The sequence below is a fragment of the Anabrus simplex genome, chromosome 14 (genome assembly GCF_040414725.1).
Source record: "Anabrus simplex isolate iqAnaSimp1 chromosome 14, ASM4041472v1, whole genome shotgun sequence".
Taxonomy (NCBI): Eukaryota; Metazoa; Arthropoda; class Insecta; order Orthoptera; family Tettigoniidae; genus Anabrus; species Anabrus simplex.
Window position 1 is genome coordinate 57,490,368 of NC_090278.1, and position 144,179 is coordinate 57,634,546.

Sequence of the window (144,179 nt, forward strand, 5' to 3'; positions counted from 1 at the left end):
TTGACGTCTCCATCCGACGTACAATAACTATGATCACACCTCCTCTTCCTTTACCTAAACCGCGTCTCTACTTAGTGGCGCACCTGTGTTATCGTAAGGTCTACTTAAAACTTTACGTCTCCATCCGACAAATAGACGGCCTCCCCCTCTTCTTCTGACCCCTTCCCTCCTTCTCCTTATCGTCTCTCTCTAGGTGTCTTCCCTCCTCCTCCGGATGCCTTTTATAACGCGGAGAAGATAATAAGATAAAATGAATAATGTAATGAACAATAATGTACATCTACATTTACGGTTTTCGAACAAAACGAAAATCATAATTCTATTATTAATACAGTTCAAGAGCTATCTGGTATCGATCCCCGGTCTAGTTTGCAAAGAATAATGGATGACAGGATCAGACTAAATAATCGAATAAATTATCATTACATGTTAACTGTACATTAAATACACCTATTAACCCGTTAAGCTGCAGACATACTTACGTTATTGTTATGATATGAAACTCGTAAGCATGGTGTAGAGTACCGTCACCATCTGACGTCATAGCGTGACCTCCCACTCCTTATCGCACTAAACAAGTCGACAGAACACAACCAATCCGTGCAGGTCTAATCCTGTTACAGTAGACCGGAAATGCATTGTGCTGTGCCCTCTACTAAGAGCACGATGGCAACAACATTGTGATTAGAACATATATAGTCTGTTGTTATTTTACCTTACTCATTAATTACAAATATACGTGTATTTTTGTAATAAACAGTTACACGCATGGATTCGAACTCAGAAACTGAACGGCAAACTACACCTCTCCTTATTTCGCGAGCTCACAACTACACAGTGTCCGTAACAGACAAAAAATCTCTGGAAGTGACATGGATTCGATCCTTGATCTCTCTGTTTGACGCCAAAATAAGACAAATCACTATTACATGCATCACATACTTACCGTACCAGAAATAAATCTACTACAGACATGGATTCGAACCCTGATCTGTCTGTTTAATGCCTGAATAATAAATTACTAAAACTACCTCACTCCTTACTTCGCAAGCAGTCTACACATGATTCATGGCACAAACACATAGTCAAGGTGACTGAATAAAAAAATTACTATTACATGCATAGAATCGAACACTGAGACTCTCTGTTGTGTAGTGGGAAGCAATGTGTAAAATAACAATAGACTATACATGATAGCAAACGCTCTGCATTAGGTGAGAAAACTACACCACTTCTGAATTTCGTTAGTACACTTCTTTAGTGTTATACGCACACGCAGATATTTAATTTGCTTACACGCTCTAACATAAAAAACACAAGACACAAAATACGGAATTGATTGTTACATAGAAAGTAATATTTGTACGAAAAGCAAATGCTGTGATCTAGCCTTTACACACGTACGTATTTTATTACTGTACACAGTAAAAATAACTTAGATATAGCAAACATACGAAATTAATTCTTCATTCACATATTTCTTTACCTGAGATTACCAATATATACTTACACGTGGAAACATAAGGGGAATATAATACATACATACATACATACATACATACATTATCATTATAGACTGTTACACCTTTCAGCGTTCAGTCTGCAGGCCTCTGTGAATTTACTAAACGTCGCCACAATCCTCGATTTGCAACTAGTGTTGTGGCCTCACTTGGTTCTATACATCTTATCTTTAAATCGTTACAAACCGAGTCTAACCATCGTCGTCTTGGTCTACCTCTACTTCTCTTACCCTCCACAGCAGAGTCCATTTTTCTCCTAGGTAACCTATCCTCCTCCATTCGCATCACATGACCCCAACACCGAAGCCGTTTTATGCGTACAGCTTCATCCATCGAGTTCATTCCTAAATTAGCCTTTATCTTCTCATTCCGAGTACCATCCTGCCATTGTTCCCACCTGCTTGTACCAGCAATCATTCTCGCTACTTTCATGTCTGTTACTTCTAACTTATGAATAAGATATCCTGAGTCCATCCAGCTTTCGTTCCCATAAATTAAGGTTGCTCTGAAAACAGACCGTTGTAAAGATAGTTTCGTCTGGAAGCTGACTTCCTTCTTACAGAATACTGTGATCGCAACTGCGAGCTCACTGCATTAGCTTTACGACACCTTGATTCAATCTCACTTATAGGTCGGCCGCTCGTTCTTGGCCGGTGCAATTCACGTGCGCAGTGGTCTCTCCACGCATAGCGAGCCTATAAGTTTCTTCCCACTACGGTGACCAGTACATTTGACGTGCGCAGTGATCTCCCCGCGCAGGGCATGCGCATAATAATTATGGCCTCAGTTCTCTCCTCGAACTGACAGCGTGCGGACACCAAAGTAACGCGAGCGGTAAGAATAGTGACTAGTGGTTCGTTTTTACTTCCTTACAATGCCTCCCGTTCATTCGAAACTAGGGTCGAAAACCTTGCATAGTCAATCACGTGAAATAATTTCGAATGTACACGAATTTATGAAGAGAGAAGCAGCGGCCGGTGAAGTGATGATCCCTTTGAAAAAGGTTCAGGAAAGGGTCGTAAGGGCGACTCGTGTGTCTGAACGATCTGTGAGACGGATTATTAGGGAAAGAGAAGCCGCTGAAGAAACGGGAACATCATTTGGAACGCCTGGGAAAAAGCACGCAGTAAGGAAACGTATTACTGGTGTGGATGACTTCGACGTGTCTGTGATTCGCCGTACAGTGCATGACTTTTATCTTGTAGAGAAATGTGCGCCAACAATCGGCAAACTCCTTCCCAGACTTCAGGATGAGGTTAACATAAAGTTTACAGGAGGGAAAACAAGTTTAAAACTCATATTGAAGAATATGGGTTTTAAATGGAAAAAGACAAGAAACAACAGGGCTGTTCTGATAGAACGGCATGACATTAGGTCTTTGCGTATACAGTTCCTGAAGGCGATTAAGAAATATCGAAAGGAGGGTCGTCCCATAGTTTATGAAGACGAGTAGCCATTCAAGCCCTAAGAACTGGAGTGATGACACGGCAGCAGGTTTGATGACACCTGTATCGAAGGGCAGTAGATTAATAATCGTTCATGCCGGTGGCTCGTCGGGTTTTGTATCGAATGCTCTATTAATGTTCAAATCGGGGCGGTCGACGGGAGACTACCATAATGAAATGAACTCTGAAAATTATCAGCGCTGGTTGACAGAACAATTAATACCAAATTTACAACCTGAATCTGTGCTGGTAATAGATAATGCTTCTTACCATAACGTTCGTCTAAACAAAACTCCAACCTCTAATAGTAGGAAAGATACCATGAAAGCATGGCTTAGAGGGAAAGGAATTTCGTTTGAAGAGAGTATGCTAAAGGCTGAATTGTACAACATTATTAAATTGCACAAACCGCTCCATCAGCAGTATCTCATAGATGAAATTATGGCAAGACATGCGCACACTACCTTGAGACTACCCCCATTACATCTTGATTTAAACCCCATAGAAATGATATGGGCTGACGTGAAACAATGGGTAGGAAATAGGAACACCACTTTTAAAATGGACGATGTTATCGCTTTGTGCAGGGAAAGATTATCAGAAATCGGAGAAGAGGAATGGAGAAAGGTTTGCCGTCGCACAGAGGAAAATGAATTAGAATATTATGCACGGGAAGGATTAATCGAAGATGCTATTGAAAGAATAGCGTTCACAGTTAATGGCAGTAGTGACATTAGTGACAGTGACGGTGACAGTGAATCAGAAGAGAACATACAATCAGGAGACAGTGAAGACACAGCAATGTCAGGTGTAGAGGAACTGAATTAAACCCTCCACTATTAGCTCCTGTGAATATTAGTATTAGTACTTTACCTCAGTAGAAAGTTAGAAATATATTATTCTTTTTTTAGTTAACTGGAACGTACAGTAATGCCTACTAGCGATGTGAATCTTTTAGTGTAAAGAATAATGTGTATAAAGATTTCGTGTGAACGGAAAGTTGGTTTGCTTTGCTTTTCTTTGCTCTGACCGCTTCTTATACAGCCTGCAGCATGGCGACGGACGGACAGACGAACGGGGCGAAGGGTGCCCGAAGACTGGAATGGGTAAGTCACGTGATAAGTCACATGATCTTCTATACTCGCTCTATTGTTCCCGCGCGCAAGTGGCCGGCCAAGAACGAGCGGCCGACCTATACAATATTACCATCCTGGGAGAACACACAACCTAAATACATGAAATTATCTACCTGTTCAAGCTTTGTATCACCAAGCTGACATTCAATTATGTTGAATTTCTTACCTACTGACATCAATTTGGTCTTCGAGAGGCTAATTTTCATACCATACTCCTTGCACCTATTTTCAAGTTCCAAGATGTTAGACTGCAGGCTTTCGGCACAATCTGCCATTAAGACCAAGTCGTCAGCATAGGCCAGACTGCTTATTACATTTCCACCTAACTGAATCCCTCCCTGCCATTTTATACCTTCCAGCAGATGATCCATGTAAACTACGAACAGCAAAGGTGAAAGATTACAGCCTTGTCTAACCCCTGTAAGTACCTTGCACCATGAACTCATTCTACCATCAATTCTCACTGAAGCCCAATTGTCAACATAAATACCTTTGATTGATTTTAATAATCTACCTTTAATTCCATAGTCCCTCAGTATGGCGAACATCTTTTCCCTCAGTACCCTGTCATATGCTTTCTCTAGATCTACGAAACATAAACACAACTGTCTATTCCTCTCGTAGCATTTTTCAATTACTTGGCGCATACTGAAAATCTGATCCTGACAGCCTCTCTCTGGTCTGAAACCACACTGGGATTCATCCAACTTCCTCTCAACGACTGATCGCACCCTCCCTTCCAAGATGCCAGTGAATATTTTGCCTGGTATACTGATCAATGAGAAACCTCGATAGTTATTGCAATCCTTCCTGTTCCCTTGCTTATAGATAGGTGCATTTACTGTTTTTGTCCAATCTGAAGGTACCTTACCAACACTCCATGCTAATCTTACCACTCTATGAAGCCATTTCATCCCTGCCTTCCCACTATACTTCACCATTTCAGGTCTAATTTCATCTATTCCTGCTGCTTTATGACAATGGAGTTTATTTACCATCCTTTCCTCTTCCTCAAGCATAGTTTCACCAACATCATTTTCCTCCTCCCCATGAGCTTGGCTGTTCGCAACACCACCAGGATGATTTCCTTTTACATTGAGAAGATGTTCAAAATATTCCCTCCACCTCTCCAGTGATTCGCTGGGATCTATTATGAGTTCACCTGAATGACTCAAAACACTGTTCATTTCCTTTTTCCCTCCCTGCCTAAGATTATTACTGTCCAGAAGGGTTTCCCTGCAGCCTGACGTAGCCTTTCCAGGTTATTACCAAAATCTTCCCACGACTTCTTTTTGGATTCAACAACTATTTGTTTTGCTCTGTTTCTTTCATCTACTTAAAAATCCCTGTCTGCCTCGGCCCTTGTTTGGAGCCATTTCTGATAAGCCTTCTTTTTATGTTTACAAGCTGCTCTCACTTCATCATTCCACCAAGATGTTCGCCTTTTCCCATCTTTACACACAGTTGTTCCTAGGCATTCCCTTGCTGTTTCTACTACAGCATCCCTGTATGCCACCCATTCACTTTCTGTATCTTGAACCTGCTCACTGTCTAATGTTTGAAACATCTCACTAATCATATCCATGTACGTCTGTCTAATTTCTTCGTCCTGGAGATTTTCTACTCTTATTCGCTTGCAGACAGATTTCACCTTCTCTACCCTAGGCCTAGAGATACTTAGTTCACTACAGATCACATAGTAGTCTGAATCATCGAAAAATCCGCGGTAAACTCGTACATTCCTAACAGATTTCCTGAATTCGAAGTCTGTTAAGATATAGTCTATTTTGGGTCGGGTGCTCCTAGCCTCCCATGTGTAGCGGTGAATAGCCTTATGCTTGAAGAATGTATTCGTAACAACTAAACCCATACTAGCACAGAAGTCCAACAAACGCTTCCCATTCCCATTAGCTTCCGTATCTTCCCCACATTTACCAATCACCCCTTCGTATCCTTCAGTTCTATTCCGAACTCTCGCATTGAAATCGTCCATTAGTACTATTCTATCTTTGCAGTTGACCCTGACCACGATGTCACTCAATGCTTCATAAAACTTGTCAACTTCATCCTCATCAGCACCCTCACATGGTGAATACACGGACACAATTCTAGTCCTAATTCCTCCAACTGACAAATCTACCCACATCATTCGCTCATTTACGTGCCTAACAGAAACTATGTTGCGTGCAATGGTATTCCTGATAAAGATCCCTACCCCAGACTCTGCACTTCCCTTTCTAACATCCATCAAGTACAGTTTATAATCTCCTATCTCTTCCTCGTTATCTCCCCTTACCCGAATATCACTTACTCCTAACACATCCAAATGCATCCTCTTTGCTGACTCAGCCAGTTCTACTTTCTTTATTCCATAAGCCCCATTAATATTGATAGCTCCCCATCGAATACCATTTCGTTCGCCAAGTCGTTTCCAAGGAGTCCCTCGCCTGTCAAATGGGAGTGGGACTCCGTTACTCACATAGGTCCGAGGCTTGCTTAAAGTGTTCTGAGCTCGGTAAATTCGTGAAGCAGGATGCTACCCTACTTGCACGTAGGATCTCTCCTCTAACGGGTTATGGACCACCGGTGAATTGTATAGTCCTAGCCGCCTGAGCACAAGGAGTGCCATGACTCAGAATATGTCCACTTCCATTCCTTAGCAACTGGTATCCCGACTCTCAGGACCACGGAGGGGCGGAGGACAGATACTCCCTGTTATCTTTTAACTTCGATTTAGGTTCGATTCCCTACAAGGTCACGGATTTTTACCTGCAACTATAGGGCTGTTTATCCTCTGATAGTGAGATAGCGACTCCGGTCTAGAAAGCAAAGAATAACGATCGTTGCGCTGACCGCGGTTAAGTGCTGACCCCGGTCGAGAACTGTTGCTAACATGGGGTTTTATGGCGTAATCGTTAGCGTGCTGGTTGAATCAACCTCAACACGACATGCCCGTTACCTACAAGGGTGTTAAATAAAACAGACCTGCACCAGACCTTCACCGAGAAGATGCTACATGCTGTTATTACTTAGAAATGGCTTCTTAATTTATTATCACGATATGACTGTAGTGAAAATAGGAAACCGCGGAAATCTATCTTTAGACCTAACAATATTAGCGTTTAAACCCCCACCTCGTATGCAGGCTTTTAGCTGTGCAATGATTAGTGACTGGCATATAAAATAAAATGACATTGGAGAGTTTTGTTGGAATGAATGATGACAGAGGAAACCGGAGAACAAACTTCCTGGCTCCGCTTTTGTCCAGCACATTCTGTAGCCAGGATAAGAACCACGGAACTCAGCGGTAAGAGGTCGGCGTGCTACCGTCTGAGCCACGCAGGCTGTTTCAGAAAACGTAGTACGCTGCAAATATTAGGTTTTAATACAAAGACCTTTTGCTCAATAGCTGAATGATTAGCTTGCTGGTCTTCAGTTGAGAGGGTCCCGGTTTCGATTCTGCCGGCCGGGTCGCGGGGATTCTAAACTTTATTCGTCTATTCTAATGGCTCAAGGGCTGGGTGTGTTTGCTGTCTTCATCATTAGAATTCATTACAGGTTGGTCCCATCGTCACAGACATTTTCCCCCGCTACGCAGAACATCATAGGAGAAATGAACAAAAACTTAATATTTGGTGGAGGAACATCCTTTGGTCCGATGAATCCAAGTATAATGGGTTTGCCTCAGACGGAAAAGTCCATGTGCGCCGCCCACCAAACCAGGAATTTAATCCCAAGTGCACTTTAAAAACTGTGAAATACGGTGGCGGAAGTGTTACTGTATGGGGATGTTTCTCATGGTACGGCATTAGTCCAATACACCGTATCAACGGCATAATGAACGCAGAAACGTACAAAGACATCTTGGCAGATGTGATGCTGCCTTATGCTGAAGAATAAATGCCGCTGAAATGGAAATTTCAGCACGATAACGTCCAAAGCATACTGCAAGGATCATAAGGCAGTTTTTTTCTAGATCACCTTATCGAAGTATTAGAGTGGCCACCTCAATCCCCTGACGCATCACCCATTGAGAACTTATGGGAGATCGTAAACAAGAGAATTGACCGCTCAAAAACTACATCTTTAGATAAACTTTAGGAAGAAATCCAGAGAGCCTGCTATCTGATCAGCAGCGACGAATGCAGGCGTTTAGTCAACTCTATGGATAACAGATGCAGGGCAATCCTCAAAAATAAGGGTTATCCCACGAAGTACTAATGCACTCCTATGCAAAAACGACTGTTCCTGTAAATTTCATAAATCTGAGATCAAGTACAAAATATTTGTGTCAATTGGCTCTATTTTTTTGACCCTGTGGCCTGGTATTCTTTTGAATATTGATTATTTTGAGTTGTGTTATCTATATACCTGACTGTGGTACAATGTGACTCTGTTGTAATGGTTCCTGTACAACGTAGAATTTTGTTTCCATCATAGTACAAACATGTCTAGTAATAAATTTGCACTTCATTCCAAACCTTTGCCAGGTGGCTCTATTATTGTGACCGCCACTGTATATTGCTGTGTGCCTTTTTTGTATTCCGAACAGGAAAAAAAGAGCAAAGGGACACTATTATTTCACGAATTCTCTGTAGACCAGGACAAAAATACGGAGTGGCTAAAAGAAGTTAGCACTCACATCTTAGTTTTCCGTTTCTATTTCGGGCATTTACCTTCGTTCTTTCTTTCTTTCTTTCTTTCTTTCTTTCTTTCTTTCTTTCTTTCTTACTCTGTTTACCCCTCCAGGGTTGGCTTTTCTCTCGGACTCAGTGAGGGATCCCACCTCTACCACCTCAAGGGTAGTGTCCTGGAGCGTGAGACTACGGGTCTGGGGATACAACTGGGAAGGATGACCAGTACATCGCCCAGGCGGCCACAACTTCTATGCTGAACAGGGGGCTTGTGTTGGGAATGGGAAGATTGGAAGGCATAGACAAGGAAGAGGGAAGGAAGCAGCCGTGGTCTTAAGTTAGTTACCATCCCGGCATTTGCTTGGAGGAGAAGTGGGAAACTATGGAAAACCACTTCGAGGATGTCTGAGTTGGGAATCGATACCCCGCTCTACACAGCTGACCTCCCAAGGCTGAGTGGGCTTCATTCCAGCCTTCGTACCACTTTTGAAATTTCGTGGCAGGGCCAGGAATCGAACCCGGGCCTCCGGGAGTGGCAGCTAATCACGCTTATCAGGTATTTTTACCCGTGAATTTTCTTTCATAGAATAATCCTTTAGGTGGTGTCGTATTTGCCATATGACAGCAACACAACACATTTTTATCCAAGATAATCTGAACTTCAACATTTAAATATTGACAAGTAAGAATCACTACTGCTATAACGGTAAGGCCAACGTATGAAGTGTTGTTATCTGAGCAATGGGGCCGGACCTAGATGTTAGGCCCCTTTAGACAACAAGCACCATCATCATCAACATCATCAACATCATCATCACCGAGCAGAGAACAGTTTACAATTTATTTACTCAAAATACTTTTCTCTCACTGAATTTTTATTTAAAATTATTTTCTTCTTTTTTCGCTATTTATTTTACGTCGCAGTGGTGGTGGTGGTGGTGATTATTGTTTTAAGAGGAAGTACAACTAGGCAACCATCCTCTATATAACACTGATCAGAGGAAAAAAATGGAAGGGATCCGACACTTCGAAAAATGAAGATATCGGTCATAGGAAGACAAGGGCCACGAAGGGCGTGAAAATGAGACTCCCTAGCCCTCGCAAACCTAATAGCGTCGGGGTCGGAAAAGAACAAGAGTTGACCAAGAGAGGTCGGATAGGATAGATGAAAGTGAGGAGCCCGGCACAAGTAAGTGGAAGCAATACCAGGACTCAGCTAAGGGTCCCGTGGTCGCCAACCCACGCTCCAAAGTTCAGACCCCTGGGATCCCTTTTAGTCGCCTCTTACGACAGGCAGTGAATACTGTGCGTGTTATTCTACCGTCCCCACCCACAGGGGGATTTTACGTCGCACCAACACAGATAGGTCTTATGACGCCGGTGGAATAGGAAAGGGCTAGCAGTGGGAAGGAACCGGCCGTGGCCTTAATTAAGGTACAGCCTGATGTAAAAATGGGAAACCATGGAAAACCATCTCCAAGGCTGCCGACAGTGGGGTTCGAACCCACTATCTCCCGGATGCAATCTCACAGCTGCACGCCCCGTGGCCAACTTGTTCCACCCTACTGCATTTCAAGTAAAAATTATTGTCTGAATTTTGCATGGCCAACTTGCCCGGTATTTAATATTCTAGTGAAAGGTATGAATGAAATGTAATCTGAAACTATATATATTGAAATTAAAATTTAAACATGTTTGAGTCAAAATATTTATGTTATGCATACAACGAATATGGAAAAAATTAAGACTTTTATGTTTTGTCCAGCCCCCTTCCTGAGAGCAGCGCTTGAAGAATGTTTTAACTCTAATTGAACAATGACTCTTAATCTCAATATTAACATCAGAAGACAAAAGTATTGTGGTAAGTTCTGCTCTGTATCTAAATGCCATGATAGTAAAAACGATTATTATTTTTCCTCACAATTAAGGAACGTCAGTTTCATTTCACGACGTTATTTTGGCACATATCAATGAAAGTAGCCTTTAGGATTAATCATTTTAACAATATTAGTCAATGTAACATACTATTTTATTTCCTAAATTAAGATACATCGGCAATCAGAGTCAATATCAGAACGTCAGCTGGACTAAGTCATCTCCCCGCATTTTCATTTCACGACATCATTTTGGCAAATATCAACGAAAGTAACCTTTAGGATTAATCATATTCTCGATTCAATTCAGATTTCATTTTCATTCAGTTGGCAGCACCAGGCAGCAGTATCGATACCGGGAAAGCTCCCTCCTTACTCCTCACGCCCGTACACAAATGCACCAAGATAAAGTGTGCGGATAATACATGCTGTAGTGCATAATTTTAATTATTGTGTTGATGTGTTATTTACCTCTCTGTGCGATTTAAAAGTGACGCTGTGAATGTTGATTTGTTCTTTACACTGTCGGCTGCGAAAGATGGTAGTATGGTTCGAAATCTTGAGAGTTGTTCCGTTTAGGATGTCTGTAAAGCTTATCATATGTACAGTTTTTGGTACCTATATCAGTGTTGTATTATAGAGATTCTTCTGTATCACGTCATTATCCCACAACAGCTATATCCGGTATTTACTTCTGATGTTTTAGTTAACAGTAGGCTGCCTCGCTTTCGTAAGATATTTCCTGATTTATTGGTGTGTAAAAGATCTTCTTCAGGGATGAGTGGTGGTAAGTCTGAATCCCAGGATTGGCATATGTTATAACTGGAAGTTTCTGTAAACAATTTAATGTTGCTGACGTTATATTGGTTTTTATATTCAAGAAAATTGTTAATGTCCCCCCCCCCCCCCCTGGAGAAGATCCTGCGGGCGCCCATGGCATTAAACTATTTTATTATTATTATTACAACTTCCCCCATGCGGAGGCTGCCACAAGGACAAAGTATGTCGACTACACAGTATTTTGTCTTCTAAGTTACTGTTGACTTTGCTAGTGTGCCAGGTAGAAGATTCCCCAAAAGGCTCGGGAATAGATTTGCAATACGGTTCGTCAGATGTTATATAGATGATTGCGGAGTATGGTCACTGAACCTCGTATTGCGGCGATAGCGATGTCGTGGAGTCGTGTCCGGCTGAGACCGAGAGAATCCCATAGCTGTACAAGAAATTTAGGGATTGTGCCTCGAGCTCCGATCATGAGTCCATGGACGGAAATATTGTCTAGGTGATATTTATCTTTATAGTAGTTTACAGTTGGCTGGTAAATTGACTTCTTTTCGGCGTCCACCTCTTCGGCCTGGCCAACGTGCGACTCGAAGCGTATTGTGGGATCTAAGATTAGTCCTTGCTTGCTAGCTGGTTGAAAGGCTATCATGTCAATACGTCTGTTACTCCCGTCGGTAGCTAGGCCAGAGACCTCTTCGTGCACCGTGAAACCGTGGTCCCTCAGCGAGGTCGCAATCATGTGTCGTATTGTATGATGGCGGGAATTTCTCAATACCTCCCCGTGAGGGCAGGCTCCCAGGACATGGGCAAGGGTTTCGTACTCTCTGTGGCAACGCCGACAGAGGGTGCTGTCCTGGGACCTTCCTGGCACGGAGCGAACGGCGCACACGTTCGCTGTCATCTTGATGGCCTCTCTCCATTCCGCACAGGATAAGCCTCGATGATCTCTTATCCATTTGTTCGCTGGCGTGTATTCCTGGAATAGTCCGACGCCCTTTCCTTTGTGCGGCAACTTCGTCCATGACTGAACTTCTCTGTCTCGTAGTAGGCCTATCTGTCGGACCTTCCTTACGTTGGGAAGATGGCTATTTTTGGACATAACTCGATCATTCATTTCTATGCCTAGATCTTGCAAACAAATTGTACGATCTTGTTCCAAGTTTCTAGTTGCATTAATGTAGCCGTTATTTGCAAGCGATAATTTATTACAGATGTTAATATGCTGTAGTTTGGCTTCCCAAGTCGCGCGAAACAAACCGAGGCCTTTATACTTCCTTTCGGAGTATACCATGTGATCCGGAACGTCTGCTGGTAGTAGGTTTTGTTTCGAAGTGTCGGGTATGTTGTAATATAAGACGCTTGTTAGCCAGTTGTACAGCTTATTTCCTTAATTGTGTTACAGATCTCATCACTGAGTAATTGTGATTTCTATAATTTTACACTGAGTCCACAACCTCTAACATATTGTCGGGGTGACGTGAACGCTACTGATCCACGAAATATCACTGTAATATTTGTCACAATGTGAAAGGTTATCATTGATTTACTCAAATAAAGTCTCAAATCCCAGGTAAATTAAGAAATAATGGAAATATTTAATTTTACACAATACATACTTTACTGCGTTACAAGTATATACAATTTCTTCTGCGTCGCACGGCTTCTGTGTTTTGTTTGTGTGTAACACAACACTTTCGTGTGTCATGTCTTTGCTCACGGTAATGCTTTGGTGTAGTGTCACTTCAACTGTCAATTGTCTAATAGTGCTGTTCCTTTAATAAAGTAATATATCTATTGGTCCAGGGATCATGCTATTTTCCGGTTGCTTCGGCACGAGATTTAGGTCTTGTAATTTCCTTATTACATGGTGATTTTCGTCGTCAAAAAAAGCGATAACATTCTTAATGTTGTTGACCTCCATTTTGCTTTTTGAACTGTCCGCGCTAGACAAATGTACAAAGATAATGAGAATCCACAGACATGGCACTTCCATTCATCGGTGCCAGCCCTGGACCTCAAGAAACAAACAAAAGACGGCGCGAGCAGCGATATGCAACATGATGGACTCCTGTTTACAGCTTGTAAGTACGTATTCATATTTCTTGCTAGTAACGACGGTATTTCTTAATCTACCTGGGATTTGAGACTTTATTTGAGTAAATCAATGATAACCTTTCACATTGTGACAAATATTAGTGATATTTCGTGGATCAGTAGCGTTCACGTCACCGGCCTATAAGATATATTGTTACAACACACGACTTGCTGGCACTTGCAACGCAAAGGCCACGAGTTTTCAAAAAGAAAGCTAGTTATTAGCGTCTACATTGCATTTTTAATTAAAAGTCAAATGTAAGAAAATTGAACATAATAAATGTTCAAAATATGTACAATGCTGAATCTCAGAAAGATTAGTACCGGTATCAACTTCTTACTGTTCTCAATTGAGATCTATACGTTTGGCAAAAGTAAATTAAGAAACTTGACCATTACCCATAATTTTAATTATTGTGTTGATGTGTTATTTACCTCTCTGTGCGATAAAAGTGACGCTGTGAATGATGATTTGTTCTTTACACTGTCGGTTGCGAAAGATGGTAGTAGGGTTCGAAATCTTGAGAGTTGTTCCGTTTAGGATGTCTGTAAAGCTTATCATATGTACAGTTCTTGGTATTATACTTATATCAGTGTTGTATTATAGAGATTCTTCTGTATCACGTCATTATCCCACAACAGCTATATCCGGTATTTACTTCTGATGTTTTAGTTAACAGTAGGCTGCCTCGCTTTCGTAAGATATTTCCTGATTTATTGGTGTGTAAAAGATCTTCTTCAGGGATGAGTGGTGGTAAGTCTGAATCCCAGGATTGGCAGCCCTGGAAATCATTTCCGTGGTTTCCATATTTCTCATAAATTAACCTTAATTAATGCCCCTACTTTCCTAATTCTAGCCCTTTCGATTTGTTAGTGCTACGTTAAACTACTTGCAGGAATGGAAGAAAAGTCTTCGGGAAGAAATTCTGGCTCTGGAAGCTTGTTAATTTCAAGTAAAACCAATAATACATTAATGGAATAACCAGTCATGGCTAGAACAAGTAAACATAGCACATATCAGTATTGTCCTCTACATTGAAATATACGAAATAGACTTGATCATAGTTTCCTCTATTGATATTTGTTTATATACAAATATGTTTTCTGGCAATGAGTAATAATCGACGCAACTGGCCTCAGGAATGAAGCTGGTATTACATGTGTGAGAAATTGTAGTATTCACTGTCAGTGCATTATGTTTACTTTTACAGTAAAATATCACACCAGGAGAGTTAGCCGTGCGGTTAGGGACGCGCAGCTCTGAGCTTGCATCCGGGACATAGTGGGTTCGAATCCCACTGTTGGCAGTCCTGAAGATGGTTTTCTGTGGTTTCCCATTTTCACTGCAGGAAAATGCTGGGGCTGTACCTTAAGTAATGTTACGGCCATTTCCTTCCATCTCTTAGGCCTTTCCTATCCCATCGTCTGTGTCGGTGCGACGTAAAGCCAGTAGCAAAAAAAAAATCTCAGAATGTCTAACAAACACTGCTATTGGCTGAAATAAATTCACTGTGGCACCTGGGGAACAATAAAAACTGCCAAACAGTTAAAGCCATTGTTTGACGCGGATCTACGCTCAAGGGGCGCTCTGGTAAGCACTCTTGGTTGTGTTATGAGACATGAGGTGCACAGACAAGTAAAGAAAGGATGCTTAAGTAAAGGTTGATGGCATTATTCGATGAAATGAGCTGATAGCAGTGTTGTATAATTTTTTTGTCCTCAGTTCAAAAGATTCTTTGTCTTCATTTTCTGTTTTGAATCTTCTGATTTGAGTTGCGAGTCAAGGATTTCCTCAGCTTTCTCCCTCTCCAACACTCCCTTCCTTTATCCAATATTTCTTCTACATATACACCTCTCTTCTCTGCACTCTCTTTCACCATATCCATCCACCTCTTTCTGGGCATTCCCTGATGTCTTTCTCCTATTATTTTGTCTGTAAATACTTACTTTGGAACTCTATCCTCTTGCATTCTCACTATGTGTCCATACCATTTCAGCTTACTGGTTTCTATCTTGCCTATCAGTTCAGGGAATCCAACTCTCTCCCTTATTTCTGTGTTTCTGATTTTATCCCTTCATGTGTTCCCTATTATTCGTCTAAGGAATTTCTTCTTGGCCACTTGGATTCTGCTTTCATCATGTTTTTTTGGTTGTTGTCCATGTGCCTGCTGCATATGTTAAAATTGGTGTGTAATACGTAGGGTGGAAAAATTATCTTTCATTCCTTTGAGACATCCCTGTTCCAGATTACACATCTCACTCATTGGTAAAACCCATTGGCTTGTTCAATTCTCTTTTCAATTTTGTAATTGATTTTCCCATTTTCTGCAATTATTCTCCCCAATTACTTAAAGCTTTCCACAATTTCTAATTATTTTCCATTTACTTCAAAATTCCCCTACTTTCTTCTCTATTACCTCTTGTCACCACTGCTATGGTACAATTCTCCACACTTGTTTTCATTCCATATTACTCCACCTCCTGATTCCTTACAGTATCTTGTTCTTGTACTTCCATTTCATCTTCTCCCCATATTACTGTGTGAGCTGAAATGAGTAAGGCCTTTGCCTCCTTGGTTCCCATTTTTTCTTGTATACTCTTGTGGATTTCATTCATGACTGTAATGAAGAGTGGAGGGGATAACACACATCTTTGTTGACGTCCAGTTTCTACTTTCTATTTGATCTTCCTATCGTAGTCTTCATAATACTTACTTGTTGCTTTATGGCTTTTATAATTGGTTCTTCTCCTCTCCCTGCCTTCTTTGTTATGAATGGCCACAAGACCACCTGCCGTGGTACTCTGTTATATGCCTTCTCAATATCTATAAATATCATCACTAAATCCTGCCCAAACTCCCATCTTTTCTCCATTAAGTTCTTTGATTCAACGGACTGAAAACTTTAAAAATTATGTTATATTGAGTGTGGAGTACGGCACCATACGGAAGTAAAACATGGGTAATAACTGGTGCAGAGGGAAACAGATTTGAAGCGTTTTAAATACCGTGTTTTTGGAAGTTGTTGAAGATCAGGTGAATATAACATGTCTCAAATAAAGATATAGTGAATCAGCTTGATGAGAGGAGAATGGTTTGTAAGAATTTGATCCTAAGAAGAAAAATTTTGATAGAACAAATCTCAAGCCACTGAAGTGCAGTACAAAGGAAAAAATGGTGGGAAGATTCCAAGATATAGACCTGGGTGATCATAGTGATATGCAAATGGAGTAATCACTGTATTTAAAAAAAAAATGTGAATATTTGATCATAATCAATTTACGTTGAATTATTAAAAAGTCAAGTCATTTTGCTCTGGCTTCAGTTTCATATAAAACTCTATGTTATATAGCTGTGAATATGACATAAGGAGTCGTATAAAACTAGGGTTCCTTTGACTATGATCTTGATATCAACAGATATGTTAAATTAGATTTCCTATGGAAGTGATCACTGTATTTGAAGTAATGTAAAACTGGAGGTCCTATAGGTATGATCATGATATCAACATTCATGTAAAATTTTGTCTTTCCAGTATCATAATATTGACGGTCATGTAAAATTACAAGCTTGTTGCTTAGTCTGTTGACAAATAATCTAAGTAGCAATGATGGCAATAAGGTAATATATTTTTCTGGCCTGTGTTTCAGTGTAAGGTCATTAGAAGTAATCAACAACCCCAGTACCTTATAACTACTTCAATTGCAGTGTGAAATGGACCTGGAAGTGAACATTAAGGAGGAACCAGCCTGGCTTGAAGGAACAACAAATTCATCACTTGTAAGTCTCATTCCAGATAACTTTATAGAGATCAGAATTTAACCCTTAGTAACTGAGCAAGTTTTGCAGGGTATAAAATACTATGTGCTTCGCCAATATTAACACCAGCAGTCGCCATTTGCTGCATGGGAATCGAGGCATGGTATGTCTTTGTCTGGGAGTGGTACGCCACAGCGTGCTACACAAAGTTGCCAACTCTTTGGAACTACAAACAACAGTATTGATGTACATCTATGGGTCCATCTAGTGACAAAAGCATTGTTCATGTGACAAGTAAAGGGCTTCTGGAGGCATAAGCCCTGAAATATGGCCAGCAAATGGACAATTGGCCTGTAGCATTTACTAGGGAGATGGCAGTGCATTCTATGTTTGATAGTGGCAAAAAGCTGAAATAATGTTGTGGGCATGATAGCTAGGGAACCTTGCTTAGGTACAGATAGTGAAGAAGATGTGACAGGCAGCAATTCAAGATCAAGGCATTAGGGCATTTTGTGTGCTAAGTACTCATTGAATGACTGTCTATTGTTTATTGATTACCTCTGTTGGTTATTGAAATGAATTTATGGAGAGTGTGTGGTTATGTTTTTTATTCTGCATGGTTTGATAATGGTATCGTGAGATTGACAACATTTCCTATCATATGTAAGCCAATTACAGTGCTGGTAGCTGCTGAACTCAATGATAACTGTAGGCACTGGCTCTCGTAGTGAACATATTTTTCCTCCAAAAGAAAAACCAGGTGAGATTAACATCATTTAAACTTCCTTACAATGTAACTAATGTTAGGTGTGCACGTAGCAAAATTCTGCCTTGGCAATTTACTGTCAGTATAGCATGTCTTAAGTAAACACTCATATAAAGGGGGAGAAGCAGTGAAAGATTTTTGAGAAGAAGCAAGTTGTTTTCATTATCTTTCCTTGCTCTGTCTGTTGCTACTGCAAACACAGTCCATTGCAATCGTCTGAGTGTGTGGCCTTCGGTTGAGTGGCTATTCATCTGATAGCTTAGAGGGTGATGTGATAACATGCTAATTTCATGTAGGAGAGTGGTGTTCACATTAGCTCTAGAGGTATTTGAAGAAGCTGAATTATCCAAACACATATCTGTTTTTATACTGGCATGAAAGTGAATTCCTGAACATCAATCTGGCACTTCAGAGTCATTCAAAACCTTTCTAACAATAAATGTGCGCTTGTTGACTTCTGAGTTACAGGCAGTACAGAAGAGGATGGTGTCTGAACATATCAAAGATGCAAGCACACTGCTATTCAAGATATCTACCTTTGATATTATTATGTTCTGTGTCAACCTTAAACCTGACCTATGAGCACACGCCTGATCAAGAACTCTAGGTTTGATATTTCTGTGTCAAACTTGTATGGATATCTAAGTTATGTCATAGAAATGTGTACCAATCTCGTAAACTATTAGCGAGTGTGTTAAGGTTGGGGTTGCATATTTCTGTAAGTTTTACTGTGAGAATCAAAATTACTTTGGTTTAGGGGTCGCAACTCTTCTATTTTTCCCCCCTGATTATAAAAGAGGATGGTTAACCTGTTACACCTTTTTTAAACAGTAATATCCTCCAACACTACTGCACCACCATTAGCTCCACATGTTAAAAATTATTACTTCTTTGTTATTTAATGTAGAAGTAGTTTAAATCACAAATTTTTGGTCAATGTATTTTGAGACTGGATACACCAGTTTGCTGAACAGAATGACAGTACAGGTGTGATTACTCTGGGTTACCGTCACATCCACAATCTGCTGGAAGATATTTGTGTTAAAAAAGGAGCAAATTTGCATATAGGATAGGAGTGATAAAATAGATCAAATTCTGAAATGTAAATTGAAAATGAAAACCTACAACCTGTTTTCCAGTCATTGACCGGGTCAGGGATGTAATGAATGAAGCAGATATAGGCTGTTAGTACGATGGGGTCGCCACTCCCAAAGTGATTTATTAATGAATGATAGATGCAATGAAATGAGAATGGAGAGTGTTGCTGGAATGAAAGATGACAGGGAAAACCGGAGTACCCGGAGAAAAACCTGTCCCGCCTCCGCTTTGTCCAGCACAAATCTCACATGGAGTGACCGGAATTTGAACCACGGTATCCAGCGGTGAGAGGCCGACGCGCTGCCGTCTGAGCCACGGAGGCTCTGAAATGTAAATTCTCTCAAAAAAAAGTATTTTGCTCAGATGTTGAATTCATTTAGAAAGGCTCATTTTATACCTATATTACATAGAAATCCATGTCTAAAGGCTCTAGAATGCATGATTTATGAGAACATTTTTTTAAATGCCCCTTCTTAGTGGGCCCCAGGATTTTGAGGACTTAAGGCACATTAAAAATGAACTTTTCTTTTCTCTTTGTCACACTTTCCCTCTCGATTTTGTAATATAAAGAATTTACAGGCTGTCAAACACACTACAATTCCAACATAAATTGTAACACTATTTCAGGACTGTGGTCATTGAGAGGCAAATGGAAAGTTTTGTTTATAGTGGGCTTTGGGATTTTGAGGACGTAAGGCACATTAAAAATGAACTTTTCTTTCCTCTTTGATATTCTCTTCCCCCTCCATTTTGTAACATAGAAACTTTCCAGTCTGCCAAACACACAACAATTTTAACATATATTATTACACTATAAACATAGCTGTAAAAATTACACACTATTATACAAAGAATGGCATGTGTCATTCTACAGGAACATCCTCAGATACTATCAAATCACTTAAAACATGCGTATGTATGTACAGTATTCTTTATGTTGCATAAACTTGTCAATGATTGAGAGTTTATGTACCAGTATTGACAAAGAATACTTTTACAAGTATTAATATAACCAGAAAACTTGTGTGCTTATATAGAGTGCCGATACTAAGTCCATTGTCACCAGATACTCTTTCAGGACTGTGACCATGTAGAGGCAAATGCAAAGTTTTGGGTATAGCATACTGCTCGTGGAGAGGGAGGGGAAGCTTGGGAGGGGCGTGTTGAGCTTTGAGGATGCCTCCTACTGGATGTTAAAATATAGTATATTGTACTCTGGATTTTGGAGGGTGAAATAGGGCAGAGGGGCTGGAGTGATGTGGAACATTCAATCAACACTGGAAAGTGGAGAGAATGTTTCTCACAACATAAGGTAAAGGTCAAGAGTGTTAGCACGACCAGGGATAAATAAGCAAATTTAAAGGAAATACTTACAAATTATCCCAACAAAGGCCGTCGCTGATTGAGGAAGCACTGGACACAAGAGGCCAAGCGAATCAACTTAAAATAAGCTTAACTAATTGGCTGAAATAATAATTCCTTGATCAATTTAAAGAAAAACTATAATAAGCCAAAATCATTTAAGAACATCTGACCTCCATAATAATAATTAAAATTTCCGAGCAATTAATGAAAGAAAAAATCAATTCAGAATTATAATATTAAAATCAAGTTTTAAGAATGAGTGCTGAAAATCTTCCAGAACAATAAATCAATGTAGTTCAGTTCAAAATTAAAATGCTAAAACAACCCAAATCGTTTAAGGTAAGTACCACCTTCCAATCTGTAATTCAAATTCTGATCCCTTAAGTAATGGGAGGTCAACTCAAAATAAGAAAACTTGAATCAAATATTTCAATATGCAGGCTGAAAACTTCTCCAATGGGTTATCTCGGTCACCCCAAATGGTATAAGAACAGTCATAACCCACAACACATATTATTTCAGAAATGAGCCAGAAATAATGCAAAAACATGCAAGAAATCCACAAGTAGCACCATAATAAAATATCCCACAATGAACAGTAACTTCAATTAAATCAGCCACACAAGAGTGAAGAAAGGAAACCAACACGGGCAAACAATCCTTCCCAAAAAAAAATCAGATGACAGTCAAGACATAATAATTAGCCGACACTCATGTGTCAGACACAAAGGAGCAAACGCCCCCTTTACGTTTGCATTCTGTTACATGGTTGGTGTAAACAAGTGACAACCACCGTGATCAAATCCCAACACAAGTACCAAGTAATTCATCAGAAAAGCTTTCATCCTAAAACTTATTCTTTTCCTCTTACTTGCTCTGAAGAGCTTGAATATATTTAAATAATAACATAATTATTACGATTTAAAGGAGGAAATGAAGTTAACCACCATAAGCTTAAGCAGACACTTCATATATAGTAGTTAGTTGGGAGGTCCGCAACGTAAATATACTTTTACTAACATGGAACCTTAAAAAAACAGCATTAAAGCAAACATTAATATCTTTCATACCCTCGAATTGAAATCCCAAAGGTGTGAGTATTACATAAAAGTATTACATAGATATGATGAAGTCCAGATTTTTTTTAAATTCTAAAAAATGTTAAGCTCGAAAAGTCCGAAAGATCAGCTGTAGAAAATCTCACATATCGCAGCGTTTAGTAATGTACATGTCTCTTAACACAATAATTAGCAGCCTCCGATGGGGTAGGTTAACCATTATAGATATGCTTGAAGCTACTTACAAGGTCAGACGCAAGAAGAAATTAAATCTCTTTAAAGATAACAAACCGTTTCTTCAGGCCCTTACGCCCTGATGGAGAAATGGTTATCCGGGATCAAATCCCACAATCATTTTCATTCTCTTCACGGATAATTTATCCTCAAACCAGGTCAGAAGCGTAGTTTTCAAGGCGTCTTCTTCCAATACAGTTACTAGAATTATATCCAAAAAAAACTGCTATCGATTTCATTATTGGCAAGCCACGATCACCGGCCTAGCAGTGTTAACTACTCCTGGCCAGATAGCAGCACCGCTTGGTCACCTCGTACGACTAGTTCCATCTCGACCGCCAGATGGCTCACCATTACCAAATCAGAGAAAGTTAAAGGAATCTTGAGATTTGAATTCACCGTGAGGCTGATAGTAAGGGACGCATGAATAAAATGCTGAACAGATCGTACCATAGCGAGGAATAATTCTAAATCCATTACAGCCTCCCCCTCGAAAGCATCAACATGGGGTGGGGTATAACAAGCAGGCCTAGATGAAAACCATCGGTTGTCTCAAGAACATATGTAAGAAAAGTTCCATCTTCAATAATTTAACATAAACACGTCTCGAAGTGAGCAGAGGTATACCTGGGTGATGTATAACACAGTGATACAGACCACTCGCAGTTGTTTAGTGTTCAATTAAGTCCATGTTTTCACGCGCAATATCATCAGCACGCCAATTTTCCTTGAAATGTTCAGATAATACCAAGGTTACTAAGATAATCGGAGTTCGCATAATCACAATAAATTTTCAGAGGCACAACCTACACAAGAAAACAGGTCTTACAATGTATTAAACATAGCATAATTCTCATTCGAACATAATTCAGGGCTTCAATTATAGGGAATGACAAGACTTCATGAGTGATAACCATATTACCACATAAATACCCCAAAAGGAAAACACATGAAGAAGAAGAAAGAAAGGACAAAAAAAATAGGGAAACATAAGCCTCTTTGAGAAATAAGTCAGTGCAACAAACATTAGATAATTCTTTAAGTGACTCATCACACCAATCGCTTTATCATCAGTTTCCTCCAATCTGATCAGAATACCACAGCAAGAGCCGTAACCTGAATATCAGATCACTCACGATAATTATCAGATCAAGTTGAAGTGTAGTGAATAAATCAATATATCAATTAAGTTAAAATTTTAACAGACATATCTGTGAAATTAAAACCCCCAATCAATAGATGATATACCTTTTTAAACATTTCAAATCATTTCTTGGCTTAAATTAATATTCCATTCACACAGCTTCAAGTTCCATAGTCCACTACACATATACTCATTCCAATAGAAGATGAATGGCTAGAACAGAAATAAATTTAAGAAACACCGAACAACCATGCATAGAACCGGAGATTAAACAAGAATAGGAAACATAAATGTTGAAAGCGACGGCAAGGACCAATTACAGTTGGAGACATAAGTACAATTCAGATGGATGGTACGCGTTAAGGTGGGTCATCGACAAACGAACCAGCAACGATTACCAGGCAATCAACATACAATATCAACACCTACACCGGGACAGAAAATGACCAGGAGAAACACGGGAGACAAACCCATCCAGAAACCACATAATCCTTCTACAAGGCCCCATATCCAGGTAGAGGATCGATGACTGCAATACCGTCAGAATGAGCAGAATAATCCCATACTTATTCTTCTACATCACAGAACGATAAGTTACTATACCAATGACACCTTTCAGATGAAGTTCCATAATAAAATGCACTAGACAGGCAGGTTAATTGAAAGGAACTTTTAAATCCACAAGCTTAAGTAAGATGACCTCAGATGAACAAGTTATGGCAGAGAATATAAGAAGTTGAACCACAAGTCAGGTGACAGACCCCCAAAATAAATACATAGTTAAGAACTTTTCCCAGAACGAGTTGCAGATACATAAAATGAGTTTTCACCAACTCCACCTTTGACACCAAAAGAAAAATAAAAAGGCAATGTACAACCTCCTCAAGCTGTCCATACTACAACAACCCACATACAAGTAACTCCAATAACAACAATTCAATACCACTCAAATGATCACCAGAGCAGATGTGTCAGCCTCGAAGGTAAAGGACATACAAATCCTCGACAGCATCCCACAAATCACAGAGTGCCCACCCAATATCATTACAACAACCACAATAACCACCATTATGACTTCAGAGGAACACAGTTACCTCTCAACGAAACCATAATGCCACCCCAACATAATTCCCAAAATCAAACCCATAATACCAAAACTCACATCCAAAACAAGGATCAGAAACCATACCCTACAGGTCAAAAGGATGTTCACTCCTTAGGTCATGAATCCTTTAACTATCTCAATATTACTTCACCATAACGGACGGAAGAAGTAAAACTCTAAGTACATTACATGAATCTACAACTCTCATAAAAAATATACTGGAAAATAAGTAGTAATTTTCCTCCAGACACCTTAGAAAATGATGATAACAGCGATGAATAAGCAGGGTACCAGAGCACCTTACAACGTGAAGTCCACACGAATATTCAATACTTCCACAGGATGAAATCACTTAACACAACTTTCCTTATAGGCTACTTCCCCTTTTAAAGATGGCATAAACACCTTATCAGTAGACTATACCACCCATAAACCTAACCAGATTCCCACGAGCAGGAAACAATTTTAAAACACTAGAACATAATTGACAGACCTGAACATAAAATAATTTTTCAACTAACACTGGTTCAACTTTCCTCCACAACTACATCACCTAGTTGAAGAAGGACAAGCAATCAATCCACAATTAATAATTATGTTTCAAGTAACCTAGAACAGGATATCAAACAAGTAAAATCCCAGACAGAAATGGTAAACAATTCATAGCGAGGCAAAATAGGCACGATCAGTTGGAGACCACTAGTACTATTAGATGAAGAGAGCTCAATAGGTTTGTCATCACAACAGATCAACAATTAACGCCAAGCTATCAAACATCAGATGAAACAGGATAGAAATAGGGATAGCAGAAACTCAGGAAGGAACACAATCTGGAATCAGGTAACTAGCCTACTTCACAGAATCACAGATACAATTCATCCCACCATGCCACGAACCTGCTACGCAGGCGTAGCAGGGGGGAGAGGTGATACTCCCAGGGGGCGGATAGGGGGGTCCTAACCGGCTTGCCGGCGGACTTGAGGGAAATAAAATACCTCTCGCGGACCAAACACACTACCCCCTGCGGGTGGGGGACGCACATGTAGAATACACCCGCGGTATCCCCTGCCTGTCGTACGAGGCGACTAAAAGGGGCGACCAAGGGCTGACTGAATTAGAACCATGAAACTAATTTTGAATCGTACCATCACGCGGGGAACAACATAGGTTGCCTGTACTTGCGAGTAGTACCACTGACTTCGGTATGAAATAGGTTTGTGATTAGTAGCAGTAAAAGCCTGGCCTGGTGGATTCCAGTACCCGTGCGTCGTACCCATGTGTGCAACACCGCGTGTCTGGGCGTAGCCTGTGAGTTGTACCACTATATGAGCACCACCGTGGGTCTGCGTTGCCTGTGATTAGTACCCACTCTGTGAGGAACACCACGGGAATACCGGCGCCCGTGTTTAGTACACGTAGGTGGGGAACCTTCTCGGTTTGCATTGACTCTGAGTTGGGCCATTGTGTGAGACACACCATAGGTCTGCGTTACTTGTACGTATTGCAATACTTGTGAGTAGTACCATCTTTTGTGGAACACCGTGAGTCTTCGCTACTTCTGATTAATACCCCAACATGACACATACCATGGTTCTATTTTACTCGCGACATGTACCATTCTGTGGGGCCTTAGACGTGGATTTTGCACCCCCTTTAGACACCAAGCATATTGTGCTTTATAAGTGGTTCCTTGGTCGGTAATAATGTTATTTTCGATCTGTATTGAGTCCGATCCACTGGCTTTTGTTTGTTTGTTTTGTGTTTTGTTGAGTTCCTGTCCATCCATTCATTCTTCATGCCATATTTTACTTTTATTTTGGTCAGTTGATGCCTTTGCAATTTTTGTTCTTTCATTTCGTACCATTAGGGGCCGATGACCTTCGATGTTAGGCCCCTTAAAACAACAAGCATCATCATCATCATCATCCCACCATGGAACATCCAACCAATTTTAAAAAGGCAAATTAAATCCTTCGATTAGAAGAACCAACAGGGAAATAACGAGCAAGGACCCATACTACATATACCATAGTTGTCCTTTGCAGAACCTCGGCGTTACCCGGTCTATAAACATGTGATGTCAAGATCACACTGTCGCTCCACAACAAAACAGGTACCTCCCCTAATATTCCCCCAGGGGACGAGGTAAATAAAATATAAGTAGTGGAATAGAAGTCGAGTCGATGGAAATGCTCAAGAATCCTCAAAGAAGACAGTTACACTGCAAATGACCCCATAAACCATCATTAGTAGGATTCCAGTACCGGCTAGAGGATTTGTTATTTAGTCCCATACCCAAGTATCAAATCCAATAACACGGCAAGATGACAACAACCATGTCAAGAGACATTATAAGAACCACTGAGAGAAAATGCCATTGAGTGGCAGGTAAATGGGCTTTACAGAAAAAGGTTAAACACTAGAGGACATCGGATCAACAGGCAATGCATGAAGAGAGGAAGGAAGGAACCAGATCACATGACATAGATACATTACTCACAACCAATCGACACATTGCAAGTAAGAGGGCTTCGACACATCAGAAATAGCAGAACATATGCAAGCAATAATTAAGACAGGGAAAACCAGTAAAAACTGTAAGGTTTAGGCACGAGACCAACAAGTCATCCCAATCAGATACTGATCCACATGGCTCAACCATGATGGTAACTGCCCAATAAACAGTTGACACAAGGAGTAAACCAAATCATTAACCAGGTAAGTAACGATAGAGTCATACAAGGTAGATGGTATTCATATCCAATTCCACACAAGGGCGAAAACATATCACTAATTAATTGTGACATAACCCAGACCTGATCACACAAAAGTGTATGCATATAACGGCATACATCAAGCTCACTACACATTAGAAGTAGGTAAATTAAACCAAATTTAAGAAATAACAATAATAAGTCAGATAACGCTCATTAATTTCAAAATAAGAACACATCAAAGCGCACAGCCATATCACTGATTAAATAAATGTTCAAGAAACCATGATGTGCACACCCGATCATCAGATATCAACAATCAAGGTACAGTTACGGACATGAAAATAACAGTGGTTAGCCAAAGGTAATAAAGGCAAATAAATATTAGTTTCAATCTCATCACTTAATGACAACTGACTAACCTCCTTCATATTAATCATAAAATTGAGTTCAACCGAAACATTAATTACTGAAGTCAACAACGAAGTGCATTGAGACATCAATTCACCTTCAGGTCCAAGAGAAATCAAATCTTGCACCCTGTTAATAAAGTGATTGGTACGGGCTTTTAATCTTCTCAATTGGTAATCTGATGGACTACACTCTTTTAACTGTTTTATAAACACTAATAATTCGTTAATAGAACTGGACATTGCATGCACTGACTTACCCACGTCGAAGCTCATGTTACCTGGATTTACAGGGGAATCAAGGGAAGTCAGAAGCAAGGAAACATCACCTTCCATAGAACTAGTGGACACCAAACCCCGAATATCGAGCTTGTACAACACCTCACCCTTCCTCAGCATTCTTGGCAACAACACGGCACATGCACTCATATTGATATGAAACAGAAAACGCCAAGGTTAGCACTCAACAAAAGCCTGTCTTTCCCTTCACAAGTTTAATTTCCTAGTCTCAATTGACTTATTATTTCAGCCAAGGTGATATCAATGGTCTGACGAAATAGCCAACAGTCACAAGAAACAAGAAAGAAAAATATTCTTTCACAAGATATCAGAACGTAGCTGTACAGAAAACCACGCTCTGCTACCAAACACACTCTCACAACATAAGGTAAAGGTCAAGAGTGTTAGCATGACCAGGGATAAACAAGCAAATTTAAAGGAAATACTTACAAATTATCCCAACAAAGGCCGTCGCTGATTGAGGAAGCACTGGACACAAGAGGCCAAGCGAATCAACTTAAAATAAGCTTAACTAATTGGCTGAAATAATAATTCCTTGATCAATTTAATAAAGAAAAACTTTAATAAGCCAAAATCATTTAAGAACATCTGACCTCCATAATAATAATTTAAATTTCCGAGCAATTAATGAAAGAAAAAATCAATTCAAAATTATAATATTGAAATCAAGTTTTAAGAATGACCGCTGAAAATCTTCCAGAACAATAAATCAATGTAGTTCAGTTCAAAATTAAAATGCTAAAACAACCCAAATCATTTAAGGTAAGTACCACCTTCCAATCTGTAATTCAAATTCTGATCCCTTAAGTAATAGGAGGTCAACTCAAAATAAGAAAACTTGAATCAAATATTTCAATATGCAGGCTGAAAACTTCTCCAATGGGTTATCTCGGTCACCCCAAATGGTATAAGAACAGTCATAACCCACAGCACACATTATTTCAGAAATGAGCCAGAAATAATGCAATGACATGCAAGAAATCCACAAGTAGCACCATAATAAAATATCCCACAATGAACAGTAACTTCAATTAAATCAGTCACACAAGAGTGAAGAAAGGAAACCAACACGGGCAAACAATCCTTCCCAAAAAAAAATCAGATGACAGTCAAGACATAATAATTAGCCGACACTCATGTGTCAGACACAAAGGAGCAAACGCCCCCTTTACTTTTGCATTCTGTTACACGGTTGGTGTAACCGAGTGACAACCACCATGATCAAATCCCAACACAAGTACCAAGTAATTCATCAGAAAAGCTTTCATCCTAAAACTTATTCTTTTCCTCTTACTTGCTCCGAAGAGCTTGAATATATTTAAATAATAACATAATTATTACGATTTAAAGGAGGAAATGAAGTTAACCACCATAAGCTTAAGCAGACACTTCGTATATAGTAGTTAGTTGGGAGGTCCGCAACGTAAATATACTTTTACTAACGTGGAACCTTAAAAAAACAGCATTAAAGCAAACATTAATATCTTTCATACCCTCGAATTGAAATCCCAAAGGTATGAGTATTACATAAAAGTATTACATAGATATGATGAAGTCCAGATTTTTTTTAAATTCTAAAAAATGTTAAGCTCGAAAAGTCTGAAAGATCAGCTGTAGAAAATCTCACATATCGCAGCGATTAGTAATGTACATGTCTCTTAACACAATAATTAGCAGCCTCCGATGGGGTAGGTTAACCATTATAGATATGCTTGAAGCTACTTACAAGGTCAGATGCAAGAAGAAATTAAATCTCTTTAAAGATAACAAACCGTTTCTTCAGAAATGGTTATCCGGGATCAAATCCCACAATCATTTTCATTCTCTTCACGGATAATTTATCCTCAAACCAGGTCAGAAGCGTAGTTTTCAAGGCGTCTTCTTCCAATTCAGTCACAAGAATTATATCCAAAAAAAACTGCTATCGATTTCATTATTGGCAAGCCACGATCACCGGCCTACCAGTGTTAACTACTCCCGGCCAGATAGCAGCACCGCTTGGTCACCTCGTATGACTAGTTCCAACTCGACCGCCAGATGGCTCACCATTACCAAATCAGAGAAAGTTCAAGGAATCTTGAGATTTGAATTCACCGTGAGGCTGATAGTAAGGGACGCATGAATAAAATGCTGAACAGATCGTACCATAACGAGGAATAATTCTAAATCCATTACATGTTAATAACCTCCTTCATGATATAATGTATTTTATATAATATGGATGAATACGAATGAATAATTTTAGGTAAATAAAGTATGGAATTGAAATGGAGAATATCTATTGGATATTATTATGATCAATGCTAATTTAATGAGTAAGTTTTGTCCGGATATTGTGTGAGTTGACCGAAGAGGGCAGAATTTTTAAGTGTGTACGTTCATTTATGTTAGTTACATTAGCATTTTTTGCGATGTAAATTTTGATGTCTTCCTTTATATTTAAAGATTTACTTTTTTTCGATGTGTTAAATTTTTAGATCTGTGTTGCTGTATGTGAAATGGTGTGAAATGTCGTATATGTGCTCCCCGAAGGCTGAATGCCGATTATATCTGATTGTGTTTTTGTGTTCATTGTAGCTTGTGTGGAAGTTACTTTTCGCTTGACCTATCTGTATATGTGGCATTGCAGTTAGGTTAAGGGCGCTTGAGTTCATAGAATCCTGACTTTGAGAAAGGGTCTGTTTTGTTTAGGTTGCACTTGCTGATGTGTCTCCGTTGTGTGTTGTTCATTCTAAAGGCTACTTTTAATAGTAGTTTCTTGAAAATATTAGCTACTTTGTATGTGTGGTTCTCAAGTACGTTAACAAGAACACATAAAAAGTACCTGATATTTTCAGGAAACAAGTAGCCTTTAGGAAAAACACCACACTGCAGGGACAAGTGCACCTAAACAAAAAAAGCCCTTTCTCAATGTCAGGAATCTCTGAACTGCAATGCCACATATGTAAGTAAAAAGAACATAATATCCACACAAGATACAAAGAACTCAAAAAACATGATCAGGTATAATGGGCATTCAGCCTTAGGAGAGCACATATATGACAGTTCAAATCATTTCACAGACATCAACAGAGATCTAAAAATTTTACACATAAGGATAAAAGTAAATCTTTGAATATAAAGCAAGCAATCATAACCTACATTGCAAAACATGCTAATGTAACCAGCCTGAATGACCATACACACTAAAAGAATTCCCCATTCTCCGCCCTGCTCACATAATATCTGGACAACACTTACTCATTAAATTCTCTACTTCAATTCCGTATTTTATTTACATAAAATAATTAACTTGCACTTATCCATATTATATAAAAGTACATTATAACATGAAGTAGGTTATTCACTTTCTCTCCCCTCTCCAGTGTTGAAAGAAGGTTCCATAACACTTCACTCGCTCTACCCTATTTCCCCCTCTCCTCTCCATGGTATCCTATGCTGCCCCCTTTTTACCTGGCTAAACCAGCCACTGAACGAGAGATCCCACGTTGGAACTTTCGTTCAAAGGCTGACCGAAGTTTAGAGGCATAGAAGGGAATAGGATTGATGAAAAGGCAGAAAAAAAAATTAAAACCACATTTCTGACATTTTTTCAATATAAGCATTTGCAGAAAAGCACAACAATATTCTAGCTGTGAAAAAATTTAATTTGTTACTTCATGTTGTCGAATTTCCTCCAGGAGTGAGTGTACAAAATTAAATTAATCTTCATCGATGTAGACAAAGGTTGGGCTCTGAAAAATAACAAATTCAAATTAGGCCTTCATCAACTTCAAAATTAAAATAAAAAATGTGAGAGCCTCTCCTAATTTATAGTAACATTTGCAAATCAACTGGCATCTAACCTTCTCTTATTATCACAATAGCAAAAATTAACACAAAATTCCCACTTGGCCACATGGTAACTTTTTGATTGAAATCTAAATTAATAATTTTTTACATTATTCCAAGGTAGGTAACACTAGTTTGTGCAATTTATGAAAATCCTCCTATCAATCGTGAGTCTCATTTCAATGGCACAATTAATTAATTAACACTGCTGTTAATTGCCATCGAATTATTTCATTACAGTTTCCATTCAATAATTACATGATCGTGTTCCACTGATCTCTATACATGGATGGCTGGTGGCTTGGGTAGCAGTAAGCCGAATAGATGATGACTGGCGTAGTAAGATGGCAGCGAGCGCACGGTGCAGTAGACCCATTGAATAGACCACGAGGAGCGCGCTTGCTTTGTTTATGCTTAGTTCAGTGATGCCAACCCCCTTGATTGTAGTTCCACGGGTGTTCTGTGCTGTGTTATTTCAAAAGAAATAGTAGTGTATTTTATGAATTTAGGTTTGTTGCCTTGTAGTATGCTTGTAAATTAGTTCGTTCGTAATCTGTTTATCCTCCAGGGTTGGTTTTTTCCTCGGACTCAGCGAGGAATCCCACCTCTACCCCCTCAAGGGAAATGTCCTGGAGATTCAGACTTTCGGTCGGGGATACAACTGGGGAGTATGGCCAGTACTCGCACAGGCGGCTTCATCTGCTGTGCTGAACAGGGGCTTTGTTGGGGGATGGGATGTTTGAAGGGGATAGAGACAAGGAAGAGGGAAGGAAGCGGCCGTGGCCTTAAGTTAGGTACCATCCCGTCATTTGCCTGGAGGAGAAGTGGGAAACCACAGAAAACCACTTCCAGGATGGCTGAGGATGAATCGAACCCCCCTCTACTCAGTTGACCTCCCGAGGCTGAGTGGACTCCGTTCCAGCCCTCATACCACTTTTCGAATTTCGTGGCAGAGCCGGGAATCTAACCCGGGCCTCTGGATGTGGCAGCTAATCACACTAACCACTACACCACAGAGGCGGACACTGCTTGTAAATTACAAAATTAAATTTAAATGTGCATGTATTTATTTGAAATCCGAATGAAAAAACATCCTACCGGGTATTAACATACCCCAGTGTTCAGCTTGTGGATGTACAGACAGAAACGATCAGTAGAAGGAGAAATCATTTCATCGGTGAGTTTTATACTGTACATAATAATAATCTTCCTAGGGTAGTGTTTTGAGTTTTAGGTTATTGTATCTTATTTTGCATATTCTGGGAGCAAAATGGCTATTTTTCTAGGTTTCCTTTCTCGAAACCCGAACATCTAAGATCATGGATTAGGAGTATCAGGCGGGAGACTTGGGAGCCTTCTAAAACAGCTGTTCTCTGCTCCCATCACTTTGAGGAAGACTGTTTAGATAAAAATGGATAAACTGCACGCCTTAGAAGTGATGTATAGCCAACTGTTTTCAGTTTTACTGAACATTAACTGCAAGTAAAGATTTACTTATATTTTTGTTTATTTGTAATAATTAAACTGACGGTTTTGATGAAATAATTGACGTGACATAACAATCTTAGAAAATGAAGTCTGGAGGAATTCTAGACCTTATTTACATCAGTAATAATTATGGGTTTCAGACACTGGAGTTGTGGGAGAAGGCAAAGTGTGGTGGGTGTTTTAGGCTATCCCATTATACTAGTTGTGGTATTTGGGGCTCATTTAACGGGTGTTACATGTTTCTGATGATGACCATCAATATTGCTTTGGTAGCTGAATTTAATTAAAGAGGTCTGTAATAGTAAATTAAGCTGCAGGTAATGTGATATATTGAAGGGTTTTGAATATTTGCTGGTTTTATGAATGTGTACATTTGCTTCAATTATATTTTAATTTGATAAACTGCGCATTATTTCATAGAAACAGGAAACAGGAATTCATTATCAAGCACCGATTATGGTATGTCGAATCTAGGCCTGTATAGTGAGCTACGTTTATAGGTACATCATTTTAAGAATGCATAATTTCGTGACATACATGTATACAATTTACAGCAATGTTTCCAGAAACTGATTTGCACTCGTATTGTGTTACCGATCGCTAATTGCATGTATTCAGCACCTAAGTTAATATTAGTCGGCCGTTATTATACACTCATTTTTATTGCTATCCCGGAGATTTACTGACCTCGGAACGACATGTCAGTGATCCCAATGTCCTTATGCTTTGAGTGAACATGTCCCTATATTTTTAATTATTCCAATGCGCCATTAATTGCGATTTAAAAGTGATTATATTATCATTGCTTCCCCATAAGGAGAGCTCTAGGATGGGTACGCCAACATGGCGAACTGCGCGCTCAACTTGGCGTACTTTCTCCTGCAGCGGAGAGCTGCCATCAGCGATCCATGTATAGAGATCAGTGTCGTGTTCACATAAGCTAATGTATTCCACCTATTGAATTCTTAATTCAGTCATGACTCATCTGGTAATCGAATTAAATAATTCATTATTACTAATTATTACCCCCTTGATTTACTCGTTAGATATGCAATCTGGTATAAATTAATTTTTATCCGCTCAGTATTTGAAATGTTTGCCTTTGCCGTTCCTTTGACTGCATGATCTCTCATCTGAATCAAATTTAAAAGAAAAGAAATCTAAATCTAGTCTTTAGATTGTTATAATCTTAGTAATATTTCCGTAAGCACTTCCATTGAACCAACACTTTGACAAAAACAATGCAGGAATAAACCTGAGTCATCGCGGTAAACTCATGACTAGATTAAAACATTGTGAAAAATGAATATCTGAAAATATTGCTAACTACTCCATTCATTCATATCATTCACACAAGGGCAACACAAATTTTTATGTACATTATTACATGCAAATCCTGGGCGTAATTTTATCAGTTCATTATTTTTACATATGGATGGGTCAGTAGAGTCAAGTCTGTTAACACACTCGACTTAGCCTATGATCTCTGATCGAATTAGAATTATCACTTATATTGAGTAAATTATTTAAGAACGACAACAATCTATCCTACTTTCAGAATATTATTCGAAGATTTGATAGAAATAAATAATCATCACCATCAGGTGGGTCATCTCAGGTTACCAACACAGGGTCCATGAGCCTCAATTAATTCCTACACATAAGACATGTATCCAACAAATGCTCCAAATTATAATCACTCACTGTGTTCCAAAGACACAAGCTACACCAATATTCCCGGCACATTCACTGATAGAGCACATTAAACATCTCATTTCAGAATAATCTAACACTTTATGTCTCACGAGCATTAAGTCACTGTTTAACCAGATCTCATACTTAAATATTATTATTATTATTATTATTATTATTATTATTATTATTATTATTATCAGTGATTTATTAAATCTATCAGCAATCTTGAAATTATCTTGAAAATGGATGACACAATCCTAAAGAATTATAGGATGATATATAGATGGAACTCAAAACGAACTCTAATCATTGAAATCACAAATAGTTCCATTTTGCAGTATCTCAAGTATCACACATAATTCAAGACTAATTTTAATGTGAGGTCATTTATTTTTAAATGTAGACCTGCAATTCAGAATCCATTCAAAAGAACAACTACAGTAAGCTACTCTAATAGAGTTCACAACCTTTGATCACTCAGGTAACTTGTCTACCTCGCCACCTTTAAGAATGGAAATTTGAAATCACTCTAAATACAGCAAATACTAACAGAACTACTAACTAGAGAAGAAAGATCATTTAGTTCTACGCAGATAAGAACGATATTGTACAATAAATGGATACTTAAACGTTAGATGCTGTTCAATTCCTGGTTGATGTCTTCACCATTTCGACACCTCCATCTCGTTCACCTTCTCCATGTCAGAATCACCTTACATACTTAGCAATTCATGGTGACACAGCAGTTGACGTCCCATGGTGAGAATGATATATTTCTAGATAACACAGGATTCATCTTGTGTTTGGCGACGATGTCCGTTGAGCTGGGTCTTCACCACATGCGAGTTTAGCTGTGACTAACACAACAGGCATTAAAATGTGCATGATCCAGTTGAAATTCTATTAATGCATCGAGTATTACACTTAACTTGTGTCTTTAAACTCGGATTACCACCCGGTAATGTTCAATTCTCAATAACTAATGTCTCATATATGAGAGTAGGCTGCTGTCATGAGATTTAAGACAAGTACGATGTAGTTCATGATGCATTCACCTGGCCAGGCGACGAAAAAGTAAGTATGTAAGAGAGTGATTTAATGTGCGCACAAAGTCGTATCATTTCTGGTTCGGGGTTTTGTCGCTTTGAATGACGATTATTGGTTCACCAGTATCTCCTTTTATTGGCTGTGTCTGTTCTAGAATTCTGTAGAATGTACGTGCTCGCTCTGCATGTGCGGTGCTGCCTTAGGAAACCTGTTGGTCATGAGGCCTCCCCCTTTCTCTTGATCGAACATCGGATCAATACTTGCAATACTCAGAACTGGTAAAATCCAGCTTATGCACATGACGGAATCCAGCCCTTGACAAATAATAAAATTTCTTAAGGCTGGCTTGTAACTTTAAGCTTTTTATTGACCAAATTTGATGGGGACAATACTAGATTTTAATATCCAACATGAGTCATCCACACAGTCCTGACAGAGTATTTGGGGACAACTGACTTAGAATTGGCAGTCCAGATAATACAGAAGTTTTTAGTTATATTAATATTTATAAAAATATTATTTTTTAATACTGGTTCATATTATCACTAACCTCTCTATCACTGACATTATGTGCGAATTAAACAATGCTGTACATATACGTACATGTCTTAAGTGATTTGATAGAATCTGAGGATGTTTCTGTAGAACAATACATGTCATTCTATGTATAACAATGTGTATTTTTAACAAGTATATTTATAGTGTTACAATTTATGTTATAAAGTTTGTGTGTTTGACAGACTTTAAAGTTTTTATGTTAGATTTAACTAAGTCTACAACAGAAAGTATGGCTTCATTCTTAACCAGCTCTCCGTTTTGTGCATCCTTTTTTTCTTCCTTTCTTTAGTGTGGCTACTCTTCACTTTCTTCTATATTTTTATTGGTAAATTAACTTCTATTAGTATGTAAGCTTTTGATCACAGTCATTCTCGCTCCCCTTTAGTGCCAACGAGGTTTTATGAGTCCTGGTGAGAAATGTTAAGGTCTTGTAGTAGATCACGAAAGAGCTTTTGAAACTGCAGATTTACATTCCAACACTGATGATTTACCACTGATGGTGTTCTCATCCCCAGAGTTCATTACAGCACACCACATAACATCCTTGTAGTAGTAAAACTTTTCATTTATAGTTGCTGTGTGTTTGATGTACATCACACCTTTCCCTCATATATGACTGTGATAAGCTAGCTTCATAAATGTTCATTTTTTAATTTTTATATTTGGAAGCATTGAAATATTCTGTTTTGAAACAGAACTGTCACAGTGCAGTATGTAGCCCCTGCGAGCTCTACAAAAGCAGAGTAGAGAATGTGATTAAAGAGATTTTAATCTGTCTTCAAACAAACTTTATTCATATTTCTCATTATATGGCAAAAGATTTAGAACAGTCTTAATAATTGGAAGTGTTCAAACAACCTCTATGATTTGTTTGCTACAATTGGACATATGAAACAGTTAGTAAGATTTAGTGTTTATGTCTAGGGCAGCTTCCTTCCAAAATTCTGTGCGAGATGGTGCCAATTCCATCTCTGGTAGGTTATCTTCTGATATAGCTAGAAAATGTTTCTCACTTTTTATTTGGTTCTCAGTCTCATCCTTTCTCTGACATTAGGTGTGAGTGAGGATAATAACACCATCCTCAGTTAATCCTTTGGTTTTAACAATCCTCTGCTGATAGAAATCTTTTTTATACAATAGTGAAAATTTGAGAGTAACTGCACTATTGGGAAGTAACATATTATCATGCTCTTTTGTTGGTGACAATATTTGTAGATGTGTTTTTTGTGCATTCATAATATATCTTATTTTTTACAGGAAGATATTGAACACTCATCAGAAGTGATACCCCTGAAAGAAGAAGTTAAATCAGAGTTAACAGAGCCAGGATCAACACATGAAGACTCGCTTCAGGTAATGTACATATTTTGATAAGTCATCATCAGGTAATGAGAATAGTTATAAAATGCCTCAACAGATATCAGTTGTTGACCCTTCATTTTCATGCATACAGTACAATTGATAGTCCTACGGAAAATACAGCTTTTTCTGAGATTCACTGTTTTTTACCTAATTTTCACTTTTCCTTCAAGTTGTTCTGCAATCTTGTGTTATGTATTGTGTAGCAGTTAAGATTGCTCCAAAGACCTCTACTGTATATCATTTGGGGGCTGGTATCACTGCTACTATTACTTTTGACTTCGTAAATATTTTCAAACACAGAGTTGCTATAAGATACATTCTCTTGTTACTGTTCCTGGGTATTTTACTCGTTGCTTGCAAATGAAACACCTTTTTTTGTAATCTTAATGATTATATTTATTTCTAGATAATACAATTGTTTATGTATACAAGTTGCAGATATTGTGCTTGTTTACTGTGAGTGTTCACTTATATGCTACACACATAGTAGCCATCTTGTGGCAAGTGAAAAACATTCTTATTCTTCCTAATGTGGTCTGTTGTGTTATTAGTGTGTTGTGACTTATAATATTACTTAAACTTGCAAGGGATTAACAGGCCCTTCAAAAGTGATCTTGTCCTTCTGTTCCATACTTCGTAAGGGACAGTGTTTGTGAATAGGCCTTGTATGTTCACTGTTACTCACCTGAACTTTTGTCATATGGATTAATCCGTCACTACCAGAATACACATTTGATCATTATCATCGTCCACTGCATAGCATGTCTGTCGTCTTCCTTCATTGTGACTATGTGGCTATGGGGTATTTCATTGCCCATTTATTGAGATATTCAATTTATGATCCCTTTCAGAAATTCTGCGTTACCTGCTGAATATATAGTCATCTGGGTAATGGGAATGGATAGCTGCAGTCGCTTAAGTGCGGCCAGTATCCAGTATTCGGGAGATAGTAGGTTCGAACCCCACTAACGGCAGCCCTGAAGATGGTTTTCCGTGGTTTGCCATTCTCACACCAGGCAAATGCTGGGGCTGTACCTTAATTAAGGCCACGGCCGCTTCCTTCCCCACTCCTAGCCCTTTCCTGTCCCATCGTCACCATAAGACCTATCTGTGTCAGGGCGACGTAAAACAACTAGCAAAAAAAAATGGGAATGGAAATACAGTCGTGATCAGGGAGTGTAGTAATTGGCTCTCCTATAAGTAAATAGGATATAGTTATGTAAGTTGTGTCAAAATGGTCATTATTTAACTTTAGTGAGGGGCATGAGGATGTGTTGTAAGAGTGGTCCATTCTCTGTTGGTGAAGCAATAAGAATCCATCACTCTTCTGAGGAGATATATCAGACTCTTGACTGCTGTATCGCAGATTGCACCATAGTGTGGTGTTGCAGGAGTGGTGAAATGCCCTGTCAGTCCCATGTATGCAGTTTCAGTGAAGGGTTGGTTTTTTTAGGGTTGTTTTGCAGAAAGGCCATGATTTCTTTAGCTGCACCAAAGAAGTTCATGCTGTTATCACTGTAAATTTTCAGGAGTTGACCTGTATGAGAACTAAGTTGTCAAAGAGCGGCAAGAAATGTAGTTGTGTTCAGGTCAGATATCACGTCCATGTAGAGAGACTTGGTACCTAGGTGGTTTGGTCTTGTTTGATCTGACACCAATTTTTATGAGAATTGGGCCAGCATAGTCTATTCTAGTTTTATGGAATGGGTACATCAGGGATACATGCACTCTTCTTGAATTTCACATTAATTGTTATGACACTTAAGATGTGCATGAATGTGGCTTTTTTATCATCCCCCTTGCTAATGGGATCCAACACTTGTCTCTCAGAGTTGTGATGAAGAGTTGAGTGCCAGGATGAAGCAGTTGAAGGCATTCCAGCATCACAATTAGATTTATGAGATGATGATATGGATACAGAAGGATCTAATGTTTCCACGCTACTAGAATTACGATAGTGTGCAGTCGTCCACCGACATGAAGATTGCCTTCTTGATCTATGAATGGGTTTATAGTCTTAATGAGTTATAGTTTCCTACACAATATTAATGCAACTTTTGAGTGCAGGCTTCAACTCCTATATGTACAGTGAATTTGAATTTCACTCCATGGGTTGTTTACAATAATTTGAGATAAATCACAAACAACATGCAGCTACTCTCTGTACCTTGTTTAACACATTAAGTGCCGGACTGAAATTCATGGGATTTCCATCTAGTGCCATGGGTGCCATTGAGTTACTCCCTGTTGCCAAAATTTTCACAGGCTTAACCAAGCAAGTAATCGCTGAAATGAGGATATATTTATGATATATTCAGTTAACTTCTTATGTACATTAGGCCTTATATTGCAAACCCGTATGGGGTCATATTGGTCATTATGAATTGTATACATACACGCTCCCCCATATGGAGTAGCACTTATGCAGTAGTTAATGTCCCAACACTCAGCCATACTTACCTTTTCCTTTGCAGTGATGCGGTACATGTCATTGATTTCGAGAGACATGTTAGCTTGTTCATACTGGAGGCGTACAAATGTACGATCTCCAATTTTAGATTAGGATATGTTTGTAAATGACGATCTTCCCATTTAAGGTTGGGAAATTTTTGTATATAATTTTGTTATGGAAAGTAGTGAAAATTATGTGAATTTGGTAAATTAGGATGTGAGAGCATAATATAAGAGTAATTTTATTTAGGGAATATTGAATATGTATATAATTATGTTTGTATAACTTTTAATTTGAGTAAGAAAACCAAGCAGTGATGATTGTGCAACGTGGGAAAACAGTGACAATGTCAATGAGGATGGTTGAAGTTGGTCAAGTTGACCAAGTGTTGCAACAGTAGGGAAGTGTATGCTGAAGATAGTAATTCATCAAAGTGGATGGACTTGCAAGATCGCTGTATACTACTTGCAAAATCACTATAACTATATATTTCGTCTACATCATCATTGTCTGACTTGTTCAATATATCGTCCAGTCTATCTGCCCTAAGACATCTACTGCTCGATTTACTCATAGTGACTTAAAGAAAAGGGAAACTCACAGCGCTGCACACTTATAAAAACAATCCGTGCATGAGATAGACAATGATTTTGTTGCCCTGCGAAGCACTCTTGACATATCCATTTTGGGTCGCACCAAAACAGTAATTGACGAATGAAAGGTGGACTATGCACGTACATAAATAGACGGCCAACAGATTGCAGGAAGATACTTTATAGAACTTTGAAACACACAGCTACTGCACACCCAAATAGGTTTGCACAGTTCTCAGTTTCAAATTAAAATGCGACCCCATAGAGGGACGTGAAGTTCAAAACTAGTCTAGTCTCACATAACCAAATGGTCTCGCTTGGGACTCATTGTGTTAATCTTGAAACTTTTCCTGTGAATAGATATTCATGCATGGCTGTAAAAAGCATTAGTGGCTTTTTTTGAGCTCTGAGATAAATTTGAACATCATATTTTCATTTTGACCTACTCAAGGAGTCTTGATTCAACCATCTAGGACCGTGCAAATGAGCTGAATTATTGACGATTATGTTCATTTGTTGTCGTCTGGACACTAAGTCAGCGTGTTTCTTCTCAGACGGCACATGGTGCTACTCATTGTATCTTTACCAAGTTCAAACTCAGAGCCTTTAATGTTTTCTTGAGTAGTCTTGTCGAGAGAAAGGCTCTGCAAAACTCAGACGTTGAAGGGAGAGTTTTTAGCTGTGCTACCTTGCATTTTACACAGAGCAACATTTTTGTCACTCAAATTTCATTTCTAAATGATCTGACATACACACGTAAATGCTATTTGTTGAGCCTGCAATGAGATGGTAATGGAGAAGAGATGTTCTTCAGTAGATGGCTCTACATGGGGATGTAGTTGAGACTTATGCTATTGTCTGTCTTGACCGAAGCATTGAAATTAACAAGGAGATGTGCTGGATTGCAATTCAACTACACTGGGCAGGTAGAGTTCCACATCCGTAAGTTGAAACCTCTACTCGTGAGAAGGTTTAGTAGTTCATCACAAATTTTGATTGTTTCCTGTAATTCACCCATGCCAGAAATAGTCATCTACATGGAAGTCTTGATTTATGATGATTCTTGAATGAGGGGAGCTTGTACCTTAGTTGAATTTCTTTGTGCATCTTGTGGAAAGGAATGCTGTTCTGTAGGTTACCATTGTGAGTCCTTATATTTTAATTGGCTGTTGCGCCTTATCTTGCCAGAGTATACATAATGAATTGTAAATGTTAGATTTGATGTTCACCTCATGATACAGTATCCTATGTCTGCTGTAAATGCTATTTTTTCAGCCCATAATCAGGTGATTATATAGAAAAGATGTTTTGAATTGATGGCCCTACATGGTGGGTGTAGTTGAGACTTATGCCATTGCTAGTCTTGACCAAAGCTTTGAAATTAACAAGTGTTTTTTGTTGAACTTCACTGATATATGAAAATATCATGTGGAATTTAATAGTGATCTTCTTCCTGCAAGGGTTTCAAATTCATTTCCTTTCATGTGGTCCAGTGATTTGAGTTCACACATGAATTCAAAGTATTCCTGGCAGAACTCTTATTTCGTTTCAGTTTTTCTTTCTAAGGGCAGGAAATGCTGAATTGCCATTTGTTTAAATCTACGAAGTTTTAAAGTATTTGTTAATAGGGAGTTTGACAGTATATCTGCCTGATGTATCTGTCATCGTGTGTTGCTGGCAGTCTGCTTCACAATTTTTTCCGTTGGTGGTGTTGTCTTATTTTATCCAAAAGAGTTGAATTTTGTTTTGTAGGTTGCGTAGGAATAGAGATTGATGAGGCGCAGTTTTTATCTTCCTTTGTTGATTGTAGATAGCTACAACTGATTACTTTTTAACAATGTCAACTCACTCTGCCATGAGTTTAAAGGAGACTTGCTCTAAGGTTATCTGATCTTTGCCTTAACAACAGATGTTACAAATGACCCACTGGCCGAATTAAATTAAGCTCTTGTGACAATCTGAATTTTAAACTCCAATTATACTGAAATATATGGCTATAATATGCTGTAGATGAAAGATTTCTTACTACAGTATATACATACTGAACTTTTTGGTCCACTCTGAAGGATATCTACCTTCCTTACCTATCAGCAAAATTTCATGAGATCTGTCTCTTGGGTTCTTCGTCAGTTGCTGAGGTAAAGGTAGTGTTCAGTAATTCTAATCTATATACTCAAATGAAAGGTCTATTTAAAAATATTCCTATTTATTTAGGAAACATTTACTGAAGAAACTAATAATTTGAAATTCATGTATAATTTGGACTCTATCTTGTCCATTTAACACCACAATCATTTTTCACAGAGGGGCCGAACGCTGTTTTTAGCCTTTGACTTAACTGCCTGATGGGCATCCTTACTAGAAACCATTGTCTCAATTATTAAATAAGGAAAGGAAAGTCTGGAAATCCATAAATTCGGCTTCCATGTCAGACTACATGTACCATCGTAATGATTCTTGATGGTCCGGCCCTAGTAACATGAACTCTGGACTCTGGGTATAATTAAGGCAGTCCAATCGGTGTGTGTCACACAGTGGTTGTACGACATGGACCCTTAATTAAATCGATGTGAACTGTGACTATGTCATGGACCAACATCTAAATTTCTAAGTTACTTTAGCCCCTCAGCGTCGCAACCATTTTAGGAGCTTCCTACCTCGCGGCCGGATGAGATTTCAACTACGCGCGACTGAAATACATTGATTCACTTAAAGCGTTACTACAATTATAAGAGTAGCCCGATATTTACGAAATTTTGAATTCCTTATGATAGAACTATGTACATGCAGATAATGACATAATTATTTCACATTACCTTAGTAATTTAGTCTCTTGTGATAGAGTTCGAAGCACTCTTCAAGACAGACCCACGTCACACTCCTGGCAGCAGTACACCGACGTCGTCTTTTCTCCGTGTTTTGAACACACGATACAACGTCTCTGAGGTTTGTATTTCTCACCCTTGTGTGATAATTTCGTGATAAAATGTCTTTCCTGCAACCTTGGAACTGTATTATCTGATGCGCGCCGGCCTTGAATATTTCGTTTCCCGACCGAGCGAACTGATTATGTAAACAAACCTTCCTCCAGCTGAACCCGATAAGATAGGCCTAACTGCTCAGTGTTTGTCGCTGTGACACTTCTGGATATTATTAGAGAATTTAGGAATCCGAATTCACTGTTGAAAACTTCCCTTTGACCTATATAATTTTCAATAGACTCCTACATGAAATTTCCAAATACTGGTTCCTCCTCATCGTCACTCTCATCTTTTACCACCGCATCCGCCACAGCCGCATCATTTATTTAATTATCACTGCTGATAATACTGTCACTACTACTTCCGACTAAACTTTCATCTAAATTATACAATATTTCAAGCACATTACTGTCAGTCAAACCACGGCTGAGCGCGGCGCGTCACATGGACCAATGAAGCTGCAGCAGGACGAAACTGAATGAGGGGAATGACATTCATGACGAAACAAACCAACTCGATACATATTTCATATAAAAGGTCAAGACATCATCTTCCAAGCGAGATATATTCCTTGAACAACTTGTTCTCGTATCGTATGACAGAAAGCAGCACTAACTGATGCCTACACAGAGCGCTCGTGGAGAGTCACGAAAATATTACAAGCGAGAAATAAAGACAATATGATAAATATTTTGCACTCTCAATGTACAAATAGAGCAAAGAACATCACGCGAAAAGACAAACTTCTCATATCATAATTTCTGTATTTCATTACGTGGGAAAGAATGAAGTAAACAGGCAGAGATTACTAGTGCTCAGACTTACTTGACAAATAATTACCCTTACAAAAACAACTACATTTTAACGATCCTCATTCTTATTTTACAACACTGATAAACCCCAACATTTCTTCTTGGAAACAAAACAATTTGCAAATCCATAACTCCAAAACTCTCCGCGCTATAGCCGTAAATGCGAAACCATGCATTGGTCTATACCACATATAGAGGTCGGCGGCTACGGAAGAAAAGAGGGTCTATACAACGTATAGAGGTCGGCGCTGAGGGTTTAGAGTCATTGTGGATGATGACTGCAAGGAAAATGGTGCTACAGTGGCATATGGCCCTAATCTAAGTCACTGAGATTAATGATCCCATGACCATCCAAGTTTCTAAGCTGAAGGCTAAACACAATTAAATTACATCGGTTGATGACCAAAGTTTTCACTTTAATAACCCCAGCACATTTACAACTCAAGCAATTAAAATCAAATAATGAAGCAACAACAATGCTCACAATAATTTGTTGCAGTGAAATCCATTACCATCGGATATGTCCCCTTAATCGTTACATTAACATTTAAATATTTCCAGAAAAATAAACTAATACGTAATATCACTTGGAAACCCTCATTAATAACTTTTTACAACATTACACGGCGCTCGCAATACTTTAAAAATTTATCCAAGCAGAAAATAAAACAAATGACCTTTTCGTCATATTCTGACATTCATAAAGCAACATATGGTTCGTCAACTGCGTCATAAATACCCATTTCAAATACATATAAGTTTGACATCATAAAACAAGATATACTAGGCGGTAAGATGGCATGTCACCTACCATAGTTTACGTCAGTTTCCATTTTTGGGCTCACCTGTGACCCTCTGTCATTTATTTAGCCATGTTTACATTTCTGGCTGTACATAACATTTTTCTTTCGGTTTCCACAAAATAAAACATTAAAAAATGCTCTTCACTTGTCGTTTTTTTTTACCGCACTCGACTGACTGTATTTATTACCCGCACACGACTGACTTTCTTTACCACACAAAAGTTTATAAATACTTCTTTGGTATCTTGACCGTCCTTTTTATACAATTACTTCTGTTCAAAAATCTGTCTCCACATGGAGTCAAGACCCCAACCACATCGGCTAAAATCTGTTGATTGGACTTAGTCTACTTCTTGTCGATCAATTTACAGAAAAGTTCAACCCTCTGTCTCCAGCCTCAATGATACAAATGCAGTCGTTTCAACATGGCGTCCCTTCTTATTTATAAAGAGTACCCCCCTCTCTCCAGGCATTTTCCCTTTGCTGCCAAGAAAATTTGCGTAACTTTTTCGAATTAATTGAACTGTATTTAAAAGAATTTTTGATGTAACCACAAACTTGCTACGTTGCTAGCAGTAGTGTTCCTGAACCTTTAAAACTTATTAAATTAACTGATTAAAAGACCTCATTTGATAGGCACTATTTTTTGTCGACTTAGCGTGGGTAAACTATACACGCTCGTCCATCTGAAATAATCCACAGAGATGCTTAGCAGTCTCAAATCCGTCTTACTGAAGACCAAGTGTCTTGTAGATAAATACAGGACCCTCATTATACTGTGTTAACTACTAATTCTTTCATATAAATATATTTATGTAACATGAACTTTCTTCTGTATCCTTCAACGCTCGACACGTGCGTATGACATGATGTATCATAGCGTGGGAAGGATGGTAGCCACCTCCTTGACACGTGTCACTTCCGTGATATCAAGAAATGTTCAAGCTCCTCATCACAATTGACATGGGGCTTCTTGTAGTAACTTTCATACTTAAAATTCTTAGGGCACAAAGGTCATGGGTTCAATACATACATACATATATACATACAAACATACATACATTACCATTATAGACTGTTATGCCTTTCAGTGTTCAGTCTGCAAGCCTCTTTGAATTTACTAACATTGCCACAATTCTCTATTTGCAACTAGTGCTGTGGCCTCATTTAGTTCTATACCCCTTATCTTTAAATCATTGGAAACAGTCTAACCATCATCGCCTTGGTCTACCTCTACTTCTCTTACCCTCCATAGCAGAGTCCATTATCCTCCTACGGAACTTATCCTCCTCCGTTCGCCTTTCATGACCCCACATCCGAAGCCGGTTTATGCATACAGCTTCATCCTTCGAGATCATTCCGAACTTAGCTTTTATCTTCTCATTCCGAGCATCCTCCTGCCATTGTTCCCACCTGTTTGTACCAGCAATCATTCACGCTACTTTCATGTCTGTTACCTGTAACTTATGAATAAGATATCCTGAGTCCACCCAGCTTTCACTCCCATAAAGCAAAGTTGGTCTGAAAACATACCGATGTAAAGATAGTTTTGTCTGGGAGCTGACATCCTTCTAACAGAATACTGTCGATCGCAACTGCGAGCTAACTGCATTAGCTTTAGTACACCTTGATTCCATCTCACTATATTACCATCCTGGGAGAACACACAACCTAAATACTTGAAATTACTGATGTGTTCTAGTTTTGTATGACCTATCTGACTTACAAGTCTGTTGAATTTCTTACCTACTGACATTAATTTTGTCTTTGAAAGGCTAAATTTCATACCATACTCATTGCACCTCTTTTCAAGTTCCAAGATATTACACTGCAGGCTTTCGGTTCAATCTGCCATTAAGACCAAGTAGCCAGCAAAAAGCCAGACTACTTACTACATTTCCACCTAACTGAATCTCTCCCTGCCATTTTATACCTTTCAGCAGATGATCCATGTAAAGTACAAACAGCAAAGCTGAAAGATTACAGCCTTTTCTAACCTCTCTAAGTACCCTGAACCAAGAACACATTCTACCATAAATTCTCCCTGAAGCTCAATTGTCAACATGGATTTTAAAAATCTACCTTGAATTCCATAGTCCCCCAGTATGGCGAATGTCTTTTCCCTCGGTACCCTGTCATATGCTTTCTCTAAATCTATGAAGCATAAACACAAATGCCTATTCCTCTTGTAGCATTTTTCTGTTATCTGGTGCATACTGAAAATTTGATTCTGACAGCCTGTGTGTGGTTTGAAGCCACACTGGTTTTCATCGAACTTCCTCGAATGACTGATTGCACTCTACCTTCCAAGATGCCAGTGAATACTTTGCCTGGTATAGTAATCAGTGTGATACCTCGATAGTTGTTGCAATATTTCCTGTTCCCTTGGTTATAGATAGGTGCAGTTATAGTATATGGTACTGTATAAATGATACAGAAGTTTTGAAAATGGAATATTTTGTTATATTGATGTGTTGTTAAATGAGAAAATTTGATATGTAGAAATTCTATTTCTGGTGTGAATACCTCATTTTCAGTATAAATCGTTGTGTAGAACTTTAAAGCGAGACTACCTGCATGTAACTTTCCTGAGCCCAGCTCTCTTTCAGCTGTTAATTTAAAACTATAATTGGTTTTGCAGTAAAATAATGATGATCAATTAATTTAGGATTTGTTAATTGAGCATTCACTGAAGTGATACTGAATGTGCTTGATCCAACCCAATCTCTTCCCTTTGGAGATAAATTGAGCCATGAGCGTTTCTGTATGCCCAGATTCCCTTTACAGCATATACCCTGCAATTTACTATTGTTTTCTTACACTTCTCTTAGTATTAGCTTCAAAATATTCAATGGACTGATGGTTTAACTTGAAACAAATGTACACTTCATTTTTCAATACGGATAGATCTGTGTTGATATTGGACGGTCAAAATTCATACAAATATTGGGATAAAACTATTTCTTGATTGTTGTCTCCTTTTCTCTGTCCTTTAGTGGGAGAAATTGTTTGTTGTTTCGTGTGGTACTGAATGTTCACATTTTCAACAAATGTTAGTTGGAGTGAATTGTTTTTGAGTGTTTTACACCAACTGAAGTTCTGTTACGGTCAACTTGCGTTAGCTCGATCACCTCAAGAATCATGTCTTTGGCAGATTTCTGAGTAGGGTGCATTCCTGGGGTACTTCGGACAGTGCTGCAAGAATATAAACATAAACTTGGAAGCATGGTCTATCGTAATTACAATGCCGATATGTATGATAAATCTCTTAAAGGTATTTTTGGTGAAAGTCATACGGAGAAGTTGCGAAGAAGTAAGGGCTACGTCAGTCCTAGATCCTAAGAGTGCAGTTAGGCAGCCCATCTTGACTTCAAGGGAGGAAAGCATGCTCTGCATGGAATTTTGAAAGCTATGCATTGGGAGTTCTATTATACTCTTTACTTTTCCAAAGTAGCCCCATGTATCATAACATTTTGGACATGAATAAGAAAACTTATGTCCGAAGGTGCATGTAAACCTGCATAACTCTGAACACCCAATTTTTAAAATAATAACTTACTTTTTAACATATTGTTTGAATCTCTCACAATAATTACTGGATGAGGAGGGATTCAAGCAATTGCAATTGCTACTTGTGGTACTGGACAACTGTCTCTGTAGCTATCGGCCAGCATTTTGGAGATGGTGGGTTCGAACCCACTGTCGACAGCCCTGAAGGGCAGGTGTTCTGGGGTTTCACACTTTCACAGCAAGCAAATGGTGCTGCTGTACCTTAATTAAGGTCACACTTGCTTCCTTCCCACTCCTAGCCATTTTCTAGCTCTTCGTCGCCATACAACCTATCTGTGTCGGTGTGATGTAAAACAAATAGTAAAAAACATTTTTTTTGTTGAAAGAGTAATGGCAGAAGTAATAAAACGCCAATATGCCATAGGTTATGCTTAATTAACTTTCAATAGTAAGGCTTAAATTGTCCAGCCCCGCAGTGTAGGGAGCAACGCGTCCGCCTGTCATCCGGTGCCCCCGGGTTTGATTCTCAGCCTGGCCAGGGGTTTTTAATTCTAATGATGAACTTCCAGCCACCAGGAAAATTTATAGTGTTCGAAGTTGGTTTCTGCAAGTAGCTGTCAAAAGGGGCTTGATGTAGACCCATTCAACCACGCTCTGCTACCACTTTTTCCAGGGATACCATGGTGGACAGAAGTGAAAGAAGGTTTGGGCATGAATGGGTCCAGAATAGGACAATCAGAAGATTAATTTTAAACATTAAAATTATTGATATGTTTTTTTCCTCAGCTATCTTTTGGTTTCTTTTCAAAAAATAAACTTTACATTTCAGGTACAGAAGTTCATAAGATTGGGTAACGATTTTAGAAAATTGAATAACAAGTAATAAACAACTTTGAGCTGAAGCTCCCTAATTATACATTCTTCAACAGCACTGCAACTTCTAAGAACAGTCAAGGAGACGAACCTCCCAATTTCTTTTACATCACCAGGAGACAGAGTATTCAAAATACACACTCTTCCAAGAGCACATCTAGGAGACCACTCTCCAAACGACCTTCCAAAGACACCATTCAGTATTTACACTAACACCTCTACATGAAGAGAAAGAGCGTCTATCCTCTTTAATATTAACAGGTAGGAATCTATTTCCAGGCCTATCAAAGGCACGACCTACAGCATGCACTGTCTTATGTGCTCGCAGTATACCTCTTTACATAAAAGAAATGACACAGGGGTATCGAGTATCCATTCTACTAGAGCTTTGCGAAAAACAACAGGTTAAGTTAGTGGCCCAAAAATCAAAATGGAGAGGAGGCGGACATTTGCGCTCCTTGAAAATCGAAATGTTTTAAAACCCTATTTTGGCTTATGGCCCAAAGTTACAGAGTCTAAGCCTGTACTACTGAGGTGACTAGATGGAGAGAATATTTAAATTACAAGGATTACAAACTGAAAAGTGCTACAAAATCATAGTCACCTCCAAATCAATTTGATAGGGAACACAAGATTGTAGGTCACTCTCTATTCCCTGATTATGTTTAAGTACTTTTGACTTGTTTGAAATTTACATTTGAACTTGGAATTTACATTTCGGAAAATTAAAGTTACATAGTTAAAATCGCAGACCTTCCTCTTGAGCTAGCTTTCAAAGACTATCATTCAAAAAAATCCGGGCCACCATTACCTTGAGCTGGTGGACTACTCGATTATGGATGAGGCTCCCCGTCCCTTTATAAACACACACACCGGACTGGAGTCATGAATAAGACCACGTGGTTGAAAGCTTTTATACCCGAGGGGAAAGATCCAGAAAAATCTGGGTTAAGGCAAAACACACCCCCAATTACCATAGCGCAATTAAATAGGTACAAGATAAGGGTGATTGGCTGAAAAGTACAATTGGCCAGCTTTGACGTTGGCGGAAAGATATAGAAGTGTTGCAAACATTAACACACCAAGAACAAAGAATAAACAGTTCAGTTTAAACCTTAAAATAACAAATTACTTTGCAATCATAATAGTACCTCTTCACAACAGAGGGCATAACATAAGTTTTTTGTACAGACATCTGTAGAGGAAAGTTCAAATTTCTGGTAGTAATTGTTGCCTATTTAGGATGGCAGATAGGGTTCTTCCAGGTGCTTTATTCAAATTAACTGGGTGGGTGTACCTCCTGTTACTACAATATTGAAAAGATGGAGCGTTATGACATTAGTTTAATTATTATTATTGTGACTCCAAAAACTACGTAAATAGGATCAAGATTAAGAACATGAATAAACCTACAACGTTCCTCATAAACAATAAAGAAAAGAAGAAATGTGCGACTTACTTATATCAGTAGGCAGTCATATAATCTGGTCAAACTCTTCACGAGTTATAATATTAATGTGTCATTTAGGACTAAAACAATAATGTTAAAATCCTGTTCTATTCTAACAGTGTAAATACAAGCAGTACTTATAGTAAATCGGGAGTGTATAGGTTGACATGCCAACAGTGCGAGAAAATTTATGTGAAGCTGTCAGGTAGAAGTGTAGCAGTATGCTACGAAGAGCATGTCACTGCAAGAAAATATGCTAGATACTCTGCCATGTTTGAACATATGCATCATAACTATCACCGGTTCATGAACACCGAAGGTGATATGGTTCTGCTAAACTCTTTAAGTAAGGGTAAACAGATGAATGTTTCCGAGAAGTTGGAAATTTATAAATTGCAGAAGCTTGACAGGGAAAGTGGTCTAAACGAACACATGTCAGGTGATAATCAGTTATTTAAACTAGCAATCCAATATTCTAGAGATATGAACAGAGGGAAAGACCAGCAAGAAGAGGGACAGTTAAGAAAAGCACAAGTGGGTGGTAAAGGTCAACTCCCCTGCTATGCTGCAGACTCCTCCCTCTCCAACCCTCCAGATGTTCAACCCACCAGCTAGACAATCTGCCAATAGAGCTCATAGAGCCCACGCACTTGCAAAGACTTTGCATCAAAAGTAAGTCTCTTTTAATTTCAACACTGGCTTCTCATTTCGTCATGTTGCCTTTAGAACCATTATGTTTACTTTTTCTTTTTCTTACAGACAAATGAAAAATTCTAATTTAACCTGGCAGGCTTGATCTACAAATAATGGAATGTTCAGATATTGTATTGAATAAGCAGACGGTGTCACAACTAGGGACCCAAGAAGGGCGGTGCGGCTATGAAAGACCATATACATAATGCCACACCACAAGTGCCAAGCAGCTCACTGCATACAAATGTTTTATAGAATTTGGACATAACATAAAAGATTTTCATGTTTGAACTTTTATTTGAATGTTGTTGTAACTTATTTTCATTTTATCTGCATTCTGTTTGGACATAAAATAATGTTAAATAAGGTCTTTATATACTAGTTGCGTCTGTAGACACTATATTATAATTCATTAGTTAGACTTCTACCTTAGAATTGAAGGGAAAAACCTCAGCCTTTGTGGATAAGGTTAACTTCTGAAAGTAACCAGGGGAACCTGACCCCTACTGAGCACATCCCCAGGTGGTGGATAAGGGGCCCCTGCAGTATTCAGGGCTGGTTGAAATAACCAATATAACTGAAGAAATTGGAAGAAAATATGTGGAGGCAAAGAACTTGGCTAAGAAAGAAGTGGAGGAAGAGGAGAGGAAAAGCTGGGCTCATTCACACAGGAATTGAGAGATAATATACACGGTAGCAAGGAATTATTTTATGGTATCTTAAGAAACAAGAAGAGAGATCAAGTAAACACGAGATTTGTGAATGATGAAGGCGACATATTATTAACAAAGCCAGAAGAAGTATAGGGGGAGAGTATTTCCAGAAGTTGCTGAACATGAGAACTAATGACAGTCATTCAGTGGACCACCACGAAAGGCAATTAGCTGGTCAAGAAATGGATAAATAAATTATTACGAATGAAATTGAAATGGGAGTAAGAAAGATGAAGAATGGAAAAACTGCAGGTAGGGATGAAATTTCAGTGGAGATGATAAAGGCGGCTGGAGCTGTAGGCCTGCAGTGCACATATTGAATTCTCAGGATTGTCTGGGAGAATGAGGTCCCTGAGGATTGGCTAAAAGGAATAACCGTCCCAATTTTCAAGAAAGGTGATAAGAAAGTATTGAAGAACTACAGGGGAATTACTCTGATATCCCATGTTGCTAAGATAATGGAGAAGATACTGGAAAGCAGGATAAGGTTGAGGGTTAAAAATCAGCTACAGGAAAATCAGTTTGGTTTCAGAAGTGGGTCAGCCATGGAGCCATTTTCATTATGAGACAACTAATGGAAAAGCAATGGAAGTATGGGAATAATATGGTGATGACATTCATTGATATTGCAAAGACTGGGCGAGTTGGCCATGCGGTTAGGAGCGCGCAGCTCTGAGCTTGCATCCGGGAGATAGTGTGTTCGAACCCCACTATCGGCAGCCCTGAAGATGGTTTTCCTTGTTTTCCCATTTTCACACCAGGCAAATGCTGGGGCTGTACCTTAATTAAGGCAATGGCCGCTTCCTTCCCACTCCTAGCCCTTCCCGATCCCAACGTCGCCGTAAGACCTATCTATGTCGGTGCCACGTAATGCAACTAGGAAAAATATATGTATGGAAAAGGCTTATGATACTGTCCCCAGGACTAAAGTTTTGGACAGTCTGGTGCCGAAAAGGAATTGAACAGGCATTAATAAAAATGATCATGGCAATGTACAAGGAATGTTGTAGTTGTGTGGAAACACAAGTTGGTTCAGTCTTGATAGGGCCATACAAGAGCATGTCACAATACTGTATTGTTGATGATTATGTTCATTTGTAGTCGTCTGAACACTAAGTCAGCAGGTTTCTCCTTGGACGGCACATGGTGCTACTCATTTGTATCTTTACCAAGTTCAAACTCAGAGCCTTTAATGTTTTCTCGAGCAGTCTTATCGAGAGAAGGGATCCGTCAATCTCAGACGTTGAAGGGACAGGTTTTCAGCTATGCTACCCTTCATTTTACACAGAGCAACATTTTTGTCACTCGAATTTCATTCGTAAATGATCTGCCATACACACGTAATTGCTATTTGTTGAGCCCGCAATCAGATGATTATAGAGAAGAGATGTTATGGCCCTACATGACTTATGCCATTGTCAGCCTTGACCGAAGCATTGAAATTAACAAGTGCTTTTGTTGTTGAACTTGACTGATTTATGACAGGGTGATGTGCAATTTAATAGTGATTTTCTTCCTGCGAGGGTTTCACATTCATTTCTTTCATGTGGTCAAGTGATTCGAATTCACACATGAATGTAATATATTCCTGGCAGAAATTATCATTTACTTTCAGTCTTTATTTCAAGGACAGGACATGCTGAATTGCCATTTGTTTAGATCTACCAAGCTTTTAAGTATTCCTTAATAGGGAATTACTTGTCTATCGTCATGTGTTGCTGGAAGTCTGCTTCACATTAATTTTACGTTTTTGTTGTTCTCTTGTATTATAAAAAAATAGTTGAATTTCGTTTTGTAGGTTGCGTAAGAATAGAGATTGACAAGCCGTAGTTTTTATCTTCCTTTCATGTTAGTAGGTAGCTACAACTGACTACTTTTTTATATTGTGAACTCACCTTCACCGCATTCGTCATTTAGTGCTGCATTCTTCTCGGCATTTGAGGTGCACACACTGCCACAGTTACGGGATTACAGTCAGCCAATTACCTGAGTCAAACATGGATGACATCATCGGTTTTAGGTTTTACACTCTTCATGGATGTTCTCAGCAGTTCTAGTGCCGTGTGTCATGACTTCTCCTGTACCTCCCCTCTTCAACTGGTCTATATAATTACAGTAAAACCTCGTTGATTCGAAGTTGTTGAGACACAATAATCTGACTTCAAATTACGTGATTTCGAATTTACCGTCAACTCGTAATTCAGAAATGCCAACCCTTGCTGCGTCAGAAAAATTCTAAGACCCGTAACTGCATGCAGGTAACCTTGATTCACAGTTTAAACCTTTTAGATGCCATCGATAAAAAGCTATTTCCAAAATGTATTCAAGGTGGAATTGCAGTATAAATAATGCACTTCGATAACTCACTGACAAACAAACTCCCGCAAAGAAAGAAAAAAGCCTGATCCAAAGACGAAGAGAAATCTATGTTGGCTTCCCTGTGCAAGTCCTTTATTCACTGGATTAGTGTACTGATGCATTTTAGATGCCGTGTACTTGCACGGAATATAAATAATCCCCTTCAAAATATTGTGGCTTATCAAACTTTCCTATGACGTGGAGAGAAAGTCTCTTGCTTCTGTTTACGTTACAACACAGTACAGTGACTATCCGCACCATGGCACTTCTCTCGTAATTCAGAAATGCTAACCCGTGCCGCGTCACAAAGTATTCTAAGACCGGTTTATGCATGAGTTTAAAGGTAAGTTTTAACCTTTCATATGTCATGTATGTATGTTTAGTCCTCAGCCCGTAGGCTGGTTGGATCCTCAACAGTTCCGCCATCAGCTGTCATAGATGGCCTAGGCATCACTGAAGAGGCGTACTAGGGAAATGAGGAGTGAGGTAGTTTACCGTTGCTTTCCTCACCGAGCCAGAAGTCGCTATTACATATCATTCTGCCAAGCCCACTGAAATGCATGCACCAAATGACCCTATGAGCAATATTTTCACACCATTCATAGCAGGGACTGGCTGCAGAAGGAATGGCATTACTAGCATCACTCATACCTCAGCCACTTTCATATTGTCAAAGCCAAGGATAAAGCAGAGATGGATCAATGAAAGTAACAAAATTGCTCTAGCCCATACCAGAAGACATAGTGCAGTGTAAACACTAGGTCCCACCAGCAAAGGCACTCAAATGTCATATAAAAACGTTTTCCAAAATGTATATAAAAACTTTTTCCAAAATGTATCCAACAAGGTGCATTTACAAATAATGCACTTGGATAAATCACTGGCAAACAAAACCTCACGCAAAGACAGACAAAGCACTTTCCTGGATGACTGTACTTTTTCCATTTTTAGATGCTTCCGTGTGCATTGCCACACAGTACAGTGACCCCCACCCTTGTACAATTTCTCTGCTGGCACTTCTCTCCTTTCAAACGATAAGTCGGTTTGGGCTCTGGATTAAAAATTCAGTTTCATCGGCATTGACAATATTGTTGGCTGCTACGTGATATTGTGGCAATCTTTAAAGCTCTGAATACAAAAGAATTATGATTTCACTCGATCTTAGTAAATATGAAACACACCGAAGTGAGTGAAAGTGCGGAAAGCTACCCCTGCACATTCCGGAAGACACGTTCTATCATGACGTGGATAAGTTTTGAACTTAAATTACTCTGTAAAATACTAATTTTTTACTGTAAAGGCTGTTTTGATTTAAAAGTCTGAATTTTGGTAGTGAGAGCGACACTGTACTTCGAATTGCGAGTTATCCGTATTTCGAATTAAATAATTCAAATAACAGTCAAAATTGAGTTGTGCAGTTATTATAATGACAGGCCCTTTTTCCTGCTGGTGCCAGCATACTGCCCGTGACAGAGAGTTGGTGATTTTCCATTAAAATAGCAGGCCACTATGTCTAATGCTAGTCACACTTTAGATGGGTACATTTGTTTGTAATGGCGGGCACCCTGGCCTACAGCTAAACACAATCGAGTAGGGGAGTATTGAACAAAATTGCGTGCTCCCTTGCCTTCTGCAAGTCAACTCGAGAAGTGAATTATTCATTAAAATAGTAGGCCCTCCTTACTAATGCCAGTTACGCAGAAATTGGTGAAGGATCCCATTCCTACTGCCAGTCAAAGTTGGTGTGGGGAGTACTGATTGCAATAGCAGACACACCCTTTCTCGATGGCTACAAATCGACATCAGTGAATATATATACTCTAGATCGACATACGAAAGTATATGCATGTTTTCAATATTCCAGACCTTCGTTTTCAGATTAACTGCTGCTAATCGATACGTTATTTCGACAAAGGATTGTACCATAACAGCAGTATTCAGCGGCCTCAATGGCTGCTCCTATGATATTTTCACGCATCTCATCTATTCATGGGTGAGGTTGAGTTATAAACGCATAGTGGCCTCCGGTTCAGAGGGCCCCACGTTCGATTCCCAGCCAGGTCGGGGATTTTAACCTTTACTGGTTATGTCCATTGGTCCGGGGGCTGGGTGATTGTTCTGTCACCAACATCCCTACAACTCATGCACCACACATAACACTATGCTCCAACACATGAACACGCAGTTACCTACACAAGGCAGAAGCCGTCCACCCCCGTCGGAGGGTCTGTCTTACAATTACTGCACTCGGATAGAAATAGCCCCATGAAATTATTATTATTATTATTATTATTATTATTATTATTATTATTATTATTATTATTATTATTATTATTATACTTGATCAAATTAAGAACTGCATATTTAATCACTTTTAACGAACAGTACTACGGTGCCAATCTGACAGTCCAAACTTCCAGAGCTGGAATGACCAAGCCGCAGACAGCCGTGAACACTCCTCTATCATTATTCCATTAAATATGCACACTGCTCATTGCAATCAGCGCCTCAGAGAAGGGATTGAATAGTTCAAATGCTATGATGAACCAGTGTGTTATGTACCAGCAGAATCAGAAAATTTATGAACCAGAGGAATAGCACGCTAAAGAAGAAAATTATCTAACTCCCCAGTTACTTCCCCTCACTATTCAGGCAGGCTGTTACGCTCTGTATGACCGGGTGAGTTGGCCATGTTGTTAGGGGTGCGCAGCTGTGAGTTTGCATCCGGGAGATAGTGGATTCGAACCCCATTGGCGGCAGCGCTGAAGATGGTATTCTGTGGTTCCCCACTTTCACACCAGGCAAATGCTGGGACTGTACCTTAACTAAGGCCAAGGCCGCTTCCTTCACTCTCCTAGCCGTTTCCAATCCCATCGTCACCATAAGACCTATCTGTGTTGGTGCGAAGTAAAGCAAATAAAATAATACTTGGTATGCAGCAGTAATTCTATCTACTGGAGATGAGTTGCAACAGATGTCACAAAGCACTTCACAACAAACAATGGTCAATGTAATGTTATTGTTGATCAATGTTATGGGCTTTCTATATTGTAGGCCTTCCCATTATTTTTCTTTCGACTCTGTGATTTGTAAAATTAATTACAGCATAGACTGTAGTTCCTTATTTTACAACTTTACATACTGATTTTCATTAAATTATGTTTACCACTTTCTCGTGACTTAGCGCTGACATGGACTTAGTAACGCAAATCCAAATTCATGAATATCTTTGTGATCATAGCCAGTACGGTAGCAATGTATAAGACATAATTGATCAGAAATTTAATACTATATAACTTTTGTTATGTAGTATTTATCAATACGACCTCTAATAACAAATATGTGGGAATTAAATTTTAGTGTGAATAAAATTATTTATAACCTAGTTATAGCATCTTATTCCACGACTTTGCATACCGATTTTCATTGAGATAGGATCACAAATAACAAATATTTTAGAATTAAATTTTAGGCCTTCCCCTAAACTACCATTTCACTCAGCGTGAATACAATTATTTATGGCCTAGATTGTTTCGGCATATTCTCCGGCTTTGCATACCAATTTTTATTAAATTCTCTTAATTTGTTTTCTCGTGATGCATGTACATACATACAGATATACAGACATAAATTACGAAAAATTAAAAACTGCATTTCCTTGTTACTGTGGACATGACAGATACATAAATGCCATCCTTTTTAAATTCTGAGCAATGTACAGACAAAACTCTTACTTTATATATATATATAGATGCAACATAAAAGAAATAGAGATATGATGAAACATCATAGGACCAAAGTTGTAGATCACTTCAAATTAATCTGAGATTGTGCTATCCGTTTTGTGGCCAGAAATATTCATTTCAGGCAAGAAATCAGTACAGCCTTCTGAACCACCCAGTACCTGCTTACACACACTCTCATTGGTCACATCCATTTGATGCATTAACACATTCACACATCTGAAGAGTGGATGACTTACCTCCGTGGCTCCAGTAAATAAGACGTGCAGTGGTAGTGCGTCTTATATCCTTCTGTATAGAAGAACTGCGCTTTGTTTGTGGTTTTCAGATGGTATTTGTGATTTTATTTTGGGTGCTGAGTTTATGTTAGTGTTATCTGGTGAGTCCACATTCATTTAATAGTGTTTTAGGGTCATATTTATTATCAGTTTTGTGCCCTAAATATCTGCCATCTTGTTCACTGCTACAATGGCTCCACAGATATCACTACTTAGAGGGTAACTTGTTATATCTATTTTAAACATTTTGCCCTAACTGTGACACATTTTGTCTCGCCTGCCATCACTACCATGGAGACCACAAAGAAGGTGTGCACTCTACTCTCTTTTCACGCGGTTGCCTAGGTCACAGAGTCTGCCCATTTTGTCAGCCATCTTAAGAATTGCAAATTTGTTACGATGTGTAGACAACCTCCAAGATGGTGTACCCTGGGCAACGGACTGCAAGAGCACGGCAGCAGAAAGTCTACATTATTGGTAACCAAACTAGATCTCGTGTCTCTCCTCGTTTTTACGATCTACAAACTTATCCCAACGGCTCCTTTAAGAACCAATTCACACAGAACTCAAAATGCATTGGACCTTGTGCCCATGTCCTACAACTGAACATTGAAGGCAGATCCAAAGATAAATGTGAATACCTGAATAAATTCTCTAAATAACATAAAATTGATCTCATCGCCCTACAAGAAACCCATCTAAAAGATGATCAGGTAGACTCTAGAGCAAGAATACCTGGTTATAAAATTGTAGGCATCCTTGATTCAGAGATTTATGGTTCTATCATGTACATTCACCAGGACATATCCGACTACAGTGTTTTGCTACCAACAAAGTAATACTGAAATCATCTCTGTCAACATAATGGGAACAACCGTATCTGAAGTGTACAAACCACCGCAGGAAAGCTGGCCAGATCTCACTCTTCCAAACATAAGTCATCCAGTTGTTTACATTGGATTTTTCAACAGTCATCACACTTCATGGGGATATGACAAAAATGAAAACTGAGAAAAGCTATCAGATTGGATGGACCAGATCCAACTTCATCTGTCCTACGATGCAAAAGACAAAAATCTTTCCATTCTGCTAGATGGCGTAAAGGTACCAATCCTGATCTCTGCCTACTAACAATGGATGCTAACCATATTCCTTTACGCACGATCAGATTAAAACACAATGAACACTTGAAACACGAAAATATTCTTAACTGTTTGGACAATGAACTTCTTAGAGAAATCAAGCATAGCTAATGGCGGGGCATTACAAAGAGCTGATTTAAGGTCTTCAGGAGCGGCTTGGTGCGACGGCTCCCATTCAAATTTGACGCCTTTCCTACGCAGTAAGTTAAGGGTCGCCGCCCTGTTAACGAAATTGGGAATAAATTTCCTGAAGAAATTCACCATGCCTATGAATCTAGCGATTCGTTAGATGTCCTTAGGAGGCTTGAAGTCACGAATAGCCTGTGTTCTGAAATGGTCAATGGAAACCCCATCGGGCGACACAAGATGCCCTAAGGACAAGCAAAAGCTACCCTAGATAATTTCACTGTCAACCCAGCCTTCTGAAGGCGATTGAGGACTTCCTTCAGAAGATCTAAGTGCTCTTAGGAGCTTTCTGAAAACACGACATCATCGAGGTAATGATACAAATATTCGAATATGATGTCCGAGAAGACCATATCGAGCATTCTGGTAAGGACAGCTGAACCCGTGGGGAGCCTGAAAGGCACACAGTTGTATTCATACAGATTCCAATCCGTGGCAAAAGCCGTTAGATGTTTGGAATCTTCTGCCAAAGGTATTTGTTTATATGCCTGGTTAAATTCTAAAGAATTTAGCTTTGCGAAACCATGGAAAACAGAAGTGAAGGTTAGGAAGGGGCACAGATTGTAACACCACTTTACTGTTCAATGCCCTGTAATAAATCACAGGCCTGAAACCACCTTGAGGTTTCGGTACGAGGAAAATGTACAATTAATGTGGCGACTTTGAAGGTCGAATAATACCATCCTTCGGCACCTGATCGATGATTTCCTGAAGAGCCTTCATGTTGGGTGGGGACAGCCTATAAGGAGGAAACCTAACTGGAATGGATTCCGTTAGCTCAATCTTGTACTCAATCAGGTCGGTTTCTCCAAGGGTATCTGAGAATACATCAGGAAATGACTGACACAACCTTCTAATACGTTCAGCCTGATCCTCATGTAGATGCCCAAGATCTAACAAGATCTCACTCTGGGTAGGCGAAATAGATGCAAATGACACAGAATTACTTTCAGCAAAGGGATATTAATGTTACTAGCAAACTTGAAGGTGCACGACTTCCTCTGATTGTCGAGCACAAGACCTGTATGAGGCATAAAATCGGCCCCCAATATTACAGGGCAAGACAATTGTTTAGCTACAAATAACTTCATTTTCCGGGTAAATTTTTTAATGCTAACTTTAGCAGAAAGGAAGCCTAAAATTTCCAATGGTGACAAGTTTGCCGAAACACATTTAATAGAAGAGAAATCATAGTTCGGAAATTTACAAGAAGCTTTTAATTTGGAATACTACTCACGCTTCCAGAATCTTATAGAGCCGTGACGGGTTCGTTATTTAGTACAATTTTGAGATACGGTACAAATCCTGGGTTCTCGGAAGTAATTTTAAGGCATTCCCAGGGCCTTCAAATGATGAATTAGATGAAGATTTATCTTTGAAAGATTTGTTGCCTAATCTAATAGGGGCTGAGCTTCTGGAAGGAGAATTTTGTGACTCAGTCGGTGACACTAGTCACTTCCTATCACATGGATTCGTGGAGGCAGCACCAGAAGTTGAACAAGGTGATGTGCTGTTACTTAAGGTGCAATTCTCAGCAAGATGGGAAAATGACCCGCGCTTGAAGCAACCTTGAGACGGAGCAGCTTCGCTCGTAGATTTTACCAAGAGGCATTTGTTTCTAAGATGTTCCGTTGATACGGATGTGATACACGTGCGTGTAGGAGATGTTCGGCGTGGTGGTGTTCGAGAAGAGTTAGATGGCGGAGGGGGCTCCGTGGCGACTCGTAAGGTGTCATTGTGCGTACCTTACTCCTTCGGCTGACACTGATATTGCTTCTAATTCCGAGAAGGTTTGGGGCCGAGATGCGAAACATAGGTACGTCCTATAGGGCGGAGAGATTCCTTCCACTATAGTTTGGCCAATTTGGTCTAGGAAGTGAGCGAATACCCTCGTATGCAACTTTATATCTTGGATAAGGGCAGCAATTTTCTCGTCCAACCTCTGTACTCTGAAATAGTACTTCTGGATGAAAGATGGCATAGCTCTAGCCCGAATGAAGTTAGCCAAAAGATGGGCATGGACATTTTCTATTGATTATCTATCAGCTATTTCTCTTGCATTTTTGTCTGAGAAGACACCTGCAGAAGAGGGTAAATTATTTGAAGTATTTGGGAGTGAGAGATGGCAAACAATAAAGCATGGTCTTGAAATTTGACTAAAAATCTTAAAAACGCAATTACTTCAATAGTTGAGTTAATGGAAAATTTGTATATTCCTTTAAGCAACATGGCTAAGGGGTGGAGCAAGGTGCTAAAGCCGGGCGAAAATAGGTGATGGCATTGGAGGTTGAAATGATTCAAACACTGCGTTTCTCAGAAAGAAGGGTGGAAGTTGTCTTAGATAGTCCGAAATTTGTTCCGATGGAGCAAATGGTTGTCGAGTCGCAATAGATATCCTACTCTGAATCGCTCTACTAGATTCTTTCTCTGTAGGCAAGTTTACCATAGGAACCTGGTCACTTTTAGGAGTAGCGGCCCCGGACAAAAGTTGACTAACTCTATTCGACATTTCAAACTGGTGTTCCACTAGATTACTTGCCTCCTTAGCATGATCATCTTTCAATTTTAGAGTGGAACAGAGGGGTAAAAAAAGGTACGGGCTTGAATGGGTCTATCTGCGACAGTGAAGAGTTTAACTAAAAGCATTAAAATCAAGGTGGTTTGTCTATTTTCTTATTTTTTCAAATGTCCAATTTTAACAAAAATGTTGCTCAGCGACATAACAAGATTTCAGGTACATAACTAGCTCGTTAGCCTAGATACAAGATAGGGGAAGTTAGAAAATCAACAAAATTTGTCAATTAATCATCTGAGCTTTAAGCTCCCAATTTTACAAATGTTACTTGAGCACTGTGGCTCCATCCACTCAATAGTCAAGGAGACAGATCTCCCAATATCATTTACAAGGTATACAAGCAGCTCTACAAATATACAAAGGGCGTCTATGCTCTATGAATTTATCTAGGAGACTGCGCTCTGAACCTCATACCCTTACTCCCGTAACCAGAGCATCCTTGCTCACTAAAATTTACACATTCCAGGTCCCTCAAGGCAAAACTTACATTTTACAGTTCAAACAGAATTCGCTGTCTTAAACACTCAACAGTCTAACCACTTAACATAAATGGTTGAATTTTACTGGAGTATTGAAAACCCATTGTACCGGGCCTTTCCGGGAAGAAAAAACCCAGGTTAATGTTACTGGCCCAAAAAAGAAAATATTGCAGAGGCGGACACTTGCACTGCTTGAAACTTACATTTAGAAGCTTAAAACCCTAGTTGGGCTCATTGTCCGACGTTAATCCTATATTACTGAGGTGACTAGGTGGAGAAAATTTAAGTTGGAGACAGAAAACTGTTACAAAATCATAGTCCCCTCAAAGTCGAGTTGATAGGGAACTCCAGAGGGTTTCACACTCTCTATTCCCGAATTTAAGCTAAGTGCTTTTCGGATGGTTTGAAATTTTTAGTAGAAATCTACATTTTAGATGATTAGAAATTTATGGTTACATTAATAGAGATAGGAAACCTTCCCCGAAAGCTAGCTTTCTATAGCTGCCATTACCTTAATCTGCAGTAAAGCTCGATGAAGGGCGAGATGCTCCCGCCTCCTCAATTAGCACATACTCAGTAAAGTTGATGATCAATGGGACAAGAGAGCTTGAAAAAGTGCCAGCTTTTATACCCAAGGGGATGGTTCTGGTGAACTCTGAGCTAACACCCATCACACCTGCAAATTTTATTGGATAATCAAATGTGTACAAGACAGTTCCTATTGGCTAATTAAATAGGTAGAAGAAGAATGTTACTGGTGAAAAAATACATATTCAAAATTTCCTATTGCTCAGTTTTGAGGTTGGCGCAGTGTATTTTAAGTTTTGACAATCTTAACACACAAGAAACAAGGAATAATCAACTCAGTGTAGTAAACCTCAAAATAAAGAATGTCTTTTGGAGTTTAATAGTTCCCCTTCACACTAGAGGGCATAACATAAGTTTTTTCTTCGTAGAGACATCTATAGAGAAGTTCACACTTTTCGCACTAGTTGTTGCAATCACTATATTGAAGATGGCATTCTTCAAGGCGCTTCATTTGAATGAACGGGCGAGTGTACCTTGCAGTACAGTAATAAACAAGTTTAAGGATTTTGAGCGACTGCAAAAGACCGTGACAATATTGTGAGATGGACGTTGGGCAATGGTATGATGATAAACAGGGTGAAAGTTCAGGTTGTGTGTTTCACAAATAGAAAGAGTCCTCTCTGTTTTTAATTATAATATTTTGTTGAAGGGGTGAATGTTCCTCATGGGGATCTCTCTAAGTCCCTAGGTATTCATAATAAAGATAGATAATCACATAAACAGAATTCAAAATAAAATTGTCAGACCTCTTAATATGATTATGAGTTAATAGGGGTTTTAAAGGAGAGGACATGTAAATCTCCAGCATTGAGACCGTCGCCAGAATTACTTCATTTGAGAACAGGAAATAATCCACAGAAACAACTCCATTTCTTGTGGGTGATTTCGGACAAACTATTTGTGTTATGCAGATGTTGCAAAGTTTGGGCTGGGAAGACTTGGGGAAAGGAGACAAGCTGTTCCACTAAGCAGTATATTCTGAGATGTCATTGGAGAAATGGCTTGGAATTCAAAAGTACATACATTGGCAAATGTTTGCTTATACAAAGATGATTTAATGATTGAAATAATTCACCAAAGGAGTTGTTTCATGAATTTCAACAACCTTCTTCTACATAAACAACTGAGAATGAATCTTTCACCTGGTTGACAGCCCTAAATGCTGATCAGTGGTGATTGATTGATTGATTGATTGAGACATTGATTGATTGATTGATTGATTGATTGATTGATTGAGACATTGATTTATTTTTTGTCTTAATGTGATGTACAGAGAAGAATGATCGATATTTCTGTAGCTATGATTTAAGCATTGCCCACTTGTTAAGAATGTGGTAGGAATAATGTGGGATTATTTTATACTAGGAAATGTACCCGTGCTTCCCTACTGTATTCTACATTGTATATGGATTTCTACGTAAAAAAATACTGTAAAGGCAATGAGTAAGATTATATTGCATCTGTGCCCCGTCCTATGATATTTTCTCGTATCGCATGTATTTATGGGTTAGGTTCAGTTAGTCATTGAATGGGGTGAAATTTGGTATGGTATTCACATACTACTTTATTCTTTGATACACTGGAATCATAAAATTTGGAGAACATATGGCCACTGGCCGTGTCAATGTGCGTGCTCAGTGTCATGATTGCACCTTTCCGATAAGTGTGCCAAATGATAACATATACATGTAAAAAGTGCAAAATTAACTTGAACTCCTGAAATGCAGTTCTTTTTAACTTATAAGGGATAGAGATACAACAGAAAGTCATAGGCCCAAAGTAGTACATCTCTCCACATTGAAGGGCGATTGTGTGTTCTCTTTTGTGATGCGACTTACCGTTTAGGCACCAATTATTCCGGAAGGAAGGTCTGCACCGTCGTTAAAATTGCATCTATATTCCAATATTTTCCGGGGCCAGAAGTTATACATTTGCATAGCTTGGAATATTTCCTCAAAGAAAAGGAGTCCAGATTTCGGGATTAGCACTCGCATACATATGGAGTAATTAAGGAAGAAATTCATACATTTGAGAATGTTGAACTTAATAGAAAATTGGATTATAACTGAAAACAGCCAGATAGGCCAAATATGTAAATACCAATTGGATGCACTAGAAAATCAAATGTTCCTCAATAAACTATGATGGTGTGAGTTGCGGATATAAGAAAGCAGTCACAGAGGATAAATTTAGGCGCAGGGATTCTTAGGTAAACAGATAAGAAGATGACTATTGGTGTTATTACTTAAGCTATTCGAGGACGATTATAACTTCCAACGATATTCCGCCAATATCCCGCAGAATTGCCGATTTGACGTCTCTCTTGTTTTCTACCCAAGGAACAACCACGAATTTACAGGAATGATGATAAAAATGGCAATACGTTACTCCCCTGCTGGCAAGCAGTCAGGGACGTTGCCATGGTAACCTGTAGAATTCTTGTCGGTCTGTCGTCACACATTACAGAGCATGATATCCGCAGAAAATAGTAATTCTTCCCGTCATTTGAAGAGTAAGATAAATTATGAACATAGCAAAAGTTGTTTATAATGAAGAGGCGTTTCACATACAGTCTACGGAGTTTACAAGAAATCAATAATATAAGAGAAAATGGAGGGAAACCGTTCTGGTTTTCCTATAAATCCTCCGTCTATTCAAAGATTTTAAAATGATATGCATATTAAAAGCTACGCCGGGATGAGTATACACTAAAAATGACGTTTAGTCAAATTCTATAAGCCGTTTCACCGTGATAGTGGAACGGACAAACGGATAATTATCTGAAAAATTGGCAAAACAAACGAAATTACAGACAGCGGCCCCCTACAACTTTAATTATATAGATGTAGGAGCATGGAAAGAAACAAAGAGATGACAAGTTAATTCATGTATAGAATGATGGGAATAGGGGAATGTGAATATAAGAGGATAAGGATAATAGGTAGTCAGTGTGAAAATAGGGATCAGCAGAAAGAGAAAGAGAAGCAAGGAATGGTATTGGGTAAGGATTTGGAGATTGTATTTGTCCATTCATGTTCCTCCTTTCTATCACTACCTTGCCTACTTCTATACTATTCTATATACTTTTCATGTTCTTATCTCTCTTATCACTTATCCGAAAAGCAGTGGCAAAAGGGGTTCTGGTTATGACGTAGCAGGACGTTGTGCTAGTTAGGTTCCAAAAAGGGTAATAAATAAATAAATAAATAAATAAATGCAATGTAAATTTTAATCTTGTAGCAGTTGTATAGTATTATTTTAAGTCACTCCACATACTGTATATGACTTGATTATATTTGTATGTGCAAAAGATGTTATGAGTAGAATTTTTTAAATGATATAAATTTATAAAATGTGAGCTGTGTAATTAATAAAAAAATTGTTAGTGTAAATTGTATAACACTGTATTTTAGGAAAATATCTTCTTCTCTTGTCAATTTAAAATTTAGTGCTTGATAATGTATTTTAGTGTACCATTTGCCACCGAGGTAGACACCTCTTTTCCAAATAAAGTGATTTTGATTTGATCGTTACTTTCCATTCTTAAATGTTTATATTTTACATTGGGAGATAAATTAATTATACTCTTATTTTGCCAATATGAATTTTATTTTCTCACCTGATTCAGTTTAGGCCTATATACTCATATTTTTATTCCTTTACTTCTTTATTCTACTAGTCTTATTTCTTACTTATAGCCGTCCGAAGATATTAAGAAGGAAATATTCATAGAACAACATACTGATGATCAGCTGCTGGCATACATCAAAGAAGAAACAAAGTATGTACACCACAAACCTTATACAATATGGAATATGCTGTACCTATTCACAGTTGTGTTCATCAGTGGTTATTTTATCTTTGAAACTTTCCATTTTTATCAGTTTGATCCTGTCTTTACAAAGTTACATTTAAAATACTTGTATCTAAAAATTCTATTTGTTAAAATTATCTAAAATATTCATAAATTTTGAGATAAAAATTATTGTTCTTTCATGCAGTTTTATTGAATATATATCTACAAAGAAATCTCTAGAAGAACTAGATATTTCTGAAATATATTTGTTTACAATACCTTTGATCGTCACCATAAGACCTATCTATGTCGGTGCGGCATAAAGCAAGTAGCAGGAAAAAAAAGAATACCTCTAAGCAATCTTGAAAATGTATTCTTTCTTTCACTGTCACTGCTTCATTTGTTCATCACATTCTTATCATCTGAAATGTCATCTGCCACTATTGCCTCCAGATATTCTCAGTAATTTTTTACATTTGTATCAACAGTAACGCACGGAAAAATGCATGTTTGTAGATTATAAACTAAATAGTGTTATAACTCAAATATTGTCAGTTTTTGAATTATTCATTTGGTTAGATTCCTCTTTTATGATCTTTCCAGTTCTACTTTATGATAAGTAATTTCACCACTTGTGAATGCCAAAGCAGATAATTTGTAGTAGAAATGTAATGTTCAGTTCAGTAGTGCTACTTCTTAGATATAATAGTTTTTAAATAAAAGTTCCACATTTATGTAAGCTTATAAAGATATCATGGCATTGAATTTATGCTTGTTCCAGTGTTGTGGTCACACTTGCTGTTTGTCGCCATTTCCCACTTTTCACTTCAGTACTCTTTGTCAGTCAAGTGCTTGTACTTTGTTGTTTGCAAACACATTTACACAGTCATTATAAACTAATAAAATGGCATCCACAAGATAAGTTTTAAATTTGTGCATGTTGCCTAAAGAGCTTTCCAGCATTCATCAAGTAAGTGAACTTATTATCTGGTAGGAGTAGGTAAATAATGATGTAATCATATAATATTATTTCAGAATTTTTATTTTTATCAGTGACATAACAGAGTAATGCAAGTGAGTATCCTGTTTTCAAACATTTAATGCAATAGTATTTTTGAACTGTAGGTGTGCCATTGGACTACTTGCTAATTAATGTTTTGCTGTCACACCGTTCTTGGTTACTCTGTAGAATGATCTTTGATAATCACTGGGGAACCATTGTATAATATCGGCTTTGTGCTCTTAGACTCATTCTTGTATCGGCAGGTTCTGGAATGTCTAGTCATAGCCTAATATTTGACTTCAAATCAGATTATTGATTGAAACTACGATATTCAGGTAGGTTTATCTGATTTTGTTATTGATTAGAGTCTCCTCATCTGTTATGTGATGCTTTGAATTGTTCCCACTGTACATTCACAACTAATGGCAAGAAATATTCATTGCAGTCCTCAGAACTGCCCAGTATCAGCTTACACTTTCTCGTTATACAGAGCAGAACCATTCACACAACTGAAGAACACCTGAATACGTCATCTCTTCTAGGTTCAAATTCTGCTGTTTCTTTGTAATTCTTGTGTTTCAAGACACAATAGGCTATGATAGAGATCAATCTTGTAATATGACCACCAAAAAAATGTTGCTTATGAATACATTTCGCACACAAAATGAGTATTACTATTTTTGAATGGAGTTTAATTTAGCTTTGTTCTCCCTAAACGTACCTTATGCAGAGACACTCTCGAACCAGCAAAGTGACAAGCCTTTTGTGTATTATTTTATATTTCACCACTGGCGCTATGATATCCTGACTCATTTCAGCCGTCTACAAATATCATGCAGCAAATTAAATGACTTCTTTCAAAATGTCTAACAGGTTTGCTGTGTCATTTTGGTAATGAATTACATAAGAACAGCTTTTATTGCAAGTTTTTTTACGTCGCGCCGACACAGATAGGTCTTATGGCGACGATGGGACAGGAAAAGTCTAGAAGTGGGAAGGAAGCTGCCTGGTGTGAAAATGGGAAACTATGGAAAACCATTTTCAGGGCTGTCGACAGTGGGGCTCGAACCCACTATCTACCGAATACTGGATACTGGCCACACTTAAGTGACTGCAGGTATCGAGCTTGGTAAGAACAGGTTTTAATATTCATAAAATTTCCTAATTTCTGACTTGTGGAAAGACACATATTCCTGAGCTTACCAATTAGTGATGAGGTTACCTTCAGTTTGTGGAGAGAGACATGGCCTGAGTGGTGAGGTTAACTTCCATTTGTGTAGAGACACATGACCCTGAGCTAACCAATTAGTGATGAGGTTACCTTCCATTTGTGGAGGGACACATCGCCATGAGGTAAATAATTAGTGATGAGGTTAACTTCCGTTCGTATAGTAACACAGCCCTGAGCTGAACACTTTTTGCCGCTCCTCCATTGTCTTCATATATATAGACTTGAACAGGGTGAAAATAAATTGATTGACCTGATCGTCTGCTATCTATGACGGATGTAAGCAGAAATATGAATTGCAAAATTCCATGCTGTCTAGAATACACTGATGCACTCCCGTCTTGTTGGTACCCATAGAAATTCACTGGGTATACAAACTGTCACTTCCGATTAATACAGATAATCCTGAAAATTTCCTTTTGTTGAGTTATATACTTTTCTATAAAATACATTTAATGCAGTCACTTAAACAGAAAATCCAGAAGCATTCTATCATTCAAACAGTATTTTGTGAAAATAAGTAATTTATAGATATTGGACATAAGGCTTTAGGGGAGAGAATTGGAACGTATTAAGTTGAATGCTAGGATGTGTAACATATACATTGTATCTGTTTTTTACAGTAGAATACCCATCAATCTGCTTATTGTTATTCTGCTTCTTTAGTGTTAGTCCTGTGTCATGGCAGGATCCGGTGTTGTGATATGTTGTCTCCAGGTAGATCGGTCTCAGACCATGTCTGTATATAGTTTCACAGCTTTCAGTTCGCTGTGCACTGTATCTGTCCTTCGCTGTCTTGTTCGTCCCTTGTGCCTCTTTCCGCTTACTTCCTGTGTATATGCTGCCTTTGACAATCTATTACCCTCCGCACGCAACAATTGCCCAAACCACCGCGCACGGCTTTCCTCAGTTTTCTTCTGGATTGGTGCATTGCCAAGACATTTCCTTATAACATCATTTGAAATGTGATCCACTCTAGTTATGCCAGCCTTCCACCTGAGCATCTTCGTATCCATGATGCTTAGTTGGCGTTCTACCTCCCTGGTAACTGGCCAGCATTCGTTGCTAAGGAAAACGACAGGACAGATAACAGTACGGTAGGTAGTAGATTTCAGATTGTTCTTCATGCGACGGTCGCAAGGGTGCTCGTTGTCATTCTTTCCATCAGCCACACTTTGTATATCCTTAAGTTGACTGCATCAGTAAGTCGGCCATCATCGCAGACTGTGGAGCCATAATACTTAAATTTCACTACTTTTGCTATATCTTCACTGTCAACATGCATGGTTCCAACTTCTCGATGATGTAATGTCATGTATACTCTCTTCTTTTTGTTGAGGTTGGGGGGCAATTTGCCCTAGTCGATTGTTCCAATCTTCTGTTTGGCGCTGCAGATCAGGCTCATTCTCTGCAGCTGAAATGACTTCATTAGCATAGAGAAGTGTCCACGTGCAGGTCTGTAGTAATGTTTTCCATCACAAGAATGAACAGCAGTGGTGATACGGCAGGGCCTTGCTGGACTCCTACAGTTATGCGGAAGTCATCAGGTGCTCCTGCTCCTTCATTCTACGTAGAGCAATTGTACCCTCTCAGCAAAGTGCTCTGGAATGCCACGTTCTTGTAGCGCTGACCAGATAAGGTCACAAGGTACCCGATGGAAGGCTTTCTCAAGGTCCAGAAAGTCCAGATGAAGCCTCTTATTCTTTTGACAGTTCTCTCAACTAACAGCCGTGCGGTGTGAATTGCTCCACTTGTGCCACGATTTTACAAAAATCCAGGTTGGCTCTTTGTAATTTTGGCTAAATCGCTAATCTTATTGTCGAGGATTTGTTCCAAAACTGACATTGCGTGGCTCAGAAGTATGATCTGGTGTTAATTATAAAAATCGGCAAGGCTTCCCTTATTTATGAGCGAAGGTGATTGGGACTGGTAGATACGGAAATTTCAAGATTGAAATTGTGTCAAAATAGTTCCACCAGCATTCTCGCGCTTCCCGCCAGTCGGGTAGCAAATCGTCTGTTACCATATTGATGCCGTAAGAACGTTGGGTGTGTTCTGATTCATGATGCCTCGATTTGACTAGCTGTTAAGTATCCCGCTCGTATTCGTTCATGTCTAGTTTCACATATAGACTGTTTTGTTTTATTTTTGGCAATGACCTCCTTTTCTTCACTACTTGCTGCTAGTAGGCATTCGAATGAGCAAGAAACTTGTGGAACAGCTGTTCCTTCAATATTACTGCATCCTGAACATTGTCATTCCGAAGCCACATGTCATTGCCAATCCGTCGTCGTCGCCCTCATTTAGTTGTTCCAAGAATAGGGCATGTGGCGTCTTACAGTTTAGTCCGGCTCACTTCAACTGCAGTGATTGGTGGCACTGTAATTATTGCAACAACGTCGGCCTCCTTCAGGTGCCACCATTTGATCCATTTTGGTCCATCTCCTGTGAAGTTGTCTGCAACATCTCTGAGATTCTGTCGTCTCACAGGGATTTAGTCATTGTGAGTTGGATGGGAGCCACTGCAATACCTGCCTAGATGAGTATCACGTTCGCGATGACCAGTTTGTGCATTATCGGGAGTTCTTTGGTCGTCGTCATCGTTCTTCTGTCCATATCCATGACCGCAGTTGGCTGTGTGGTCTTCTTTTCTCCATCTGACGTCCACTCAGATCCCAGGCAACAATAAGATAGTCAACGGTGTTCTTGTTAATCACTGCCCAGAAGACATCTTTGCTTTCTGTGCCCAGGCCAGTTTGTGGAGCGTTGCACTTAGAAACTGGATTTTCCTTCTATCCCCAACGTAGACACGTTACATCAGGCGATTGTAGTACATTTGCACCCCAGAGGCTAAACAGTGAACATTTTTCTGATATAACACTCTGGGCCATTAGCCCTAATTTTTATAATTTCTGAGCACTCAGCTCACAACCATATATTACCAAAGGGCAGAAAACCCCTAATAACATGGAGCACTTGTTCCCACCTTCGAATATCAAGCCTCTCTGAGGCACTTTTACCACAAATAAAAGAGCTAACCTGCTCTCAATTTTTCAAGCTTATAAAGGTAATACCAGACTTGTACACATGATTGCCGTCAAGTCACAACTTACAATGAAACAGGGGTATCTTGTACCCAACCTACTGGGCCTTCGTTGAAAAAGAATAGGTTAAGTAATTGGCCCAAAATGCAAAACTGAATGGAGGCGTAAATTTGCACTCCTACACAAAACTTCTTAAAACCTAAGAGGCACTAGGCCGATGAAGCAGGGGCTATTCCCAAACTATGGAGGTGACTCGTATACAGAATAAATTTAATACATTACGGAAGAGTAGAAGAACGGTTATGAAAACATAGTCACCTCGAATTCAAAATGAAGGGGAGCTCGAGAGGGTAAAGCACCCTCTATCCCCGATTTTCAGTTACAGTTATATGAAGATTTACAAAATTTTACATGTTTAAGAGATAGGTTACATAAAAAAGTTTCGGACCTTCCCGAGGGTTAAACTGCTGAGCTAGCAAGAAAATAAAGATGTTAAACGGCCATTACCTTGTTGAAGAGCTGTTGCCGGATGAAAGAGGCGCTTCCCGCCTCCTGCTACACTTCCATACACTAGGCTAGGTGTTATACGAGTGGCCGAGAGACAAGAACATCAGCAGTTTTTATACTCTCGGGGAAGATTTGAGACCTTTCATGAATAATTAAGACACGCCCACAGTCGTTTTTTGGCTGGTTAAAAGTTACACATCAAAATTGGAGAAGAAAGACACGATTAGTCAAAAATTAATTACAGAAATAATTGATTGGCTAACTTCAAAACTAGCGGAAAGAAAAGATTTATATTGCCTACCCACAAATGAAAGAACAAAATTTAGTAAAGAACAAACTTATGAATACAAAATTTCTTCAAATAAAGTTCTTCCACTTCGCACCAGGGTGCATGGTCATAGTTTTTTTTTTGTAGAGACATCTATAAGAGAATGTTGACACTCATTGATCAATAGAAAACAAAACAAGTTGAACTCCACACAGTACTTACAACTTCGTAATCACAAAATTTACGGTGGTGACATCTTCTGAGAAAACGTATAAGTTGATACAGTTGTTAAAGTTCAGAGTTTCTCCTGTAGAGGGGTACTATAAGGCGGAAAATTCAAATGTGCGGCGTAAGGTGTGCCAGCCAGTACAGACCTCCCCCCCCCCCAAATGTCCTTCCCTGGGGTAACACAGAAGAAGTTTTTTAACAAAAGTTATTTTCCAAAATAAGGTCCATGTTTCCTGGTTGATAAGTTTAAATTAGTTGAATTCCAGCTTCCTTGCAAATAGATTTGTGGGAGAAAATGGATGAAACATTAAGAATTTCCAAAGTTTTGTAGAAGAATTTTGAAAAACCATTTAAAGCATCAAAACTTTTTTTAAAGTTTCCTTTGTTTTGATGTAGATTGTTAGGAGTTAAGTGAACTACGACTTGAGAGTGTCTTTGTTGCCGTAGAATGCCAACCACACGATGACAATTTTGACGGCAAGACCAGCCGCCGTTGGCGATGTCCAATCAAGGTCCTCCGGACCCCTCAAGTACCCTGAGATACCTCTCTCCCGCACTATGAGAGGGGTAGTCGTCGTGAAGTACGTCTCAGATGCGAAGTTTTTTACTGGCCCCAGATAAGCTTGCGGTTGGTGCGCCGCACTTCAGCCTGTGCCGGGATATTGCCTCTGGCGCGCCGTACACAGAAGGACATTACGGAGTGGAGTGGGCCCTTACCCCACCACGGTGGCGGTAAGGCGACGAACGGCTGAGGGGCACTGAAACAGTAAGATCTCGGCGGCAGAATTGTTGTTGACATTTGATTTAAGGGTACGATCGTTGTTGGAGAGGCAGAGGGGCCAGCGGCGTGGAAAATTTTTCTTTTTGCCACTGATATGGATTTAGCAGGAGACGGGAGCTTGGTAATGGCCGTAGGAAAGGACAGCAGAATGACCAGAGGGGAAGATCGTACAATTAACACATAGACACAAGGAACATAATCCAAGGGCAGAAGGCCTTAAAATAAAACAAAAATTAACCTTCAGGGGTCATACAAAATGTAAGAGACTAAGTTAGCAAGGATATTACACAGGTTTCACCTGAGATAGGTGAACCCTAAAGATCCTCTCGGTGGATGGATTGCTCACTAATAAAGTTACCGGAGTTAAGAAATCCAAAACCGTGCACGGCCCATGAAATCTGGGGGCCAGCTTGCTCGCGGGAACAAAGTTTTTGACCATAACATGATCTCCTACCTTTAAATTGGTGGGCCTCCGTCCACGATCATATCTTTCCCTAACCCTTTCATGAGAAATTTTAAGATTGGCCTTAGCCTTCTTCCATAGATCTCTAATATTATCTGGATCTATTGTCTCAGGTAAAATATCACTAAGGAACCAAAGGTTAGAGAGCTGCGTGTTTGGTACGAACTTAAACATCATTGAAGCTGGAGTGAACTTATGAGATTCACGAATCGCCGGATTCAAAGCAGAGGCTAACCAATGCAGGGATGTGTCCCACCTGGAGTGATAGTCATGATGATAGGCAATTAGAGCCGACCTCAGATTACGTTTGACCCGTTCAGCGAGAGATGGTTGAGGATAGTATGCAGAAGTAGTTACATGAGAGATGGACAGGTAAAAACAGAATTTACGGAAAAGATTGGAGGTGAAAGCTTCAGCGTTGTCAGAAACAATATATTGACACGGACCAAAAGAAGCAAAGATGGAATTTAAACAAGAAATGGTGAACTGAGCGGTAGCCAGCGTAGTCGGAAATAACCAGGAAAATCTTGTGAAAACATCTACACACAAATGGATGAATTTGTAGGCATTCCCCTTTGATTGGGGGAAGGGTCCTACGTAGTCGATATAGAGGCGTTCCATGGGGCGCGACGCTTGATGAGAAGACAATAGCCCTTGCTTAATGGACATGATAGGTTTACTAAGCCAACAAGATTTACAGGCATTTACCAATTCATGAATTTCGCTGTCCATACCTTTCCAAATCAACATTTCTCGGATCTTTTCCCGGGTTTTGAAGATGCCTAAATGTCCCCCTAATGGGTTCTCATGGTAATACTTGAAGATCTTAGGTACAAGAACAGCTGGAACCATAACTTTCATCTTCTTATCATGCCCCGAAGGGCAACATAAAACACCATTCCTCAAAACATAAGGGACCACATGTTCCCCAGAATAAACGGTTTCCATAATAGGGGCCAGCATCGGATCTTCACGTTGATATTTTTCAATGTCCCTAAATAGCATGGGAGCATCAGTTAAAATGGCATTTACACCAAGAGATATGGACTCGGGAAGTGATGAACCGTCGTCGTGTTCAGAGGTCTCTACTTCATTGGCAAACATACGGCTTAGTCCGTCTGCCACAACATTTTCAGTTTCTCTTATATGCCTAACCTCAAATTGGAAGGCAGAAATTCTGATAGCCCAGCGGGCTATGCGACCAGTACGACGCGGCCAAGCTAAGACCCAACTTAAGGCTTGGTTATCCGTTACGAAGTCGAACTTGACGTGTTCCAGATAGAGGCGGCACTTCTCTAGCGCAAATAAGACAGCCAAACCCTCAAGTTCATAGATGGAATACTTGGCTTCTTGAGCCAATAATGTCCTAGATGCATAGGTGATGGATCGCCTCCCTAGTTCAGTCTCTTGAAGAAGGACTGCAGCCACCGCCGACGACGACGCGTCGGTTTGGACGATGAATATCTTTGAGAAATCAGACATAGCCAGAACAGGGGCGTTACAAAGAGCTAATTTGAGGTCTTTGAAAGCGGCTTGAATTTGACGCCTTTCCTACGAAGTAAGTTCAAGGGAGCTGCTCTATTAGCGAAGTTAGGAATAAATTTCGTGAAGAAATTCACCATGCCAATGAATCCTTGGGAGATTTGAAATCACGAATTGCCTGTGTTCTAGAATGATCCTCTGCGACACCATCGGGCGACACAATATGCCCTAGAAATGACATGGAAGTCTTAGCGGAAACAACCTTAGACAACTTCACCGTTAACCCTGCCTTACGAAGGCGTTTAAGGACCTCTTTCAGATGATCTAGATGTTCTTCAAAGGTCTCAGAAAATACGACGACATCATCAAGGTAATGGTATAAGTACTCGAATTTGATGTCGGAGAAGACCCTATCTAGCAGTCTCGTAAGCACAGCTGCTCCCGCAGGGAGCCCGATAGGCACACGGTTGTACTCATACAAGTTCCAATCCGTGGCAAAAGCTGTAAGATGTTTAGATTCTTCAGCCAGAGGTATCTCGTTATACGCCTGATTGAGGTCTAGGATGGTGAAATTCCTTCCACAATGGCGTGAACAATTTCATCTTCTGGGAATGAAGAGCAAATACCCTAATATAGAATTTAATGTCTTCGATGAAGTCGGCAAGATTTTCATCCAGACGCTGTACTCGGTAATAGTACTTTTGTATTAGAGAGGATCTTGCTCTAGCCGGAATGAAGTTTGCCAGAAGGTGTGCATGAAAATCTTCAATAGTTGATTGTTCAGCGATTGCTTTAGCTATTTTGCCTGAGAGGACACCAATGGAATAGGGGTAAATAATTTGAAGAATTTGACACGGGGAAAGAGAAAATACAAGAGCGTGATCTTGGAATTCGACTAGAAACCTTACGAATGCAATGACATAGTTAGTAGAATTAACTGAAAACTTAGAAATACCTCTAAGCAACATAGCCAGAGGGTGAGGTAAACTACCGAACCCAGGTGACATAGTAGGTAACGGCCTAGGAGGTGGAGAAGCAGTTTCAGAGAGCGCATTATTCAAAACATATGGAGGAATGGATGTGAAACGACCTGACTCCGTTTCTAATGGGGCCGAGTTTTCTTGAACTCCTACGGATTTTCTACTTTCTTCTGCCTTGGAAGACTCCTCCTCATTAGCTGTGTTTGCAACCGTGGCTTGATCGGTCTTGGGAGTAGCGGATGCAGATAACAATTGACTAACCTTACTAGACATTTTAGACAGGTGTTTAACAAGAGCACTAGCCACCTTACCCTGAAGTTCATTTAACTTAAGAGACAGTAGATCGCTCACCCTATTATAAAAATGGAACAGTCTAGCCTGTACTCTCTTGAGTTGGCTTGGAGATGGATCACCTACTTCAAAAAACTAACGACAGATGCTAGCTCAGTAGTATTGTCAGTGATAGTGGAGAGAGCCTCATCAATATCTTTCTCTCCTAAAGTTGGGATACTAATCGGCAAATCGCGGGAATCCTTAAGTTTGGTGGTATCGGCTGCAACCGTGCCTCCAGATTGAACATTTCTAATGGTTAATTCATATATCAATTCCTCCTTGCGCAAATAGCCGGGATGGAGGTCTTTGCGAGAACCCGACATGATGGCAAAAGCTTGACAAATTTAGAAATTTAGAAAAGGAGGTTCCAGCAACTGAGAAAATTGTTAGAGTTCAAATTAAATGCAATGTTTAGCCGTCAAAGGGGCTTAACTGAGACCCATTCAACCAAGCTCTGCTACCACTTGTTACGGAGATACCCGTGGAACAGCAGAGGTGAAAGAAGGTATGGGCTGGAGTGGGTCTAACTACAAAGCTGAGATATTGATTAAAATTGCATTAAAGGTTATATTTTCAAAAATAGCAAAGCAATTTTCATATAAATGTTCAGATATTAACAAGAAACAACAAGTGAAATCAGGTACAATACCAGGAAAGCCAAGATTTAGAGATATTTTAACACTCTGGGCCATAAGCCCTAATTTTTACAATTTCTGAGCACTCAGCTCACAACCACATATTACCAAAGGGCGGAAAACCCCTAATAACATGGAGCACTCGCTCCCACCTTCAAATATCAAGCCTCTCTGAGGCACTTTTACCACAAATAAAAGAGCTAACCCGCTCTCAATTTTTCAAGCTTATAAAGGTAATACCAGACTTGTACACATGATTGCCATCAAGGCACAGCTTACAATGAAAGAGGGGTATCTTGTACCCAACCTACTGGGCCTTCGTTGAAAAAGAATAGGTTAAGTAATTGGCCCAAAATGCAAAACTTAATGGAGGCGTAAATTTGCACTCCTACACGAAACTTCTTAAAACCTAAGAGGCACTAGGCCGATGAAGCAGGGGCTATTCCCAAACTATTGACTCGTATACAGAATAAATTTAATACATTACGGAAGAGTAGAAGAACTGTAACGAAAACGTAGTCAGCTCGAATTCAAAATGAAGGGGAGCTCGAGAGGGTAATGCACTCTCTATCCCCGATTTTCTATAAGACAATGTTTACACTCATTGATCAATAGAAAACAAAACAAGTTGAACTCCGCACAGTACTGACAACTTCATAATCACAGTTGTTGAAGTTCAGAGTTTCTCCTGCAGAGTGGTACTATAAGGCGGAAAATTCAAGTATGCGGCGTAGAGATGTACCAGCCGGTACAATAATAATAATAATAATTATTATTATTATTATTATTATTATATTGAAAGAGTCCTTAATTTTAAAATATACAAAATAAGTACACTTAAATGATTTCACTCAATTCATTCATTCCTACATTCACTCATCAATTATCCATCAAGTCAGCGGAATCTACCCAGCAAATGCTCCGGCAAGCCACTTTAAACATGCGTTGAGAAGGATTGTCTCTAATGTTCGTAGGTAGCGAATTCCATTACCTAGACACAGAGATTATGAAGGAGCGGTTGTACACAGCAGTGCGGTTACAGATACGGCAAGAGAAGAGCCAAATCTTGTATTGTGTCCATGATAGGACGAGAGGTAAGAAAAAGATGAAAACAGATAGTCGGGAGTATCAGTGGAGAGTTCTTTGTGCAGAAGCGATAGCATGTGAAGCTCACTGCGCTGGTGCATTCGAAGTCGCGACAGCTCCTTATAATAAGGTGATATGTGCATCATATCGCAGATTAAAGATATATTTTATGCAGCCGTCCAGTTTCTTGTTACTGTCGCATTTTATTTCAGTCAACACAGTGTCACAGTAGTCAAATATAGCCAGTATCAGAGAGCGAATTATTTTTACTTTAAGTAGAACAGAGAATACATTAGCGAACCGTTTAAGCGGATATAAGCATGTATGTACTTATTACATGTATGTACTCATTACATGTAATAAACTTATTACATGTATGTACTTTATTAGGCTTGGTTCCGATTCCATGAGATGTATTTCCATAAGGATGTGACGCTTGTTATGAAGAGTTTTAGACCTCATGACAACAGGTAGGTACGCCGCTCGGGACATAGAGAACAGACGCCTGTTTCAGCCCCCTCTGGAGAAGGAACTCTACGCTCCTCTCTGCATTAACTTCCAGAAAGGTAGAGTGCCTCGTCTGCGAACTCCTCCGTACTGAATGTCTCCATGTCCGCTGAAGTTGCCATTAAGGACTTTCTGTTTGTTTGGTCTACGAGTTCATTTGACTCGTTTTTTTGAAACAGCACATGTCAATAAATCTTAGTTTGGAGATATCCATTTGAAATGTACAGTGACAAGTGCTGTTTCTCCAACAAACTATTATTACCAGGGCAAAGTTACCGAATAAAGCAATGCAGTGACGTGTGTAGTTTCTGCCGAAAACGATAGATCTATACCTAAAGACTGTATTACTTGCCTGAACTCAATTGTGGCAACATCTTGACATGCGTCGTTAAAAAAAACGATTCAATTATATTTCACTCAAGACTGCGGGAAGCCCAGTGGGGAACCCGTATACATCACCTGGAACGAGCCACGTGTTATGGCAGTTTAAATGGTTCCTGGAGAATATTCATCAATACAAAATGAAATACCATTTTACTGAAAAACTAATTGAGAACCTGATAAATCACTTGTCACAAAAATCACGTAATCATGTAAAGAAAAATGGAAAAAATGTAAAAAAGTTGCTTGGCGTGATATGCCACAAAACGTATGACGTACAAACCAGTGTTGTATTTTCTGCCCCGTGTTGTCTTGTGGTGGCAATATCAATATCTTGAGTGATGATCTATACCTAGCCTGTCTCGTCTGGAATCGTTGTCCCCCTTTTATTTCTTTTATTTGTCCACTTATTTTTTTCTGAGAGTGCAGAAACAACAAATGGTCGAGCCTCCCACTACTTTGATTGTAAGGAAGTCATGCATTGCACCGGTACATGTGAATTCAGTGCATACGGAATGAATTGGGAAGTCCCACTTCACGTTACGATGAATTTTCTGCTGTCCCTTTTGCAGGCGGATCTCACCTTTAGCCAAGAAATTTGTATTTCTCACTCTTCTCTCCTAGGATATCTAGAACCACCCTGCGGTGGGGACACAGGCATAGACTTGGATGCTATTTAACGATGTTATCATTCTACTAAAATAACCCTTTGTCCATTAATTTTTTGAAAAAATGAATTTTATTCTTTTCTTTACATAGCAGCAGTATCCCCTACGGTTCAATTCAATGTCCTTTCATCTCGAGTTCTGGCTCAAGCCTTGATTTTTATGCTCCTTTTAGGTGTAGTGTTAAAGGAACATTCATAAGAATGTTTTAGGACGTCATAGTTTAAATTTGCGTTCAAATATTTCAGGATATCGTAACATTGTAATAAAACACTACAAGGGGGCGATGACCTCGATGTTAGGCCCCTCTAAACGACAAATATCAATCAGTCAATCAATAAAAACACTACACCCTAAGCCATATTCTTTGTCATATTCTATGGCAGCAGTATTTGTAGGTGAAATGAAAGCATCAGGATTAGGGAAAGAGCCATCGTCTACATGTTATCTTTCTGCTTTTCGAGGATTTCCTCAGGATTAGTTGTTTCTATATGGCTTGCGGCCTCTGCTAAGGACAGCAATTAAGACGAGGACTGATGTAATACATCGTAGTGGTACGAACTTCCTTGTATAAATGTACCATGCTATATTTACAGTATGTCGCTCTGATTGCACATCAAAGCAATGTAATTAGAAATAACCACACTGTGATGTATTATAATGATGCACTAGTATGATAACAATGTACAAATACAATACGTATGTTAGAGTGACAGTAAATAATGTGTATAAATTATTTGCGATGGATCTTGCTGACTGTCGGTAAACAATGTTCTCAACTTTATTAATGTCTACAAGACTCGCATGGGCGATAAGCCACACATTTGTAATATCTGTGGTAAATTCTTCAGCAAGAAATTCAAAGTAACAGTCCAGTAACAAGCTCACAACCGCAAAAGAGGGCCTTTACAAAACTCATCATTCGCCTGTCACAAACTGCAGAGTGGTTGATCAAGATCAAATCTCCAAAGCATTTGCCATCCTTTATCTAGGAGTACAGACGTATACGGATTAAAGAGCTCATATTTCTCCTTTTGCCTGGACCACTTCTCATGCATTCCTTAAATGAGGTTTATGAGCTCGTATATTCCTATATTGTCGGAAGTTTTTTTGCGCGTAGTAATGTGATTGAACATAAAATACGCAACATATTCTCGTAACACCCTAAATTTAACCTCAGATGAATTTTTCCCTCGGAAATGTGATGTTCACGAGTATTGTGCAATCAGCATAAGTAGCATTTCCCTTGTGTGAGTGTTGTAGCGGAATTGAATTTAAATAATTGATGTAATTTTAAATTTTTCACTCCAGATCGAGACCCGATGTGAGCTACGCAGATCATCAACCTCCTGATGCCGGAGGAGAATGTTTGAGGTGCAGTGTGTGTAGGAAATCCTTCAACAAGAAATTCAACCTAATAGTCCACATGCGTAATCACACGGGCGAGAAGCCATACAGGTGCATTGTTTGTGGTAAATCCTTCAGCCTCAAAAGCAGGGTGACACGTCACATGAACACTCACACACACGATAAGCCCCAATTGTGCAATATCTGTGGTAAATCATTCAGACACAAAAATGGTCTAACAGATCACATGCGAATTCACATACACAATAATTCACTCACCTGCAATATCTGTGGCAAATCACTTGGCAACAAAGGTAATCTAACGGTTCACATGCGGACCCATACAGGCTATAAGCCACACTCTTGCAATGTATGTGGAAAATCATTTAGCGAGAAACTAACGCATCACATGTGGACCCATACTGGCTATAAGCCACAGTCCTGCAATATATGTGGCAAATCCTTCACAACGAAAGGCAAAGTAATACTCCACATGCGGACTCACTCACGCTTGAGGCCACATTCTTGCAATGTCTCTGGCAAATGCTTCAGCTCCAAGAACTCCCTTACAGATCAAATGCTGACTCACACGGAAAAGAAGCCAATATGCTGCAATGTCTGTAGGAAATCCTTCTGCCAAGAAATCAACCTGACAGTTCACATGCGGTATCACACGGGCGAGAACCCGTACTGTTGCGATATTTGTGGCAAGTCTTTCATACACAAAGAGACTCTTAGACGTCATATGCGGGGTGACACGGACGAGAAGCTACACTCATGCAATGTCTGTGGCAAATCATTCAGCTACAAAAGCAATCTCACGGCCCACGTGCGGACTCACACGGGTGAGAAGCCACACTGCTGTATAGTCTGCGGCAGATCATATACCCAGAAAGTAAGTCTTACACGTCATATGCGGACTCACGCGGCCGAGAGGCCACACTGATGCGATGTGTGTGGTAAATTCTACAAATTCAAAGTCAGTCTGACACGTCACATGCAGAAACACGCAGAGGAAAGGCCAACCTGATGCATTGTCTGTGGTAAATACTTCAGACGCAATGTCGGTATAATAGATCACACAGGGCGAATCTTTCAGCCCGAAAGTCAATGTAACCGGCCACGTGCGGTCTCGCTGCCGCGATGTCTGTGGCGAATCTTTCAGCGAGAAAGTCGATGTATGAGGCCAAGTACGGACTCACACGGGCGAGGAAGCCACTGGTGCAATGTCGGTGGTGAATCCTTCATCCAGAAAATCAGTCTAACAGATCACTTGAGGAGTGACACGGACAAGAAGCCACAATGTCTGTGGCAAATTCTTCAGCCAGGAAGTCAGTCTAACAGGTCACAGGGCGAGAATCGACAATTTTACAATGTGTGTGGCGAATACTGCAAACGTAAAGCACTCCTATACTTCACAATTGGACTCACAGGAGCGAGTAGCTACAATGGTGCAATGTCTGTGGCAAATCTTGCAAGGAAGTGAAACTAAATGTACAATGCGGACTCACACGGACGAGAAGCCACACTCATGCAATGTGTGTGGTAACCCTTGATGACTCACACAGACGTTGAGCCGCACTAAAGCAATGGCCGGGGTAATTCCTTCTTTCGCTATGCCGTTCTAACAGATCAAATGCGGCTTCACACGGGTGAGAAGCCACAATGCTGCAATGTCTGTGACAAATCCTTCAACCACAAAGTCACTCCGACACGTCTCATGCGGACTCACCTAGACGTGAAGCCACACCGATGCAATGTCTGTGGCAAATCCTACACCCAGAAAGTCCATTTAAGAGTTGACAAGCTGAATCACACGAGCGAGAAGGCATATTGTGCAATGGGGCGAATCTTTCAGCCCGAAAGTCAATGTAACCGGCCACATGGGTTCTCGCTGCTGCTATGTCTCCGGCGAATCTTTCAGCCAGAAAGTCGACGTAACAGTCCAAGTTCGGACTCACACAGGCGAGAAGCCACACTGCGGCAATGTCTGTGTTAAAGCCTTCAGCCAGAAAGTCAGTCTAACAGATCACATGCGGAGTGACATGGATGAGAAGCCACAATGCTGCAATGTACCCTGAGAAAAACCTGTCCCGCCTCCTCTTTGTCCAGCACAAATCTCACATGGAGTGACCGGGATTTGAACCACGGTATCCATTGTTGAGAGGCCGGCGCGCTGCCGCCTGAGCCACAGAGGCTCCGTGTATACAGTAACATGTACATAATTATTTTAGGCAGTTTACTAAAAACCTCTGCCTGGAAATAATTTTTCTCTGCATGTGAATTATCTATTTACAAGGTTTTTACGTACTTATAAGATTTAAATGGAATAAATGATACTGACAAAAGTATCTGGTTATGTTCGTAAGAGCTTCTGAGGTATCAAGTTTATATACCTACAATTCATAATTGTCACTAATGGATTATATTATACTAATATGTAGGTAATATGTACAGTATTTTTAGTCTTGACAGTGTTTTTCTTTTACAGAAGTTCATGCGATACACTCGGAAGCAGATCATGTTACATACCCTCTCTCGGTTTCACATAAATTGTATGGTTCCATTCCGAAACGCGTTCGTTTTCTTGGCATGTAAACTTTCCACCCTAGCCACCCTTGCTGTAACAAGGGGTTCTCATCAGTTGACACGTTGCTATCAGTGGTATACGCTTCAAACAAATTTTTCTACCTGGTGGTCATATACTGGCTCTATCTTTTATATTTAAGGAGGAATTTTTCAATATGTGCCTCATAGTCAGATAAATGTAGAAAGATTTGGAGGCATATCTAATATTAATAATAATAATAGTAGTAGTTTTACGTTTCACTAAATAATTTTACGGTTCTCGGAGACACCGAGGTGCTGGAATTTAGTCAAGCAGGAGTTCTGTTTCATGCCATTCAATCTACTTACACGAGGTTGATGTATTCAAGCACCTTCAAATTCCACTGAACTGAGCCAAGTTTGAACCTGCCAAGTTGGGTTGTGAAGGCCGGCCAGTGCCTCAAGCATCTGAGCCGCTCAGCCTGGCATGAAGAAATGCCTTCCGTATCATCAGCTCATAGGAAATAGAAGTTGGTAGTCAAGCAGCAATTGCAAAAGATATAATGACCTTATTTCATTTTCTATACAATACCCTGTGGCAACAGTATGCCCATAAGAATCTTTGTTTCGTCCTTATTTGTACTGACTCGGTCTTGATTTCTATCCCTTCGTTTTTCTTACTAAACTGCGATTTTCCGCTGGGCAGCTTTTGTCTGTTCAGCTACATTATGTTGTGGCAACTTGGTCATGAAAAAAATCAAATATTTCGCTCGGTTTTGCTTTCCCTAAATACTTGCCCTTTACTTCATGATGGAATTTTGGGTCAAAGCGGGGCCTTCTTTTTCCAGTTTAGGTCCACGTTGACGAAGAAGTTACACTGGTTGGACTCTTATCACTATTATCGTCACCACCGTCACTGTAATGATCGCTAATTGAACAGGAATCGATCACGTGTTATTTCATTTGCGACTTCTAAATTTTTGCTTCAGTTGGGCCCGAACTCCTGTACATTCGAGTCTGCAGTACTTGGACCGTGTAAATTCCTGCCACTTACGAATTCCCCTGTGCCAGAACTTACTTCACTAAGATCACTATACTCCCGCTAAATATCAACATTTCGTTTATCGTGACCCGTAAATTATCTTCCTCTAACGGTGGGGACTGGTGATTCCATTTGGACATTTTAGCGGAAAAATGTAAGAAAAGGAATTGAATAGAACCCTGGTCTCTGCACTTTGGAGGAAAATCATGAATTGTACCTGTATTACCGAACACATGCGCACGTTAATAAATGTCTTGTAACTCACAGTAAACACACACTCCAGTCGTGAAGACAGACCCCAACCCAAGAACTCGAAGTCACAGTTCAGAAGTGTCACCAGCGAGGTCTGTTGAGTATCTCGATCTCCAGAAATACCTTCTACTGCAATATTATTTAATCCAAGGAACGTTGCGCTAAAGCTTCGGCGCGAGACTCTTGCCCAGACGTAAGTTGCGTTCTGTATGATCCAACTCTTGGATGACACATTGGAATTGAGAGGATATAGATGAAAAATTCACATCAGAGGATAGACTCATCTTGAATATGCTGCTGAAAAAGAAATAAACCTTTGCAAGCAGGTAAATGAGAAAAATATATTTATATTCGGCAGATATATCCACGTTCCCCGCGGAGCAAGCCACCTGTAGCCGCGGATCTCCACGCATCGCCCACCGAACGGGTTAATGCACCAAGAGCCGAATTTCCCTAGGCAAATACATAGTGAATGTTTCCACTCTAAAACCTCATATAAGTTGCATATTGCTATCAAAATCTACCGTTAAACGTAGGTAAGTCTGTAAAGAAGGCAGAACCGATCATACATATTAAATAAGAGAATTTGAATCTAACCGTAGCGGATGCACTGCGAACTGTTTACTAGAGCCAAGTTTGAGAAATGTTAAGAGTGAGGAACTAAAGCATTTGTACCATACCAACTGAGCAGACATATCCTACTTATTATTTCAGAGTAACTTATATAGAATCATGATCTTATATCCACTGTCGAATAAACAATTAACTAACTAACTCTTTGAATGCGACAATAGTAATACAGAGCGCATGATGTTAAGATTTAAATTACTTCGCAATGAATAACGCCAAATCCAAGTATACAGAGGTACGCATACGTGAGCATGTGATTGTTAAGTTAGCTACCATCTCGCCATTTGCCTGGGGGAGAAGTGGGAAACCACGGCAAAACACTTCGAGAATGGCTGAGATAATGGCATAACGGAAAATTACCGATGTATGCTCATTAGCAGCCCTTGCAGTCTGCCTCTATGATATAGCGGTTAGTGTGATTAGCTGCCACCCCGAGAGGACCAAGTTCGATTCGCGGCTCTGACATGAAATTTGAAAAGTTGTACGAGGGCTGGAACTGGGTTTACTCAGCTTCAGGAGGTAATTGAATAGATGGGGGTTCGATACCCACCTCAGCAATCCTAGAAGTGGTTTTCTGTGGTTTCCGACCTGTCCTGCAGGCAACTGCTGGAATGGTATCCAACATACGGCGACGGCCGCTTCCTTTCCCCTTTATTGTCTATCCCTTCTGATCTTCCCATCCTCCAGATGGCTCCTGTACAGCATAGCAGGTGAGGCTGCCTGAGCGAGGTAGTGTTTCCCTCTCCACTTGTTTCCCCAACCAAATGTGTCACACTCCAGTACATTGTCCTCGAGGCGGTAGACGTGGGATCCCTCGCTAAGTCCGAGGGAAAAACCAACCCTGGAGATTAAACAGATTAAGAAAGAATAATAATAATAATAATAATGAGTGTCGGAGTGCTAATATAGAACACGTAAAATCAAAACACAGCGCTATGTCAGTGGACTGGCCAGCCAGCTGGACTCGTGCTAACACCTCGCATCTATGCTAGAGTGGAGGACTTCATTATGATACGTTCCGGATTTGAAGTTCATGGGTATTTAAACAGAAATAAATGTTTATATATTTCTAAATATTTGAGTGTAATTTGATAGAATCGAATTACATTGTATCATGAATGAAACGTCACTGTATTTTAACTTGCATGCTGGACAAGTTCCTGTAGTGACTTTGCGTGATGAACGTGATTGATACCTCACTCTATACTAAGACTTCATGTGTCACACGGATAGGATTTCGTGAATACATGTTCTAAGTCTGAAGGAATGGTCGCTAATATATTTTTCAGTACGAATGAACTGTGTGTGCCCATCTATTTCTTAGGTTTTAAATAAATTTTTGTAGGTATATGAACCTTAAATACTAACTGTGTAATTTACTTTGTGCCCACTTCTTCATCCTGTCCCGTTCCTATTAAGGTTGTGGGTTCGTCGTTGATAGAATTGCTTATTCAATTTCCGTGTGACAATCTTGGTAAATATAGGTATTTTATTCGTAATGCATTAATTACCAGTCACAGTTGTTATTAATTTGTATTCCCCTACGCCTTTCAGAGCTTATAGTTTATTGCTATCAAGTGAAATGGACACATTTAATTGTTCCTCTATTTCATACACAGTTGTTTTCAAAGAGTATTATATTATTGTATGGAAGTCCAGGGGCTATGTACATTGTGAGTTTGAGTCAACTATAGGTGTGTGTCGTCTTGGAAATATTCAGTTACTGCTAAAGCTTAGGTTCATATATTCATTTTGAATATTATCAGTGAGCATGTGTTAAGAATCTGTTAATTGATGTCTATACATTTTCAGAGCTCTAAAATGTTCAGTTTTATCCCATTTGGATGTGTCTGCAGAACAGAGAATTTGGTATATTTGATGCTAAATAACCTGTGTCATGCAGATATGCAACAACTGCCAATTTTTCATGCTTCTGTAAATAAAACAAAATGATATTATTATTATTATTATTATTATTATTATTATTATTATTATAAATGAACTTTCAGTATTCGGAACATTGGACGATCCCGTATCATTCGAGCGCTTGTCCTAATGCTCAACCCTTCAATTGTGTATCATATAGAGCGACTATTTCAGCACCTGACGGTGGAGTATAAGCTCTGAAATGCGTTCTGGAATAAACGTTAATACAAATTGTGACTGATAACGTTATTAATTATTTCATAGCGAATGAATTCACAGTCACAGTATGTTTAAGACTGACGATGATCTAGGGCCAAATGCAAACGTTTCGTGCTGGAGCTACGTCGTGCTACAAGTTGGATCCTCTGGAGCGTTAATTTAGGGCTGGGGATCATCCGAACGTAACGCGACAAGTTGTGTGTAACCGTAGCATTGATGTAAGGTTACATCTGACCGTAAGGCGACGAGATGTGTGTAACCGTAGCAGTGATGTAAGGTTACATCAGACCGTAACGTGACAAGATGCGTGTAACCGTAGCAGTGATGTAAGGTTACATCAGACCGTAATCCAGAAAAAACATGGCGGACATGAGAGATTGAGGGGAAGATAGTGCACGTTCCTTTCGAGTCTCCTATAGAAAATATCGCAAGTCGAACGTCATGAATTGCAACTCACCTACTCTAAATATTAATAATTATACACCAAAGGTAGCGTTATATTTTAGCCTACTTGCAATTTCAGTGGGAAAACAAAGAATCCAGAGAATTATTTTTTCAACGTCAGGTAGCAGTAGACGTACACTATAATAATATATCACATATTAAACAGTGGCCAGCTAATAAGATAAATGGATGTCAGCAAATAACATTATTAACCTTGAATGAAATACTATACATCACAGCCCGTTATGTAAAACAGACAAAGAAATAAATTTCAACTCTCCAAAATCCACCTGAATTGATGAGTAGGTACAGTGATATTTGTATGATACATTTGTACATGTAGAGCACTAGTCGCCCTCAGTAGTATAATTGGATGGTTTTGCGGCCTCCTCCTCCCGGGCCTCCTCCTCGCGCGGGAAATTTGAATTTTGGGGGGAGATTTGAATTTTGCCGCGAGATTTGAATTTGTAAACAAAGCCACGTGCTTTTTGACAGCTGTCATCGACAACAACGCATCGCTAACCTCACTGCTGCCATCTTGACGGGCCTAAACCTCAGTAGTACCAACTTAACCTAACTAGCGCGAGATTTGAAAGTAGTATAATAGGACAGTTCGGCGGCCACCACCACCACAGGCTCCCAGAGGCCTCCTCAACCACCACCACAGTCAGAGGCCTTTCCAGCAGCCTCCTCCACCACAGCCAGAGGCCTCTTCCAGTGCTGCCAACTCAACCTTACTAGCGCGAAATTTGAATTGGTAAACAAAGCCAGTGTCCAGTATTCGGGAGATAGTAGGTTCGAACCCCACTATCGGCAGCCCTGAAAATGGTTTTCCGTGGTTTCCCATTTTCACACCAGCAAATGCTGGGGCTGTACCTTAATTAAGGCCACGGCCAATTCCTTCCCACTCCTAGCCATTTCCTGTCCCATCGTCGCCATAAGACCTATCTGAGTCGGTGCGACGTAAAGCAACTAGCAAAAAAAAAAGCCACGTGCTTTTTGACAGACAACAATGCATCGCTAACCTCAGTACTGCTATCTTGACGGGCCCAAAACCTTAGTGGTACCAACTTGACCTTACTAGCGCGAGATTTGAATTGGTAAACAAAGCCACGTGCTTTTTGACAGACAACAACGAATCGCAAACCTCAGTGCTGTCATCCTGACGTGCCTAAACCTTAGTGCTACCAACTTAACCTTACTAGCGCGAGATTTGGATCGGTAAACAAATTCACGTGCTTTTTGACAGCTGTCATCCGCCATCTTTAATCTACAGAGCATCGTGCTGCCCTCTTTATCGCAGTAGCTGCAAATTCGTCACCTGTCATCCGCAGTGCTGCCATCTTAACGGGCATAAACCTTAGTGCTACCAACTTAACCTCACTAGCGCGAGATTTGAATTTGTAAATAAAGCCACGTGAATTTTTTTGACAGCTGTCATCCGCCATCTTTAATCTATAGAGCACAGTGCTGCTCTCTTTAGCTACTTACCTTTGAAATGTGGTGGTGGATAATTCGAAAAAATGCTTTTTGACAGCAGCCATCTTTGAGCACCGTGCTGCCCTCTTTAGCTAGGTACCTGTGGTGGCAGACAATTCCACGTGACAGCAGCCATCTTTAATTAAGAGAGCACCGTGCTGCCCTCTTTAGCTAAAATGTAGTGACGGCAAATTTTACAAACCCACGTGCTAGCTGTCATCCGCCATCTTTAATCAACAGAGCATCGTGCTGTGCACTCTGTGGTGGCGGCAAATTCTAATCTTTAATCAAGAGAGCATCGTGCTGCTATCTTTATTACACTAAACTTTATTCTTTGACATGTGGTAGTAAGTATTGTGCTTAGCAACCATCTTCAATCAACAGAGCACCGTGCTGTGCACTCTTTAGTTAAAATTTGGTGGCGGTAGACAATTTAAAAGAACATGTCAAAGAATACCTTTGTTCTAAGAAGATATTACAAAAGAAGTGATTAAGAATATAATCGAACACGGTACTCGATACAACATATGATTAGAACATCGGTTGATGTGTTTACAACATATGATTAGAACATCGGTTTATGTGTTTACAACATATCTGGTGTATACCTTTGTTCTAAGAGAAAAAAGTAAGACTAAAATTTTGAACAGCTTGCGTAAGATAGCAACTCTTATAACTTCCTTTTTTTTGCTAAGGCATAGCTTTATCGAACATACAACGCAATCTTATGCATAAGGCAGTGCACATATTGCGTACCTGCATGTTTAGACTTGAACACATACTGCTGTTCATAGTTCGATGTTGTAGAACACTGCATTGCAAGACTAGAATCAAACACTTTTGAGAAAAAAATTCTGTTCTCGACATACTTACCGAACTAGACGATAACATACTTACGAATCTGCTCAACACCTTCTTTCTTGCTTTTCTTCTATGAGTAATAAACAAAACTCTATCTTGCAAATAAGGAGCGGGAGGAAGGTAATACCTAATCTAAAATAAAAGAATATGCTAATTCCACATTATTTATTTACATCTTGTATGTACAAGTTTTATCTCGAATCGTTTTACCGTAGTGATGTTTGCGTACTTCTCCCTTCTCAACACAATTCTTGTATGTACAAGTTTAAACTTGAATTATTTTCTGGTCTATACTCTCAGCGTACTTCTTATTATCTTTATACAATATTGAACCATACTGTTCATTGGGACAATTGTATTAATTTGAGGATTGGATATTGGAATCACACGAGGCCACCCACGAAGCCAGTGTCTTACAGTAAATGTCATAAAGGAGTCCAGAAGAAGCGTTCTTGTGTGAAGTGAGCGCGAGCGTCATTATGAGAAATCTCCAGAAACTCATTAAAAGGAGTTATGTCCCAAGCCAAGCCTCTTGATGAAGATTGGGGACGCTTCCCAGATCCCGGCAAAACTTATATTAGGAGGGAAGTAAGAATTAAATTAATATCTTTGGTTACGGAAGAGTTGCATTGGATTTGAGACAAGAATTGCAACCTGTATAATTTCTGCTTTGTTTTGATATGCATTAGGGCTGCATTCATTAATGCATTCGTTAATTAGAGCTCATGATATACTTAGTGCGGGAAAAATTTCGCGGGCGCGCGCGGATTGCACGCGACCAAGCGGCTTGATGACGCTATACGGGATTATAAAATAAGGCCGCCTGGCATATCAGGCTCATTCTTGGACAAGAAGACCGCTTGAACGAGTCGTCATACTGCGTGTTGGTACTGAGAACAACGCTTTGTCTTCGAGCTGCACCTACTACTCGTACTGCTATTTCTGCGAGGAAGTAAGTAATCTACCTGAATATTCAGCTGAATTTAAGATTTTACCTGTGAGGATATGCTATGGGGAGATGAGGTACTGCCTGTAAGAAACTAATGAACTAGTAGCTTCATATTTCTGTGAGGTCAAGGTATTACTGACGAAAGGCTAGAATTAAGATTGGCTCAGGATAGGAATTCAGAAACATGTTGTCCGAGTGAAGGAACGACATAACAGGGACCTAATCTAGTGAAGAAACTGTGTACCAGGTTCAAAACTCTGAACGAGACTTGGTTAATGTGACGTGTGAGACACGATAGCAGTGGAAACAGGCATCGAGTTTGGACAGTCTGTAATATATGAATTTATTTTCAGTCACCCCAGCATCAAGTCAGAACGAGTGTTTGACATCATCATTGCAAGGAAGCCACAACCAGGAGCTGAAGCCAACACGACAACGGGCATCGATCCAGGAACGTTGGGAGCACCTGATCAGCGCGACAACGAAGGGGACACCTTCCAACTACAGAGGGAGCTGTACGAAGGCGCCACACAAGAAAGAATGTCTCCAAGTGGTCTACAGTATCTGATGCCAGCGCCGCAGTCTATCATGATGTGGTAGATTCAGTGGTCCACAGGGAAGGCCGCTCCGTAATGTCATCGATAACATAAGGTCAGAGCTTTCCAATTCTGTTTCAAGCATGTCATTTAAATTTAGATAGGAATAATCAACAGATTAGTTATGGTAGGAATTTTCCTTGTAATTAGAGCTAGGCCTCAAGCTCGAACCCCGTACATTAAGGTAGATGATATTTGTAGATTCCTTGTTAGCGTGTGTATTTCATTTCGATTGTATTATTTTAAGGTATGTGTGATTTTCAAGGGTCTGATCGAACTCCTTTGGTCATAGGAGGTTAGTCCAACAGATAGGTACTTTTATTAGATCGCATTTAGGCATTTGTTTCTGCAGACGTAGATGTGTATAGTTGTGACCAAGACGTGACCAGTAATTCACCCAGATTCACTAAGAGAGCGAGCGAGTCCGAATCTTTGAGGGATATGAGCCCATGAGAGGCAGAAGTAAGATTTGCGATTGATATGAGAGAGCCCAGCGCAGTTGAGAGTATGTATTGGAGATGCCTAGTATGGCCATGTGACTATCGCTTAATGATTAGTGTTTTTGTAGCACCAAGATTTAGCCCATGAGAGGCGTAAGTAAGATTTGCGATACTGCTGGTGATGTTGAGACGAGGGCAGATAGCCCAGGTGTATTTAAAAGAGGGCTTTAGCAGCAGATTACGTGAGGTGTTTCTTTTGAAAGGCGAGATTTTAGCCTGCCGCACCAGATGAGCTCATAAATTAGGGGGACTGCCGCAAGTGAAGTGGTGAGGGTGGAGGTCACTGAGCTTGGCGTCACAGGCTTGAGAATTGGTTATTGTCGTCTGCAGTTTGTCAAGTGTGCCAGGGGGGGAAGAAACGACCTTCATGTTTTGAAAGCAGGGAGAGATCTTTTTATGTCCTATTTGTTCTACGTTAAATTTTAACACTGGCCCGTTTGATATTGACACCCGTCTAGATGTTGGGTGTGTCCTTTTTATATTGTTTGCATATGTATCTTTTACGCCTTACTCTTCATGGGACTAGGGTTCGTGACCGTGTCAGGTCATTGTACATTTTGTCGTGATATTTGTTAGCACCGGGGTTCGACGGCGCGAGGCATTGTAAATTTTATGGGAATCACTGTTTATGAGGATTTAAGCCGATATCCGTCTTTCGAAACTTCGTTACTTACACTATTGTAACATGCTTGTTGCAGCACAGCTGTTTTCGTGAAGGCGGTGAACTGGTTGTCATCGGCTCAGCGTTATTTTACCCTGTCATAATGAAAAGCTCTATGCTTTGTAATTAATTCAATTTTATGTAATAAATCCCTGTTTGTTAAACTTTGAATGCAGCGATGTTTTCTCTTAGATATTTTATTTTATTTTGGATTTAGCGAATTCTTACCTGAGTAGGCACATGTCCTAGTGTTTTATCTTTATGTTGCCCCGTTATCCCATGTTATCCCTGAGAAGAGCGCTTATCCGGCTGAGTGAAGAGGACTGTGTTCAGGTAAGACTATGTGCACTAGCTCACGTCTGTGAGAGTTCTTTCACTACTGTATTCTGGGTTCGAGACCGGCTTTCGCCTGGCTGGAACTTCAGAGTCCAGTAGGGCACAATATGTACAGTGAATTGTGATGTAAGACAGCTTAACGTATATATTTTACAAAGTATACACGTCTAGCATAATGTTTACACACACACATATATATATATCTGCTTTATGTAGAGTAGTACCTATCAATACTACTATGCCCCCAGGCTAGAGTGTTGGTAGAATTTGGAATAACAAACCGTTTGCAATCATCATTATTAAGGGCTACCTTACTAATTAAATGAGTGTACAACTGGTGCTTCTTGCTTCTAATGACAGACATTTGCTTATGCAAAATAGGTGGATTACTTTTAATGCAATTGTTATAGTTTTCAAAACTTAGCTGATTCGGAACGACATTCTTTTTAATCCCCTTCAATCTCTTTATTTGTAGTTCATTTAAGAGTTTTACGCAATATGACTTGGATTTAGTACCTACAAATGAATCGATAATATTTCCAGCACATTCGTCTTTCATTTTACCTAGAACCTTTTAGTTCACTAGCGGTAGATGATATTGATTATTTGCAGGATAGTCACTAGTATCAAACCTACCCAAGTCTGGCTTTATATCATTGTAATAGTCATCAGTTTTGATTTGATAAATAAACGAATCGGTATCTGTGTAGAGCAATTGCGCATTATGCGCGTACTTCTTCATCATATAATCGTAATGGAATTCATACATGAGTGTTTTAGACAATTCAAGTACTGCAAAGCCGACGTAGGTAGGTTTGTCGTACTTAACCCTAACACGATTCATCTGTATAATAACTAAATTCTCATGTATGATGGTACAGCTGTGGAAATTTGGTTTGCTTATTAAATCGTTAGCACCATATCTTTTCTTAATATTTTCCCAGTTTGTAATCAACTTTACATCAACGCGTTTGTCAACATTTTCCATAGTCTTACCAAATACACTGTTATTCATGAGCTTGTAGAAATCTTTCTCAAACTCGTTAACCGCATTCGTTCTTAAATTATGGTTCAGATTGATATATGGCTTTAGCCACGGTGACTGATTAAATTCTAGTACGCGATGAATTTTGGATAACTTCAAACCATGCTGCAAACACTGTTTTAAATTTCGGTAATGAATGATATACTTAGATTTATCACACAAATTAGCAATTAGCATTTTCGTCGTTGATGCTGAACCAGCTCGTACCGGCAATTACTATTACAAGTAAACAAGACAAGAAATTACACAAACAAGAAAAATAATTAACAGGAAGCGTAGATACTCACCCAATGCAGACACTGACCCATAAACAGAGGCAATTCGGACCGAAACCTCGCGGATTTTGTGGTGGTGAGTATTTGAAGAAAGTAAGAAAGAAAGAAAAACACTGCTTAATTTCCTTTTTTTATAAAGAACTATATTGCTCAATTTCTAATTTTTTTAAATTAACACATGACAATAGAACAAACTTGCAATGTCTGGGGAGGTGCACCTCTAAAAAAACCTTTTGAAAGAATAGCTTAATGATAGGTTAAGAAAATAAACTCTGAAGTAAATTCAAATAACAAAATTATTTAACAAATATATTATGTTTGGAAATTAGTGGAGACTAGCAAAAGAGTGACGTGGTTGGATTTCAAAAGTAATAAAGAAAAAAATATAAAAGAAAATCTGACAAGATACTTAAAAATCAAGAATGACCATGGTCACAACTTTTCTGACCGTCAGAAGGGCTCAAGAAGGTATCTTAAGTTTATGGAGATTTACATGAAAATTTTAAAAAAATGATATACCTTTTAAACTCCTACTCCGGGAGTTAATTGTACATCAAGCAAGGCGAGACCGCGAGATTATTCACTGGAACCAGTTCACAACAGATGAAAGAGGGAACCAATTAACACGCCTAGGAGAAAATCAAATTCGGAAGGCGTACGTCAAAACCCCCCCCCCCAAAAAAACCGCGAACAGCGAAAAGACTCTTAAGGAAACACACCCCCACCAAAGGATAAGATAGCTTCGAGGGAGATAACGGCGCAACAAAAGCAAAGTCAAACATTAGGAAACAGGGAAAGGAGCACCAAACAGCACAGAGTGGGAACACAATATTTCAAATGTGCATGAAATGCCTAACAGGTCAATCCAAAGGAAAAGCTCCCAGAATTAAATCACAGATAATCAGTAAACAGAATCAATAGCCCACATCAGACAACATAAACACGCGCGTTGGCAATTAATATAAAAAAATCATCAACAATTTTCAATAATCAGAAACAAACATTACTATGGGTGACGGAATCCATGGAAACATAACAAGAGAAAGCGTTACGCGAGGAATAAGAAAAATAAACACAAAGAGTAAAATTAAGCAGAAAACAGAATCTGATCCTCAGAGATAGTCTCGCAATCTCATACAATTAAACATTACATGTTTTCCCCTGTAAAATTTAAATTTACATTAATTCAACCACTTCCATACGTTTTGAAATAGAAGGTCTTTTAGCATTTTAACACATGTCGAAAAGTATTCTTCCAATGGAGATGCTGTTTTAACTGCATAGTCCGTAAGCAGAGTTTTTTTTAAACATGAAATATCCAAGTAGGCACGAAATGAAGGATTACCAGAAAAGGAGATCGTAGAGCGACGTAATGTTCACAAATTCAGTATTGGATTTCTAGAAGATGCAATTTACAGTAGGTCCAGTAGAAAATTTAAATCAAATATGTTTGAACAACAGAACTTAGTTGATCCATGAGGTCCAGCTAACGCATGGCGTCAGATAGTTAAACAGCTACTTACATTCTTGAGGGGCTCATAATAAGCTAAATAAATAATCCACGTCACCACATATTAGAAGGAAAAGTATAAATTAAAAGAAATCACTTCAGGGCCGTAGGCCCATATTCAATAAACGATTACCCAGGCATATTGCGGTGGGTAGACACACTTATGCAGAGCGACAACATGAAGCTTGTCTTCAACATGGCTCCCGACAATCGAATCAAACACGCTACAAGGCGAGGTACCACAACAGAGTCTAAGGCTCGCTACCAGACCAAGACAAACTCGCTCCAAAGCTGGCCCGACAGCAGACCAGAAGGAAAAGAGAAAACGGTGACGTACAACAATTAAACATTAAAGTACTCCACGGACAGATGGACAGAATACAGACAGATTCAGCAACATTAGTCGCACAGTACACCAATAAAAGTAAATAGGAAAAAGATTTCCAAATAACATACTTTTCAATGGCATTTAGCCCAAACCAAAAATGTAGTAGGGAAAGGCTAAAATCGTGTGCCGACCGGCACGGCCTCCCCCTGGAAACCCCAAGATAAACTCCCTCCACGTGCAGTGATCCAGACACAAACTAAATTTCAAAATACTAAGTCCATTTAAGATAATGATCACTGCATCGAAAACTACCTCCATACACCGCTAGGATACCAGGTTTAGATTCATTTTCAAATATTAATACCAGTGATTACACACCAGAACAGTTCAATGTTCGGAGAACCCCACAATCACAACAGTAGATAAATGATCTAACACAATTGTTACATTCAAACCCCATGTTTGCATGCACTGAGGATAATCCCTTTTCTTTTCCACCAATTGAAAGATAAATTGAACCAAATTAATGTTTATCCAGAACCTTTTTTGCCATTCATAAATTACCTAAACTTCTTTCAAAACCAGAGACACTTTTCTGTCCAGCACATGGAACCGCGTAGAGTATACGAAAATCTTAAATTAACCTCTCAATTCAGTTGCTGTACAACATATAATCATTGCCATTCTTTGCACAATACCATAATTTCCAATGTCCGTCAAAAAATAATTCCCAACACATTTTCAATAGTTGTTTTTTTAACCCTTGATCATATATTAAAATTAAATTTTCACCACAGATATATTTTTCATCAGATATTTAAGCAGTAAGAAATGCAGCCTCTTGTTCCACTACAAATCAAATTGGCAACACCGCAAAGTAAAGACGCAAAGCGCAAGAAGGAAAACAAGAAGAATAAGATAAATTGGTGAATACATTCAACGGATAACTAATATCCAATTAACAGATTAAATTTTAAATTTTTAACCTTACATCGACTGAACCTGGGCCAAAGTATACCACGTAAGACTTAGGTTTACCGACAGAGCAGCTACAAGAGCAATCTCCTGAAGTTTAAGTCAGTACCAAGGTACTGGCAACACAGAATGAAAAACAATTTAAGTACGTGCACACATTCACGGTTTTAAGGCAATAGTCATCTGACACTAGTTTCATACAGCAACCCAATAATCAGATTCAGATTCACCACACGGTGCAAGTCCGTCACCAATCAACAACACCACAATATCAAAATTTACATCCCCAAGTTAAATACCAGCACCACCATAGAATTTTAAACTTGACAACACGCCAAGTTAAGGCATACATCACATGTATTTACCAAACCAGGTCAAGATCAACCACAGTGAAGATAACAGAACCCTCCATATATCCAGAGGTACACTTTCGTAACCCTAACACATTACAGTTGCCGACATACCGAAGGTACACTTAATTCCAAACAAGTTCAACATAACCTTTTCCATACTGCGGCTCGGTGAGCAATAAGCGCATTTTTTAAATTTCCCAAAACTCATCACAAACATGAAGAAAAATTTGCAACAATTACTGGTTCAACAATCCCAAACACAACGCGTCACCTGATTGAGCAAGAAAAATGAGAGGAGACTGAACTTCAAATCAACAATATCTCACACCTACTACAAGTTCTAAGGAAAAGAAAATATCCTAGGGTCAAGGGTAAGGATTCTTTTGAGACAAGATAGCGCTGGCAGGACGGGAGGAGACTTTCAGTATTAATGAGATGGTGTGGTGCGCTAAATGTTTGTCATCAACAACCGAACTAGCAACAACAATACCAAGCCCAAAATAATATTAGGATGGAAAATAATAAACACATAATGGTTCCCTCGATAACACCATAGGAATAATGGAATAGAAAATGGATGAAAGAAATTCAGGAGGGAAAACCAATCCGAAGCCACATAACCTCCAACTTCATTGAATTTACAACATGCTTTCACACAGGACACCTGATTAAGTAAGAAAAGGCGATAGAATCCACCTCAAACCAGATGACCATCAGGAAATAAGAGCAATGACCTACGCAACCTAATCTACCGGTTGCCTTTACAAGGCCACGGCACATAAATCCGGTCTATAAATAAGTGACATCCGCAGATTCACACCGTCGCATACAGCAAACAGGTACCCTTCCATACAACCAGGAAACAAGGTAAAATAAAATATGCATGGCAGAAAAGATGGCAGGACGTTAGAAAAATGCTCATCGATAATGAAGAATAAAGGAACACAACAGACAGACCCGGTACCGCCTATGAACTAACAATCCGTCCCATACCAGATTAATATTCCCATAGAACGGCAAGATGACTAACAACCTTGTCGTGAGACAACTATGACCTACTGAAGGTAAGAAAATGTCATAGAGTGACAGGTGAACATTAACTGAGCTTTAACAAGAAGTACCAATAGAACACAAGGTAACGTCAGGTCAACAGGTAACGCAGTGAGAACAAAAGTGAAGAAAGCAGTACACATAAAACCAAAAAGTTACATGACCCAAGTTAAAGTTATTCCATCAGAGCAATAGTCCCACACCGAAGGGTATTTCCAAATCTACGAAGACACAAGGTACATTTAATAAGACCACAACCTGTCCATACCTGACATGTCTTAACAAACCAATTACACCACGAAAACCGTAAAACAACCATGACTAGCCTCAACAGACATGCGCCAGCCCAAACAGGGATAAAGGGACACTTACAACCCTCAACGACATGCTGCGAAACTATCATGCCCACCCCGAAAATATAACCCCAACAAAACAATACTTGGTACCAATATCATCATTACCCGACTCCATCTGAGCCCAATCCTATTAGGTTAAGAGGCTTTTCCATCCTCAGGCTACAGACTACACTTGCTCAACAGCAACCCAATACAGTAGAAATGGTAGGGAGGCCGATGGAATCCACGACTCAAAATGGAATGCAATTAAATACAAATAGGTTAGAAATTGAGGCAGTGAGTGAGAGAGTGGGCTATGCCAGATTTGGGTGGAACTGAGATATTTAGAGTTTTGTGTTTGCTCTAATAATGGGAAAATCATTCCTATTAACATATAATTTATTGTTTACCATTTCAAAGCATACATTTCAAACTCTTTAGGAAAATTATTTACAGGGTGTAATTCCATCATTTAACCGGCCCCTTAGGCCCTTTCCACCTGCAAACAACCTAACGAAATAACCTTGCATTACTACCTATAGGTTCGCTAACAGTACCTACCCAAGAATTGCCTTCATTAGCTGGTTGCTATAAAACATTTAGTCCTTTATAACAGTCCGGCTCCATGGCTAAATGGTTAGCGTGCTGGCCTTTGGCCACATGGTCCCGGGTTCGATTCTCGGTGGGGTCGGCAATTTTAACCATCATTGGTTAGATTCGCTGCCACGATGGCTGGGTGTATGTGTCGTCTTCATAATTTCATCTTCATCACGACGCGTAAGTCGCCCACGAGAGTCAAATCAAAAGACCTGCACCTTGTGAGCCGAACATGTCCTCCCTCGGACACTCCCGGCACTAAAAGCCATACGCCATTTCATTTCATCAAGCAGTAGTCACAGTTTCCTTCGAGGCATTCAGTTCGAAATGCAGAGAGAAGATTGTATGCTGCAGTTGCCCTTACTTGATGTAGCCGTATCCCTAGAGGTATGATATTTTCTTCTTTAGCTTGCCATTCGTAGCACACTTTGCATGTATCTGTGTGAGGCATTTTGAAGCCGATATTAAATATAGTCCTGTATGTGCCACACCTAACATTCTTCATGCCAGTATCATCTCTTTCTTCTTTGTATACCGTACATTTCTGCAACCGATTTCACAACTCGAATGATTTTTTTTAACCTTCTTAGTTAGTGACTTACATACAAGGGATTTTTTTCTTAATATGGTACATTACTGATTTCTCATCTTCATGCTTCTAATTACCGTGCTTACCTCTGAGGTCCACATGAGGTGATACTATCGAGCTGGTACATGATGATGATCGTTCGCGTTCAGATTCGCCTCCTTCCGACACATTAACGTGTACTCTAATCCGAAGTTTCTACACACTTTAGCCCTTTTGCACTTATCATCATTTCTAAGTCATTTTTAGGTTTTTCACAGCTACTCACTATTACTTCTCCTTCACCGTCCGCCATTTTGTACACAACTAACACGTGTTTGAGAATAAGGGCAGCGATTGGCCAGCTCGCATAGCCGACAGACAGCGCACACATTGAATGCTTCTAGCTGCTTGGCATAGCTCACTCTCTCGCAGCATAAACGTGAGATGAGTAATTCACAGAAAATATGTTCTTTAAAAAAGAAAGGAAGGAGCCTGCGGAAGTCTTTGATATTTTGCACACTGAAAGATGAATGTAAGCCCTACACAAGGGTACCAATAACTCAATTTTGACAAAATCTCGGCATAGCCCACTCTCTCACTCACTGCCTCAATTTTCACAACATAGAAATTCCGTGAACACAATGACCACAATAGTGTACCGCACAGACTATACAGGATACCACTAGTCACCTAAGAATATCCACACATGAACCAGACCTAACCGCAAGGAGGTTAACAGGACAACCTTTTCAGAAATCACAAGTTAATTTAACTAAAGCAAGACCAAAATGTATGAGCTAGAAACTTGAGGAAGGCCACACACTAAGCGACTACACTACAACCAGGGAACAGGTTAAATTAATAGGAGGGCACGGGATCCGTTAGAAATAGAAGACTACCAGCAGCCAATCACCAGCACGGATGAATAGGTCTAGACACAGGGTCAACAAGACATCCACACTGTCACTGACAGACAGAATTCAACGACAACGAATGCCTACACAATAACCCCACACAAACAGAAACCTTGGTGAAATGACTCGAGCGACCGCTCAACCACGCACCAACCCACACCAACCGCGAAACAGGGAAAAGTAGAATATTACTCATGTCATAGACAACCCACAGCCCCACGATCAGCACAGACCAGCTATAGCGAAGCAGGTGCACGAACACATCACCAATGACAGCCCCAAAATTACCAGAATAAATCATACGAGAGATATAATTTCAAAACGAAGTTAAGATGACACTACTAGAAAGCATGACCGAACCCCAAGAAGCCCAGAAAGGAAAACAATTTTAGCAATTCAGAAATAATTATAACTCAAAAGTTACTAATACATGGCAGCTCATATCAAATAGAAGGTTAGTTAAACAATTTTCAACAGTAGATTTCAATAAATTTTCAAAAGAAGCAAGGCGAGCATAAGAACGATATAAGTTAGGCCTAACGTAGGTACCACCTGCACATATTCACGTGAAATAAGGCAAAATGCTCACAGGGTAACCTCATACCACCATAACTGATGCTTTCCCCCTAACTCCACAATATTAGGGATGATGTGAATGACTCAAACCTCTGCCCAGCAAATCACCAACCCGTACCAACCGCGAGAAAGGGTAAAAATAGAATCCACTATTCATGCAGTGTCGCGAACACCTACCCCGCAGCCAGCACAGATCAGCAAACACAGAACAAAGACGGAGTCATCACATCCACAAGCCATAGATGGCTAAAATAAATGCTACACAGGTTAATATAAGCATTATAGGCTTGCTCAGCAATTGCACAAGTAAATAACGTGACCGGCCAACGAGTCACCGCAGGGAAAAATATTAAATAATAATAGGAGAAGAGGCTACAAGGCCAAGATAACTGGTATACTGTAGAGCATATTAAATTCAAAACCAGCTTGAATAGTTCACCACAGTTAGGTTACACTAAATTTAGGAAAAACACACCAAGCATGAAAGCCAAACCAAACCAGCCTAAGGCCAGTATTTCTCATAAATATTCACTAACAACACGGAAAACTCGGGCACAGGGGAAATCACATTAAACCAGAACCAAATAAAATAAGTGGCCACCGAAAATAACCAGACCAGGAGAAAATAAATTCCGATATACGATGGTACAATACCACTAGCACATATGAATAACCATGGCCAACTTTACATAAGGCCGCAGCATTCGACCTTGCAACCCCGTACTTCTCTAGCCTTGGATGGCCACTGCCAGCTCTTGGCACGCGTTTGCTTCGCTACGAAAGGAATTGAAATAAGGAAATAAAGTATTTGTTATTATCAGCATTAAAGTGAAAGGATAGTGAAGAGTGAGTACATGAAGTAACAAAACCAATTTCCTCTCAGTTTTTATTGGACATATTTACAGAAACATAATACCAAAGGTAGGCCTACTCTAACAAAGAATAGCGAGTTTTCTGTGATTAGTATGAGAAGTTACCCGTTCAGTCCTCAACTTCCTGTAATTATTTAACAAAATGTTACTCATTGTTAAGACAATACTTGTAACTATTGTCATAACATTACATCCACAGGCACAAGTTTTCTCGGCAATTTCTGACAATTCAATATCTGATAAAATGCCAAGTAGACTAAGATGCTGAATTACTTGGCGCTGATCGTTACATTTACATTTTAAAAATTGTTCCTCAAACTTATTAGAAATTAGTGCCTGCGTAATTCCAACAACATGTTTACACACTGATATAATAAAATCTGCAGGAACTGAAAGTCCACCCCTATTTAGTTGATTGAAGTAGCTGTCATTTATTTGCTCTTTATTTCTTAGCAAAGCCAAACATTCTTCACATTTTATTTTTGAGCATTGCTTCAACGAAATGTAACCACAGGCATAAATAAAACCTGACTCATCAAAATGTATGTTTTCGATATACTTGTCTTCTAAAATACTGTAAAGGTATCGTCAACAGTAATTGACGAAAGGCTGCTTGTACTTTTTCTTGAATTTGTATCGGAAGAGGATATTATCATTTCTTTCGAAAAAGTAACTGCCCCGTACCTAGCTGAATGAATGCCAAGTACGCTTTTTAACCTTATTTTCAATTCGGCCTCCATTACCTGAGTAACTGATATATTATAGTTTCCCCCTGTTAATTGGCGGTATTGACCAAACCTTGATTCTAATTGGTCACTCTGAATTGCCAGTTAGCACATAAGAGGGGTTCACAGTATGTAGAGCATAAATAATAATCTCACGTAATACGTAGGTTGTTACGTATAATGCATTGTAAGTTTCACTGGTTAAACAATTCTTTTTTGAGGAGTCATTTTCGTCATTCTTTTTCCATGTGGACAACCACTGGAGGAATACCTTTAGAAAAGCCAACCTTTTATCTTCGGAATTTTTGAAAGGCATTTGAAGACTATTACGCTTAACAACATGGGCGAGAGGCCGCTTAATATTAACAATGGACCACCACATTAGGATTATTCTAACAAAAAATGCAGTACCTTTATAATAATACTTGTTTAGGACAGAAACTGTAGATTCGTGAAACACGTTTGTAACCAAAGAAACCCTTTGACGTTCAAGTGAATTTGGATGAACACTTTTAAATGTTAACTTTGGTGCAGAATCAGTAAATCGGACTCCTTTTTATAGATCTCTCTTATGTCACTGAATGATGCTTGAGTTATCTCTTTAAAATCAGGGTTACAATCAACTGAACTTGAAACATTTGAAAATGAGTCTAAACCTTCCCATACAGGTATAATAAATGACTTGTTAATGCCACTTACATTCAGCCAGTTATTTCGTATATTTTTCAATACATGGACACTGTCATATAAAATAAAGGTTTTTAGGGGGTTTCCGTCAATTTGGAACCAGTAATTACTATCAGAATGTTTAGTTAGTTCTTTGAACATAGCACGATTTACAGCATTATTACCGGCTATGATGGACAAAATATTTAATCCACAATCCTGTATTTCCCTGATAACACGTTTGCAATATCAGCTAGTTGGAAACCTGTTAACTGTTTCACTGGAACTATTTTAACAACCTCTTTCAAATTTCCAAAAGCAGAACTAACAAGAAAGGCCAGAACTGTCTTAGCTAAATCGACAGATCTATTTGCAGCAACACCAAATAAATGCCCATTTTTGAAATCTAAAACTTGTTTAACATATATTTCATCAATCTGTAAATTCACAACCCTTTCTAAACTTGATAAATCTTTGACAATGTAACTTAAAAAGTTACTGTTTTCTTCATCAGCTTTCGGAGATATGGCGAAGGAAGTAGACAATTTTTGTAAAACTCTGGGATGAGGTAGGGATAAAATATGGTTAAACCTAATTTCGTTATAACACTTTGTAGACTGCATATAAATGAGGAATGCATTTAGAGTAGTAGTGACGTTGTATCTAGGTTTCTTCAAAAATACAAGTGTAAACTGATCTTGCAGAAACATTAATTTTTTTAGCAGAATCTCTTAAGTTTCATCTTCCTGGTTTTCAAGTTCAGATTTTAGGTTGTCTATTAAACTATTAGTCTGCACAACTAGTGAACTGACAGAACTTTCAGGTAAGAAAAAGTCGTGGCAAAATTCTATTGCTTGGAACAACTGGCTCCACTTACTTAATAATGAATTTCGAAATATTACAGAGCCAGAATGAAGAACATTTGTGTTAGGAATTACGCCACCATTGATGTGAATTCCGACCGTAAAATCCTTGTTTACCCTAATACTTGACCTTATTTTAGGTATGTTTGACACATCTAATTTATACAAAATACAGTAGTTTCCACCAGTACTTACAGACCACTCAATTTTATGCTCCGCCAATTTCTTTTGTATATTAGAAACAAAGGACTCAAAAGTCTTTATTTTGTTCGCTTCCTCAGCTAGGGTCTTCTTACATTCCTCTGCAGATTTTGTCCGTTTTTCTTCTTCTTCCCTTCTTTCACCTGGGGATTTCCTTATCTTGGAGGAGCACTTACTGAAGTACGATGGTAAGTTTGGAAATACCTTTCGAACCGCACGAGATAACAATACAGGCTTCTTCCGTGTGAATTCCCGATTGTTCCCATCACCATCCTTGTATTCTTCAATATAGCTTACGTCTTCAGGAAGAAAGTGTTTAATACACACGAAGGAATATTTGGTAGGTACCCAATTGGCTCGAGGAATGGCACGTTTCCATACAGCTTTCAATTGTGGATTTTTAGGAAACCCAAACACTGTCACAAATCCTTCAGTTTTTATCGATCAACGATAATTAGACTTACAATTCGGCACAACACAAGTCTTTGGCTTTGTAACCAACCACTATACACAGACAAGCACCGGTTATCATTTAATTTAGTTCCAGTATTTTGAAGAGAACACGAGCGCGTGACACATGTGGGCTACACACTGCGGGGTTGCCAATTTTCGCTCGCCGCGGCCTTCTGTAAAGTCGGCCATGGAATAACACACTATGTTTACGGTTAATTTGAGGTTAAGTAAAATTTCACTTCACACGGTAATTTCAACACAACAGAACACTCTTAGAAACAGTAGATACTCATATAAAATGTTGCTACACACCTTGACAAATACACAGGCAATGAAACAACACTAATTATAATCACCACATTAAATCTGGGAATGAAAACATGACACCAGGACCAATAATATAATAAAGCGTTCCCAGATCACGAACTATCACATGTAAACACTCGTTAAACTCGGAAAAACAACTGCACTTCACGCGGTGAACAAAATTACACGAGCTCACCGAGTAATAATTAAAAATTAATGCACACCGATCTAGAAAAGGTACACACACGTACGTAGAATCAATGTTAAAATACCTACGCCATATGAAACACAGAGAGCACACGATTAACAGTAGTATGCTTATGGCCCAAGGCTAATCGATTTGTATCCCAAGCGGACACCCACTACCATTTCAAATGGTACCATTACGTACCACAATGCCAAATATCAAAAATTCTCAATACTCACCAATTCATGTTGAAAGAAGAAAGCAAAGATACACAGCACCTGAAAGGCAGTTAACCAGGGAGGCAGGTTACAGCGGAACTAAACAGCTGGTCGCAGAATTACCAACTGTACACTCATGACACCAAACAGTCACCACAACTCAAGCGAAGGAGAAAGGCGCAGAACCCAGTGATGAGATTACATGAAACAAAAATATTTAAAATAAACAAGACGAATGCATTTCTTTTACAATAATACCCTACATCATTCTCTTTTGACCTACAGGTCCTTCCTTCAATACTTCATCCACTTACCACCGTGCTACGGAAAGGATTTTAAAAATACACTACCGGTACCAAAATTGCAAAAATCGCGCGAGGCTACCAATTAGTGAACCAGCTCGTACCGGCAATTACTAGTACAAGTAAACAAGACAAGAAATAACACAAAAAAGAAAAATAATTAACAGGAAGCAGACAGTGACCCATACACAGAGGCAATTCGGACCGAAACCTCGCGGTTTTTGTGTTGGTAAGTATTTGAAGAAAGAAAGAAAAACACTGCTTAATTTCCTTTTTTTTAAAGAAACTATATTGCTCAATTCCCAATTTTTTTAAATTAACACATGACAATAGATCAAACTTACAATGTCTGGGGAGGTGCACCTCTAAAAAAACCTTTTGAAAGAATAGCTTAAAGATAGGTTAAGAAAAAAAACTCTGAAGTAAATTCAAATAACAAAATTATTTAACAAATATATTATGTTTGGAAATTAGTGGAGACTAGCAAAAGAGTGACGTGGTTGGATTTCAAAAGTATTAAGGAAAAAACTAAAAGAAAATCTGACAAGATACTTACAAATCAAGAATGAACATGGTCACAATTTTTCTGACCGTCAGAAGGGCTCAAGAAGGTACCTAAAGTTTATGCAGATTTACATGAAAATTTAAAAAAAATTATATACCTTTTAAACTCCTACTCCGGGAGTTAATTGTACATCAAGCAAGGCGAGACCGCGAGATTATTCACTGGAACCAGTTCACAACAGATGAAAGAGGGAACCAATTAACACGCCTAGGAGAAAATCAAATTCGGAAGGCGTACGTCAACCCCGCCCCCAAAAAAACGCGAACAGCGAAAAGACTCTTAAGGAAACACACCCCAACCAAAGGATAAGATAGCTTCGAGGGAGATAACGGCGCAACAAAAGCAAAGTCAAACATTAGGAAACAGGGAAAGGAGCACCAAACAGCACAGAGTGGGAACACAATATTTCAAATGTGCATGAAACGCCTAACAGGTCAATCCAAAGGAAAAGCTCCCAGAATTAAATCACAGATAATCAGTAAACAGAATCAATAGCCCACATCAGACAACATAAACACGTGCGTTGGCAATTACTATTAATAAATCATCAACAATTTTCAATAATCAGAAACAAACATTACTATGGGTGACGGAATCCATGGAAACATAACAAGAGAAAGCGTTACGCGAGGAATAAGAAAAATAAACACAAAGAGTAAAATTAAGCAGAAAACAGAATCTGATCCTCAGAGATAGTCTCGCAATCTCATACAATTAAACATTACATGTTTTCCCCTGTAAAATTTAAATTTACATTAATTCAACCACTTCCATACGTTTTGAAATAGAAGGTCTTTTAGCATTTTAACACATGTCGAAAAGTATTCTTCCATTGGAGATTCTGTTTTAACTGCATAGTCCGTAAGCAGAGGATTTTTTTAAACATGAAATATCCAAGTAGGCACGAAATGAAGGATTACCAGAAAAGGAGATCGTAGAGCGACGTAATGTTCACAAATTCAGTATTGGATTTCTAGAAGATGCAATTTAGTTCCAGTAGAAAATTTAAATCAAATATGTTTGAACGACAGAACTTACAGTTGATCCATGAGGTCCAGCTAACGCATGGCGTCAGATAGTTAAACAGCTACTTACATTCTTGAGGGGCTCATAATAAGCTAAATAAATAATCCACGTCACCACATATTAGAAGGAAAAGTAGAAATTAAAAGAAATCACTTCAGGGCCGTAGGCCCATATTCAATATACGATTACCCAGGCATATTGCGGTGGGTAGACACACTTACGCAGAGCGACAACATGAAGCTTGTCTTCAACATGGCTCCCGACAATCGAATCAAACACGCTACAAGGCCAGGTACCACAACAGAATCTAAGGCTCGCTACCAGACCAAGACAAACTCGCTCCAAAGCTGGCCCGACACCAGGCCAGAAGGAAAAGAGAAAACGGTGACGTACAACAATTAAACATTAAAGTACTCCACGGACAGATGGACAGAATACAGACAGATTCAGCGACATTAGTCGCACAGTACACCAATAACAGTGAATAGGAAAAAGATTTCCAAATAACATACTTTTCAATGGCATTTAGCCCAAGCCAAAAATGTAGTAGGGAAAGGCTAAAATCGTGTGCCGACCGGCACAGATGCGATGTACGGGGACTTCATATTTTCAGGGCAGAACGGTAAGTCATTATGAGAAGTGTGTAACTCTTTAGGATACTGTAAGTCAACTTCGAGAAAATAGCCTTTATCAGCTTCATCGCCTAGGGCGTGCAGCTGTAAAGCATCAGTTTCGCACTGCGTTAGCCAGCGGAAACCACTCACCGGTAGATGCTGACTCATCGCCCACCCATACTGATTATTAGCATCGAGATAAACAATATACTGAGATTCCTGACTAGAATCGAAACTCGGCATGTACTTATTATTTGCCTTAGAATACCGCCCGCTGCACTGACTTAGACCGCCTCGAATAGACGATTTTATAAAGTGCACCATATCAATATCGGTTAGCAGTTCCAAATTCACCTGCGTGTATTTTAACATCGCATCCCAACTTAACCCAGGCGCTGTAAAATACTGACATGGGTCAAGGCTGTAGGTTTTCTTGCAAACACAGCGAAAATTTTCAAAAACATCAGCTAACAAAAGTACATACGTCTTTAAATAAAAGTCGGCGTATTCACCTAGCGTTTGAATGTGGAACTGCTCCCAGATATGTTGCGCATGTAAATAGTCATTATCACTAATATCCGCTGAATTCAGCGAGCTGTAAAAGGATTGTTTCGATGGTAAAGCACGTTCTTCGAGGCGTTCTAAGCAGTCAAGATATTCATAACAAAAAACACCCTTACGCCGAAGTAAATTAAACTGCGCTTCTTCAGCAAAAAAGCGTCGAATTTCCGTAAATTGTTCTGGCTGTAAATGACTAGAAAGTTTATCGAGGCTACTCGCCATAAAGCGAAACGAATCAAGGAATCTCAGTTTTATAGAATGCTCCTCATCTACTTTTACAGACTTTGCAAATGCAATGTACCGCTCTTTATTCTGAGGGATTATATCTACTTTTTCATCTGAGTCGTAACCAGATAAGTTATGAAAAATTACAGGGATAAATTTTGGAACTCTGTACTTAAGATTACAGCTATTATGAACGGCGCATCTGTAGAAACCACTTAAATGATCATGGTCAAAAACTTTAGGGTCATTTTCGGAAAATTCCCCATCACAAATACTACACTTTGTAGCACGTTCATGATCATTTAACTGAATTACGGTGAGTGGTTTCATAGGAATATTACTATATAGAATATGACCAAGACGTACTGCATCACTGTCAAGTCTTTCTAAAAATACTTTAGCAGCATCAGGTCCTCGATATAGCTCTAACTTGTTAAGCGTACTATCATAACTACACTTGATGTAATACGCGAAGCTATACGGGACATGCATGCGCGTAGTATTAGTGAAAGAGTTGTCAGGATTAGGTGAGCATGTGCTGCATGGCGTAAGGATGGCTTCAAAGTCTGCATAAATCACGAAAGGTACCCACATCTGCTTGTGAAAATTTGTAAATTTTAAAACATCATTGCCCGTAGTAGGTATCTCTGTACGTACATAATTGCAGTCGTTCTTGGAATGGTTCGTTAACTAATCTTCAGTTTTAAAATACTGCAAGCATCCATCACATAGCCACTTTTTACCATCATGTTTTGACAACTGACTACCAACAAGTCTACTCAGATTTTTAATCCAGCAAAAGTGGCTATTTTCACTGTTTTCGATATAGAGTAAGTTAACATGAGTACTCTTCTTATGACATGTATAATACAGAGGGCCTACTACAGACTTTTTCTCTACACCATACACATTAATGCTAATGTTATTATTTAGTTCTTCAAAGCGCTTAATATCTTTTAACTGCACAGGAAATTCTATACTATCAAAATTTAGCTGCGTTGAATAGTGTGGATATGATGATATTCTCTTAGCTACGTCTGATTTCGCAGGATTTAAATCCGACATCACCGCCCATGCAAAACATGCCTCATCATTGTTTTGGATGTTTACAACAGCTTCTTTTCGCTGAATCCATGTCGGCAGCTCGATGTACGATGAACCTCACATGGGATTGTACTTATTGATGTTAACTTCCAGATACGTTATTTCAACTAAAGCCCACCCTGATTCCTTTTCCTGAAATTCCTCGCTCTTAGTTGAAATAATGTTCGAGACATGCCTAAGAACATCACCAAAATTAGTTGACTGACTTATGACGAAATTTTTCGTATTAAATGATTTAATGTACGTTATTTCGGATTCATCCGTGCTTTTAATGTACAAGGCGAAAAGTTCAAAATTAACTTTAAATAAATTTTGATTGGACAAAGTTTTAGCGAGAAGCTGTTGTACATCCGGTTGAACACAATTTAAAACGTTTGAAGTGCTCTGAAACGTTTGACTGGCGCGAATTCCACAACTAAAATTCCTGCTTTTAAATGCAGTATTAATTTCCTCGACGTTTGCATTACAGCCACTTCTACTAGCATTATTTTTATGCGCATTACTCCGTAAGTGACCCTGAAAATGTGAAGATGGTACATCAGTGTTACAGTGTTCGCAATAAATAGTTTGAAGTTCATTTTTCCTAGGTTTTTTACTACTAGTACTTTCTACAGCTGCAGGCCATTTCCCTACTACCTGAGGGCAAGTAGATATTTGATGTACCTCTGCTAAGTGAGCCTGGTATTGCTCTACATTAGCGAAGTACAGCCCGCAAACATCACATAAAGCGGATGTTATGCTAGGGTGTTTTGATTTAACATGACGCGTAAGGGCATCTACCCTCGTAAACGTCGCCTCACACTGCTCGCAGGAGAACGTAGTAGATGCCTTACTATGTTTTATTTTTAAATGACGTGTAAGGGCATCTCGTCTTGTAAAAGTTACATCGCACTGCGAGCAGGGAAACATGTTGACTTCAAGTCCTGAAAAGAGAGCAACCATTTATGAATAGAGATTAGCTTAAAGTTGCAACGTGCGGAAGAAAACCAAGTTTTAACTTATAGAAGTCAGACATTGTCGTAAATTTAAAAAAGCAGGCAGAGAGACATAAATGTTTTATACCTAACAAAGCAGAAGCACTTTTGTTCTTAAAACTATAGTAACTTATTGTCCTTTCCTCGAGTCGCAATGAAAAAACAAAAATTTAATTAATAACGATCAACCAGCATGAAAGATTGAAGAGAACAACTATTTATGAACGGAGATTAGCCTAAAGTTGTAACGTGCGGAAGAAACCAAGTTTCAACCTATAGAGGTCAGACATTGTTGTAAGTTTTTAAAAAGCAAAGAGAAAGAGATAAATGTTCTATACCTAACAAAGTCGAAGCACTCTTGTTAAAAATATAGTAACTCAATATCCTTTCCTCGAATCGCAAAGAAGAAACGAAAATTTAATTACTAACGATTAACCAGCATGTAGGATTAAAGAGAACAACTATTCATCAATAGAGATTAGACTAAATTTGCGATGCTCGGAAGAAACCAAGTTTCAACCTATTGAGGTCGGACATTGCTGAAAGTTTGAAATTATAAGATTAACTTCTTCTACAGCATGCTGATTGAAGAGAATAACTATTTATCATTAGACTAAAGTTACGATGTTCGGAAGAAACCAAGTTTCAACCTATTGAGGTCGGACATTGCTGAAAGTTTGAAATTATAAGATTAACCTCTTCTACAGCATGCTGATTGAAGAGAATAACTATTTATCATTAGACTAAAGTTACGATGTTCGGAGGAAAACAAGTTTCAACCTATTGAGGTCGGAAATTGCTGAAAGTTTGAAATTATAAGATTAACCTCTTCTACAGCATGCTGATTGAAGAGAATAACCATTTATCATTAGACTAAAGTTACGATGTTCGGAGGAAACCAAGTTTCAACCTATTGAGGTCGGACATTGCTGAATGTTTGAAATTATAAGATTAACCTCTTCTATAGCATGAGGATTGAAGAGAACAACTATTTATCAATAGACTAAAGTTGCAATGCTAGGACGAAACCAAGTTTCAACCTATAGAGGACAGACATTGCTGTGAGTTTGAAATTATAAGATTAACCTCTTCTATAGCGTGCAGATTGAAGAAAACAACTATTTATCAATAGAGATTAGACTAAAGTTGCGATAGAAAAAGTTCGAAACATACCTTAAAATGTACGCGCTGCAGACTGTTACTCAAATGAATAAAATGCGTGCGTTCAAGCCTGAAACTCGAGCGATAATATTCTGGTCGTACCTAAAAAGAACAAACATATATGAATGTAGTGTAGGGTACGTCAGCTAGCCTAGCTATCTTTACAACTCAAAGTTCGAAACATACCTTAAGAATGCACGTGCTGCAGACTGTTACTCGGATGAATAAAATGCGTACGTTCAAGCCTGAAACTCGAATGATAATAGTCTGGTCGTACCTAAAAAGAACAAACATATATGAATGTAGTGTAGAGTACGTCAGCTAGCCTAGCTATCTTTACAACTGAAAGTTCGAAACATACCTTAAGAATGCACGTGCTGCAGACTGTTACTCGGATGAATAAAATGCGCGCATTCAAGCCTGAAACTCGAATGATAATATTCTGGTCGTACCTAAAAAGAACAAACATATATGAATGTAGTGTAGGGTGCATCAGCTAGCCTAGCTATCTTTACAACTCAAAGTTCGAAACATACCTTAAAATATTCGCGCTGCAGACTGTTACTCGGATGAATAAAATGCGTACTTTCAAGCCTGTAATTCGAATGATAATATTCTAGTTGTACCAAAAAAGAAAAGAAAATATATGAATGTAGATGTTTATTACCTAGCGAAGACGTTGCTTTGCAAACAGTAACTAACAGTTCAGGCTTACCTTAAGTTGAAGGCTGAAGAATAATATTCACAGCAGACAGTACTTAGACGGGGGATGTGCACGTAATAAACACACACAAAGAACTGTGAGCGCTTCACGCAGACTGCAGCGAGTAAATATGCTGCTTGTTACCAAGCGGATGTGAAAGTCGCTGACAACTGCAGTACAGTTGGAACTAAATGTTTATGCAACAAGAGCTCTCCTGGGTGCCCTACGCTGAGTTCTGCAGGCTGACGTATTTAAGCCGGGATCGAACCTGCTGTTGATGCCGAGGTGTCAGAATTTAAGAGTTCTGCAGTGGATCGAGCCTTAGAAAGTTAGCGCGCGATCCTCGACCTCTGGACTTAAACGGGAGGGTACTAAGCTAAGCAAGAAACCGACATCCGCGGTATTCCTTACCTGTAGGCACTTAAAGGTATTGACCTAAGACCGCATCCGGCTAGATCATGTAATTACACGTTATGACGATCGCGCAGGTCCCTCGCCTAGCATTTGCTTTTTTTACGGCTTCCGACAGTAGGGGTTCGAACCCGCTATCTCCCGAAGTAGCGAGAATGATTGCGGGTGCAAGAGTGTTGAGGGTGATTCGTTTGTCGGATGGAGGCGATCCTACTGTTGCATATTACATTCTCAGGTAGTTTCGAATAACCAGAGGGCGTGCGAAAAGCCAGCATTAAGTAAGGGCATATAACGCTGTTGATGGGGACGTTAAACCTTGTGCAGACTCCTTCGAAAATGATTGTGAGTACAAGATGCTGATGGCGATTCATCTGTCGGATGGAGGTGATAAGCTGTGTGCAGGCTTCTTCGGTAGGAATAGGCTATGTGACGGCACAGGGTTTTACCCTCTCCCTACTGTTGTATATTACATTCTTAGGTAGTTTCGAATAACCAGAGGGTGTGCAAAAAGCCAGCATTAAGTAAGGGCATATAACGCTGTTGATGGGGACGTTAAACCTTGTGCAGACTCCTTCGAAAATGATTGTGAGTACAAGATGTTGATGGCGATTCACCTCTCCGTACAATCATAATTTTATCTTAAGAACTTACACCAGAAGGAATTACTAACACGATTAAGAAAATGTTCCGTGAGTTACAAGTAGCTTATCATGTACACACTGTCTTCGTTCTAGGTTACTACAGCCGGAAGACGAGTGTACAATTTCAGTCAACGCATGCATTCCTTACCTCGCTCTAACTACACAGGTACAACTTCAAAGACAGTATTCTAAGCAGCGGAACAAAAATGTAACCTGGTGTGAGCACATAGCCTGCTCCTAAAGCTTAACACTGTAAATGTTTGGAGCTCCTGTTTTTACAGCTAGATGTGGTTCCTAACGTAACAGGGCCGGGATTAAAAATATGTTTCACAGCCGAGTGCCCCCTCCTGACGCAAGAGTTTAAATCGCAAGAATATGTTTTACGGCCGATTGCCCTTTCTGACGCTGAAAGACCAGGATTTAGCCAGTTACCCTTCCTGATGTAACAAGACTAGGATTTATTTTTAGACTGCACTTGGCTAGAAATAGCTACACGAAATTATTATATAGAAAGAGAATTGCCGGCTCCTACGGTTTGGTTTAGTGTGCTTGCCTCTCACCCGGCAGTCTCGGGTTCGATTCCCTTAGAACGAAGGTGCACCCCAAACACATCATTCAATGTTCTGATCATATGTTGTATCGAGTAGAGTGTTCGATTATATTCTTAATCACTTATTTTGTAATATAATCTTCAAGTATTCGATAAAGCTATGCTTTAACAGAGCAGGGAAAAGGAGGTTATAACAATCGCTATCTTACGCAAGCCGTTCAGAACTGTAGTCTTGTTTTCTTTTAGAACAAAGGTATTCCTTGACATGTTCTTTTTAAATTGTCCGCTACTACGATCAAGAGCGCAGCACGGTGCTCTCAGATGGCGGATGTGGAATTTGCCGCCACCACATGTCAAAGAATAAAGATGCCAACACGATGCTCTCTTGGCAGCTTTTCAAATTGTCCGCCACCACAAAGTGCAGCGCGGCGCTCTGTAGATTAAAGATGGCGAATGTAGAATTTGCTGCCACCACATTTCAACTAAAGAGTGCGACACTGCGCTCTCTTGATTAAGGATGGCGGATGACAGCTGACGAAATTGCCCGCAAGAGTGCGGCTTCTCAAATTGTCTGCCACAACATTTCAACTTAAGAGTTTAGTACGGTGCTCTCTGGATTAAAGATGGCGGATGAAAAAAAGCACGTGGATTTGTTTCCAAACAAGAGCACGTGGAATTTGTCACCACCACATAGAGTGCGGCACTGCGCTCTCTTGATTAAAGATGGCGGATGACAGCTGCCAGAAAAAAGCACGTGAGTTTGTAAAGCACTTCGAATTTGCCGCCACCACAAAGAGGGTAGCACGGTGCTCTCTTGATTAAAGATGGCTGCTGTCACGTGGAATTGTCTGCCACCACAGGTATCTAGCTAAAGAGGGCAGCACGGTGCTCAAAGATGGCTGCTGTCAAAAAGCATTTTTTCAAATTATCCACCACCACATTTCAAAGGTAAGTAGCTAAAGAGAGCAGCACTGTGCTCTATAGATTAAAGATGGCGGATGACAGCTGTCAAAAAATTCACGTGGCATTGTTTACAAATTCAAATCTCGCGCTAGTGAGGTTAAGTTGGTAGCACTAAGGTTTAGGCCCGTTAAGATGGCAGCACTGCGGATGACAGGTGACGAATTTGCAGCTACTGCGATAAAGAGGGCAGCACGGTGCTCTGTAGATTAAAGATGGCGGATGACAGCTGTCAAAAAGCACGTGGATCTGTTTACCGATTCAAATCTCGCGCTAGTAAGGTTAAGTTGGTAGCTCTAATGTTTAGGCCCGTCAAGATGACAGCACTGAGGTTTGCGATACGTTGTTGTCTGTCAAAAAGCACGTGGCTGTCAAAAAGCACGTGGCTTTGTTTACCAATTCAAATCTCGCGCTAGTAAGGTTAAGTTGGTACCACTAATGTTTAGGCCCGTCAATTGGCAGTACTGAGGTTAGCGATGCGTTGTTGTCTGTCAAAAAGCACGTGGCTGTCAAAAAATGCACGTGGCTTTGTTTACCAATTCAAATTTCGCGCTAGTAAGGTTAAGTTGGCAGCACTGGAAGAGGCCTCTGGCTGTGGTGGAGGAGGCCCCTTGGAAGGCCTCTGACTGTGGTGGTGGTTGAGGGGGCCTCTGGGAGCCTGTGGTGGTGGTGGCTGCCGAACTGTCCTATTATACTACTGCCCTCTTCCTGCTTTTTAAGTTAGTTTACGTCGCACCTACGCAGATTGTTCTTTTTATGGCGACAAAGGAATGGGAAGGAAACAGCCGTGCCTAAATTGGGATACAGCAATAGCATTTGGCTGGTGTGAAATGTGAAACCACGGAAATCCATCTTCTGGGCTGACGACAGTGGGGCTCGAACCCACTATCTCCCGAACGCAAGCTCACTAGTCACCTAAAAGTCAACGGAATTGATGGCATATCATCATTTTTTAATTTATAAAAAGTGAACATAGTCCTCATTCTCACTCACGAGAAATGGGGTTATGTTTGCGTCCTAACATCACTTTCGACCACGTGGTCATGTTTTGGCGCCGAATTTGAATAAGTGAGCGGCCTAACCTTACAGAAGTCATCTTGACAGCTCCTAACCTCACCCCACGTGATTTTTGACAGGTGTGGGGCGCGGAATTGGAAACAATGGGCGACCCTAACCAACCTCACTGCTGTCATCTTGACGGTACTTAGCCACACACCACGTGCTTTTAGCAGGTATGTGGCGCGGAATTTTGAATAAAACATCTCTAACATCACAGCTGTCAACTTGACGGGATTTAGCCACACACCATATGCTTTTTTATTGACAGCTGTAACACGACCGAGTGCTGAGGCGCGCAAGAGTACAAGGCTAACCTCACAGACGCTGGCGCCTAACTAGACTGGACCTAGTTTTAGGACCAGATGCCGTTTCTGACGTCATATTGCTACATCTCCCTTCCCCGACGCCAATTTGTGGGGCCTAATCTCACAGGGCCCTAGTTTTAAGGCTAGATCGTCCTCCAGACGCCATTTTGCTAGATGCCCTTCCACGACGGCATCTTAGGGGCTTAACCTTACACCGCCCTAGTTTTTAGGCCAGATTCCCTTCACGACGCCATGTTGCCAAATCCCCCTTCCTGACACCATCTTGGAGGCTTGACGTCTCCATCCGACGTACAATAACTATGATCGCACCTCGTCTTCCATTACCTAAACCGCATCTCTACTTAGTGGCGCACCTGTGTTATCGTAAGGTCTACTTAAAACTTTACGTCTCCATCCGACACATAGACGGCCTCCTCCTCTTCGTCTGACCCCTTCCCTCCTTCTCCTTATCGTCTGTCTCTAGGTGTCTTCCCTCCTCCTCCTCCTCCTCCTCCTCCGGATGCCTTTTATAACGCGGAGAAGATAATAAGATAAAATGAATAATGTAATGAACAATAATGTACATCTACATTTACGGTTTTCAAACAAAACGAAAATCATAATTCTATTATTAATACAGTTCAAGAGCTATCTAGTATCGATCCCCGGTCTAGTTTGCAAAGAATAACGGATGACAGGATCAGACTAAATAATCTAATAAATTATCATTACATGTTAACTGTACATTAAAAACACCTATTAACCCCTTAAGCTGCAGACATACTTACGTTATTGTTATGATATTAAACTCGTAAGCATGGTGTAGAGTACCGTCACCATCTGACGTCATAGCGTGACCTCCCACTCCTTATCGAACTAAACAAGTCGACAGAACACAACCAATCCGTGCAGGTCTAATCCTGTTACAGTAGACCGGAAATGCATTGTGCTGTGCCCTCTACTAAGAGCACGATGGCAACAACATTGTGATTAGAACGTATATAGTCTGTTGTTATTTTACCTTACTCATTAATTACAAATATGGATGTATTTTTGTAATAAACAATTACACGCATGGATTCGAACTCTGAAACTGAACGGCAAACTACCTCTCTCCTTATTTCGCGAGCTCACAACTACATAGGGGAAGGTCGGGAGGTATCGGACGGCGGCTGGTATCGGACAATCACAGATGTCTTTGTTAGCAGCATATGGCAGAACCTGTTTAGCTACTCACAGGTCCGCCTGCATGTTTGAAGGGTGGATACATCCTATTCAGTCGAAAGGCAGGGTCGTTTATGAGTGGTGGTGTATTTTTGTCCTTTGTGTGATTTTCGGCCGGCACGGATTTATTTTTACCAAGAAGTAGCAGCAACAAGGATAAGTTGCATTGAACTTTAAGTGCATTAGCAGAAACAGTATTCCTTACTCTGTAATATCATGGGATTAGAATCAGTTTCTTTTCGAACGTTCTCGTTCAGTTCCAGTTGTTTCTTAAGGGAGTCATTCGGGCGGTATCGGACACGAAACTGGCGTGCGGTATCGGACATCATAGGTTGCAGTTCCGTCCAGGTTACTGATAGTACTATCCTCTGTTTTAGCAAAGATGGGGAAGATGCGAGGATAATGGGAAAAAACCAATATGATATTGGCCGTGAATAGTGTCAGGGACAATAGAATGAGTATTAGAGAGGCCAGTCAATGTTCCTCTGTTCCACAAAAGCACGTTAGATGATAGAATTAAAGCTCTTGAAGCTGGTAAAGAGATTCCAATAAAAGCGTGTACGGCGAACAGTGAGACTTTTCAGAGAACATTCTCAGATGAAGAAGAGAATGACCTGTACATGCATATCAAGGCCCCGACAGTCAGCTCATGCCACTCATAAAAACAGATTTTTTAAAACTTGTGTATCAATTTGCTGAGGAATTGAGAGCTGAACATAGGTTTAATAAAACTAAAATGATGGCAGGAGAGACCCTTTTTATGATTTTATGAAGAGGCATTAAGACCTCTGTTTGAGGACGGCTGAGTCTATCAGCTTGCAGCGAGCAGTAGGCTTCAACAAGGAGCAAGTGGACATATTTTCGATAAATTAAATGATCTTGTGACTAAATATTTGTTTAGTCCATCAAGAATCTTCAATTCTAATGAGTGTGATATTTGCAGAATGGCTAAACGTTAATTTGTTTTATTTTGAATTTGAAAAAAATAAATTTTTGTTAAAGATTGACCGTCCGATACCACCCTCCATTTTTCAAACCTACGAAAGTGTAATGACCTCCTTAATTTGTTAATACTGTCCGTGTTTTTAATTGTGATTAAATATATTCTAGTGAATACGTTGATACAAGAATATAGATGCTTATAAAATGCATTACATGATTTTTTTCCTATTCCATAAACAAATTATGGCAGAAAAGTTAAACTGTCCGATACCTCCCGACTTTCCCCTAGTGTCCGTAACAGATAAAAAATCTCTGGAAGAGACATGGATTCGATCCTTGATTTCTCTGTTTGACGCCAAAATAAGACAAATCACTATTACATGCATCACATAGTTACCGTACCAGAAATAAATCTACTACAGACATGGATTCGAACCCTGATCTGTCTGTTTAATGCCTGAATAATAAATTACTAAAACTACCTCACTCCTTATTTTGCAAGCAGTCTACACATGATTCATGGCACAAACACATAGTCAAGGTGACTGAATAAAAAAATTACTATTACATGCATAGAATCGAACACTGAGACTCTATGTTGTGTAGTGGAAAGTAATGTGTAAAATAACAATAGACTATACATGATAGCAAACGCTCTGCATTAGGTGAGAAAACCACACCACTTCTGAATTTCGTTAGTACACTTCGTTAGTGTTATACGCACACGCAGACATTTAATTTGCTTACACGCTCTAACATAAAAAGCACAAGACACAAAATACGGAATTGATTGTTACATAGAAAGTAATATTTTTACGAAAAGCTAATGCTGTGATCTAGCCTTTACACACGTACGTATTTTATTACTGTGCACAGTAAAAATAACTTAGATATAGCAAACATACGAGATTAATTCTTCATTCACATATTTGTTTACCTGAGATTACCAATATATACTTACACGTGGAAACATAAGGGGAATATAATACATACATACATACATACATACATACATACATACATACATACATACATACATACATACATACATACATACATTATCATTATAGACTGTTATACCTTTCAGCGTTCAGTCTGCAGGCCTCTGTGAATTTACTAAACGTCGCCACAATCCTCGATTTGCAACTAGTGTTGTGGCCTCATTTAGTTCTATACATCTTATCTTTAAATCGTTAGAAACCGAGTCTAACCATCGTCGTCTTGGTCTACCTCTACTTCTCTTACCCTCCACAGCAGAGTCCATTATTCTTCTAGGTAACCTATCCTCCTCAATTCGCCTCACATAACCCCAACACCGAAGCCGGTTTATGCGTACAGCTTCATCCATCGAGTTCATTCCTAAATTAGCCTTTATCTTCTCATTCCGAGTACCATCCTGCCATTGTTCCCACCTGCTTGTACCAGCAATCATTCTCGCTACTTTCATGTCTGTTACTTCTAACTTATGAATAAGATATCCTGAGTCCACCCAGCTTTCGTTCCCGTAAATTAAGGTTGCTCTGAAAACAGACCGTTGTAAAGATAGTTTCGTCTGGGAGCTGACTTCCTTCTTACAGAATACTGTTGATCGCAACTGCGAGCTCACTGCATTAGCTTTACGACACCTTGACTCAATCTCACTATATTACTATCCTGGGAGAACACACAACCTAAATACATGAAATTATCTACCTGTTCAAGCTTTGTATCACCAAGCTGACATTCAATTATGTTGAATTTCTTACCTACTGACATCAATTTGGTCTTCGAGAGGCTAATTTTCATACCATATTTCTTGCACCTATTTTCAAGTTCCAAGATGTTAGACTTCAGGCTTTCGGCACAATCTGCCATTAAGACCAAGTCGTCAGCATAGGCCAGACTGCTTATTACATTTTCACCTAACTGAATCCCTCCCTGCCATTTTATACCTTTCAGCAGATGATCCATGTAAACTACGAACAGCAAAGGTGAAAGATTACAGCCTTGTTTAACCCCTGTAAGTACCCTGAACCAAGAACTCATTCTACCATCAATTCTCACTGAAGTCCAATTGTCAACATAAGTACCTTTGATTGATTTTAATAATCTACCTTTAATTCCATAGTCCCTCAGTATGGCGAACATCTCTTCCCTCAGTACCCTGTCATATGCTTTCTCTAGAACTACGAAACATAAACACAACTGTCTATTCCTCTTGTAGCATTTTTCAATTACTTGGCGCATACTTAAAATCTGATCCTGACAGCCTCTCTCTGGTCTGAAACCACACTGGGATTCATCCAACATCCTCTCAGCGACTGATCGCACCCTCCCTTCCAAGATGCCAGTGAATACTTTGCCTGGTATACCGATCAGTGAGAAACCTCGATAGTTGTTGCAATCCTTCCTGTTCCCTTGCTTATAGATAGGTGCAATTACTGTTTTTGTCCAATCTGAAGGTACCTTACCAACACTCCATGCTAATCTTACCACTCTATGAAGCCATTTCATCCCTGCCTTCCCACCATACTTCACCATTTCAGGTCTAATTTCATCTATTCCTGCTGCTTTATGACAGTGGAGTTTATTTACCATCCTTTCCTCTTCCTCAAGCATAATTTCACCAACATCATTTTCCTCCTCCCCATGAGCTTGGTTGTTCGAATCACCACCAGGATGATTTCCTTTTATATTGAGAAGATGTTCAAAATATTCCCTCCACCTCTCCAGTGATTCGCTGGGATCTATTATGAGTTCACCTGAATGACTCAAAACACTGTTCGTTTCCTTTTTCCCTCCCTTCCTAAGATTCTTTATTACAGTCCAGAAGGGTTTCCCTGCTGCCTGACCTAGCCTTTCCAGGTTATTATCAAAATTTTCCCACGACTTCTTTTTGGATTCAACAACTATTTGTTTCGCTCTGTTTCTTTCATCTACGTAAAAATCCCTGTCTGCCTCGGCCGTTGTTTGGAGCCATTTCTGATAAGCCTTCTTTTTATGTTTACAAGCTGCTCTCACTTCATCATTCCACCAAGATGTTCGACTTTTCCCATCTTTACACACAGTTGTTCCTAGGCATTCCCTTGCTGTTTCTACTACAGCATCCCTGTATGCCACCCATTCACTTTCTGTATCTTGAACCTGCTCACTGTCTAATGTTTGAAACATCTCACTAATCATATCCATGTACGTCTGTCTAATTTCTTCGTCCTGGAGATTTTCTACTCTCACTCGTTTGCAGACAGATTTCACCTTCTCTACCCTAGGCCTAGAGATACTTAGTTCACTACAGATCACATAGTAGTCTGAATAATCGAAAAATCCGCGGTAAACTCGTACATTCCTAACAGATTCCCTGAATTCGAAGTCTGTTAAGATATAGTCTATTATGGATCGGGTGGTCCTAGCCTCCCATGTGTAGCGGTGAATAGCCTTATGCTTGAAGAATGTATTCGTAACAATTATACTAGCACAGAAGTCCAACAAACGCTTCCCATTCCCATTAGCTTCCGTATCTTCCCCACATTTACCAATCACCATTTCGTATCCTTCAGTTCTATTCCGAACTCTCGCATTGAAATCGCCCATTAGTACTATTCTATCTTTGCAGTTGACCCTGACCACGATGTCACTCAATGCTTCATAAAACTTGTCAACTTCATCCTCATCAGCACCCTCACATGGTGAATACACGGACACAATTCTAGACCTAATTCCTCCAACTGACAAATCTACCCACATCATTCCCTCATTTACGTGCCTAACAGAAACTATGTTGCGTGCAATGGTATTCCTGATAAAGAGCCCTACCCCAGACTCTGCCCTTCCCTTCCTAACATCCATCAAGTACACTTTATAATCTCCTATCTCTTCCTCGTTATCTCCCCTTACCCGAATATGTCCGAGATGCCCACTCCCATTCCTTAGCAACTGGTATCCCGACTCTCAGGACCACTTACTAGGCCACTCAGCCGTTGTCCATAGTTCACGAACTAGGACGTGACTACAGTAACCCACAAACATGACATATTTAAAGATATTCGTATGAGGGTGTGTGATTTGTGTGAAGCCATCAAAAGAAATAAACGAGATACTGCGTTTACCCGTGTCTGCATGCAAGTACAGCACCTTTCACTTACCTACAGTAGCGATTCCATACAGTACTGAGAATTGTATTAAAATGTTTATCTCATTTGCATCACGGTGTCATCGAAAAAAATTAAAACCATAAAAATATACAATTATTAATTTATTCTGACACGGTTCAGTTTCGATTACTTCTCTATCGGGTATCCTGACCTGCCAAGGGATTTAACCCCGAGACCTGATCTCGGTCGCTATCTTACTATCGGTGGAAAATCTATAGCTGAGTAGTTTCTGTTATGTACATTCCCTGTAGTCCCTCTCCGAGACCGAGGTGTAGTGTGGTCAGCACGACTAATCCTCTCGCCCCATAACACTTGGCCGCTGCAGTCGATTCTGACACCGCTGGATTCCGTCGTTCAAATCCCTAGTTACTTTACGTGGGATTTTTGTAGGGGCGGAGGACAGATACTCCCTGTTATCTTTTAGCTTCGATTTAGGTTCGATTCCCTACAAGGTCACGGATTTTTACCTGCAATTATAAGGCTGTTTATCCTTTGATAGTGAGAGAGCGACTCCGGTCTAGAAAGCAAAGAATAACGATCGTCGTGCTGACCGCGATTAAGTGCTGACCCCGGTCGAGAACTGTTGCTAACATGGGATTTTACGGCGTAATCGTTAGCGTGCTGGTTGAGTCAACCTCAACACGACATGCCCGTTACCTACAAGGGTGTTAAATAAAACAGACCTGCACCAGACCTTCACCGAGAAGATGCTACATGCTGTTATTACTTAGAAATGGCTTCTTAATTTATTATCACGATATGACTGTAGTGAAAATAGGAAACCGCGGAAATCTATCTTTAGACCTAACAATATTAGGGTTTAAACCCCCACAGCGTATACAGGCTTTTAGCTGTGCAATGATTAGTGACTGGCATATAAAATAAAATGACATTGGTGAGTTTTGTTGGAATGAATGATGACAGAGGAAACCGGAGAACAAACTTCCTGGTCTAGCTGGTCTTTAGTTGAGAGGGTCCCGCTTTCGATTCTCCCGGCCGGGTCGCGGGGATTCTAAACTTTATTCGTCTATTCTAATGGCTCAAGGGCTGGGTGTGTGTGCTGTCTTCGTCATTAGAATTCATTACAGGTTGGCCCCATCGTTACAGACGCGCAGGTCGCCTATATGGCTTCAACTCGAAAGACCTGCGCCAGGCCTCCTTAGAGGCCACACACCATTCAATTATTCACCTACAAAGGCAGAGTTATCGCATAACAAGTTCTAGAAAACTTCGCATTCATACATTTTCCCCCGCTACGCAGAAAATCATAGGATCGTGGATATGTTTTTGGGCTGACAAGACGAGAGTTGTTCCCTCTTAGTAGCCTCTTACGACATGCAGGGGGTGCACTCCACCCACAGGGGAAATAAAACGCAAGAAGAATGGCAAGGCTTAAAAATTGTAAATTATAAATTGTCTACACTGACAAATATAATACTATTATCATTATTACCATTATTAATATTGTCTGCCTCTTACCCGGATGCCCCCGTTCGATTCCCGGTGAGGTCAGGAATTTTTGCCTGGACCTAAGGGTTGGTTCCAGCTCTGCTCAGCCTACGTGATTAGAATTAAGGAACTATCTGACTGTGAGATAGCGGCCCCGGTCTAAAACTACACGATACCTCGTAATCTGCAGGCCTTCGAGCTGAGCAGCGTTCACTTTGTACACAAGGTATGTATTTTATATTATTTTATGGATTTTAATTTAAAACACACAGATATACTGGTAGTTTTTACGGCGTTCAGAGCACACAGCAGCAGCAAACAGGAAGCGGGCATGCTGGCTTTGGTATGGCCGACCGGATGTGACTCTCTTAGGGGTGTACATACCTGCATTGGACTGACGACTGCTCGCGCATTTGTAAAGCCAGATATAATAATAATAAATTTAGTTATTTCTTTTTTGTGTGTGCAGAACTTTAAGCCGAAGGTAGAAATCATGTAGATAGTCTCCTTGCCTGTTGACGTTCTAACTGTAACTAACTGTAGAAACTGTGCACAAGATAGTAATTGTGTATAGTTTGAATATTATATCGGTGCAGTTCTGTTTTTCAACGCCTCGTAGGTGTCGTGCATGTCGTAATAAGGATAACTCGAAAGGCTGGTTATCTGTCCGTTAAACTACGCCCTTCCCAAGATCGTGATTTTTGCGTGTAGTTAGGTTTCCCTCTATAACTGTGTGAGTGGTCTTGCGTTTAGGTTTTAAAAACCGTACTGTTATCAGCTTTAAATATAAATTTCCGTGGTTACCTATTTTCACTACAATCATATAAAACTGCAGCTAAAATGATAATTGAGTGTAGTTTGGCCAGGTCCTTTGAATTGACGCCCGTTGGCGTCCTGAGCGTTGTAATAATGATAACACGATAGGCTGGTTATCCATCCATCTACCGGGGCGAGTTGGCGGTGCAATTAGGCCCAGGTCTTATGAAATGACGCCCGTTGGTGTCCTTTGTGTCGTAATAAGGATAACGCCGGCGAGCTGGCCGTGCGGTTAGGGGCGCACGGGTGTAAGCTTGCATTCGGGAGATAGTGGTTTTGGATCCCACTGAAATGAAATGGCGTATGGCTTTTAGTGCCGGGAGTGTCCGAGGACATGTTCGGCTCAAGTGCAGGTCTTTTGATTTGACTTCCGTAGGCGACCTGCGCGTCGTGATGAGGATGAAATGATGACGAAGACGACACACACACCCAGTCCCCATGCCAGAGAAATTAACCAATTAAGGTTAAAATTCCGGACCCTGCCTGGAATCGAACCCGGGACTCCTGTGACCAAAGGCGAGCACGTTACCCATTTAGCCATGGAGCCGGACTCGGAATGCCACCGTCGACAGCACATAAGATGGTTTTCCGTTTTGTAAATTTGAAAACGGCTCGTAAGTTCGTGTATTTTCTATGGGCATTACAACGCGCAGGTCGCCTGCGGATGGACAACATGCCCGGTGATTTATGAAGATTCCGTTCCATGTGAGTTTGAAAACGGCTCCTAAGTTGGGGAGCCTCCTAGCATCGAATTAGAGAGTTAACAATTATTTTAATGACGATAAGAGCAATTGATCTGATTTGATTTGATTTGATTTGTTTATTTATCACCAACAGAGATGTTTATTCTCCAATTGCAGATAACATAATACATTCAAATTAAAAGAATATTAACAGCACTTACTACTACTACCAACGATAACTAAGCAATATATAATAAAGTATATGTATATATTCACAAAACACATAAGGAAGAAATGAAAACAGAAGTGTGTTTATACATTTGAAATGACCGATGGAAGTATAACTTTCACTTACCAAATGCACAGAACAAGATACATAAGATGTCTGCGAATTTCACTAGCTGACGAGTGAAATACATCCACCATCCCGCTGATTTCATTCAGGGAACTTGTTGTTGTTGTTGTTGTTTGAGTCATCAGTCCATAGACTGGTTTGATGCAGCTGTCCATGCCACCCTATCTTGTGCTAACCTTTTCATTTCTACGTAACTATTGCATCCTACATCTGCTCTAATCTGCTTGTCATATTCATACCTTGGTCTACCCCTACCGTTCTTACCACCTACACTTCCTTCCAAAACCAACTGAACAAGTCCTGGGTGTCTTAAGATGTGTCCTATCATTCTATCTCTTCTTCTCGTCAAATTTAGCCAAGTCGATCTCCTCTCACCAATTCGATTCAGTATCTCTTCATTCGTGATTCGATCTATCCATCTCACCTTCAGCATTCTTCTGTAACACCACATTTCAAAAGCTTATATTCTCTTTCTGAGCTAGTTATCGTCCATGTTTCACTTCCATACAATGCCACGCTCCACACGAAAGTCTTCAAAAACATCTTTCTAATTCCTATATCAATGTTTGAAGTGAGCAAATTTCTTTTCATAAGAAAGCTCTTCCTTGCTTGTGCTAGTCTGCATTTTATGTCCTCCTTACTTCTGCCATCGTTAGTTATTTTACTACCCAAGTAACAATATTCATCTACTTCCTTTAAGACTTCATTTCCTAATCTAATATTTCCTGCATCACTTGCCTTCGTTCGACTGCACTCCATTACTTTTGTTTTGGACTTGTTTATTTTCATCTTTTACTCCTTACCCAAGACTTCATCCATACCATTCAGCAACTTCTCGAGATCTTCTGGAGTCTCAGATAAAATAACAATATCATCGGCAAATCTCAAGGTTTTGATTTCCTCTCCTTGGACTGTGATTCCCTTTCCAAATTTTTCCTTGATTTCCTTTACTGCCTGTTCTATGTAAACATTGAAAAGGAGAGGGGACAAACTGCAGCCTTGCCTCACTCCTTTCTGGATTGCTGCTTCTTTTTCAAAGCCCTCGATTCTTATCACTGCAGACTGATATTTATACAGATTGTAGATAATTCTTCGTTCTCGGTATCTGATCCCTATCATCTTCAGAATCATAAATAGCTTGATCCAATCAACATTATCGAATGCTTTTTCTAGATCTGCGAATGCCATATATGTGGGCTTGTCCTTCTTGATTCGATCCTCTAAGATCAGACGTAAAGTCAGGATTGCTTCACGTGTTCCTACATTTCTTCTGAAGCCAAATTGATCTTCTCCCAACTCAGCTTCAACTTGTTTTTCCATTCTTCTGTAAATAATACGTGTTAAAATTTTGCAGGCATGAGATACTAAACTAATGGTGCGGTAGTTTTCAAACCTGTCAGCACCGGCTTTCTTGGGAATAGGTATAACAACATTCTTCCGAAAATCGGATGGGACTTCTCCTGTCTCATACATCTTGCACACTAAATGAAATAACCTTGCCATGCTGGTTTCTCTTAAGGCAGTCAGTAATTCAGAGGGAATGTCATCAATTCCAGGTGCCTTGTTCCTATTGAGGTCACTCACAGCTCTGTCAAATTCTGACCTCAAAATTGGGTCTCCCATTTCATCAGCATCAACAGCCTCTTCATGTTCCAGAACCAAATTATCTACATCTTTACCTTCATACAACTGTTGGATATGCTCCTGCCATCTTTCTGCTTTGTCTTCTTTCCCTAGAAGTGGCTTTCCATCTGAGCTCTTAATATTCATAAACCTAGATTTCCTTTCTCCAAAGGTTTCCTTGATTTTCCTGTATGCAGCATCTACCTTTCCCAGGACCATACAGCCTTCGACATCCTTGCACTTCTCCATCAGCCATTCTTCCTTAGCTACCTTGCACTTTCTATCCACTTGATTCTTTAATCGCCTGTATTCTTTTCTGTCCTATTCATTTCTAGCATTCTTGTATTTTCGTCGTTCATCAATCAGGTCTAGTATATCCTGAGTTATCCACTGATTCTTAGTTGATCTTTTCTTCCTTCCTAACATTTCTTCAGCAGCCCTACTGACTTCATTTTTCATGACCCTCCACTCTTCCTCTGTAGTGTTTCCTTCAGCCTTTTCATTTAGTCCTTGTGCAACATATTCCTTGAAACAATCCCTCACACTCTTTTCTTTCAACTTGTCTAGATCCCATCTTTTTTCATTCTTTCCTTTCTTCAATTTCTTCATCTTCAGATGGCATTTCATGACCAACAAGTTGTGGTCAGAGTCCACGTCTGCTCCGGGGAAAGTTTTGCAATCCAACACCTGGTTTCTGAATCTCTGCCTAATCATAATGAAGTCTATTTGATACCTTCCAGTGTCTCCAGGTCTCGTCCACGTATACAGCCGTCGTTTGTGGTGTTTGAACCAAGTATTGGCAAGGACTAAATTATGATCAGTGCAGAATTCAACCAGCCGAGTTCCTCTTTCGTTCCTTTGTCCCAATCCAAATTCTCCTACTGTACTACCTTCTCTTCCTTGGCCTACCACTGCATTCCAGTCTCCCATCACAATTAGATTCTCGTCACCTTTTACATATTGTATTATACGGTATCTTCTATCTCCTCATATATTCTTTCGATTTCTTGATCATCCGCTGAACTAGTAGGCATATAGACCTGCACTATTGTGGTGGGCATTGGTTTGGTGTCTATCTTGACGACAATAATTCTTTCACTATGGTGGCCTGCATAAACCAAGAGTTCCTGTATGATTCCGTTCTGCACCTGGGTAAGTGAAGGGAGACAGCCTGTCGGGTGTTGCGGGAACATGAATTGGTAGCAACTGGAGTAGATTGCGACAGTCAAGGAAATTACTGGTACGTCTGTGTATGAATTGTGCGTTCACATACCTGCACTTAGTTCTAAGAGACTCAATGCACATTTTTGTCGATGACAGCGTGATACAAAAATAGTTTTTACGGATCCATTTTGAGATTCTGATCTGTACTCGCTCTAAGGCATTAACTAAGTATTGTTGTGAGGGAATCCACACTTCAGCGCAGTACTCGAGACTAGGTCGTATAAGCGAGAAATACAGGGTTTTCAAAGGGACAACATTTAAAACTCCTGCAATTCCTTTTGAGGAAGCCTAGCATTTTAAATGCCTTGTTAACGACATTTAACACATGCGCATTGACATATAGATCATTTTGATTGCTAAAAATAATAGCAAGATCGTTAATTTTATTAACACGCTTCACTTCTTGATCCTTTATATGATAATTGACTTGCTATTTTTTCTCGTACAGGATATCGCACTGCACTTAAATATTTAGTGTTAAATGCCACTTTTTGCACCAATCACTAATATTATTTATATCAGACTGTAACAATGCACAGTCACACATCTTTTCAATTACCCTGTAAAGTTTAAGGTCATCAGCATAGAGCAGGTAGCTGCTGGAATGGATTTGTGATGGCAGATCATTAACAAATAGAAAGAAACACTAAGGTCCCAGGAGTGAACCTTATGGAACGCCAGATATGCGCTGATAATGACGAGAAATGATACCCTCGTATTTTACTGAATACTTCCTGTCGTAAAGATAGCACTTAAACCATTCAAACAAGCTTCCATGAATGCCATATGCTGACAACTTAGTCAGAAGAGCATTATGCTTCACAGAGTCGAAAGCCTTGGAAAAGTCCATGTACAAGGCATCAACCTGCTTGCAATTGTCCAGAGCGCTAGATATGAAGTGGGAGTACGCAGCAAGATTGGTGGTAGTTGAGCGTTTCTGGACAAAACCGTGCTGGTTAATATTAGTTAAACTGCTGACTGCACTGTACAAGGCTTTGTACATGACTCTCTCCGCTACTTTGGAAATGAGTGAAAGAAGAACTACTGTTCTGTAATTGACAAATACAGGTCTGTCACCTTTCTTAAGGACTGGAATAACATATCCTTTCTTCCATTCGGACAGAAAATTGCCTGTACGAAGAGACCGGTTGATTATCGTGGCTAGTGGGGTTGCCAGCTCCTCAGCACACTTATGTAACACAATTCCTGGAATGTGATCTGGACCACATGCCTTCTCGTATGTATCGACTTCAAGATGTTGCAGAGTTCCGATGCCGAAGTTACCACCGATGATAAGTTAATTTCCCCGAATTGTTCGGTGTGAGAATTACAGGGAAAACTGGAAGGATGGAATGTTTTGAAAGTGTCAGCAAAATTATCCAGAATTTATTTCAGTGAGCTAATTTCCTTGTCTCCATTAATCATCATAGAGAGTAGCCGCCTAGATTTTGTTTTGCAATTGATAAATTTCCAAAATCTTTGAGGATGTCTGATAATACACCCCTCAACAGACACGACATAATCCCTATACTTTCTCCCCTTGAGTTTCTTTGTATTCCCTTCTTAACGTCGCGAATTCGATGTAATCTGGGAGAAGTGAAGACCGTGCAGCTTGTTTCCTTGCTCTTTCCTTTGCCCGCATTTTGTCTGTAAGTTCGGAATTATATACTAAGAGGGAAGATGCCTAGTCTTCATTATGCGGGAATGTACGGCGTCCTTAAGAGCGCTGTGCAGTATGTTATAAAACAAGTCAACTGCGGCATCAAGAGATGGACAGGGTTCGAGCAAGTTCCACGGACAGCGGGATAAGATATTTCGTAGATGAGAAAAGTCTGCTTTTGTCCATACGAATAATGCTTTTGTAGTCTGCGGTAAACGAGGAACACGGGAAATATGAAGTCTGAGCTCAAGCGCGGAATGATCTGATTGTACTAATTGTTTTGTAGCTTCACACAGGGTATTATTAATGACTTTTTTCAGACACGAAAGCCAGGTCCAATAAGTTATTTACTCGTGTCCAAAAACTGCAAACTTATCATTTTGTTTTGCTACGCGATTGATTCGAGCCACAGTTTCTCGGAAGTCTGTCAGCCGTACTTTCACCTCGTCCGTGGGCAGGTAACAGCAGACTATGCAAAGCGCTCGCCCAGGGTAAGGGGTTGGTATTCACAGCTACACACTCCCAGTTTCCCGCTAGGTCGGATCGTTGCACTGGTCCGTAAGCAGAGTTCACCTCTATTAAAACCCAACCTCTCCTGCTCCCACTAGTAATGATATTTTGCTTATCTTGGCGGAAAGTTACAAATGTGGTGCAGTATTTCATTATTGTCGATTGAAGAGTCGAGCAGTCGTAATGCATGTCACTCAGAGCGACGTTAAAGTCCACGAGTGATTTGTTAAGACGACAGACATTCTGGTAGTAGATGCTAAGGCTGGTATTTACCTCACGACAGACATTCTGGTAGTAGATGCTAAGGCTGGTATTTACCTCACGACAGACATTCTGGTAGTACATGCTAAGGCTGGTATTTACCTCTCTACAGACATTCTGGTAGTAGATGCTAAGGCTGGTATTTACCTCACTACAGACATTCTGGTAGTAGATGCTAAGGCTGGTATTTACCTCACGACAGACATTCTGGTAGTACATGCTAAGGCTGGTATTTACCTCACGACAGACATTCTGGTTGTAGATGCTAAGGCTGGTATTCACCTCGCTACAGACTTTCTGGTAGTACATGCTAAGGCTGGTATTTACCTCTCTACAGACATTCTGGTAGTAGATGCTAAGGCTGGTATTCACCTCACGACAGACATTCTGGTAGTAGATGCTAAGGCTGGTATTCACCTCACGACAGACATTCTGGTAGTAGATGCTAAGGCTGGTATTTACCTCACTACAGACATTCTGGTAGTAGATGCTAAGGCTGGTATTTACCTCACTACAGACATTCTGGCAGTAGATGCTAAGGCTGGTATTTACCTCACTAGACATTCCGGTAGTAGATGCTAAGGTTGGTATATACCTCACTACAGACATTCCGGTAGTAGATGCTAAGGCTGGTATTTACCTCACGACAGATATTCTGGTAGTAGATGTTAAGGCTGGTATTTACCTCACGACAGACATTCTGGTAGTAGATGCTAAGGCTGGTATTTACCTCTCTACAGACATTCTGGTAGTAGATGCTAAGGCTGGTATTTACCTCACGACAGACATTCCGGTAGTAGATGCTAAGGCTGGTATTTACCTCACTACAGACATTCTGGTAGATCGAATCACGAATGAAGAGATACCGAATCGAATTGGTGAGAGGAGATCGATTTGGCTAAATTTGACGAGAAGAAGAGATAGAATGATAAGACACATTTTAAGACACCCAAGACTTGTGCAGTTGGTTTTTGAAGGAAGTGTAGGTGGTAGGAACGATAGGGGTAGACCAAGGTATGAATATGACAAGCAGATTTGAGCAGATGTAGGATGCGGTACTTACGTATAAATGAAAAGTTTAGCACAGGATAGGATGACATGGAGCACTGCATCAAACCAGTCTATGGACCGATTACTCAAATAATAATAGTACGGTAATAATAATAATAATAATAATAATAATAATAATAATAATAATAATAATAATAATAATAATAATAACTGTACGGTTTAATTTCTGTTATACGACGAATTGGATCTTTAAATTCAGCCAGTTGATGCCTCCTTCGATAGCTGTCCACATACGTTACGACTTATGGACCGGCTGTCGTATTATTTTTCTCCCCTGCAGCAACTAATGACGAATTTGTGTATTCTGGTCTGTTTATACCCGGAGAGGTTAATTTTCTATTATAGATCCTCTGTGGGCCAGATATAGCCGGACATTATACCCAGTACTTGGGAGTTGTTAGCGGTAATACATCCTTTTGTAAATTCAGCCTATTGTACTGAATGATAGAAATTAAATTTGTACTACATTAAAATCATCGGTTTTGTTTCGAAGTGTGAGGTAAGTTGTTATATGAGACGCGTATTGGCCAGTTGTACAGCTTATTCCGTTCATTGTGTTACAGATTTTTTTTATTGAGGAATTGTGATTTCTATCATTTTACACTGTGTTCACAACCTCTAACATATTGGCGGTAATGTTGAAGTTTCAATAATTTACTTTTGTCGAACTTACAGATCTCAGTTGAGAACCATAATAAGTTAATACTAATCTTTCTGTTTCAGCATTCAGCCTACATATTTTTATATTTAATACTTTGAATTTTTCTTAAATTTTACGCTTACTTAAGCATTAAAAGTGTATACTTCTATAACTAGCTTTCTTCTTGAAAACTCCTGGCCGTTGCCTTACAAGTGCCGGCAAGTCATGTGTTGTAACAATGTACCGTGCAATTAAAGTTTGAGGAATGAGGAATTTTTCTGAAGAGCTACGCGGGTGATAGTTTCAGAAAGAAATTCCAAGATATAGTGTATAATTTTAATTATTGTGTTAATGTGTTATTTACCTCTGTGTGCGATTTTAAAGTGAAGCTGTGAATGTTGAGTTTTACTTTGGCTGCGGAAGATGGTAGTAGGGTTCGAAATCTTGAGAGTTGTTCCGTTTAGGATATCTGGAATATTATCTGAATATGTAGATTTCTTGGTATATAAGTGGTTTATGGAGATTCTTCTGTATCACATCATTACCCCACAACACAGCTATATCCAGTAATTAGTCCTCATGTTTTATTTATCAGTAGAATGCCTCTCCTTCTAAACATATTTCCTGATAATTATTGGTGTGTAAAATATCTTCTTCAGGGGTGAGTGGCGGTGAGATTGCATGGGTTCGAATTCCGCGATGGGCAACCCAGAAATTGTTTCCGTGGTTTCCCCATTTTCTCATTAATTAAGCTTAATTAACTTTCCTATCTTCCTAACCTTAGCCCTTTCCCTTCGATATGTTAGTGCAACATTAAACCACTTCCAAGAATGAAAGAAAAATCTTCAGCACTAAATTCAGGCTCTGGAAACTGTACAAGGCAGTTACTTGCTAGTAAAACCAGTAATATATTAATAGAATAACCAGTGATGGCCAGAACAAGTAAACGTGGCACACTTTAGTTGTGGCCCCTACGTTGCAATATACAAAGTACAATTGATCATAGTTTCCTCAATAGATGTGAAGTCGGTTTCCTGGTAATGAGTAAGATTTTATGCAGTTGGCCACAGGAACGAAGGTCGTATTACATGTGTGAAACATTGTAGTATTCATTGTTAGGGTAGTGTGTTTACTTTTACAGTAAGATATCATTGACTAGCAAACATTACTATTGGGTGAAATGAATTTTGTGAGGCATCCCTCAAGGTATTCAACACAGACAAGTTTTGTACCACCTGGGGAACAAAAACCTGCTAAATATTTAAACCAATTGTTTTGCACAGAACTCCTTTCAAGGGGTGCACTGGTAAGCTCCCCTAGGTCAGAAGACATGACATGCACAGACAAATAATGAAAGTACACTTAAGTAAAGGTTGGTGGCATTGTTCAATGAAATGAGCTAATAGCAGTGTTGTATAAATATGTGTCTTCAGTTCAACAGATTCTTTTTCTTCATTTTCCATTTCCAGTCTTCTGGGTAGAGTTGTGAATGACGGACATCCTCATTTGTGTATCTCTCCTTTACCGTGTCCATCCACCTCCTTCTGGGCATTCCCTGATGCCTTTCTCCTATTATTTTCTGTGTAAACACTCACTTTGGAACACTAGCATCTTCTATTCTCACCATGTGTCCATACCATTTAAGCTTACTGGTCTCTATCTTGTCTTGCAGTTTAGGGATTCCAATTCTCTCCCTGATTTCTATGTTCCTGATTTTATCCCTTCACGTCTTCCCTGTTATTCATCCAAGGAATTTCATCTTGGCCTGTTGGATTATGCCTTCATCATGATTTATTCTTGTCCATGTGTCTGCAGCATATATCAAAATTGGTGTGTAATACGTAGGGTGCAAAAATTTTTCCGCATTCCTGTGGGATGCCCCAGTTTCAGACTATACATCTCACACATTGATAAAACCAATTGGCTTGTTCAGTTCTTTATCCAATTTCGTAATTTTTCCCTCCATCTTCTGCTATTTTTCTCCACAAATAGTTGAAACTTTCCTCAACATCTAATGGTCTTCCATTTACTTCAATATTTCCAGTTTCCTCTCTATTACTTCTTGTCACCACTATAACCATGACCTTCTCCCCACTTATTTTATTACCATATTCCTCTATCTCCTGATTCCATACATTAACTTGTTCTTGCACTTCCATTTCATCTTCTCCCCATATTACAAAGTCATCTGTAAAGAGTGAGGCCTTTGCCTCATTGGTTCCCACTTGTGGATTTCATCCATGACTGTAATGAAGTGTAGAGGGGATAATACACATCCTTGTTGAAGTCGTGTTTCTACTTTGAACTGTTTTGTTTGTCCTATAGTTGTCTTCATATTGATTTCTCATTTTTCATTTTTGGCTTTTATAATTAGTTCTCCTCTCCCTGCCTTCTTTTTTAATAGTGCTTCGAAGACAACTTGGTACACAGCCACATGCTTCCTCAATATCTGTAAATATCATCACTAAATCCTGCCTAAACTCGCATATTTTCTACATCACGTTCTTTAGATTAAACGGAATGAAAACCTTAATTATTATGTTTGCACTGAGGTGAAGGTGACACATGGATAATAACTGCTGCCGCGAAAAACAGAGTGGAAGCCTTTGAAATGCCGTGTTATCAGAAGTTGTTGAAGATCAGATGTGTAGAACACGTCTCAAATAAAGAGTTAGTGAATCAGCTTGATGAGAGGAGAATGGTTTGAGGGAATTTGATCCTAAGAAGGAAAGTTTTGATAGAACAAATCTCAAGGCACTGGAGCGCAGTGCAGAGGATAAAAATGGTAGGAAGGTTCCAAGATATGGATCAAGGAGTTCAGAGTGATATGCAAACGAATTAGTCACTGATTTTTCAAGAAATTTTGTGAATTTTAATCACAATCATCGTATGTTGGATTTTTAGAAAGAAAAGTCAACATGCTGTGGTTTCTGTTCCATATGGAACTGTATGTTATATAGCTATTAATAATTTAAGTTTTAATGTAAAACCAGGGGACTATGATCTTAATATCAACAGACATGTTAAATTAGATGTCCTATGGAAAGTGATCATTGTATTAGAAGTCGTTTAAAACTGGAGGTCTTTAGCTATGATCATAACATCCGTCATAGAAAACATGAAGTCCCATAGGTACGATCACAATGTCAACAATCATTTAAAATTTTGAGTCTTTTTGGTATGATCATATTATTGACAGTCATATAGAATTAGAAGTTTGTTGCTTAGTCTGTTGACAAATAATGTAAGTAGCAATGACAGCAATTATGTAATATATTTTTCTGGCCTGTGTTTCAGTGTAAGGTCATTGAAAGTAATCAATGACCCCAGTACCTTCTAACTACTTCAGTGGCAGTGTAAAATGGACCTGGAAGTAAACATCAAAGAGGAACCAGCCTGGCTTGAAGGAACAAGAAATGCATCACCTGTAAGTCCCATTGTAGATAAATTTATAGAGTTCAGAATTTAACCCTTAGTAGCTGAATAAATTTGGTGCCACATAATACTGTGTAGTAAAAGGGAAATGAGCATAGTTGACTATAGCAAAGACTAAACTCCTCGAGCATCTGTAAATTGCAGTATGTTGTGTGACAATATTTTATGCTTACTTTGTAACCTTGAAACCTATTGCAGCCATCTGGCTGCAATAAATTCTTATTAATAAATTTGGTCAACTCTTAGGAACTGCAAACAACAGTAGTTGTGGCATAAGCCCCAGATTAGGGCCGTTGAGTTGACATTTGCCTCTAGCATTTACTAGTGGACGGCAGTGCATTCTTTGTTTGATAGTGGCAAAAAGCTGAATTATTGTTGTGGGCTTGATAGTGAAGGAGCCTAGGTTAGGTCCAGCTAGTGACAAATTTGTGATAGGCATTGTCTCATGATCGAGTCTTCAGGGCATTTCATGTGTTAAGTACCCATTGACTGACACTGTGTTGTTTAATTGTTTATCTCTGTTACTTATTGAAATTGATTTCTGAAGGGTGTGTGGTTATGAATTTATTCTGCATGGTTTGGTAATGAAATCTTTGTGGGATTGACATCATTTCCTATCATATGTCAGCCAATTGCAGTGCTAGTAGTTGCTGAAGTGATGGAAAATGGTGAGTGCTAGATTAAATTAGGTTATGGACAGTAGGTCCCTGGCTCGCATGGTGAACATAATTTTCCTCCAAAAAAATTCCAGGTAAGATTTGCATCATTTAAACTTCTGTACAATGTCACTAATGTTGGGTGAGCATGTAGTAAATTCTGCCTTGGCAGTTTGCTGTGAGTATAGCTCATCTAAAGGAAACACGCTGATAAAGGCAAAGATGCTGTGGAATTGTTTTGAGAAGAAGCATGGTATTTTCATCATCTTTCCTTGCTTTGTCTGTTGTTACTCTAATCACAGTCTATTACTATCCTCTGAGTGTGGATTTCAGTTCAGTGGCTCTTCATCTGATAGCTCAGATGTTAAACTGATGACATGCTAATTTCATGTTGGCAAGTGTGATTTGGGTTCGGTCTAGAGGCCTGTGAAGAAGCTGTATTATCCCAGGACATGGCTGTAGTTGTATTAGCATGAATGTGAATTCCTGTGCATCATTCTGGCACCTCAGAGTCTTTGAAAGCCTTGAAAGTAGAAAGAGAGATGATCAGTGAATAACTGTGACTTGGCAATAATAATTAAAGTCAAAATTCTGTAGTAAATGCACACTATTCTCAGAATAAATGTGTGTTTATTGAGTTGTAATTTAGAGGCACCACAGAAGGTAAAGGTGTCTGAACATATCAAAGATGTGAGCATTTTGCTGTTCAAGATCTCTACCTTTGATATTTCTTGTTATGTTCTGTGTCAAACTTGAACCTGCCATATGAGCGCACTCCTGATCAGGAACTCTAGATTTGATATTTCTTATAATGATACTGCTTCTAAGTTGTACAGGTCTCAAAATTATGTTAAAGAAATGTGTGCTATTATTGGGAACTGATAGTGAGGGTGTTAAGGTTTGGGTTGGATCAGTCTGTATTTTTTTCTGTCTGTATCAAATTTACTTTGGTTTAGAGGTCACACCTCTTCTATTTTGCCCCTCTGATTAAGGTAGAGGATGGTTGGCCCATTGTACTTTTTTAAAACAGTAATATCATCCTATATTACTGTACCACCATTAACACCACATGTTCAAAATTATTACTCCTGTCTTAGTTAGTGTAGAAGTTGAATCACATATCTTTTTTCAATGTTTTTGAGACTGGATACACCAGTCTGCTAAACAGAATGTCAACACAGGTATGATTACTTTGGGTTACGTTCAGCCTGATCCTCATGTAGATGCCTAAGATCTAACAACATCTCACTCTGGGTAGGCGAAATAGATGCAAATGACACAGAAGTACTTTCAGCAAAGGGATATTAACGTTACTAGCAAACTTAAAGGTGCAGGACTTCCTCTGATTGTCGAGCACAAGACCTGTATGAGGCATAAAATCGGCCCCCAATATTACAGGGAAAGACAATTGTTTAGCTACAACTAACTTAATTTTCCGGGTAAATTTTTTAATGTGAACTTCAGCAGAAAGGAAGCCTAAAATTTCCAATGATGACGAGTTTGCCGAAACACATTTAATAGAAGAGAAATCATAGTTCGGAAATTTACAAGAAGCTTCCAGAATCTTATAGAGCCGTGACGGGTTCATTATTTAGTACAATTTTGAGATACGGTACAAATCTTGGACTCTCGGAAGTAATTTTAAGGCATTCCCAGGGCCTTCAAATGATAAATTAGATGAAGATTTATCTTTGAAAGATTTGTTGCCTAATCTAATAGGGGCTGAGCTTCTGGAAGGAGAATTTTGTGACTCAGTCGGTGACACTAGTCACTTCCTATCACATGGATTCGTGGAGGCAGCACCAGAAGTTGAACAAGATGATGTGCTGTTACTTAAGGTGCAATTCTTAGCAAGATGGGAAAATGACCCGCGCTTGAAGCAACCTTGAGACGGAGCAGCTCCGCTCGTGGTTCCGCTAGATTTTACCAAGCGGCATTTGTTTCTAAGATGTTCCGTTGATACGGATGTGAAACACGTGCATGTAGAAGATGTTCGGCGTGGTGGTGTCTGAGAAGAGTTAGATGGCGGAGGAGGCTCTGTGGCGACTCGTAATGTGTCATTGTGCGTACCTTACTCCTTCGGCTGACACTGATATTGCTTCTAATTCCAAGAAGGTTTGGGGCCGAGATGCGAAACATAGGTACGTCCTATAGGGTGGAGAGATTCCTTCTACTATAGTTTGGCCAATTTGGTCTGGGAAGTGAGCGAATACCCTCGTATGCAACTTTATATCTTGGATAAGGGCAGCAATTTTCTCGTCCAACCTCTGTACTCTGAAATAGTACTTCTGGATGAAGGATGACATAGCTCTAGCCGGAATGAAGTTAGCCAAAAGATGGGCATGGAAATTTTCTATTGAATATCTATCAGCTTTTTCTCTTGCATTTTTGTCTGAGAAGACACCTGCAGAAGAGGGTAAATTATTTGAAGTATTTGGGAGTGAGAGATGGCAAACAATAAAGCATGGTCTTGAAATTGGACTAAAAATCTTAAAAACGCAATTACTTCAATAGTTGAGTTAATGGATAACTTGTATATTCCTTTAAGCAACATGGCTAAGGGGTGGAGCAAGGTGCTAAAGCCAGGCAATAATAGGTGATGGCATTGGAGGTTGAGACGATTCAAACACTGCGTTTCTCAGAAAGAAGGGTGGAAGTTGTCTTAGATGGTCCGACATGTGTTCCGATGGAGCAAGTGGTTGTCGAGTAGCAATAGGTATCCTACTCTGAATCGCTCTACTAGATTCTTTTATGTAGGCAAGTTTACCATAGGAACCTGGTCACTTCTAGGAGTAGCGGCCCCGGACAAAAGTTGACTAACTCTATTCGACATTTCAAACAGGTGTTCCACTAGATTACTCGCCTCCTTTGCATGATCATCTTTCAATTTTAGAGTGGAACAGAGGGGTAAAAAAGGTACGGGCTTGAATGGGTCTATCTACGACAGTGAAAAGTTTAACTAAAAGCTTTAAAATCAAGGTGGTTTGGCTATTTTCTTATTTTTTCAAATGTCCAATTTTAACAAAAACGTTGCTCAGCGACATAACAAGATTTCAGGTACATAACTAGCTCGTTAGCCTAGATACAAGATAGGGGAAGTTAGAAAATCAACAAAATTTGTCAATTAATCATCTGAGCTTTAAGTTCCCAATTTTACAAATGTTACTTGAGCACTGTGGCTCCATCCACTCAATAGTCAAGGAGACAGATCTCCCAATATCATTTACAAGGTATACAAGCAGCTGTACAAATATAGAAAGGGCGTCTATGCTCTATGAATTTATGTAGGAGACTGCGCTCCGAACCTCATACCCTTTCTGCCGTAACCAGAGCATCCTTGCTCACTAAAATTTACACATTCCAGGTCTCTCAAGGCAAAACTTACATTTTACAGTTCAAACAGAATTCGCTGTCTTAAATACTCAGCAGTCTAACCACTTAACATAAATGGTTGAATTTTACTGGAGTATCGAAAATCCATTGTACCGGCCCTTTCCGGGAAGAAAAAACCCAGGTTAATGTTACTGGCCCAAAAAAGAAAATATTGCGGAGGCGGACACTTGCACTGCTTGAAACTTACATTTAGAAGCTTAAAACCCTAGTTGGGCTCATTGTCTGACGTTAATCCTATACTACTGAGGTGACTAGGTGGAGAAAATTTAAGTTGGAGACAGAAAACTGTTACAAAATCATAGTCCCCTCAAAGTCGAGTTGATAGGGAACTCCAGAGGGTTTCACACTCTCTATTCCCGAACTTAACCTTCTGCATGAATTATTTTTCGTTTCCGTTTGGTGAAGAAAATTTCAAGCTTTAATGTTCAACATAAAACATTGGTTTAGATATACCACCAATTCTTAACTGGGCCTAATAGCTTAACACTCGCATGTGATGTGGATTGCCATATTGGAATATATATACGATTTTCCACGATTTTACGCTAAGCTTTTAACATTACTGCCTACTGGCCATGGGTACGTATTGCAGGGCGCAAGTATACTTGCACGACCGTAGGTCGGTAATGTCTTTGAGGTTGAGCCAGAGGTACTCCTGAAGCCTGTGGTAATATGATGGGAGGGCCCACGTAAAATAAACGGTGGTTGGTTCGCGTGGATGTTGACGGGGTGGAAGGAGTACCTTTGGTTGTAGGGCTGTTTTGTCTTATGTAAAAAAGAAAACAAGGCATCACTGGGATATGTGTTTAATTGACTGTACAGTTGAAGGTGTGCCGTAAAACTACCTCTGTCTATAATATGTATCCGTTTACAAAGGTGAAAAGTTATTTGTTGCCTAATGGCAACAGTATGCAGTAGAGGGTTAAGCTAAGTGCTTTTCGGATGGTTTGAAATTTTTAGTAGAAATCTACATTTTAGATGATTAGAGAAATTTATGGTTACATTATTAGAGATAGGAAACCTTCCCCGCGAGCTAGCTTTCTATAGCTGCCATTACCTTAATCTGCAGTAAAGCTCGATGAAGGGCGAGATGCTCCCGCCTCCTC

The 144,179-nt window shown here is 39.6% G+C and overlaps 1 protein-coding gene across 1 annotated transcript; it reads left to right on the top strand.

Moving 5' to 3' along the window:
* Positions 1–13,848: 13,848 nt before the first annotated feature.
* Positions 13,849–84,913, top strand: LOC136885422 (gastrula zinc finger protein XlCGF57.1-like). The gene is made up of 5 exons (XM_067157950.2): positions 13,849–13,860; positions 17,135–17,264; positions 37,314–37,409; positions 67,346–67,428; positions 82,346–84,913. Exons 2-5 carry the CDS (start codon positions 17,199–17,201, stop codon positions 83,325–83,327), a joined length of 1,227 nt encoding a protein of 408 aa, XP_067014051.2. The 5' UTR covers positions 13,849–13,860; positions 17,135–17,198; the 3' UTR covers positions 83,328–84,913.
* Positions 84,914–144,179: the final 59,266 nt, after the last annotated feature.

Bases quoted from the DNA above. Each gene is read 5' to 3' on its own strand.
- LOC136885422 (XM_067157950.2), top strand. From the start codon at position 17,199: ATGGACCTGGAAGTGAACATTAAGGAGGAACCAGCCTGGCTTGAAGGA. The intron at 37,410-67,345 runs GTAATGTACATA...TCTTACTTATAG, and splicing joins CACATGAAGACTCGCTTCAG to CCGTCCGAAGATATTAAGAA. The intron at 67,429-82,345 runs GTATGTACACCA...TTTTCACTCCAG, and splicing joins TACATCAAAGAAGAAACAAA to ATCGAGACCCGATGTGAGCT.